The sequence below is a fragment of the Podarcis gaigeae genome, assembly GCF_964106915.1.
Source record: "Podarcis gaigeae genome assembly, chromosome: 3".
Taxonomy (NCBI): Eukaryota; Metazoa; Chordata; class Lepidosauria; order Squamata; family Lacertidae; genus Podarcis; species Podarcis gaigeae.
Genome location: NC_139680.1, coordinates 58,776,955 through 58,921,133, shown reverse-complemented (window position 1 = coordinate 58,921,133; position 144,179 = coordinate 58,776,955). Strand labels below are relative to the sequence as shown.

The 144,179-nt window shown below is 42.1% G+C and overlaps 2 protein-coding genes and 1 long non-coding RNA gene across 4 annotated transcripts; 1 reads left to right on the top strand and 2 right to left on the bottom strand.

The window, feature by feature from the left end:
- Positions 1–7,756: 7,756 nt before the first annotated feature.
- ENPP3 (ectonucleotide pyrophosphatase/phosphodiesterase 3) lies at positions 7,757–52,516 on the bottom strand. Its single transcript, XM_083731189.1, has 23 exons — positions 52,265–52,516; positions 45,805–45,877; positions 41,061–41,121; positions 37,620–37,717; positions 35,715–35,794; positions 34,303–34,422; positions 32,677–32,786; positions 32,192–32,257; positions 31,711–31,783; positions 30,885–30,993; positions 29,465–29,593; positions 28,824–28,855; positions 28,180–28,307; positions 24,445–24,511; positions 23,909–23,996; positions 22,491–22,660; positions 21,706–21,757; positions 20,755–20,909; positions 13,796–13,934; positions 12,822–12,899; positions 12,519–12,651; positions 9,684–9,840; positions 7,757–8,350 (listed from the first exon to the last, which is right to left on the bottom strand). Exons 1-23 carry the CDS (start codon positions 52,379–52,381, stop codon positions 8,180–8,182), a joined length of 2,406 nt encoding a protein of 801 aa, XP_083587315.1. The 5' UTR covers positions 52,382–52,516; the 3' UTR covers positions 7,757–8,179.
- A 7,650-nt stretch (positions 52,517–60,166) lies between these two features.
- Positions 60,167–103,011, top strand: MED23 (mediator complex subunit 23). Of its 2 annotated transcripts, XM_083731052.1 has the most exons (30): positions 60,167–60,309; positions 63,337–63,368; positions 63,504–63,591; positions 65,230–65,354; positions 65,503–65,614; positions 66,526–66,624; positions 67,756–67,857; positions 68,589–68,658; positions 70,649–70,761; positions 72,446–72,541; positions 73,181–73,198; positions 80,256–80,456; positions 81,405–81,548; positions 83,788–83,933; positions 85,338–85,583; positions 85,717–85,859; positions 86,960–87,134; positions 87,660–87,823; positions 88,428–88,552; positions 90,040–90,245; positions 90,757–90,937; positions 91,775–91,945; positions 93,209–93,425; positions 95,814–96,050; positions 96,697–96,862; positions 97,175–97,247; positions 97,721–97,935; positions 98,757–98,877; positions 100,707–100,838; positions 101,891–103,011. In XM_083731052.1, exons 1-30 carry the CDS (start codon positions 60,259–60,261, stop codon positions 102,059–102,061), a joined length of 4,140 nt encoding a protein of 1,379 aa, XP_083587178.1. In that variant the 5' UTR covers positions 60,167–60,258; the 3' UTR covers positions 102,062–103,011. The 2 variants fall into 2 exon arrangements, with proteins under 2 accessions (XP_083587178.1, XP_083587179.1); XM_083731053.1 differs by lacking the exon at positions 73,181–73,198.
- A 4,706-nt stretch (positions 103,012–107,717) lies between these two features.
- Positions 107,718–121,293, bottom strand: LOC310841067. Its single transcript, XR_014562317.1, has 3 exons — positions 120,661–121,293; positions 119,220–119,270; positions 107,718–108,148 (listed from the first exon to the last, which is right to left on the bottom strand). It is a non-coding gene; the product is annotated as an uncharacterized lncRNA (long non-coding RNA).
- Between the last annotated feature and the right edge of the window lie 22,886 nt (positions 121,294–144,179).

Sequence of the window (144,179 nt, the reverse complement as noted above, 5' to 3'; positions counted from 1 at the left end):
GTTTTTGGATCATGCTTGCTAAACAGCACATAAAAAATTATTAACACCAATGGGCTTTCAGTGAGATAATTGGTCAGTAATTTGTAGACCAACCCCATGTTGCCTGAGGTTTCTCAGGTCACCAGAGTGACATGGTTAGAGTGGTGCTGTAGTGGCTTCCATGCTGCAAATGTGGTATACCTGATGGTGCTTTTGTAAAATTATACCACAAAGAGAGGTGTGTGTGTGTGTGTGTGTGTGTGTGTGTGTGTGTGTGTGTGTGCTTAAATCCAAATCCCCAATTGTTGGAGTTTTTTGTTATCAATAAACTAACTATCTTAGTTTTGTCTATATTATTTACTGTACTTATGGGTGATGGCCAATGTTAGTCATACCCAGAGCAACCTCAATGAAATTGTTGGATTTACGTGGCTTAAATCCATTGGTTTCAATGAGCCTACTCTGAGTGTGACTTCAGTGGAGATCACCCTATGTGTTTACTTACTTGAATAATGTGTATACCATCCTTCAGCCTATTTGGATTTCACAGCAGTGTACAGCAAATTGATCATAATGTAATAATAAAACAGCTGCAATGCTTGAACCATGTTAAAACACCAGCAATTTAAAGTATCCGGGTAAATAAGAAAGTTTTTGCCTGGTGCCAGAAAGATTGCACCATCAGCACCAGTCAAACATCTTTAGGGAGGGCAATAAGAAACGTGTATAATTCACAAAAGGCAATAATAGTAGTCTATCTATGACAGTGATGAGGTCTCTGCTGAAGTTCCATCTCAGGATGTTGGATTACATCAGCTCTCACTGCATTTCTTTCTCTGTGTTTTCCTAAGGTAAACATTGCCATAACTATTTTTAATTCTAGCATAACTTCCTGAAAATGAGTCCTGTTAGGAAAATGAGCTCAGCAACTTTTATTCAAGCCATTTAGAGTTTTGCACTACATTAGACTTCCCAATTAAGCCTTGGTGTCATGGACAACTAATGCAGTATGTGAATAAATATTAAAAATATTTATGTTAACTTGCTCAGATTCCTACAAAAACCTTTTCATAGTAGTAAATGGGTCCATTGATCTTCTCAGAGGCATCATATGAGATATCAGTAGGAGGAAGGAGGCAATGATGGTAAACAGCTTTCCAGCAAGGGTAACAGCCCTTGCAGTGCAATCGTATGTACTCATTTACTCCCATTAAGTTCAGTACCAGCTGCAAATAAATAAATTTCAGTGGGTTGCACTCTCCTCCAGACTCTAGGGGAAGACTCTTGTGTAAGATGTCGGCTACTGTCCTATAATGAGCTCATTTCCAAGGATTGTGAGACCTTCCTTTTTGTTAGTCTTTGCTCTTCAGGTTTTCCTCACATTTGTCACCAGACGGGAGAGGAACCAATTTAGTCCAAATGTCAGCAAGGTGATAGTTTGGTGGCAACCCTCTCAAACCTCACTTGATATAAACAATGGTATCTATTTTCATCTGGAAGATGTTGGAAGGTATGATTAAATGGTTTGTGAATTGCAGTTTCAAGACTTCCGAGGCCATAGGGTGATCTTTACTACTGAGGTGGGGAAAAGCAAAGATCTTTTAGAAGAGAGCTAAAGCCAGAAGTTCCACAAATTCAATGTCCAGCTTACTCTTCAGAAGTGAGAAAATAACATCTGCAATCACTGGGATTTTGTGGGTTACAGGGTTTTTCTTTTTCTTGAAGAGTTGTGAAACGGTATGAGGGGACATATTGATGTTTCTGTGGTGTTGTTAGGACATCTTGTTCTCATTTGGTTGGGGAGGATATGAGTGGCATGTTCAGTATTCATTAAGAGTCACCATGCTGGTGAGTGCGTGTTCTACTGCTTCTGAGTTCTGCATAACCAATGCCAGTTGTAGAAGATCCGCTTCATTTATGACATAGCTTGCTACCAGACGACTTGTTTATTGAACTTCAGGATTTGTTTGCACAAAGTATTCAGGAACTTATATGATTCCATCAAGCAGTCATTTTGATTTTTCGGTAGGTAGATTATATGGCAGTGTATCAAGCAATTGTTATCCCCCCACTTTCCCGGCTATTTTCCCAACATTTTCCTTGCTGGAAACATTCTGATTCTTTTTGGAAGTGGGTTTGTTGCAAGTGAATTCCACCCCACAAATAGTGATATTCTGGAAGTGGCAGCAGTAGATTTAGGGGTGAAGCTAAGATTAACTGAATATTTTCTGTGAACAGAATCAGTTTCAAGCACACCGTATGAGCCTAGGAAAGCCTTTTGATGAGTAAGTCATACTAGGAATTCTAAATAATTTGAAGGTCATACCACAATTGAAATGTCATGCAATTTTTTTTTCAGATGTCTGTGCCTCAATTTGACTTTGGTACAACCATAAATAAATCATCTCTGTATAGCAGAGGACTTCCAGACAGATGTTTATCATGGGATCAAACTGTTAATGCATGCATGTTTTTCACAACTTTCACATGATGTCATTGAAATCAAATGTGAGTCCCTATTTTCCCTTCATTTAATCTGGATTGACCCTTTCTCTTGAAAATTCCATTTAAAAACCGTCGCCAGTTTTCAGATACCAGAATGATTTGTTTGCAGTTATTTACAAATTTGCAAATTAATCCTCCATCTGAAAGTACTCGTAAACTAGTGAAATAACTTTTGACACAGTGACTTTCATTGCTCCAATTGAGTCTCATTGCACAAATAACCTCTGAATTCTAAAGTTGTAACAGGGACTTAGGGAGCATTTCATTAATGGCTTCTTGTGATTCCAGGAAAGTCATCTCACCCTGGGAAAAACTTTATGCATTGCCTACAGATAGATGCTGGTGTCCACGAAATGCTGGAAAACATTTAAACATTTAAACTTTTGCTCAGTCCAGAAAAAAAGATGTGAGTCCAATCCTCTGCAATTTATTCAGAAGAAAGTGCCACTGAGTTCAATAGGATTTGCTTACAACTAGCAGCCAACTGTATCATGAGCACAAAGAAAACCCATCTGCCAACTGAAGTTTAGGGGAGGATCACACTTCCATACCACCAGCTAACATTCCTCATGCAGTTGCGGCAGTTCCTTATATCCCAGAGGAAGAGCAAAACCAAAGGTCAAATGTGACAATGCACTCCTGGGATTAGCAGACCACAGCCAAGCAACAGGAACAGTGCCATAAATTCAGGCTTCCCTTTACAATTTTAGTAGACAGATGAATGGTAGATCAAAGGCTAGACAGATCATACACTGAGATTTCAGAGTCCCATTTTCAGCCAATGCTCATGTAGAATACTCACTGTCTGCTCATTTAGAGCAGAGATGGATTTCATAAACAGTCCCTCTGGATTGCCTGTGATTAGTTCCATATAATAGAGATGACAAATCAATGTAAGCTTCCTTTTGAGGAATGACTAGCAGGCAACATTGCAGCTCTCTCAGCCATGCGATGTGGAGGTGCTGATAGGGAAGGTGTGGCAGCCCCAGGGCATGCTGGGGAAAGAGCAGCAGGAGGTCTGACTCAAGACTGGCAGATGCATCTCAGCTCTCCATATCTGACCTGTCCCTGTCCTTGCTTTTGGCACAATGACCTTACCTGTTGGACTGCAGCCTAGAGCAAAGGAGTGAAATGCCTATTAGGGGCTCCCCCATATTGTAAGGGTGGGGTGTTTGAGACCAGCAGGTTGGATGGTACCCTTTGAAGCACTAAGTTACCTGCCAATTGTTATCCTTACATGGGAATGTAGACTAGAGAATGATGGGGAACATTCACTGCCATTATGCGTATTTAATCAAAGAGTATTATCATTAAATAAGGAGTCAATCAAATAATAAAGGAAAAGTCCAGTTTACATGTTAGGGAACCTCACCTGGGGCACAATTATTAGTGTCTCAAATCCGCTGAATATCAGAATACTGAAAATGATATTTAGATGCTGCCAACACTCACACCTGCATTTGCTGATTTTTAAACATTTCACAATCTGGGATTGTCAGTAGTCACTTGTAAATGTTGACAGTCATCACATTTATGACATCCATTGCAACACAAGTGCTACTGCACACACCACTTCTATCAAAAGCCGTAGTGCCAGTTGCTAATTTTCTCTGCATGGTTTTACAGAAAATAACCGGGGTACTGGATATAACAAGTTCTGAGACTTCTCCAGCGTCACTTCATTTAAAAAAGGTATCAGAGACCAATGCCTGCCAACAGCCACAGCAGTCACTGTAGTACATAGTAAACAGAGGGGTTCCCGTTTATGCGAGCCACAGTGGTCTCTGAAGAGGAGGAAGTTAATTACATGAAAACATAGTGGGGGGCCTGTTTAAAAAAAAACAGTTTTTCTTGGCACTTTGGTAGGGTCACAAAATCAGACTCTTGGAAGTAAACTCAGTATTTCGCAGCACAATTCAAAGTGTTGGTGCTGACCTTTAAAGCCCTTAACATTCAGCCTGGACACTGAGATCCTCCTCCAAGGGCCTTCTGGCAGTTCCCTCACAGGGAACCAGGCAAAGGGCCTTTTCAGTAGTGGCACCCACCCTGTGGAATGCCCTCCCATCAGATGTCAAGGGAATAAACAACTATCTGACTTTTAGAAGACATCTGAAGGCAACCCTGTATCAGGAAATTTTTAATGTCTAATGTTTTGCTATTTTTTATATGTGATGTAAGCCACCCAGAGTGGCTGGGAAAACCCAGCCAGATGGGTGGGGTGTAAATATGATGATGATTATTAACTATTTACACAGTGGAAAGCCCAATATGGGCATGGGAAGCTGTGTCAGACCACTTGTCCATCTCTTTCTCTATTATCTCTGTAATGACTGCAGGGCCAGATTTAGGTTTGCTGAGGCCCTAAGCTACTGAAGGTAATGGGGCCCTTTATATGTCCAGCTGTCCTTTGTCAACAACAACTTGTTGCTGTTTTTTGTGTTGAATATATGCTATATGGCAGGCACGTCCAACTTCCAAGAGACTGTGATCTACTCTCACTGTAAAAAAACTGGCAGTGATCTACCCATTGGATTCACCAGAGTTGTTGAGCTTTTTGGGGGGAGGGTGGTTTTTTCGGGGGGGGGGGTAGGCAGGGTCCCATGATCGACCAGGATTGACCAGGGACACCCCGCGATCGACCTGTAGATTGTGATCGACCTGTTGGACATCCCTGTTATATGGTAATTTATAGGCCCATTACTTATATCATAGGAACCTACACAACACAAAACACTGTTGCTGTATGTAGGTTTTATTTTAGTTGTTTTTTATCTTATATTTTGGAAATGTACATCCAGGGTTTTATTTCTCTTTAATTTTTTGTGGGGCCCCCAAGGGAGTGGGGCCCTAAGCTATAGCTTGTTTAGCTGCACTGAATGACTGGTGGCAGCTCTCTAGGGTTTCAGTTTGGGTCTCCCAGTATTACCTGGAGATGCCTGTGATTGAAACTGGGATCTTCTGCATGCAAAGCACATAGAATCATAGAATCATTTAGTCCAACCTCCTGCAATGCAGGAATATGCAATTATCCCTACAGATTTTGAACCTGCAACCTTGGCATTATCAGCAGCACACACGTTCTACCACTAAGCTGTTTTCCTTTCCTGATACCTGATGGTGTCCACATTTTCTTTCAGATTTTTTTTTGGGGGGGTGGGGGTTAATACAAGAGAGGTTTAACAATCAATCCCTCTTCACAGGGAACATTGGGGATTACAGCTGCTGGAGGGGAATAGCATCTCCAAACAACTCTCATCACCTTTAGCAAACTACGGCCCCCAGAATTCTTTTGGGGAAGCCATGACTGTTTAAAATAGTGTCATAGTGCTTCAAATATATGGTGAGCACAGGTATGTCTGAATTAAAGAGTTCCTTTTATTTTTCAGAATTTTGCTCTGTCCCCTTTGTGCTCTCCCTTATCTTTTTTATTCCTAATAAATGTTATATAAAGTAATTTCGTTGTCCCCGAGAGGGGGCAATGACAATAAAGAGGATATTATTATTATTATTATTATTATTATTATTATTATTATTATATAATTTGACAAGTGGTGTCTAGCTGCAATGCTGCCAGCTCACAGGGTTGGGGGGAAACCTCTCAGGAGCCCAAGCCTTGAAGTTCTTGCTATGAAGATACAGGAAATGCAGGTTGATAGAGAAAAGCAGGCTTTGGGGGAAAGACAGGGAGCTCCCTGTGTAAACTGAGAGGGATTGACTAAGCAGCATAGGGTCTGCTGTGTCTGCTCCTTTGACCTCCCACACTTAACCTGTAGAGGTTAAGAGGGGCGTAGTGGCAGTGATTTCTGGATCATTTGAGAAATGTGACTGGCCTGCCTTGCCAGGCAGTTGTGCAACAAATGGTGTAAGCAGGCTCTTTTAACCTGCCCCTTACAACAGAGACTGTCTAAAGCCTTGTACTGTTACGTTATTGCACAAAGCTGTTTAGCGTTCTGAGAGGAGAGAGGCACAGCCAATTTGAGTATTTATTAGGCAGGGTCTGGATCAGGGAGAAAGTAACTGAGTTGGTCTAAAAGGCTGTCCTTTTTAAATGTCTTACCAGAAAAAGGTGATGTAAGCAGTGTTCTAAAGTTAGCTGAACTCTCCAAGCAGCCAGGAGAAATTTTACAAAGACAGAGGGTCCCCAGCAGTTGCACTGGGTTGTGGAAGTATTTGGCTGGGCTAGAGGTTTAAGGAATTTGGCCGGAGGTAAAAACCAGCAAAAAACTAGTGTCATCAAGCCACTTTAAGACCCCAATGTAGGTCTCTGTATCCCCTTATAAGCCTAACACCCACCTTAATAAACCAACAATCTTTGTTTAAAGTTCATCCTGTCTTTTGTATAGGTGTCTATATCATGTCTAAGCTTTCTACACAAGCTACAAGGGTTTTTTGAGTAAATATTGGCAGAAAATTAGCAAAGCACAGATACCTAAGCTTGTGTTTATACAAGTGAGATTGAAGGGCTGGGTCTCCCTGACACAGACGTCAACAGAAAAGTTTTCCCATTAGTAAGTAGTCCTCAAGAATACACAGTACTGTATTGGAAAATTCCTGCCTGTTCACTGTATGCACTCATGTTTATGTTTTTGTGTTCATCTCCTGACAATAATTAAGCTTTCAAGGTTAATACGGCACTCAAAGAAGCTACTTTTGAAGGGTCAAATTCCAACTCAAAAATCGACAGCTCTGCATATGAATCTGCACACTGAATAATTCAGTTGCATAGCTGGACAACTACTCAGCAAAGTGGCATTTTAGCCCCTATATTGCAACTAAAGGGTTGGGACTGAGTCCTGATTAAGAAATACCCAAATCTAGTGGTGCTGGCAAGTGAAGTGAACAGGCGTGCAGCCCCTCATGATAACACAATAACATGTAGCAATATTCTTGACAGCAGCTGAAACTCTCTTTCTTTCTTTTGCAAGTTTGTTCCTGTTCATAATTTCAGTGGCACATTCTATTATTATATACAAAATGCTTTTAAACCTTTAGATTTTATTTTATTCATATGTTAAAAGTTCAAATTCAGTAGTTTCATGTAATCTGAAGTCCTTGCACCATCAAAAGAGAGAGGGAGGGAGGGAGAAATTCCAGGAAACCACGTGGAACATGGAGCTGCAGGAATGCTGGGAGAGATTTTTCCTGTCATCATTTATTACCCTAATAGCCTGAAGATCTGTAATTGAGGCTGAAATCTTAAACACACTCATTCCCACTGAATACACAAGTGACTGACTTCTGAGAAAGGATTGAGGATAAATTTGATCCAGTATATATTGCATGTTTGTTTGTTTATTTAAAGCCCAATCTGTCAAACAATATCCAAACACAGCTTATCTGTTCCTATCCACCCTTATCTGATTTTTCCATTGTAGTTCTCCAACCAAACAATGTTTACAAAAATGCATTATATTAGGGGAAATTGTTTGCAAAATGTGTACATGAGTCGAAACTGTTTATAAAAATGTTTGAACTAAAATGTGATGAATTTTCATGAGGGTGTTTTTTAAAGAAAAATAGCAAATTGTTGCAAAATGTGGAGAACTCAATTTAAGATTGGAAAAAATAAGAAATGAAATGGTCATCTCCTCACATCCCTGCTTCCAAGTAAACATGCATCGGTTTGTGTTCTGGGTTCTTCCAACTGGCAAGGAAGGAACCATTTTAAGAAGACCTAATAAATTACACACACTCATTAAAAAAGAGTTGTAAATATTGGCAAAAATGTCTTCAGTTGTAGGATTTCAGACAGAGGTTGATTTCTCTCTGGGTAGAAATCCAGACCCGTCAGAAGCTCCACATCACGGACACGAGCTGTATGAGTATGAATTCTTTCTTCAACCCACAGTGATTCCGGCTGCCCATCCTGACAAAGCAAACAAACACAAGAACTTCAATTGTGCATCAGCAGGCAAAAAAAAAAAAAAAACAATGTTGCAGTAGTGCAAGGAATTTCTGCATACAAATGCCTTACATCTTTATTATTTTTCCTAATTAAATTTCTGTCACTGTGGATTGGGGTAACTAGGCCATGGCAATCTGCTGAATGTTTCCTTTGCCCTTGGAACTTGTTCACTATCTTTTAACAGTTTCCTTACAACAGTACAATGAGCTATGACTTATCAGAATGAACAAACACAGCAAGTCCTTTATGCCATATTTGGGAAGAGGGAGGGGAAGGCCGAAGGCAAATGCTACAAGCAAAAACTACTTTTTTTTTTACTTCAGCTATTGGCACTACCTAGTTAGTGCTTAACAGTATGCCAAGTGCTGACCCTTGGAGCAGAAATCATGTACACATTTTCAGATGCTTTGAACAGCCACTGAGTGGCATATCTCCACTCTGGATACTGTGCATTACCATCATTCAGCTGTTATGCTTTTCTCATTTTAAATGCCACCACAGCCACTCCAGCTAGAGGAGGAGAAGTCGCTTACAAAGCACGCCCAGTTATATGTGGCTTACGTTGTCCTGTGACTAAATGATGCAAAAAAGCCTTGTCCAATTCCATCAATGCCACCTTGGTGCTTTTTCAAAAGGAAAGTATTACTTTATAAACCAGCACTAGGGCATTGTGATGGGGAGGCATAACTGATAACCCTTTTTTGCCAGCTGTGTCAATTTCACTGGAGAGCAGAATTGGACAGCATGTCCCAGGATGCCCACAGTCAAGAAATAGGATAAACCAAGCAAGAGATGGCAATGCACTTCAGATAAATTACATCTGTTCACAACTGGCAGAACTTTTCTTCAGCAACCATTTAAAAATCTAATTCCTGCTTATTCAAAACTGCATTTCTGACTTTCATGCATATATACTAACACAGGAACTGGGGAATTGTAGCCCTCCAGATGTGTTTTCCACTGGGAAATCTGCTCTTTAGTGATAAATTAGAACAAATAGCAATCCACTTAAAACCCAATTGCTGTTTGTACCAATTCAGCACTAAAGATCAACTTTCCCTGGGGAAAAGCGGTGGGAAAATGGAGGTATAGATAAGTCCTTAGTCTCTTATCCACTATGTCACAAGTGGTCTGAATAACAGTAAGTTGAGAGTCAGTTGGAATGATCTCTTAGGCTAGGCCTCGTGTTGAATTTTTACTGGACACTAAAGACTTCTCAGATGGCCGCATTTGTAGAAACCGCATCTCCAATACAAAGAGCAGGGGCATGTGAAGTGAATGATGTTATACTTACACCACAGCTCTCAGAGTTGTCAGGCCGATGAGGAAGGATGAAGGGCAGGACACTCAGCGAGCCTGAGCAACTCAGTGGGGTGTTGGCTTGGTCCTCACAGCTAGTCAGTACAACAAAGTAATGGGTTGGGATGGGAATCTGTGAATTGCCTACATGGCTGTGAAAGGAGATCAATTAAAGGCTGTTTACCAAAATCTATACTTTTTGTAAAATTATATTCACACCATTTCATTCAATGAAATTACAACTACCTACCCTGTGGAAATATTATGGAGAATAGCTCCATAACTGGAGGCAGAAGGAAATCAGCACTCGTTAGGTAGGATTACACTGTCTGTTGCAAAAGAGATACTGCATATACCTAACCAGCAATTTTCAGTTTCAGTAACTTACAGCACAATCCTGTACATATTTACTCAGAAGTAACTCCCTTTTAATTCATTTGGGTTTACTTGAGGCAAGTGGGTATGGGACTGCAATTGTGAATCAATGTGGATTGATATTCTGTCCAAAATTTTAACCAACAAAGGCATACAATTTTAGCAGTTTTTTAGATTGGATAATTCCTTTGATGTGCATGGTTGTATCTGGGGTCAAAAGGCTGAAAGAATAAACTTCTGCCTTTTCATTGCATTTCACTGATTTTCTATTTTTTTAGTTGAAACTGTATTAACATTTAACAAGAAACAATAATTGAAAAGGAACTGTAAGAGTGAAATTCTGATGCCCCTGGAATTAGTTTTCTTATCAATCATACAAAGAAGATTCCATTAGCTGAAACTGAAGCAGTGTCACAGATATTCATGCAAATGCAGTCCCTTAATGCACAGAGTAATTCCTGTATGAGCTCTCTCTTCAAAAAGTGGGTAGGGTTATCTTGCCATGACTAACTTTTTACAGATTTTGATCTGTTTATAAAAGCTTTTAAACAGCACAGTGTGGCTGACAGGATATTAAAGCCCTTTGACTGGAAGGAAGCTCTAGTCTGTCATCTCATCCATCCACCTACATTGTGGCAGAAATTCTTTCCCTCTGTCCAAACCATATTTGAAAAATGTGGCATCAAGTCTAGCCTAGAAAACAGCAAATCCAGTAAAACCCGGACCATAAACCTATTTGCATAGCCAAACTGCCCAGAACTTGCAAATATTCTTTACAAAACTGGCAGCTGGCAAGAAATTATCCTGGGTCCATTAGAGAGCATATCAAACAGATCAGCAGAACTTCATACTCCAGAAGACATCTGAAGGCAGACCTGTTTAGGGAAGCTTTTAATGTTTGATGCATTACTGTATTTTAATATTTTGTTGGAAGCTGCCCAGAGTGGCTGGGGAGGCCCAGCCAGATGGGTGGGGTATAAATAATAATAATAATAATAATAATAATAATAATAATAATAATAATTGATTTGCAGCATAGGAGCTAACTCCTAGGGGCCATGGGGACTTCAGCCCCCACAATAAAATATTTGAGGGGGCCAGGCCCCCACAAAGTTGATGGGCATTCCCATTCAAATAGTGTGTGCACTGCGTCATGTGATCAAATATGTGGGGTGGGGCTTGGCTGGGCCCCCACAATATTTCATTCAGGTTGGCCCCCCTGATTTGTAGGTAAATTGTGGTCAGCAATGCAGCTGTTGTTCCCAGAGCAAAGATCCAGGGAATGAGGCTGGAATTATTCTAGTCTATTCAAGCCAGATGCTGGTATCAGCCAGCCCACACTGGATCGCTGGCATCCATTTGTCTCGAGAGACAATGGAGGAGTGTGTCTTTGGGTGAAGTCAAACTGCTGGAGAGTTACAGTGCCTGCTGTGGCTGTAGAGACCAATGCAGAAGAGACATGTTTTATTGTAGCAGGGCCAGATTAAAGGTGTCCAGTTGTGCTGCTGCAGATGCACCATGGTGTTTCTTCTCTCTGCGCTCCTTCCAGCGGACATCCCTCCTCTGGTCATTGCTATGGAGGTACAACCTGATTGTCTGTCTCCAGGCACTGCAGTTGTCTGTAAGGGATTCTCACATGGTGAGGTGAATGTTGCCAGCCTTCACGTCATGTTTGCAGACATCTTTGTAATGCAGAACTGGTCTGCCAATGGGCCTGGTGCCTGAAGCCAGCTCCCCATACAGCACGTCCTCGGGGATCCTGCCATCTTCCATTCTGTGGACATGACTAAGCCAGTGTAGATGTCGTTGAGACAAGAATGTGAACATGGTGGGAATGTGATACCCCAAATCCTCCAAATGCAGCACATGTGGAAGGCATTGAGGTGTCGCTCCTGGCAGTGCCCACAACTCACTTCCATAAAACTGTGTGCTCAACATACAAACCTGGTAGACCTTCATCTTTGTATTGAACATTAGCATCACATTCTCCTATACCCCTTTGGAGAGGCATTGCCACAGCTGCCTTGCCAAAACACCTGTCTATTCTTTTCAAGCCAGATGTTGGTATCAGCTGGCCCACATACAGCCAGTCATTCTACATGGTATAACTTGATTTCTTGGCTGACTTGTGACTGAGAACCTGCTGTAACTCGCTTAAAATCTAGCATGGGGTTTCCCAGACTTAGGTTTCCAGCTGTTTATGGACTACAGTTCCCATCATCCCTGACCACTGGTTCTGCTAGCTAGGGATGATGGGAGTTGTAGTCCAAAAACAGCTGGAGACCCAAGTTTGGGAAACCCTGAGCAGATGGCAGACTGGCTATTGTTTGTAAGCCACTCTGTGATGCTTGACAGAACAGTGGGATATACGGTAAGTGATTTAAATGAATAAATAAAAATGAAACTCGTGCCACATGCTAACATTTAAATTGGTTACCTTTTTTTCTTTACTTACTGTGTAATAATGTCAAGGGAATCAAAGTGTCCATCACTATTATAATCAAAAATAGGCCCACTGATCACATTTAGCCCATTTCTCTCTGTAGCATATTTTGGAAGCAGCGCATTATGCAAGTAATCCCATAATCCTGCAATTGAAAGTACAGTGAGATAGAATCAGCTACAAGGGGAACTGTTATGCTGAATCAGTTTGGCTTCTCTGTCTCATGACCACACAGACCAGAAGAGGCCAGAATGTAAGCATAAACTCTCAGGTAAATAATGCACTATCAAAGTGTTGGCCATTATCAGCACTTACTTTTGAATTCTTTGTACATGGGAACAATGTTGCTGGTAAGTAAAGCATCATATTGTTCATCTGCAGTTGAATTGAAGTCTGTGGGGAAAAAATGGGATTAATAGTTTGTAAATCATGAAAACTAAACCAAAATTATTTTAAGCTGAGCACAATTTTGTTTACGATTCTGGTGGATCTATTCATTAAAATACCTCTTAAATTTTATTATTTAATAACTTTCTGCCCGCTTGCATGAAAACATAGGATCAAACATAGTAGTAACAGAAAGACACATGTGGACCCTGCAGCAAAAGTGTGAAATTCTTCTCTTCAGGGTTTCAGTCAGCCAACAATGACCTTTCCCATGATTAGTTTTCTGGCAACAAAGCACAATGAGATGCCATGGTTTGTTTTTGGCTTATGAACCATGGTTTGTTTAAACTATTATCTAGTGTTATGTCAGAAGCCAAGTATCTTGCTTAAAAATGGTTTGCTTGGCCACCTCACCCCAGATGCTCACCAAGCTACAGAGGCACAAGGCAGCAGCAACTGGAAAACAAACCAAGCTTTGGAGAAACTATCTGTGGCTTGTTTGCTTGCCTCGTTGTACAATGAACAAAGCATGGTTAAAACAAGCCATGTCTCCATGTTATGTGCAAATGAATCACCGTGAGCCTGGTTTCTAACAGATTCCTTTCCATGCAACGTTTACATATCTCTTTACTCAATGTAAATCTAAGCCTGTTGAAGAAAAATATTTAACTATGTCTTGAGGAGCCTTGTGGTCTTGTACTACAGAAGGCAGTGACTATAATATAGCAAAGCTATTCTTTCACAAAAGAAACACCACTGAAATACCCCCCCCTCTCTCCCTTTTTAATGCCATGCTTATCCCCAGTGGGTTGTTTCAGTGCTGTGTATATGTTTTTAAACACCCAGCCACATCCAGCCGATTACAACATTATGATCTTTTCTATATAAAGAGCACTACTAACTGGGAGGGTAGAGGAAACCGTGGGTGATGTTCAGGTCTGGCTGGTAGTTGGAGCAGTTTTGGCTCTTAGCTTCAGGGATTCTAACATCAGGCCGCAGACAGTCTGGAGCAGGGGGAGGAAGGGAAGATGCATTTCCCGCCTGGAAAGGGGGGGGGGAGAGAGAGTATTACACCCACAGTCGTGGCTAACCTACAGTTTTGTGACTTCCTAGCCTAGCTTTCATTGATTCTTTCTTTTCCTATTTTTATAATGAATCATGTCCGTGCTAAAAATAGAAATGGACTTTAGCCCTTCTTTCCAGTCTGTTTATTCCTTGGTCCTTCAGCATTTTGATAATGGATGGGGAGGAAGGAGGGGAAGTCAGCCCAATGTAAAGCAGTTGCAGCAAAGATCAAAGCAGCTTTTGGATTAAAGACGCAAGGCATTTGCCCTATTGGCTCTAATCAACAAGTTTAGATGGGTGACTCAAACTGGAGCTTCACAGAGATTGCATCATGTATGCCTTCCTGGCCTCCTTTGGTTCAAGATCTGCAGGTAGGACTGGGGGGAAACCTCCCATAGGGAACCCCAGGACCTCTGTCAGTGTAGAAACAATAAAGAAACAAAAACAAATTTATCAAGTAAGGCAATGTGTTAATTGTGTTTCCTCAACTTATAGCAGAAATACTTTCAGGTGATTTTTAAAAAAAACCCAACAACCTTTATCTTAGAGTTTTAAAAGATGGGGCCAGAGACACCAAATTTCTGCTGTTCTCTGCCTTTCCTTAGGTATTTTCTTTAACATTGTGTCATTGGGCTGTGCCTTACTCTGCCACCCCTGCCAACTCTGCCAGTTGATGAGAAGCAGAGACCAGCAAGCAAAGTAGTGGCAGCCTAGTGTCTCTTATAATGCTTAGTTCAAGCTGCATGGTAGGTCAGACTGAGAGGAAAAGTACAGTCACTGCCTTTGGTAAGAAGAGCATGCTTTAAACAGGAAACAGTAATCAATGTGTCAAGAGGCATAATTTATTTGCATTTTGTGGGACTTTTAACTACAGCATTTGGAAGCAGTTGCTTTTGACTGCCAGGCCATCACCCAGCCACTTCCAGGGGTGGTGTTGGTGTTTCTTAAGCGGTATAAGGGAAAAAAGAAAATATATAAATAAGGCATAAAAAAAAAGATCCCACAAACTCATTGATCCAGAGATGCAAACCCTACTCAGTTCAGATGTTCTTCAATGCCCTTTTTATCTTTATACAGCACTTTTAAAAAAAACCAACCAGTTATGGGCCCATTTTCAAAATCTCATCCAACTAGTCGTATTTCTATATCAGACTCATGAATGTGCCAATCCAGGAATGAGTGGCATGTGTGAATGACCCAACATGAAGCAACAGCCATAGACAGAACTTCCACATGGTCCAATGCCACAGCAAATGCCCACAGTTTTCAGTGAGGTGATTTCTGACATGCAGCTGAAAAGTCATGGAACTGAAGTGTAACCAAGTGTTGAGGAACCAAGTGGTATGCATCCCATGAATCAAATCTCCTTGTAGGAAAGCCTTCTGAGGGCCACATGTCAGTGGTGGACATAGGCCAACAAAAAGTGGGTGGGGCCAGAAAGGAAAGTGGGCAGAGCAATGGATGGGACTCTTGCTTTTGTAGAGGAGACTGCATTCTAACTACACAAAAACATATATCTATAGATGATATAGATATAGATATAGATATAGATATAGATATAGATATAGATATAGATATAGATATAGATATAGATATAGATATAGATATAGATATAGATATTTTACACACAACACAACACAACACAACACAACACACACATAATGCATATCCCCAGTGAGGCAGGGAAGCAAGAGACATTATCATGGGTCAAGGCCACATCTCAGTCAGGAAAAAACATTTGAAGATGACATGGAGCAGAGCCAGCACAAGGTGTGGGGTGGCCTGAGGAGAATCCTGAGGGCCAATCTAAGAGGCCTGGCAGGCCACATTCATGACAAAAAAATAGAAAATGGGGCTCAATTACAGATCATACACTGCAGGACAATTTCAATAATCTGCAACACGAAGGTGTTTACTTTCTTTTCAAAAGAGTGAATGAGTCTATGAGTGAATGAGTGTGTGTGTGTGTGTGTGTGTGTGTGTGTGTGTAGGAGGGGTTGGTGACTCGGTACAACCAAATCTTTCCTATGCAGGAGGTGGGTTTTTCCTCCTAAACTTTGCCAACAGTCAGAGGGAAAAATCATAGTTTTCCCCTAAATCACTGCCTCAGGAAATCTGGCTACTGACACTGCTATTTCACTGACTCACGACAAAGTGCTTTTTATAACCTAAAGGGACTAGCTCAGGATATGCTGGCTATCAAAAAAAATAATGGGATGGATTTCTGAGCCAACACTGGTACTTCAATGCCCCTGATGCTTAAGGGCCAAACTAGATATAGGCAGATAGATAGAGAATATGTAACTGTAGAAAAAATAACAGAAAATGTCACCTCATGGTGGTATTCCTTCATCAGAATGGATTGTATAAACATCTCCATGTAACCAAAAATGGGTCTATCATGAGATTCTGCTATAATTTTGATTCCATTTGTAGGTCTACCCTGATTGTGGCCACCTCCAGTCTGGCAATATTTCGTAGAAGGGATTAAAACACATACTGGAAATTTAGGCTTGTACGATTAAAGCGACTTAAAGGGCTTTCTCACCCTAGCCCAATTAATTCACTTTTTAAAAGAAGCAGACTTTTTGCAGTTAGGAAAGTGACAGGGAAATACACTGGAATTAGTGAGAAGAAGGAATGATTGACACTGCACAAGTGAATCAGTATGAATGCTGAATAAACAGGTAGTCCAGAGAAATCCTGATGTGGATCTCCTTTTAAGGCTCTTTTGATTTCACTGCCTGCAAAAGGAGAACAAATACCACACAACAGGAGCTGGAAAATAACTAGTGAGCAAGGCTGTTAGTATATCTGGAGGCTACCCTCCTCTCTTGTTGAAAGATAGCAAGGGCAGATAGCAGTTATTGGCATACATCAGGTTTTAGCATCTACTCAAAGCCTTACTCCTACAGCTAATGACATTTTTATTGATGTCTCAGCATCAAAACTCTTTGTACACACCCACTTCAAGAAGTGCTGGCTTCTTTTTCATACCTTATGAAAAGCATTGTAAACCTCTAGCTAGAATATTTTCCCCACTGTGCTGAAAAAAAAACACCTACAAACTATCTAGCTAAAACATTACATTGTCACTAAAAACATTAAGGGCAACCATTAAAAAAAAGGAAACTTCTCTAACTTCTCTGGCAGTGTCTATTAAGACTGGTGCTTTTTAACTTGTTTCTAAGGTTAGGAGTGAACAGTGAAACAGCCACATTTGCAGATAATAGTTCTGTAAATAATTCAGGGTAGTAAAGACAAAAAGGAATGATGAAGAGCTACAAACGGTTCTTTCCAGGCTTGGTGAATTGAAAATAAATAAATAAATGGCATCAAGTTACATTGAACTGTATTTGCCATCAAAAACACATCTTCAGGATGTGGTAAAACATTATGTGTGCTGTGAGGAAAAAGTAAATTCTATGTTGGGAATCACTAGGAAATGGATTGAAAACAAAACTACCACTATTGAAATGCTGCTTTTTAAAAACTGGAGTAGTAAACCCCTGGTCAGCAAGCTGGATATAGCCCCATAAAGCCCTCACTCCCCACCCTCTCCAAACTCTCATCTCATTTGCCTGCTCTGTGGCAATGGTTTCTGTGGGAGTGAATATAAGGACCAAAACAGAGCTGCATGTATGTGAAAGTGCCACCAGGAAGCTTGGAGGGTGGCCAAAGTAGCATCTGGTTTGGATAGGTTTAAAGCAGGGGGTCTCAGCAGTCTCCGGTGCCACCTCTGCAAATTTGCTTTTGCTGGACCGCTTCTAGGGTCTTCTCAGATACAGTGGTACCTCAGGTATGTACTTAATTCGTTCCAGAGGTCCGTTCTTAACCTGAAACTGTTCTTAACCTGAAGCACCACTTTAGCTAATGTAGCCTCCTGCTGCTGCTGTGCCGCTGGAGCACGATTTCTGTTCTCATCCTGAAGCCAAGTTCTTAACCTGAAGTACTATTTCTGGGTTAGCGGAGTCTGTAACCTGAAGCGTATGTAACCCGAGGTACCACTGTAATGTCAGAAAAGCAGACCATAGGGCTCCTCCCGTTTGATCCAATGCTCCTTCGCTGATTCACAAGTGCTGGTAATGATCAGAAGGAAGGGGAGAACCAAGGCAGAAAGAGGAAGGCCGGGTGAGAATGCTGTATGTTTTGCCACAGATCAGAGAGGGAGTGTGCTTCTGAATACCAGTTGTGGGGGGACAGTAGCAGAAGAGTGCAATTGCTCTCCTGCCCTGCTTGCGAGGTTCAGAACATGGAACTTGTCAGGAGTGCGTGCAGGAGCCGGGCCCTGTGACTGGTAGGGCCTCGCAGGACTAGGGCCTTCCTGAGTTTGGCCTGGAAGGGTAAGGTGTGGCCTCACAGGTGAGGCTTGACAGAAGACTCATAGCACCTGGTGGCAAGGACCAGGAGGAGTATATAAGGCCAGCATTTCCCTCTGGCTCTTTGCCATGGCAACATAGCTGTGCTTTGGCTTCCCGACTCCTGGAATCCTGACTCTTGGACCCTCAGCTTCCTGACTCCTGGTTTCCTGACCCTTGGACTCTTGGCCTCTGGACTCCTGGTTTCCTGATTCGTGGACTCTTGGCTTCCTGACCTCTGGACTGCTGACCCTGGACTGCTGATTCCTGCTTTCCGACCTCTACCCTGGCCCCGACGTACCAAGCCGGGACTCTGACTGCCCATAACCCGGACCGTGACTGCCCTGCTGGTCCAGGCCAGGCTATTATAGTCCAGCTATGTGGCCAACCCAATGCCCATGGGAAGCCCACAAACAGAACCTGAAGGCAACAGGCACTCTCACTACTTGGGTGTTCATCTGGTACTGGTGGTAGACCTCAGCCATTATGACTACTAGCAGTCACTGATAGCTTTAATAGCCATTACTTCATATAATCTCATTCTGAAGCCATCCAGATTGGTGGCCAACACAGTACCTTATGACAGCAAATTCCACAGTTTAACTAGGCAGGTGGTTAGGTAGTATGAGAGGCTGGACTAGGCAGGCCTATGGTCTTATGTTCCGATGTTTACCACAATGATGCCACCTGGCTTTTCTGGGCTGGCTTAGGTCTCCCAGGATCAACTCTGTCCCCGCTGCAGTCTCCCTAAAGTATGGCAACAGATGCTTCACATTGTGGAACTGCTGTGCTGTCTAAGTATAAATGGATGCCAAAAAAAGCTCCCTCTGCAATGAGGTCATTTTCCTTGTGCCAAAAAAACAAGCCTTAAGAGATTATTATCAGAGATGAGAAGCAGAAGAAACAGACACGTTCCTTTTGCATGGGTTTGAGCCAGCTGTCTATTGTGCAAAAATAATTTTTAAAATGAGAGGTTATGTGTTTATTTAAGCATCTCTCCTAATGTGAACATATCAGGGGTGAGAAACCTGTGCCCCACTCCAGATGTTGTTTGACCCCAGCTCCCATAGTCCCAGACCATTAGCCATGCTGGCAGGGTGTGATGACAGCTGGAGTTCAACAACATCTGGAAGGCCACAGATGCATCAGCTAGCCATGCTCTATGTAAACCCACACCAGATTAATTCATGAATACCAGAGGTGTAAGATTCTGATCGAGACATAGCAGGGAGGGGCCAAAGGTTTCCCACTTCTGGATTACAAGAAAAGATTGGCTCAAAAGTCCATCTAGGGAATGCTGTTTCCCACTGTGGCCAGGCCGGACATTGCTTCTGGGAAGTATGCATGCAGGACAAGAAGGCAATAACTTTTTTCCACTGTTGCTCCACCAGCAACTAGCATTCAGTGGTACATTTCCTCTGAAAAGGGAGGCTCTATGTTGCCTTGATAGCTAAAAATCACTAATAGACATTATTTCCCCCAGATTTCATCACCATCTAAGGTAGAGGCCACCACAGTGTCTTGTAAGTTAATTATGCATTGTATGAAAAAGTACAGCCTTTTGTGTCTTCTGAATCTCTAGTTCAGCAATTTCATTGAGGATTAGGAGCTGCTTGCCATCTGGGAAAAGCTGTTCCCTGGTGTTTGCCGCTCTTCTCTCTCAGCTACCAGAATAACCTGGTACTATTGATGCCAGGGTGGAGGTTGGACAGGAGTCCTGCTGCAAGCAGTGACTCATTCCTCTGTTCTCCTCCCCTTTGAATTTCTTCCCAGTGGTGAAGTGCTCCCCCTGCTAGCTCAAAAAGCAAAGTACACATATTGCAGCATCATAAAGTTCTGCTGCTCAGGTTGTCAGTGCCAGTTCATGTGGGCTTGGTGTTTTGGCTTGCCCAGCTGCTACAGTATTGAGTGAACTGGGGTTTGTGGAATCTTCCTAGTCCAAGGTGGCATGCATGACTCTCGCTCTCCCATTTCAATCTCACAACAACTCTAAGAGCTTGGTTAGGCTGAGACACAAGGACTGGCCCAAGGTGACCCAGTGAGCTTTCATGGCTAAGTCAGGATTTGAACTCGGGTCTCCCAGATCCTAACCTGGCTCTCAAGGTGGCTGGCAGTAGTTCTCTGGGGTTTCATACTGGGGGTTTTCCTGGCCCTATCTATGGATTGCATTCTTTTGCATGCTAAGAATGTTGCTCTGCCATTTAGCTGCAGCTTTTCCAGTGGCGATTTGGTAACCCTGATCGTACACTAAGTACCATCTTCCCCCAAAGAAGACCAACAACCACTCAGTCTGAAGGGCTGCTGCCTGGCCCATTTTACAAACATACAAACACAGTGATAACTGCCTGATGTTCCTGCAATGAGCAGTTTTGCCACAGCCCTTCCCCGTGTATGGCCTTTCATTGCACTTCAAAAGGTATATAAATCTGAAAACTTACTGGTTTGTTGACAGTATATGAACTCCATAGTGGCATCCAGATGTTTTGGCTGTATCCACTTACATATTTATTCTGGTGAAGGAGGCAATAGGTATTCTCTTTCTGTAAGACCTTGGGTCTACCATAAGGCAAATTAGAAGCTTCGGACGTCTTCTCTAGAATATAAACCATAATTACTGAGTTCCACATTTATGTGATGACCTGGGGGGGAGGGGGGAGGGCTTTGGTGGGGTGTGTGCAGCAACTGAATACAGTCTTTTTGAGAAGTTATGATGAAATACATGTGTTTATTCAGAGTCTTTGCTTTCCAATAAATTTGAAAAGGGGAGCATGGGTATAAAGATTATTTGAAAATTTGGGCAAGATGCTGCCTGGTATATTCTCTCCCAAACTTAGCTTGCTTCTGGTTTTAATTTTTATTATTTTTTGCATTTATATCCCACCTTTTTTCTCTAATGAACTCAAGGTGGTGCATATGGTTTTCCCTGTCCTCGTTTAATCAGAGACAGTGACTGGCCCAAGGTCACCCAGCGAGCTTCATGGCCAAGTGTGAATTTGAACCCTGGCCTCCCAGGTTCTAGTCCAGCACTCTAACCACTGTATCCACCACTTCATCTTTCACATTTAGCTAAACAACTTGCCTTCTACTTCTGCCTTTCCCCTGTCTGCTGCTTTCCTTGCATACTCCCCTACCCTATAGCCCGGAGAGTGGCAAACTCATGGCCCTCTAGATACTGTTGGGCCATGATCCCTGACCAATGGCCATGGTGGCTGGGGCTGATGGGAGTCCAACAACACCTTTGAGAAGGGTTGGGGTCCCCAAATATTTCCCTACCCACTGTCACTATTCAGCTGCTTGAGGGGAGTTAGGAGACTGTTAATCCGAGGCCCCGACACCTGCCCTCCACTGCCGCAACAGATGGATGGAAAAGGAGTAGAGGCAATACTCACTTGCTTCATCAGTGAGCCTCAATCTTTCATTTATCGCATTTACATTGGTTATCTAAAAACAAGCAGACAGACAAAAGTGCAAGGAACTGCTGCCATTGCTTCCTTCACTTGCCAACCCCACCAAGTAGCCAGCCCATACCAAACCCACCATGCCCTTCAAAACCTCCCACCTTTATACCTTGTGAACCTGCTTTCCCCCTTCCCTTGCAGGAGGTCCCAAACACCCACTGCTGCAGAAGGAAGCCTGAGAGAGAGAGAAACCTGCATTTCCCCTCTTCCTTCCTTCCTTCCTTCCTTCCTTCCTTCCTTCCTTCCTTCCTTCCTTCCTTCTTTCCTTCCCAACATCAGCAAACGGAGGAGCTTTCACTCCTGTGTCAGCATCCTTAAATTCTTATTCTTTGCATAGAAATCCCATTGATGCAAATGTAAAACATGATTCACAAATAAATAGTTCACATTTTAAAAGTTCAAATAAAAAAAACAACCCCACAAAAATATGAAAAGAGCTTGCTGGATAAGGTCATTAACCTAGCATCCACAGTGGCCAACCAGATGTCAATGGGCAGCCCATATAAAGGGCCTGAGTGCAACAGCACTCACCCCTGTTTTGAACAGCAGAGGTAGCCCATAGCCAATGTGGTTAGTAGCTTTATCCTACATGATTTTTTCCGATCCTCTTTTAAAGCCATCCAAGTTGGTGGCTATCACTACTTCTTGCTTTTGGGTGAGGGGTGGGAAATGAACGTCTAACCGTTTTAGGAGTTACTGATCCTGTTCAGACTTACCAAGCTGCAGACACATCCAGAAACATCTGGTGGTGCGGGGGAATTCATGGGGCATGAAGAAGGAGCTGACTCTTCTTTCGCAGGTGATGGAGTGTAAAAAGGAACCTTCAGTAGGTGATTCAAGGTACCATGTGTACCATTGTTTGCTGCTGGCGTAATCTTAAGCAGATCTGTCACGGAAAGTGAAAATGATTTCTTTGGGGCAGGCTCTGTGCAAGGCTTAACTTGAACAAGAGCTAATTTCCGCTAGGTGATGTAAACTTGGCTGTTAATAAAAATGCACGAGGATTTCCTGCTAAAGAACCCAACATTGCCATCTTTGCCAGCTGCTTTGATTCTTGAGAAGAATGCACCGGGTTATTGACTGGAATGTTTTAGGGTCAAATTGATACGGTGCTGTGTGGCATGGTAGTGTCTTCTCTGGTTAGACTCTGTACCTTACCCACTGTAAAATTCAATGAAAATTTGTCATGGTGCTTTTGGGAAAGGGCTGGAACTGCATGTTAGAGCATCTGCTTTGCATAAAGAAGGTTCTAGGTTTAAAATCTGGTATATCCAGGTAGGGTTGCGAATGTCCCCGGCCTGAAACCCCAGAAAGCCACTGTTAATGTAAACAATACTTAGCGAGATGGACCAATGGTCTGGCTCCTTATGAGGTAGCTTGGTAGTGTTCCTATGAATCACTCATGAAGAAAGCTGTCATGCCAATACTACTTTTCCTTCTACTGGTGTGGTCATTTCCCACATGATCTTGCTGTCCCATGTTGGTTCCCTCAGCCAAACATGAGGGCCAGCCGTGGTTACAGGGCAACTACATGCATTGTCAATGGGTGAATTGGGCCTGTGCCAAAAGTTGGGCTGTATAAGTAGTACTCTCCAGCTTTGGCCGTATCATTTCAGTACATTCCTTTGATTATGCCCTCACAGCTTCAGCTGTGGAAATGCTTGCCTCCCTACTGTTGACTGTCCTCCCATCTTATGGGTTAAGCAGAACTATTTTCTCTGTGCATAAAGCTGAAGAAGAAAAATGTGGCTGCCATCACTGGCAGGAGGATGTCCTCTAAATACAGAGAGTCACACCATGTACGCATGGGATGAAGGGCCATGGAATCTACTGTTCAGTCGCATTCTTTGTAGGTGTCCCAATCTGGAAGTCAGAGCAGTGGATATGCCTGCTTTTCATAATACAAAATACAGAACAGCTATTCTGTTCCTCAGTACACCTACCACGTAGGAAGAAGGATTATAACCTCAAGGTACCTTTCTGAACTCCACGATATATGTTTGCATTATGTCCTGAAGTAGTACAATATGTTTTGTGTAGCAATTAAATGTTCTCTGCATTCTGAGTTCAGTTTACTTTTCTCCAATCTTAAAACTATTGGTGGCAAAACAGACAGAATCTAGTTAATACTCACCACACATTAAATTGTAAACCTCAATGTTTTCAAAAGGCTTCACCTCAGTTTTTTCTTTAAATCCTGGTCCATGTGCCACAAAGATGGCCTGGGTAGTCATAATAAAAATGGTGTTAATAAACAGCTTTCAGCAAGTTTAAAACAATAAAATAAAGCTAGTTTAGCAAAAGTTTGACTCAAGCCATACATGGGAGAAACTACTGATTTCAGACATAAGGTTTATTCCAGAAGAAAAAAAGTAATTTTTAACAGTCTAGCTTAGACTATTTTGGGTGCATAAGCAAACCAGGGTTTTGTGATTTGACATAAACCTTCAAGTAGTTCCTTTACCCTGAAAGAGGACTCACAACACACTTCACATTTTGGTGGTGCATCTACTCAACACACCTTCTGGCCCATGGATTGTAAGTCATGTATTAGTGTAAAACAACACCCATGCAGGACATGAGAAATGTTGGAGTTGATTCTGTGGCAAATGCTTACAGAAAATAACAGATAAATACGTTTTTCTATGTTTATTTTTTAAAAACCCTTACCTGCATACTTTTGAACTCATTGTCAAAGCCATGGTTACCACCACCACAACGTGTATAGCTTTTAGACCTAAAAAAAGACAGATGTTGAACTAACATGTAAGCTTCAACAAGAAATATTAAGTATTTCAAATAAGAGCTGACTCTGGAGAGGGGCTATTTTTGCAATCAATGTCAAAAGGCACTCCCTTCAGCAATTTTTGTAAATAATTCTGCTTCGAAAGGGTGATTGCATGAAAATACTCCACCTACTCAGGAAGTTGCTGTCCTCTGAATGGGATTAATTTGATCTCAGTGATATATTCCCACAGCCAAATAGCACTGTGGCATCATAACATTCACTAACAGCATGTTTTCTGATTGGATGGTATTATTCTAGGAAGAAGAAAGACCTAACCAAGATAAAATGATACTAAAGCAGCAGCTGATGGGAAAACATATGGAACTCTCACCAGAGATGCTCGTCTGGTGCTATGTCCTCGTATTATTTTCTTGCTTTCTTGCTGTTTTTATTTGTGTTTGAAACTTGCCATCTGCCTTAGAAACTATCAACATTGAAATGTGGAGACAAATTCAAATAAAGCAGTGGCACTCTTCAATTCTTAGGCCATTAGTAAGTGTATCAGGGAAGTGTTGTATTTTGGAGTGGCTCTACACTTTGTGCAGCTATGATGTCTGCATACCAGTGTTGCAACTGGGTTCTGAGTAGCAAAGAGGAAGAGTGAGAACCAAAGATGCTCATCTTTATATCTCAAGGACACATGTCAGGGAGCCATGGACCGACTCCAGCTCCCAAGCACATGTGGATGGGTGTGAAAGGGGATGTAGCCGCCATTCACTTATGTGTTTATGGCGGGAAACACTACTGCAACAACGGGGTAACTACAGCAAAATGACTACAACATCAAACACAGAGTTGCTCATAATCGTCTTGGAAATAGTTGTATAAAAATTATTTAGCTTTATAAAGTTGTAGTTCATTTACATATTTCAGAACTATTTCTTTTCTTTCCTTTTTTACCATTTCTCCTCCTTTCCTTTGAGCCATAAAAGAAATTCTACAATATTTTGACTAACAATGACTGCATTTGCCTGGAAATTTTTTGCTTACTCACTGCTGTGACTTTTGGAAGGCAAGACGGAATAAACAAGACTGCCAAACTACAGGAGTCATTTACTGGAAATATTTTATGTTGACTCAATTATCTTGTGTAACGATTTGGAGTAACTTCAGCACATAACTCCAACACACACACACACAATATTTGAAAGCACTTTTGATACTTTGGAAATTCCTCATATGCAAGGTTGAACAATGAAGACATGCCAAAACAAATTATTCCCCGCTCCTTGAACTGTGTGGCTATTGTAAATTCAAACTGCATGAGATGTCAAGAGATCAGTACAATTGTGTAGAAAGCGGTGGTGAGGACGGACGTCTGCACCTGATTTTAAAATCTAAAAAGCCCGCAAGTGTTAGGATCTAATGCAGAAAGATGGAGGAATCACAGTGTTCCTCAAGGATTATGAAATGAAGACATGGGTGTCGCCATGCAGAAGGAATGGGGAGCCTGTGCCCTTCCAGGCCTGTGCCCTTCTAGACTACAGCAACTCTCATTCCTGAGCCATTGGCCATGTTGGCTGCTGCTAGGGCCACAAGTTCCCCTTCTCTGCCTTTCAGGATTATTCGTATTCCGAAGGTAGTAGTCAGTCAGATACTTCTGACTATGCACAAGCAGAGCAATGAACTCAATAGCCTTCTTCTGTTACTGATCCCCAGCAACTGTTATTGATGAGCCTGCTGTCTTTACACAGAAATGTCTGCATTCTGCCTTGATCAGAAGTTTCATCAGCAGTTTGACTAAAAGCTTCCATGAGTCTAACATTCGCAAATATACAGTGGTTCTGTACCTTGGTTCTCAAATGCCTTGGTACTCAAACAACTTGGAACCCAAACACTGCAAACCCGGAAGCAAGTGTTCTGGTTTGTGAACTTTTTTCGGAAGCTGAACCATTTTGAGTGTTATGCTGAGGTCTGTCCATTTTTGCTATTTACCATATTTTGTGTTTTTGTTTTTGTGGCTCTTTTTGTCTGTTTTTGTGACTGTGTGGAACCCAGTTCAGCTACTGACTGACTGACTGACTGACTGATTATGTGACTGCAGTACATTGTTTACTGCTTTCATTTTGTGGATCGATGGTCTCATTAGAGAGTAAAATTCATGTTAAATTGCTCTTTTAGGGATTGTTTTTGAAAGTCTGGAATGCATTAATCTGTTTTGCATTACTTTCTATGGGAAAGCACACCTTGGTTTTGGAACGCTTTGGTTTTGGAATGGACTTCCGGAACAGATTAAGTTTGAGAACCAAGGTACCACTGTACTTGCAAAATCCAAATGGGACAGGCCCTCTGGGATTTGACATGGTTTGGTTTATCCTAACTGCATTCTGACAAAACTAAGCTGAAATGTCCAGATGTCAGGTCACATGGCCCTATGATTGCATTTATCATTTCATTTCTTTGGAAATATTAATGAAGGAAATCTACATTCTCAGGAGTTGCGAAACTTCAATGACATAATGAGACAACTACGTCAGTTCAGTGGAAGTCAGTGGAATTCTCAAGAGGTTCATTAATATGGAATTTTATGAGTTTCTGTTTTGATTTGTTTATGTGATTTTACATTTACTTAGAAAGTTAACATTCACAAGGTGACTTACAGAGATATTCTCAACAATTAAACTGAAAAAATAAACTAAAAGAATAGAATTGCAGAGCAGAAAAAACAGTCAAACAAGAAGCAGTTCACACTGGCTGGCTGAATGAAATGGTATTCACCTGACAGCAGAACAAAGCCTAGCTGAATGAAAAGGAAAAGATCTCAGTACCTGAGCTCACTTTTGCAGGAAGGGAGCCTGAGGAACTGAGGCACACAGGGGTGACAAGATATGAAGTTCTAGGCCTAAGAGACAAAAATTGATCTGTTTCCCTGTGGCTGCAAAAGGGAGAGAAAGGACACTGGTCTCTGTCACAGTGAGAAGAAGGGCTGCTGGGGAACTTGCACACTCTCCCGGCAAAGTAGGTGCCAGGAAGAAACTCTTTTTTCTTTGGTGTGTTTCTACCCTTTTAAAATATTTTTTATAAACCGCTCAGAACATTTTATATAAAAATGGGTATAATCTGAATGAATAGATAAAGCACCTGCCCTTTAATGATACCCCAAAATCTGGCGCAGAGTCCACCTGGCCTAGGGGGCAGGGCCCAGACTCACCCAGCCCTACCAAAGAGGCTCCTGGTGAGACCGGAGGGGCATCGCTATGCCTGACAACAAACCCTAATTATTGGATTCTTTTGCCCCATCTTTTTGTGCCTGCCAAACAGCTGTGTCATGCTTATGGTAATATTTTATTCTCTTGTTAATTATGCTGTTTTAAACGTGCATTTTATATTTGACTTCACTTAGCAATGTGTAGTTTTTAAAAATGTTTTAATTGTTTTTGTTAAATATGTATTCTGTAGTTGACCTCCTTTGTAATGTTTTATTTTGAAATCTTTAAGATAACATTTTAGTTTTCTGTTAATTATGTTGCTTTGACTGTATACTTTATATTTGACTTTCTTCAGAAATGTTTGATTCTGGATGTATTAATATGCTGTAAACCGCTTTGAGATTTTTCTTAAAAATATAAAGTGGTATAGAAATGATGATGATGATAAGGTCACCATCAGTACCATACCTCACACCCAACCACTGCCGCTGCATCATAAGGTGAACTTTGTCAATACGGATATTGTTAACGTAGTGCAATCGCTTTGGCAAATTTGGAGTCAAGTAGGCTTTGAGGTGCTGTGTGGGCTTTCGGCACTAAAATTGGAAAAGTGAACTTGTGAGATCTTCACATTGCAGAACACAAAGACACAAATAGATATGCTGTAATTCCTTGATGAAAACACCAGACAGGAGTCACTAAAGTTCTTACCAATGGCAGTGTGCTGATTTTCCTAACAGAATTCATGGCTGTGTTCCACAGAGCAAAGTTAGGATGCTACCTTAATTGATATATACCAGTATTTGCACATTTAAAATTATTTATCCTAACCCCTATAAAAAAACTGTGATCTATATATTGATATAGGTTACATGTAGCACATCTGCCAAAGAAAACAACATGAGTCTACTGCAGAAATTACACTTTGGAAAAAATGCTTCAACTACATTGTGAACTGCCCTGAAATCTATGGATGAAGCCCCCTTCATCCATAGATCTCAGGGCAGTTGACAATGGACAATATACAAATGTACTGTTAATAATAATAATAATATACTTGCTGTTTTCTTACTAAAGCTACAAGGAAAATGAGAGATTAAATGCTTACTCACCGTAAGATTTTTAACAATGCCTGCTGAATCAACTGTTTGGAAGAAAATCAAAACATTAGACTCTGGATTCAAAATTACATATAATTATCCAACCCCTTTAATCCGTTTCGACGTTTTGTAAGAATTTAAGAACCCAATCTAGGTTCAAGCTTGGCTGTGGGACTGCGTCATGCTTTTTTGCCCTGATGGGTGACTTTTACAGGGAGTGGGATGAGCAAGCGTGACTTTGCTTCTGCTCCTTGATTTCTCTGCAGCTTCTGGTACCATTGACCATGGTATCCTCCTGGACTGATGCTATGGAATGGGAACTGGGGGAACTGTGCTACAGTTGGTTCCAGTCCTATCTATTGGGCTGCATCCAGAAAGCAGCATTGGAAGAGTGGATTTCAGCTAGCTGGTAGTTATGCTATAGGGCTGATGGGAATTGTAGCACAAAACATCTGAAGGGTTGTCAAAGGATGACCCAGAGGGATGTTGAGTTCTCCCTCCCTCCTTTTGGTCTTTTCAGCAATGGATGGACAGCCATCTGCTGAGGGTGCTCTAGATTTCCTGTTCTGAGCAGGGGTTTGTGGTAGATGGTCTGCCACAACCCTCCCAGCTCTCTAATTCTATGGATCTATCATCCTATGTCCAAAGCTTACATGAAAAGAAGTCATTTGGAATATTCCTTGATCGAATACGAGGTGCCGGTCCTTCGTACATATAAAAATTAACATCCTCAAAATAATCTGTCATGAATTCCATCTTCTCACAAGATGTCTGATCCATGCCTAAGGAAAGAAAAGAGATAGTTAAACTATTCCACAAATATTGGGAGTGGCCGCCAAGACCATACAACTATCAGGGATACGTGCAGGAGCCAGGCCCTGTGACCAGTAGGGATTCGCAGGACTGGGGCCTTCCTAAGTTTGTTCTGGAGAGGCAAGGCACAGGTGAGGCCACTTGGTAACTCACTGCACCTGGTGGCAAGAGCCAGGAAGGGATATAAGGTCAGCATTTCCCTTCGGCTCTTTGCCACAGCAACATGTTTTCTGCCTTGCTGTGTTTGGCTTCTTGCTTCCTGATTCTTGGACCTTGGCTTCCTGACTCCCTGCTTCTTGATCCTCGGACCCTTGACTTCAGGACTCCTTGCTTCTCGACCCTTGGACCCTTGACTTCGTGACTCCTTGCTTCTCGACCCTTGACTTCGGGACTCCTTGCTTCCTGACCCTCTGGACTCTCGTTACTGCTCCCACCCCACCATCTTGCCCCCGGTCCCGACGTCCTCAGCCAGGACTTCAATCGCCCGTACCGTGACAACAACACCAGTCCTGAAAGACCTACATTGGCTTCCAGTACATTTCCAAGCACAATTCAAAGTGTTGGTGCTGACCTTTAAAGCCCTAAACAGCCTTGGTCCAGTATACCTGAATGAGCATTTCCACCCCCATCATTCAGCCCGAACACTGAGGTCCAGCTCCAAGGGCCTTCTGGCGGTTCCCTCACTGCGAGAAGTGAGGTTACAGGGAACCAGGCAGAGGGCCTTCTCAGTGGTGGCGCCTGCCCCGTGGCAGCCTTCCCATCTGATGTCAAGGAAATAAACAACTATCTGACTTTTACAAGACATTGGAAGGGAGCCCTGTTAGAGAAGATTTTAAACTTTGATGTTTTATTCTGTTTTAATATTCTGTTGGGAGCTGCTCAAAGTGGCTGGGAAAACCACTTTTATTATTAGTTTGCAAGATCAATAAAGCTCTATACTGAGACATAAAAGGGGCTGGCCCAAGATATTTTGTTGACTGAGGCAAAGGGCAGGATAGCGTCCTGCTCACCCTGCCCATTCCCTGAGCAGCCAACCAGACGAGAATCTTACTTCAACACTAGTGATGGGACAGCATCCCCCAGCACCCCTGTGAGCTGTAGACTAAGGTTAGGGGGTTCAGGCAGACCACAAGGCACATACAGCTCTGTCCTCTGAACACATCTTGCCATCCTTCCCTCCTCAGGCATCTGTTGCCTGAGGTGGTTGCTTCACCCTGCCTAATGATAGCACCTAATGATGGAAGAACAAAACAGTCATACCATGATCAGCCACAAGTATGATATTGACACAATTGTCCAATTTTCTTTGTCTTAGACCTTCCATTAACATTCCCAGGGTCTCATCTGCCTTTTGTAAGGCTTTAACCGTCTAAAACAAAAGGAGAAAAGATTTCAATAGCGTTTCCCCTTCAAAGTGTGTTCAAGATCAAGTATACCATAACAGAATATGGGACAAAACAGAACAAGCATACTTTTGAAATATTTTTTTTCTATTGCCTCCTGGTGTTTTTAAAGGTATTTTTGAACTGGAGTCCCATTTAGTACATCAATTCATGCATAGTCAGAGATTCTTGTGTATTGGGTTAATCAGAACAAGATGTATATTATTATCAATATTACACAATCCTTTTAGGATGCACAGTGAACTATAATATACTGTAACAATCTCCAGGTTCTGCTCTCCGGGTACAGTCATGCAGAGCCCCAATCCTGATTAGGAAAATGGAGTAGAGCGAGAGTAGCCTATTTTCTTCATCCCCATACTTGTTTTCTGTTGGAAAACCCCAACCCACTCCAGTATAACTAGATTATGATGCTTACATCCACGTTGTCTGCTTACACCCTTACTGTCTGGTCCTCTGGTGCGTTAGGAGGTCGGATGATGGGCTGTGTAAAATACGTTAGTTCATAGAATCATAGAAGGGACCTGGAGGGTCATCTAGTCCAACCCTCTGTGATGCAGGAATCTCATCAGTTCCTAGCTGATGCTCAACTTAACTACATTGCAAGCTGTGTCACATGACTGTGGTTTGTGTATCCTACATGTTTATTTATGGCTTATAGGATTGGGAAAAGAAAAACTTACTTCACCATGAATTGGTCCATATGCATGTCCTGCTGAGTCGGGTTCCTCAATGTACAATGTATAGAAATCAGGCCTAGAGTTCAAAAGAAAAGTGCATTGTGATTGCATGGAAAGGAATCTTGGCCAGCCTTCGCTCAAACGAAGGTGCTGAAATGTGCACGAGGTTAAACTTTTTTTTAGAACAGAAAGCCACCAGCTGGATGTGTGCTTTACAAAAGTAGTACAAAACATTAAAATGAAGTATATTAACCAAAACAGAATAAGAACCAAAAAAATATATCCAGACAGATCTAACAAATCCCACCCTGCCCAAAAAGAGCCGACATATACCGAAAACCCTCCAGATAAAACCTAGGTAAAAAGAAAGGTTGCAGAAAACACACACACACACCCTGGCAAAAGATCCTTGGTATATAATAAATAGGCTTGATAAATATTTCACAAGAACAAGAGCACTGCCAAAAGCTTCCTAAATTGTTACCTTTCAGATTTTGGGAGCTCAAACCACTTCAGCAGCTCTGTAACTCTTTGTTCAAATGTAACTGACCTGCAAAGAATAATTGTTATTGTTATTGTTTAGCCATCAGGGAAATTTATTCTGCAACAGAACAATGATGCAGACCAGGAACAGGGAACTTGTGGTGTCTAGATTTCATGCCCCCCCCAACGTTTCTCACATGAAAATAGGGACATTCTATTCTACATGAGGAAGCTTCTCCTGTATGTGTATACGGCATATACAAATACACCTGTCACCTTGAGCCAATTACAGCCTCTCAGCCTCCTTACCTCAAAGGAATGTTGTAAAGAAAAAATATGTGAGGGAAAGGATCATGTACAACACCTTCAACAGATAAATAGAATGAAATGAAATTTTAGCTGTAAGATGTCTTGAGTCCCTGTCAGGGGGAAAGGTAGGATATAACAACAACAATTTCTTTTTCTTTTTTTAAAACTCCAACTTACTTGTTGTACACCTTAAAGATATTAGGGTATGTTCCATTGATTTTTGCATCGGATCCAGGCCAATAGTAGGTGCCAGCTTTCAACCCTTGAAACATTGCTGTATGCCAAATCTGCAAGAAATATAGACAGATATTCATTTTAATAGCACAAACTCATTTAAAACTCTCCATGCCCCAAGGTCTTGAGGGAACCCCAATCAACACGCTAAAATCATGCTAATAACTATGAGATACAAGGTCTTTTTTGAAGAAGCACCTTTGCTAAGGAACTGTTTGCCATTAAGGGGTTGCAATGTTAGTTCAATCATTTCAACAAAACTATTTTATCCTATGTGGACTTCGAGTGAGCGAGCTACTAGGTCTATACATTCCCCTCCAATGGCAGATGAATCAAAGGCAAACATTCCCTTGAGCTACCTCAGAGCCTGAGGAAATCCAGGACCTGAATAGTCTGAGGTGAAGCAAGCTGGTTGCAAGGCTTCAGAAGCACCATAGAGCTGTGCCACCATAGAGCCTTGGAATAGCATTTTATTTTTCTTGCCCAATTTGATACATTTTTGTATCTCCCGCAAATGTCCCCAAAGGTAACTACCAGGCAGTGAAGAGGAGGAGGAGGAGACGGTGGCAGAGAAGGCACATTAAGTGATTTATCTCAAAGCCTGGGCAAGCTCATATATGGAGATACAGTTCTTCAGATAGCCTGGATCCAAGCCAAATATAACCAGCACTTGGAATTGTGCCAGGAAATGGACAGGTAGTCACAGGAAGTGCCTGTTCTGCCTGTAACCAGCTCCAGTCAGAAATCTCATCTCAGCCTTTTGGACTGAAGCTTCCAAACACTTTCCAAAGGCATCCCCATACACAGTATGTTACTGTAATCCAAATGGGATGTAACTAAGGCATGTAGCCAGATCAGACATCTTTAGGAATGGGTGCAGATGGCACACTAGTTTTTAAATGTGCTAATGTACTGCTGGCCACTACTAAAACCTGAGCATCTAGGCTCAGGCTTGAATCCAGGAGTGCACCTAAGTTGTGAACTTGAGTGTAATGCAATCCAGCACAAACTGGATCCCTAATCCTCGGTCAGCCTTTGACTGATCAGGATAACCTGTATCTTGCCTAGATACATCCTCATCCAGTCGATTACTGACACCAGACACTGGTTTAGCACTGAAACAGCTTCCTCAGATTGAGATAGAATTGGGTGTCATCTGCATATGGGTGGCACCGAACCCCCAATCCCTGGGCAACCTCTCCCAGCAGCTTCATGTCAATGTTAAATAGCATGGGGGACAGGATAGGACCCCAAGGGATACCAAAGGCCAATGACCAGGGCAGAGGCAGATTTAGGAGAGTGTGACTGGTTACAGAGCTTTGGGGGTACCACAGTGGGCACCACAACTATGTTGCAGAATGGAAGACGAGAGGAGGGGGTGCTGAATTATAGCATCACACTGGCCACGGCGTTGAACAGGAGTTCCCCAGCATCCCCTGCTGGGCTTGTCCCTCCAAGAAGGACTGGAACCACTGCATGAGAGAAAGCACTTTCATCTATCTATCCACCTGTCCACCTCATTCACATGGAAAGTGAGGAGCAAATTGAGAAACAGCAAATGGCACTTACAGGCTGACCACCCCACCATGCAGGATTATTCTTGGTATCTGAAGAAAGCGAAAAGTTCTGGTTTAATTTTACATCGTACATGTTGTTGTCAATGATGCCATGGGATTCTGGGTACAAACCCTGGGGAAAGAAAACACAAAGTGAGTGTACTCTGTGCCTTGATATGTACATTGGGTTGCATCACTAGATGTCAATGCTGCTAATGTCAACCCCGATGTCTGATTTCTTTTTTACATTTATTGTCCACTAACAATGAATTTAGCTCTCCAACTGTGCAGCCAAAACTGCACTCTTGAAACACCAGAGGGAACTGTCAGAAGGCTTGCAGAAGGTTTTTAAAACTAATGCAAAAACAGCAAACCAAGGTGAGAGAAATCCACAAAAACAGCCTAGCGTGAACAGAATAGGTGGGGCAACAGGACTGGGGAACTGGGTGAGACAGGAGGTGGAATGGTACATTACAGAAAAGGGCATGGCTGGCTGGCTGGCTGGACTGAAATACTCTACCTAGCAGCAACTTTTGGTTTCAACCTTCTGGTTTCAACAAACAGAAGTAAGATTGTTACCTGATACATGCATGGATTAATCACCCCTTATTTCCTCCTAACTATCATTTTGCAAAAGAGAGCTTTAACTGTGAAGTCCTGTGAATGTCTCCTCAGAAGTCTATACTACAGATTTCTCAATGCCTAGTAAGCCACCTCATGAGAAGAGAAGACTCCCTGGAAAAGACCCTGATGTTGGGAAAGATCGAGGGCACAAGGGGAAGGGGATGACAGAGGACGAGATGGTTGGACAGTGTTCTTGAAGCTACTGACATGAGTTTGACCAAACTGCGGGAGGCAGTGGAAGACAGGAGTGCCTGGCGTGCTCTGGTCCAAGAGTTGGACATGACTAAACGACTAAACAACAAAAAGTAAGCCTGCTTAGAATTAAAGCCCAGGCTGTATATACACCTGCATTTAAAGGACATCCCCATACACAAAAATCCTAGGACGCTCACAGAGCTACACTTCCCAGCACCCTTAAGAAACTATCATTCCTAGGAATCCTGGTGTGTGTGCTTTAAATGTATGCTGTGCATGCAGCCTAAGGCTCTAGAGACACAGCAGTGAAATGTCCATAAGGAGGGGCATCAATCGCCTGTGCCAAACACATGTCCTGCTTCCACCTCTCATCAAGGGAATGAAGAAGCTGGTGTTTACTTTCTTCTGCTTTGCTGTTGTTTTAGATTCTTGTTAGATCATTATTACAGTTTGGTGGGAATCTAATGTCATTCACTGTGTGTTTGTTCAGAGCAGAAAGGTGGGATATAAACATTTTTAGAAATGAAATAAAGCACCTAGCTTTTAAAACAATAGTGACACAGCAGAAGTAATGGCAACAATAAAAGGCAAAAAAAAAGTACTTACAGTGACAATAGTATAGTGGTTTACAAAGGTTTTGGTTGGATAAACAGCTCTCATGTACTTTGAATGGGTCCCACATGTTTCTGCAACAAATGGTGCTTTGTAAATATAGTAAATTATAACCATGACACAATATGACATTTGCAAAACACAGAGCATGCACACCTCTTTTAAAACTTATTAGGAACATAGGAATCTGCCTTACACGGAGTCAGATCATTGGTCCATCTAGCTCAGTACTGCCTACAGTATTTGGAGCTCTCCAGAGTCTTTCTCACCCCTTCCTGGAGATGGTAGGGATTAAACCTTGGACCTTCTGTGCGCAAAGGAGATGTTCTACCACAGAGCTACAGCCCTTCCCCAAGGCCCCTTGCTTGTAAAAAATACTTTGCATAGAACATTTCCCGTTAGCCAGAATGTGGGCGTTTTTCTCTGGGTCTAATCCCCCCTCCTTTTTGACTGCAAGATGCATCTTGCAATGACTGACACTGCATAGCTTTTGCAGGTCAGTCACACCTGTTTGCTCAGGCTTGTGAAGGGTGGAGGTGAGAAGATGCTTCTCTCACTCCCTGCGTTGTGTCACACTGATTTGCCTCTGCTTTTATTATTATGCTCCATTGTTGTTTTTCTTGCGGTTTTCCTTATGCTGTCATATTATACAACCAGCCCTCGTATGGATGGATAATAAATCTCAATAATAAATAAAGGAGCAGGGAGAGGCTGGAGTTAGAAAATGAGATCACAGCCCCATAGCCTCCCAGCTCAAGATGGCCGCTCCTCAGCTTAAAGAAAGGGGTGGTTGCCGTTAAAATAGCAATAATGGGTGATATTCATCTAGGTTTCACTCAGAGGAGGCCCATCCAAGTTCAAGAACATGACTAACTTAGCTGGCTCAGCTCTGAGTAAAACATAGTGGAATACTACCCATTTATCTTTTTAGAAAACTTACAAACCACTTAATCAAAGAACCCTCCAAGCAAGTTACACATAAAATTGTAGGCGAAACATAGCTAAAATCCACAAATAATGTAAAAAGTAAATGTACACAAAACTGTCAGCAGTGAATCTTTTGAAACAAATATAGGTAACTGAAAATCACCTATATTATTATTATTATTATTATTATTATTATTATTATTATTATCATCATCATCATTATCATTATCATTATCATTATCATTATTATCATCATTATCATTATCATTATCATTATTATTATTATTTGTTATTGAATTTATACACCGTCCTATACCCAGAGGTCTCATTTGAGTACTTCATTTGAGTAAGGCTTGCTGAAGCGAAAAGGCTGGCCCCAGAGTTCTTACTGAAGACTTCTGCTCAATATGGGAGTATCAAGAGCAGGCTCCGGCCATATGCCTTGCTTAATACAGGGCATTCGTCTAGTTGAAAGACTGTCACAGAACATCCCCTCTCTTTGAGGGACTGTCTGGTCCAGCCTGGTTTCAAAATAGGGAACAAGGAAGGACAGCAGGGGCCTTGAAGCTGCAACAGTTGCATCTGGGCAGAAGACAGGCAGAACAGGCACGCAGGCTCACTCACCTTGCAGATCTATTTAAACTAGCATTTTTATTTATGTACTTATTTATTTATTAATATAAATCTGCATCTGCACATTCAGAGTACGCACCCAAATTTCATGCAAATCTGTGCCCCTTTTTCTTCTTTTTTGGAAGATGCTTTTCTTTCTTTTTTGACAGTGCAAAGTAGGTCACCCTACTTTAAAGTTCAAGCAGCAACTCCCTGATCCACCTCCTCTGAGACCCTTTTTTCCCTCCCCCTCTGCTAATTTCAACACTCGCATCAATACCTATATGCAAGTAATTCAAACATTTCTTTCTGCAGAATGAATTTTTAAAAAAATTTCATCCTCAGAACAAAATGACTTACTGAGCTTTCCAATATTTGGCAGTAAATTGCCCCAATCTTCCAAGTATTCTGCCCTGAAGCCATCCATTGAAAAAAGAATAAGTGGTGGCAGATCGAACCTGAAGGTAAAGAACACAGAGTCAAAAGTCAGGAGGATATTTGAGTGCTTGCTGAGAAACATTAGTTGCCATCTTCCTGAAAAAATCAAAGATTAGACAGTCCAAATATGAATGTTAGAAACACGTGGGCAGGATTCAAGTAATGAGTCACATCAGCAGAAGCTTTGTGCAGGGACTTTCAAGTGTATAATGGGACTTCCCCCCTCCTCTCCCTGCCACCACCCCAAAATTGGGTCAGGAGGTGAGGGGGAATGCAGTGGGAAAAGACAAGGAGAGTTGTTCCATCTAGCAAACTTAAATGTGTGCAAACTTAGAAGAGAATAAGGTTGAATTGTTCCCTGAATTGATTTTAGGTCATAGGGGAACTAAAAGGAAGGCTGGCTGTTGAGGGAAAGTCATCTTCCTCTGGCTGCCAAAACCACTTCAGCATAGTATGGAAAAGGGGGCCTTGCCATGGGCCAGGTCCTTAATCAAAGACCAGGAAAAGTGTGGGAAAAGACCCTGAAATTACATCATTCCCAATGTAGGAAGTTGCAGACCTCCTGAAGCTCATCCATGAACCTCCTGGGGTCCATGGACCACAAGTTAAGAAACTTTGTTGGCATCTGTCTGTCTCAAGAGACAATGGAGAACGCTTCTGGAGATGAAATCAAACTGCTGGAGAATCACAGCACCTGCTGTGGCTGCAAGGACTTCACTCCAGATTTGTGTGGGCTTTACTTTTTAGCCTTTTCTTCTCCCTAAGTTACTCTGCAAAGCAGTGGGTACAGATTTTTCCTTGAGATTTACTCACAAATGAGTATAGCCACAAGCCAGAGGAGATTTAGGACCACAGTTTTCCTTCTCCTAGATGGGCTACCTTCCCAGGTGGACAAGCCCTATCTGCCCCCCATTTCCCTCTACAGCACATGCAGAAACCACCTTCTTGACTGTTGGACACACTGTTGGTCTCAATCCACCACAGCCTGTATTCACATGCGGAGGAAGTCCCTAACTCACCTGTAGAGTGTTATAAAACCTGCTGCTGTTCTTTTTAAAAGGCAGCCAAAATAGGACAAGTAAGAAACACATTTATGATTTTATGGAAGACAATTGATCAAAGACTCAATGCACATAGACACTTACATCATACATGGTGATAAGCCAGAACTATAAGCAATCTCCTGACCAGTTGGACCCTACATGATAATCTACTACTGCTTTATGATTTCATAACTCATTAACTGATTTGAAAAATGATTAAAGTAAGTTGAGTACCAATGTAAAGTGCAACTATTGATTTAGGGGTCAATAATGCATTTATAAAGCTCCTGAAAAACCCTGGCATAAAAGAAACATGTTTAAAATTCAGAACCTCCTAATCTTTCTGCAAATGCTTTTCAGGATTGCTATTTTGCTCCTGACTTACTTTTCTTTTGATCTTTCATAAAGAATATTCTGTTTCTGAGCCAAATCAGACTTTCCTCAAATACTGCAGTTCTTCATGTACTTATTCCGAAGCAAGTTTAAAATGAAGCTTATTCCAAAGTTTCTGTGCTTTGAGCATCAGTGCAAAGCCTCTGCTGAGGAAAAGCATGCTTGGGGTTGACGCAGTAGATAAAATACAATATCAGGTACTGATACTATCTACAACAAGATAGCTAGAGTTTGCAGGAAAAGCTGTCAGCTGACTGTGCTTAAGACTAAGGGTCAAGTTACACATAACATGCTAATGTCTGTAGCAAAAAAAAACTGGTGGCTCCTTCCAGAGAAGGGGCAATTCATGGAGGGGCAATTTGGAATGGAGAAAGGGCAGGAGGGAGGAGGTGCAAATTTTCTGATGCAACTTCCCCTTCCAAGGTCACTTTTCCCTCCATGGAGTTCCAAACACCTGAACATTTGTATTGCTCTGTAAAGAGACCTGCATGAAGTCTTCCAGGGTTCATGGGATTCCCATCTGTCTTTTCAAATTGGAAGTGTAGGTTATGGGCACTTCATAAAGGAGCACAGGTGCTCCTTAGAACCCGTTAGAGTTGGTTTCAGAGATTCCTTCTGCAAAGGGATCCAGCAGAGGATCTGTTAAGGAACGTGTTTAATGGGTTAATTTCACATGAGTTGGTAATGCTGACTCATTCCCTACAGTGCAACTGTCTTATATCTGTTGCTGGGCAGAATTTGTACCTAGATATGGAACGAAAGTTGCAGTGTTCGGTGCTGGGAAAGTGTGGGAGATCTGAACAGTGGAGACTGATTGGAGTCGTGGAAGAAAACAGAACACTTTGTGAAGAGCTGCAAGGACTTTGGAAGCTGCTGAAGTCAGGACTTGCTGTGGACTTTGGGGCAGCAAGAATTCTGAAGCCAAGAACCCTTTCTGGGATCAGAGGGAGATGACTACTTGTAAAAACTGTGTATGGTGTGTGTATATTGTAGTGTATGTCTGTGTGTGCCAAGCACAAGTGAGCTCTGCTAAACAACTGTTTCATGTGAGGAGCGCAACTGCTTGACTGAGCTTCTGTGGCTCATGTACACAGAACATACCCAAGAAGATCTCATGATGGAAGTTGAAGGAAGTGCATGTTCTTGTTGCAGGTTTGGGCAGCTTAAAGCACAGCAACAGAGAAAGTGTTCTCCAAATGCAATGCAGGAAATGAGAAAGAAGGACAATGCAGCAGTTACACATAGGGTAACTGCAGTGGTGCACAGTTAAAATAGGCTGTCAGGATAGCAGAGCAGAGGCAATGCTGTGGTAAGGTAAAAAGAAAAAGGAAATCTGAAAATACCATTAGGGTACAGCACTAAACCTTTTCTCAGAAGTCGCTGTAATTATTCATGAACTTGCAGAACGATCTAGCCCATACGTTTTATATGGTCTTCTAAGCTGTGACTAAGGGATGCAGGTGGTGCTGAGGTCTAAACCACAGAGCCTTCGGCTTGCCGATCAGGTCGGCAGTTTGAATCCCTGCGACGGGGTGAGCTCCCATTCCTCCGTCCCTGCTCCTGCCCACCTAGCAGTTTGAAAGCGTGTCAAAGTGCAAGTAGATAAATAGGTACCGCTCCGGTGGGAAGGTAAACAGCATTTCCGTGTGCTGCTCAGGTTCACCAGAAGCAGCTTAGTCATGCTGGCCACATGACCCGGAAGCTGTCTGTGGACAAACGCTGGCTCCCTCGGCCTATAGAGCGAGATGAGCGTCGCAACCCCAGAGTCGTCCGCGACTGGACCTAACGGTCAGGGGTACTTTACCTTTAAGCTGTGACTAACATCATGATGGTTCTCAATAAATAAAAAAAAATTGTGTGCTTATTTGCATAACAAAACCACAAAAAATACAGACAAAGTGAACAGTTGTGAATACATTAATCTTACCCTTCTGGACACTGAGCTGTGTTAGAAGAGGTACAACTTTCTTTCAACCAAGATGTTTCTTCTGGAGGAGGAAAAAACATACAAAAAGATGCATTTGAATGAAAGAGAGAGAACTGAGTCAGTTCTTAGCTTCACCTCAGATCTTTGTGAAAGCCTGTTTGAATGTCATAAATGCTTTTTTAAAAAATTGTTTAGCCAAGCCCATCCAGATATGTAGTAGCCATTCTTTATGTGGTTGTATACCATCTGAAGGAGTGGGTGTGTAGCTTGTTGATACTTCTAGATGCTTTGCAGCTTCCTGAGGCACAAGTGGCCTCAGTGGCACAACGTGTTTTCCATCCATCTTTGGTTGGTGACCCACCTGTCTGGATAGGGATAGCCTAATTACTGTTGTCTATGCTCTGATAACCTCACGGGTAGATTGCTGCAATGTGTAATATGTAGGACTGCCCCTGAAGACATTTTGGAAACTACACCTGGTGCAGAATTCAGCAACCAGGTTGCTTACTGAGGCAAGAGAATATTACACCGATCCTGGTCCAACTGCACTGGCTGCCAATTAGTTTCCTGGCCCAATTCAAAGTGTTGGTTTTGACCTATAAAACCTGAAACAACTCAAGATCGCAATGCCTAAAGGACCGCATCTATACATATGAACCGACCCAGACCCTGCAATATCATCTGAGGCCCTTCTTCATGTGTCTCCTCCATGAGAGGTCCAACCACACCTTTGGCTGATTAACATCCTATACGCTTTTAAATATGTTTGTGGGAGAGGGTGGGGGAATGGAATTACAAGATGGTGGCATCAGGATAGAATAGACAGAGAGAGCCCAGGCTATGCATGCATGAATGAATGAATAAATGAATGTAGAAAGAAAGAAAGAAAGAAAGAAAGAAAGAAAGAAAGAAAGAAAGTTAGTTAAAGGCAGAGTGAAGACTGCACACGCTCAGTAGTTTCCTGGAGTCACAGAATGTTGTGCATCAATTGGAAAAGCAGAATGGAGGGGTGGAGGATGAATTTGGTTGCTTGAGCCCTTCATATCTTTACAGTATCCAGGATAATAAAGGTATTGTGGAATACGAGCATTTAGGGAGTGGGGATATAATGCAACCTGTTGCTTTCTCCAATTGTATTGCAGCTGCTTCATTTGGTCAATAATACTCATTTCAGGAAACATACTTAGCTATGCATGAGAATGCTTTTGGAACTGTTCACCTTTGCAAGCAGATCATTTTCTCACAATGCCCAACTAGGTGACTATGAGAAGCCCACAAGCAAGAACAAAACAACGCTCTCCACTCCTGCAGTGTCCAGATACTGGTATTCAGAAGCATAATCCCTCCGACCATGGAGGCAGAACATAGCCATTGTGGCTAGTAGCCACTGGTAGTCTTTATCCTCCATGATTTTGTCTAATCCTCTTTTTAAAGCCAGTTGGCTATCTGAACCTGCTAAGCAAGCAAGTTCCTTGGTTTAACTATGCAGTGCCTGAACCAAATTTGTTTATGCTGGCTAGGGTTGATGAGAGTCCAAAATCAGGGGGTACAGGTTCCCCATTCCTGCCCCACAACAATGGCAGGTATGCCTCAATCTGGTGACCTCCAAGTGTTTGGGGTTAAACAATCCTTGATCACTGGCCATGCTAGGTAAGACATGATGGGTGTTGGACTCCAACAACAGGTTGAGGAAGGAGCAGGTGCCTCCTTAGCAGTTGTTGTTTTTAAAAAAATATATTTTATCCTTGTAAACCTCAGGGTTCCTATCAGCATGTTGATCATAGAATAATAGAGTTGGAAAGTACCAAAAGAGTCATCTACTCCAACCCCCTGAAAGGCAGGAATCTTTTGTCCAACGTGGGTGTTGAACCCATAACCCTGATATTAAAAGTCTCATGCTGTACCACCTATCCCAGCTGTGTCCTTGTTCAAACCTAGTCAGCACTCACCACCTGAGTTTATTATTAGACGGAATGTTGTCAACTTTAATTCCTAGGATGTTCAAAAGATATTTTAAGATCAGTCAAGGCTGAGAATTCATATTCTCATCCTATCTGGAGAACCATTCATCCATGAATTATCAAATATTTTTGGTTATAGTACTTTGGAATGTGGGTGTGCTCAGATTTCAAATATTACGGTATTTCATTTCTTCTAACCTACACTTTGACTTTGGCACAATGTTAGGTACACAACATTCTATGACTGGTTCGTGTAGGCTTCATGGGCATTTATTGTGCAGCTTTCAGTTGCTTTTGGGTGGAAATGCAATTTCCCCACGAGGGAAATTTGGCAGAACAAATTGATAGAATACATATAATTAGTAACCATGACCATGAAACTGAGGAATAAGGACGAGTTAAAGATAAGAGAAGAGTGGAGGTGTTTTGGAGATTATCTTAGAGGGTATAATATACAAATTAACCTACGAGTAGGAGTTAACATATGAGAAGCAGGTAACATCAAAAAGGAAGACTTGAAATGATAATGGGTGAAATATTAGGATATGTAACTGCCAGGGGTTCAGGAGCAGAGACACAGGAGGGGGAGCAAATGGAGAGTGAGGAGGAGGAATCCGAGTGGGGTGGAGGCAGTGACAGTGGCCAGAGTCATTCCACGAGCCTCTCCAGCGAATCGGAAGATTCACAGAAGGGAGCGCCGATGGCCAGGGCAAGGGGGGCTCCAGGGGGAAAACCCCAGGAGGAAGGGGCCAGCGGGGACTCCCTGAGCAGCAGTTGGAAATCAGGACCAGCTTCCCCACCAGAGCCCAGTAGGGAGGGGGAGTCCCAGGAATCGGGACCAGTGTTCTCACCACCAGCGAGAGGAGATGAGTCAGGTTTGACCACGCCCACATCGGAGAGCGGGGGACCGGCAGGAGGAAGGTTACCAGCTGGGCGCGCGCGCCAAGTTCAAATGTACAGGCGAGCGGCACAGCAGGGAGCCCGGATAGGGAGCCAGGTCCTAAAGCCCGCCGGAAGGAAGGGCAAGACTCAGGGGGGTCAGCATCAGAAGAGTCCAGGAAGGAGGAAACCCCAGGGGGCAGAAGGACCCAGAGGAGGAAGGAACAGCGCAGGAGGTGGAGCCGGGCTAGGATCTTGAACTGGTGCGGAAGGGATAGTGACTCAGAGGGGACTTCGCCGATCTAGAGTCTAGACGTAGGGCTGCGCGCTCTGGGGTTTGAAATGGAAACTAAACTTCAATAAAGACTTTTGTACATTACATCAACCGGGCGTTGGTCCTCTGTGAGCTGGGACCTAGAGGCAGTCCTGACAGTAACAGATCAAGATTTCCCTAGAAAAATGCCACAAAGAGATGGATTGGGAAATCTTAGTAAAAGAGATAAGTGATGGATACTGCATGGTATGTGTATAAAAGCTGTTAAAATTTCATAAATAAAAGTTAACGAAAGAAAGAAAAGCTTTTCATGTCACCTTATCTCACTGCCTGTGGCAACTGGTAACAGCAATGATTTTCTAATATAATTGTAACATTTCAGATCATTCTGAACTATGGACACCTATACAGTAATTCTGTGCCCAATTAGTAAACAAGTACAGAATCAATTTCTTCCCTTGTCACAAAGAAGTGTTAACAGACTTCCAGCACTATTCACGTTTCTATGTATAAATAGAGGATGCAATCCATGGAAAGTTAAATCTGTTTTAACAAACCTTTGTTACTTCATATTCCCTCCCCCCAATCCAAATTGAAAACTAGAAGCCAAAGGGGGAAAGGTTTGTATAGTGGAGCATTCAGTCATGTCACACACACACATACAGGCGCGCGCACACACACACCTCCAGATGTTTGACGTGGCAGAGCCTGAACAGAGTCAGACCTACCATTAGGCAGAGTGAGTCAGCTGCCTCAGGCGGCAGATTGATTTTTTTTTTTATGTCAACCATTGGTGTACTGTTTAATTTCAGTCTTGTAAGCAGTGTACAACAGACTCAATACAATAAGACTCAAAATGAGTTAAAACTATAAAATCACAGTTCAAATAAAAAGTATGCTGGGGGGGGGGGAGTATTCCAAAAGCACTGTAAGTTCAGCAGGGATGAGGCCTGTCTGATCTCAACTGGAAGTGAGTCTCACAAAATTGGGCCCACACTACTGAATACATGGCTTCTTGCAGATACAAGTCATGCATCTGAGCCATGGGAGACCACTAACAGAGACTGAGCAAGGATAGAAATCACAGTGGCTGGCATTCAGAGGGGAGGCAGTGGCAACAGTCCCTCTGGCCTCTCCCCCTGAGCTTCCCTCTAGCATTCCCATATGATGGAGGACAGAACTGTGTTTGCCACACGGCCTGACTTATGCACCTGTTGCCATGACTGAAGTATGATTCAGTACCAACTGGTTGAGTTCTGCTCGTGAAATGGGAAGCAGGCACCATACTGGTCTTTGCCTCAGGCAGCAAATGTTTTGGGTTGCCCTTGAGCCCAGACATAAGTTTTATCATCTCACTTAAAACTAGACTTGAAGCATATCCCCTGGACAGGGCTGGCCCAACAAAGTTTGGCACTTGAGGCAAATGACAAAATGGTGCCTCCATCCCGACAAGGGAAGAAGCAGTGTTGAAGATCTATATCAGGAACAAAGGGGGAATGAAGATCAGGATCTGCTGCCGCTGTGGATCCTGCCACCTGAGGCAGTCATCTCACCTTGCCTCATGAGCCCTGCCCTAGACGTAAGACATTTTTGACCCCCTTTTAGTAAATTGAGGAGACTGTGAGATTACCTTCTCGTGTTTTCCTTAGTCCAAGTCCCAAGCCTAGTCCAAGGGATACAGCCACCAAAGAAACTAGAAGAACCTGTTACAAAATAACATATGTGTCACAGAGTATAAAAATAAGCATATTGCATATATGTGGTTAACAAACGGTCCTTCCCTGTGAATGGAAACAATCTCTCTCTCTCAAATGTGGGCCTCTACAGTAGCAAGGGGTTTGGGAATTGCAGCTAAAGTCAGATGGAGCTGAGCCTGCAAGCTGCAGCACACAGAGCTCAATGAAGGTCTGGAACCTATCAGGCTGTCCATTGGGGTGGCAGCTGCTGTAAATCTCTGCCTTTGCTCAGCCTGTGTAATGTGCATAAATGAACCATATATCACAAAATGTCAAGAAGGCTTCAGTGACTTCATTCCACAGGAAACAGAACCAGAGTAACACACTGAATTTCAGGAGATCTCATTGCTGAGAGAATTGGAATACATGCAACAATGTTTGTTTGGTTAGGAGCAGAGGGAGCTGTCTTATAGTCACTCAGGTCATTGGTGTGATCTAGCACAGCACTGTCTACAGTTTTCGAGCCAGTGGGCACATTTGAAATTTTGAGAAAGTGCCTGGGTGCCATTAACAAAATGGGGGCATGACATATCATAAAATGGATGCCATAGGGGCCTTTTGTTATTATTATTATTTTAAACATCCTTATTGAAAGTTCAAATATACATAATCATATGTGCACTAAAAATAGTAAAGGTAAAGGGACCCCTGACCATTAGGTCCAGTCGCGGACGACTCTGGGGTTGCAGCACTCATCTTGCTTTATTGGCTGAGGGAGCCGGCGTACAGCTTCCAGGTCATGTGGCCAGCATGACTAAGCCGCTTCTGGCGAACCAGAGCAGCACACGGAAACGCCGTTTACCTTCCCGCCGGAGCGGTACCTATTTATCTACTTGCAGTTTGACATGCTTTCAAACTGCTAGGTTGGCAGGAGCAGGGACCAAGCAACGGGAGCTCACCCTGTTGTGGGGATTCAAACCACCGACCTTCTGATTGGCAAGCCCTAGGCTCTGTGGTTTAACCCACAGCGCCACCCATGTCCTCACTAAAAATAGTGAGGCGTAAATAAAAGAGAGAAAAAGAAAAAAAGAAACAGAACCCGTGTAGAAGGGAAAATATAGTGGGGGGGGGGGCAAAACTGTATACTTTACAGGGTTGTTATTGTACTTCACCAGATCTTGACCTATTACAGTATTTGTAAGAATGGGTTCCAAATATCATTTAATTTGTCCATGGCAAGTCTGCATTTGTATGCAAGTTTTTCATATGTTGCAAGTTCTGTGCTATTCTATTCTATTCTATTCTATTCTATTGTGGAAGGATTTTGTTTATAATAATTGTGACATACATTTGGGTGTTTGGAATGGTTCTGTTTCTGGCAAAGTGCGTATGTGTGCTTGTGCATGCGTGAGTTTAATAGTTTAAACAAAAAAAATTCCTTCCAGTAGCACCTTAAAGACCAACTAAGTTAGTTCTTGGTATGAGCTTTCGTGTGCATGCACACTTCTTCAGATACACTGTTGGTAGAAGACCAGCAGAATTGTGTCTTTGTAGGGGAGCCAAAGCTATGGATCCCATTCCCTATCCCCCCATGTTGGCCTTACCTTACGCTGCATATCTCCAACAGCACTACTCTGTGTGCAGAGCTCTTTCTTCTTTACTCCTGTGCTAGGGATATGTGCTGTACTTCCCCAAGTGGAGCCAAAATATGAAGACAGACTTATGTAAACTTATACAGCATGTGGGAGAAGGAATGGAGACAGGCTCAAAGGATCCAACGCCTACTTCCCAGCTTTCATCCCACAACCCCAGCTTCCATGCTTAGCTGTGTTTTATTTATTCAACTTACAATATTTATAATTGGCCCTTCATTCAATGAAGCAGAACGTCACTTGGTGCATAATTAAACTATGGCCTTCACTCCCACAAGAGACAGTGATTTCCGCCAACCTAGGTGGCTTTAAAAGAGAATTAGAGTGCTCTTGTGCTTGGCTCCTGCTTTTAGAACACCATTCAAAACTGCATTCAAATGCAGTTTTGAATTGTGTTCTATAGTGAGTACTGCACTGAACCTCTTTTTGTATAATTGGTTCCTGATTTTGGCATCTGGTTCGCCACCCTGAGAACAGAAGCTGAACTAAATGGCTTGTTCCAGTTGGTATGGTGTGGGTGGGTGTGTGTGTGTGTGTGTGTGTATGTGTTTATCACGACCGATCTCAGGGCAGGGAACAATGCAGCTGAAGCTGATACAGACTGAGCAAACATCATAAGAAATCCAAAATGAAGTAAAACAAATATAATTGAAACCTAAATCTTTAAAATACAGATCTGTATCGGTGAGTACACTCTCACAAAAACACTGCTTAAAGCACCAAGCAGATTTCCATCTCCAGCAATAACTAATTAAAATTAATATCCTGCAAACGACTGAGCAAATAGGTTTTCACTTGGCCCCAGAGTGAGATGAGGAGGCACTATCTCTCCAAGGCAGATGTGGGGAATCTTTGGCCCTCCAGAAGTTGCAGGACTACAGTTGCCATCAACCCCAGGAAGCGTGCCTAAATCATCTATGATGATCATTGTATACTATACTATCTACCCTCAATATACTAGAATTGGGGGTGGGGTGGGGGCAAATGAGCCCCTTTGATCTTTTCTGATAATCTGCTCAACTGTTGTTTACAGCAGTTGTTTACAAGAGTGCTTGCTTTGAATATAACTGGGAGAACTCAGTTTTGTGCATTTTACTTTTTTAAAAAAACACCAAACTGTTATTGAACTTTTTCAATCCTCCTACCTCTTCTGCCAGTCTTTATGAAAACCAACGATTCGAGTGAAGGATTAAAGGATTAAAGTTACATAATGACTGGCTTGTAAATATAAGCCTTTGCATCTACACAAGTATTTCCTAAAGTGACGTTCCTAAATGTACTTTCTTTTACCTGTCCTGAATTTTCCAAGATTCAGTTTCACTAGATGTCCACAAGTTCGAGTGTTATGATGGGGAAAAAACTTTTCTCTATTCACTTTCTCCATGCCATGCATTGTATAAACATTGTAGAAACACCTATCATGTTGCTTTTCCCTCACCTTTTTTCTAAGCTGGAAATTCCCACATACTGCAACCTTTACTCATAGGAGAGTTGCTCAGTCCCCTTAACCATTTTGGTTCCTGTTTTCTGACTCTGTTCCAACTCTACAAATATGCAGTCACACCATAGATTTCTATTATGGTATCATGATTTTATTTTCAATTCTTTTCCTGATGATCCCAGGCATGGAATTGACCCTTTTCGCAGCGGCCACACACTGAGTCAATATCAAGCTATCTACAGTGATACCTTGGGTTACGTTACCTTCGGGTAACGTTATTTCAAGTTACAAATGCGGCAAAACTGGAAGTGTATACTTCCGGGTTTTGCCGCGTGCATGTGCAGAAGCACTCTATCGCGTCAAGCGTGTGCGCAGAAGCGGCGCCTCCAGATACAGACTTTTCGGGGTAAGTATGGACTTCTGGGATGAATTAAATTCATATCCAGAGGGTCCACTGTATTATCTACTATGACCCTAAGGTCTCATTCCTATTCAGTCACTGCTGGTTCATATCACACAAGTGTTTATATGAAATAATGATTATTTTTTTTTTTTGCACTGACATGCAAACATATCCACAACTTCTGTCCAAACCCACTTCAACCTGCATGTTTGTTTTTGTAGTTTAAGTCACTTTATTGAAAATTTGGGTTTTCTTTAAGTCAAGGAAAGGCAGGGCACAGTGTTCTTTGCCCTGCTGCCAAACTCATGTCTGCTTAACTCATCAAATGCTAAGCTCTCATTCCGATCCTTTAAGTCCTTGTTAAACAGTTCCTCATTTCTGTAACTTTGCACTCTACTATTCTGCTCAGTACCTTGATGGAGTTTGGCTGGGATTATAATCTACCAGTGAAAGCTTAAAGAAATTAAGAGACTATGTAAGTGGGCATGTTTGTCTTTTCCTCATTTATTCAGCAAAAAAAATATGTCTCAAGCTTATGCTGTACCGCAGAAGTGTGCGGGTCAGTAATCACACAGTTTAAAGATGGAGTGAACTCTTTACAGTGGTACCTTGGTTTACATATGCTTTAGGTTACATACGCTTCAGGTTACAGACCCCGCTAACCCAGAAATAGTACCTCAGGTTAAGAACTTTGCTTCAGGATGAGAACAGAAATCGTGCTCCGGCGGCAGGAGGAGGCCCCATTAGCTAAAGTGGTGCTTCAGGTTAAGAACAGTTTCAGGTTAAGAATGGACCTCCGGAACGAATTAAGTACTTAACCCGAGGTATCACTGTATTAGCAAAAACACAATCTGCACAGACTTGGTTGTGTGTCGAGCCTTATTAGCAGAGAAGCTCATTCTTGCTGGTCTTCCTGCATGAAAATCAAAAGCCAAGACTGAAAGTCCCCACCTCCCCACAGCTGTTTAAGTCCCCTCCTCTCCAGGCCTTTTTCCAAGCAACTGGAGACTGCACCTGTAGGCAGCCAAACTCTCCTCCTCCATTTTCATGCCTCTTCTGGTTCTGGGAGATAAGTGGGGAGGGGAGCTCATTGCAGCAGAAGGGGGAGACACTCATGACACCCACCTGACTGTCTGTCGTCCACCCTCATTCTACTCTCCTGCTTCTGCTTCTGCCTCTGATTCTGAACTTTTCTCTGCCAGACTCTCCCAGCTCACTAAGCCCTGTTACTGCTTCAGCTTCCAACACCTCTCTTCTGCATCTTCTCTCTCTTACCACTCATCATTGCCCCACTACCACTCCCCAAGCTCCAAGCCTTCTTCCCATGGTTGTTCCCCAGCTGGTTCCTCCTACCATGCCTCTGCTACCAACAAGTCCATGACAAGCTGTCACAATAAAATTGCCTTGATCAGGCTTCCTCAACCTCAGCCCTCCAGATGTTTTTGGCCTACAACTCCCATGATCCCTAGCTAGGACCAGTGGTCAGAGATGATGGGGACTGTGGTCTCAAAACATCTGGAGGGCCAAAGCTGAAGAAGCCTGCCCTAGATAAAGGTAAAGGATCCCTGGATGGTAAAGTCCAGTCAAGCTTGACTATGAGGTTTCAGGCTGAGGGAGTTGGCATTTGTCCACAGTTTTCCGGGTCATGTGGCCAGCATAACTAAACCACTTCTGGCACAGCGGAACACCATGATGGAAGCCTAAATAACACTTGTTGCTTAACATTTTCCCAACTTCTATTTGCTCCCTGATTTTGAACCTGGGAGATGCACATTGTATTTCCATGGGCATTGGCACTGGGGAAGGGAGTTACAGAAACATAGAATCACAGTTGGAAGTGACTCCAAGGGTCATCTAGTCCAACCCACTGCAATGCAGGAACATGGAAGTGCATGTTTCTTGCACTCAGAAGGTCTCAGGTATAAACCTTGGTATCTCTGTATAAAAAGATTAGCTAGCAGGTGATCTGCAGTCCTTTGCCTAGAACCTTGGACTGCCATTACCACCCAGAGTATTATTACTCCTATTACATTTCAATTCCATCCTTTCTCCCAAGGAGCCAAGGGGGCAAACAACAAGCAATGCAACTAAAAATTAAAAACCTATTTTAAATATTTTTTTTAAATGTTAAGAACGTCTAAAAACTGGTTTTCACATAGCCTCACAGCTCTAATTTCAGTATTACCAGGGACCATATCTTTCAGCCCTCAAATGCCTTGGTGAACAGGAATGATTTTAAGGGTCAGTGAGGACCTAGATGAATAAACAATAATGGTTTCAGCTCATTTGTAGTTATTGCACTTATAGCACATTAGCTTCTAAAGTGCTAACCACTTGTGCAATGCATAGTGAGGAATCACATTTTCCTGCCTTTCTATCACCATTGGGTAATCACAAGCATTGTCAAAGCTGGCAATATCATCCTTAGGATTGGGAGGGGGGGACACAAGTGACATTTAAGGGCAGGGTGGTTGTCATCTGTTCGATCCTCCCTGTATTTCAGAACACATTTTTCCCTATTATTTAGTTCTTACATGCTCTGGTTAACTCAGACTGGGATATAGCTACCATGAGCCACTAGGATAGAGTGGGCTGTGAACAAAATAAATAACAGAAAGCAGCCACAAATGCCTACTATTTTTTACCCAATATTGCAGCTGAGGGGCCAGGCTTTCTTTCATCAACTATGAAAAAGTCAGGCATTCGTATCCGCCTTTTAGCAGACTGTGAGCTGAGAACATCAACAAGAGTTGTTGGTCTGTTAAAACGACAGTTTTATCTATGCTGCCGTGCCCTGCCAGGAAATTTCCAATGGTCCGTGGAAAGTTTATACTGTTAAAACATAATGAAACTTGAGCCAATAATGCAACAAACCTTAACATTAAAAGTTTGAAAAGGAAGGAAAGGACAATACTTACCACACAAAGTATCTGGTATTTCTTAAGAGTGCTTCTCTTAACAACGTTCTCTGTTTCTGAGCTCTTCAGCTCCATCGTGCTGTCCCCCCTTATTCTTGTTTTATGAGCAGAGCTCATTTTTCAGCTTTCCAGACAGTTATCTGTGCAACTTTGTTTTCTCCCTTTTGGCCTCTGCCCTTATAGCTCTGCTGCACCCCAAGCGTGTGAATGAGTTCAGAGTCCTTGATGCTGCGGCATGAGGAAACAATCAGAACTCTGGAGCCAGTGAATTCAAAGGAAGCACATACTTCCAGTAACATTCTGGTATTTTGATATGTGACATTCAAAGGAAAAAAACAACATAGCGGTGTTCTTAGAGGCAAAAAAGCAAGTGGAACTTAACTGAATAATGCAATGGGGATTTGGTAATACTCAAACTGTAATACTTGAATCAGAATTGATCATTGTTTTCACAGTAATCCTGGAAAGTGAAACTACTTCTCTTCGGGCAAGGTGAAAGAGGCAATGAGTGGATGCTTTAGGGTTTTCATTATTTAAGTAAAATATACCTATATTGCTGTAACCTGCCCTGGGACCTTTTGGTGAAGGGTGGGTAAGAAATCTAATAAACCGACGAAGAAACAATACACTGCCTTTCTGCCACAAGGCATCTAAGCATTCATTTAAAACTAACAGAATAACAGGAACATATACTAATAACAACAGCATCTTTTTAAAAAGCAGGATTTTAAATCACTTCCCAGAAAAGTCCACCATCTGGGGGTATTATTTACTATTATTACATTTATACTTGCCCTGTGATCTTGTGGTGATGGGTGGTGTATCAGTTTAATAAATAATATCCCCTGATCTTCCCAGAAGCCTAGGACAGTGTACATACTTCTTCCCTCCCATCAATGATAGATTAGACTGAGAGCTGATGACAAGATCAAGGGCATCAAGGCTGAGGAACTGAGGAAGCTGCTTTATACTGTCAAACCATTGGTGTATTGTCTACACTGACTGTGAACAGCTCTACAGGGTTTCAGACAGGGGACATTACAAGCCCTAGCTGGAAATGCTAGGGTAGGCTTCAACCTAGGACCTTCTGCCTGGAAAGGAGATGTTCTACCGCTGAGCTACGGCCCTTCCCAACTCGTGAGATTTGAGCTTAATCTCACACTTTAAGCACCACCCCACACCAGCCATCTAACCTTTGAAGGTGATGGATACATCGCTCAATACTTATGTTGTTAAATAGAAGGGGATTTAGGACTTGAAATGCCAATGGACACTTGGTGGTGGATATAGTTATATGTTCCAAGGCAAACCATAAGCACTAGTTTTGAAGGGAAATGCGTACACATTTGTTTTCAGCTTGAATCCAACTTCAACAAGATCAACCATATCTATCCAGGTTCAAGCAAGGTATGCTGTAGATGAAACATGAACAATGTGGCTGTTGCACATATTCTGGTCTTGTCCAGGAATAAGATCTTTTTGGATGGTCATAATAGGAGTTCATATGTCAGAAGACCCTTTTGTGATCATCTTTGACTACGTTTAAGACTTGTGTCTCAGAAGATAGAAAGATGGTGATATATCTAATTGCAGCTGCCCAAATAGAAATTAACCACAAGTAGGAGGAAATTAATCCCCCCACATTGGAGGACCGGATTTCAGGGGTGTGGAAAAGGTGCAAATGGTAAAACTGAGAAACATAATGTAAGGGAAGGAAGACCACTCAGCAATTGCTTTATTGATAAATTGAGATTATTGTTATGTATTGGAGTAATAAAACACAAGATATTTAATCTTCACAGACTAGAGTCCACTTCGTCTGTAAGTATGCAGAGAAAAAAACAACAGCTGGAAACAACGGGACCAAAAGACCACGGCATGCAAGGGTAAAGATTAGTTTGTATTCAGATAAATATATACCGGTACTCCATATAAATTTAGGTCTTAATATCATCCAGTCCAGTCTAGATTAATGAAGTACAAGTAGGTCTTGTTTATGCAGTGTTGATGTCTGTTCTCCATAAGTTTTCAGTCAGTAACAAAGAATAGAAATTCCTACTACTGTACATAAATAATCACTGTTGAACGTGACACTTTCGGTTGAACAACCTGCTGGGAAACAATAGGAAAGAATTATTGCCATCAAGTCCTGCTTACAAGCGATCCATAGGCTTCTGCTTGGCCGCTGTGGGAAACAGGATGCCAGATTAGATTTGGTCTGATCCAGCAGGGGCTCTTCCTCATTAAGAAATAGGCAAAAACAATTTTTAAAATGAAGGAACAAAGGTAAAACCACGTTATCTACAAACACCAGATGAGCAATTAACTCTCTAATGCAGGAAACAATTAGATCAAGATAAGCCATAAAACATTACAACTACATATGCCAAGATTTTAAAGGTCAAAAGGCAATGTAACGTAACATTTACTGTTCAAGCATTAATTATATAAACAAGAAAATTAACCATTTATTTTCAGGCATAAGTATTAACAGGGACAGGTGGGGCCCATCTAATTGTTCTATCTTTCCTGAAAAGCAGAAAATACTAATAAAAAGTGTTAACTCTGCTTTTTCTATTATATAAATTTACACAAGAGTTTGAAACCCCAAAGAATGTTAGTTTAAGGCTGTAAATTCCTACCTAGAACTAAGCCTTAGTTAGCATAGTTGGACTTCTTCATAAACATGCATAGATTAGAGCTGTCAACCTATCTGTTTGGCACTGGTAAACATCAGCACAAAGCCAGTTTGTGCTGTTGAATGGATTTATATCCCCTATTTCAGGCACATGCCTGTTTTATGCAGTAAGTGTTGGAACATTTTCAGATGCACTCTTTGTCAACTCATTTGTGCAAATAACTGTTAACATCAGTGGTATACTCAAAGCCATTAGTATTATCGCTGGATAAACACGTCAATGGAAATATTAGCATGGAAGGACATTTAATTTCACAAACACTTCTGATGTGACTTATTCCAATGTTATTTGTACTAGGCTGCACAAGCTTTTGGTTTCCATCAAGCAAGGGCTTATTAACTCATGTCAATCACATCATTCATCAGATGAAGCCTGCTCTAGGCCAGGGATGAGGACCCTCAGGCCCAGGGGGGAAATGTAGCCCTCTACTCTCCCCAGGCTGTACCCTCTCAGCAGCCTTGCCCCTTACCAGACCTGCTTTGCAGCCTTCATGAAGGTTTCCCTTCCTCCAGGACTTACCTGTTTCTTTGTTTGTTTGTTTGTTTGTTTGTTTGTTTGTTAATTCATTTATACCACACCCTTCAGCCAGAAAAGCTAAGAGAGCAACTTAAAGATCAACAAGTCCTCCTTGGGGCTTTTTGCCTGGATAAATTGTGTCCTTCAGTTCTGATCATGCTTCTTACTTATGGATGAAGGATGGAAAGAAAAGTGCAAACGTAGGAATTAGCCACCATTCAAAGCTCACGTTCACATTTGTAGATGTGCCAACTTTTGCCTCTGGCCCTGGAGTCAGCAGAAGGCTGCCCAGAAGAGAAGGTGGCTGTAAATAGGATGCCCACATCTACTTATAGCCAACTAGTTGCTCACAGGGCCAGCTGCAGTCTACCAACCAACCAAGCATAGCAACCACAAGGGACTCCTGTTTTTGCAGTGTGCCTGGAACTGCAAAAACAAAAAATAGGGCTCATCAAATACACAACAGGTTAAAATACAATGGACTACATCCCACACTGCATAGCAGAGTTATCAGTGCTGGATAGTCCCCCAACCCTCTATAGCAGATTTTGAGGGTGCATGCAGGGCTGCTAAGGGAATAAAAGAGGAAGTTTCATTGAGCAAACTGAAATATATTGTGCACATGGGACAGCAGCCTTGGATACAGCACACTGCTGCTAAGCTTCATTGGAACTGGTACATCACAGTTCTGTAAAGTACTGTATTATTAGTAGGGCAACCTGGATTTCTTATGGTTGGGAATATATTCCAAGCCATAGTGATACCCACTCCTGTTTTGATGTTTATTACAATTTTAAACAAAAACATTTGAAATGGAAAAACTGCCCATGAAATTCTACTTTAATAAGAAGGAAAGATACAAATATATACAGGAAATATACAGTGAAGTTGTACTTTTTTAAAAAAAAATTATTAAACACTTTCAACATACCAAATTATCAATCCAAACAATCAATTGCATTATTCCCCCCCTTCTCCCCATCCCTCCCTCTCTCCCCCACCAAGGACTTCTCTCTGATTTCTTTGCACATATTGTTCTCTGCATGTTATAAAATTGTACATATCCTTGCCTTATCTGTCATGTGTTCAACTAATAAATTTGTGGGTGTTTATGCAAAACCTGCCAAGGAGTCCAAGTCATTTTGTTGTCTTTTTAGATAATTTGTAAAAAGTTCCCATTCTTCCTTGAAGTCACAATTGTCCTTGTCACACAGTTTATATGCGCCCCCTCGCCCAGCTTGTCTGGAGTTTTGGGTTGGGCTGCCATCAGTATGCTGATGACACCCAACTCTATCTGTTGATGGCTGGCCATCCTGACTCGGCCCCAGACACACTGATCAGATGTTTGGAAGCTGTGGCTTGGTTACATGGGAGCCGGTTGAAGTTAAATCCTTCGAAGACAGAGGTCCCTTGGCTGGGTCGGGACGATATGGGATGGGGGGGGACTCCCATCTCTTGCAGGGGCGCAATTAGTGCCAGCATCGTCCGTTAAGAGTTTGGGTGTAATCTTCGACACCTCCCTTTCAATGGAGGCGCAGATTGCAGCTATAACAAAGGCGGCAATTTTTCATCTCCACCAAGCTAAGCAGTTGGCTCCTTACCTCTCTCACCCTGACCTAGCCACTGTGATCCACGCGATGGTCACCTCCAGACTGGATCATTGTAACTCACTCTATGTGGGGCTGCCCTTGAGACTGACCCAGAAACTCCAGCGGGTGCAGAATGTCGCGGCGAGACTCCTTACGGGGTCCTCACTGCGGGATCACATTCACCCAGTGCTATACTAGCTGCACTGGCTCCCAGTGGAGTACAGGATCAGGTTTAAGGTGCTGGTTTTAACCTTTAAAGCCCTATACGGCCTAGGACCCTCGTACCTACGGGATCGCCTCTTCTGGTATGTCCCACAGAGGACCTTACGGTCTTCACACAAAAATATCTTGGAGGTCCCAGGCCACAGAGAGGTTAGGCTGGCCTCAACCAGAGCCATGGCTTTTTCGGCTGTGGCTCCAATCTGGTGGAACGCTCTGTCACAAGAGACTAGGGCCCTGTGGGACTTGACATCTTTTCGCAGGGCCTGCAAGACAGACCTGTTCCACCAGGCCTTTGGCCAGGGCACAGCCTGACCCCCTCCTTTGGCAATCCTCACAGAACTCTAGCCCAATGGTTGCCATTAATCTGATTTGAATTGATTTTATAATGAAATGATTTTAGAATGTTGTATCATTTTACTGTTGTTGGCCGCTCTGAGCCCGGCTTAGGCTGGGGAGGGCGGGATATAAATAATTTTATTATTATTATTATTATTATTATTATTATTAGTCAATTTAGCCAGTACCACATAGCTCATGAGTTTTTCTTGCCACTGTTCTTTCGTTGGGGTTTCCTCATTCTTCCATCCTTGTGATAACAAGACTTTTGCCGCTGTTGTAGCACACATAAATAAGTTCTTTATTTTTCTTGGCAGGTCTTGTCCTACAATCCCTAACAAAAATGATTCTGGTTTTTTTTACAAATGTCATTTTAAACATTTTTTTTTCAATTCATTATATATAATTTCCCAATTTTTTAAAACTTCTCTACATTCCCACCACATATGATAAAAATACCTTCTTTTTCTTTACATTTCCAGCATATATTTGACCCGGTTTTGTACATTTTTGCTATTTGTATTGGTGCGATATACCATCTGTACATCATTTTCATATAGTTGTGAAGTTGTAAATATGACTAGCAAGTATTGCACCTCCTAACTTGTGAACTGTTAGCATTCCAAGTCCCTTCCACCAGTCCAGTATTGAACCGCTTTCCAGCAAGCACACGTATTTTATTTAAGAAAATACTGATGTAATGAAAGTATAATGCATTTAATGATAGTAAACTCCAATTTATTTTAAGTTGCCTTTTTGTGTGTGTTTTTATTTGGGTTAATTTTTCAATAACAGTATTGAAATCTACAATGAAATCTCTCTCAATTGACAGTATTGCTAGGTTACTCAGTCTTTATTGGCTCATTGTAGATTTCTGATACGTTTTGATTAATCTGATGTTTCAATAAATTTCTTTCACAACTGGGAGTTGAAACAGCGACAGTTAAAAAGATTCTTAACATCACAACAAAATCAGCCAAACTTTCTTGCAGCTTCCACTTGTACATGCACTGGAGCAATTCTAAAGCTGTCCAGTTAGCAATCTGCTCATCAGGACTGATTTCCTGATTTTTAACAAGACAACGTGGCGCCAAGGAGATGTATTTCAGAGACCATAGCTGCAGCATTCAACTTTGTGTACTTAGCACGTGTGCTGAATTTGCTCATCGACAAACAAACCCCATCTTTTTAAGTATCCAATGTCTGGATCTGCAGGAAAGCAAATTGCTGGTCGAGTGCATTCCTCTGTATTATATGTTTTGTCCTTAATCCCATATGCTTATCAATCACTTTAATAATAACAACAATAACAATAATACTTTATTATTTATACCCTGCCCATTTGGCTGGGTTTCCCCAGCCACTCTGGGCGGCTCCCAACAGAACACTAAAAACAGAATAAAACATCAAATATTAAAAAACTTCCCTAAACAGGGCTGCCTTCAGATGTCTTCTAGAAGCAGGATACAGTGGTACCTCTGGTTGCGAACAGAATCCGTTCCAGAGGCCCGTTCGCAACATGAAAAGAGCGCAACCCGCAGTAGTGCGTCTGCGCGTGCACGGGTTGCGATTCACCGCTTCTGCGCATGACATCATTTCCAGAGGCCCGTTCTGTTCCAGAAGGCCCGTTCTGTAGTTGTTTATTTCCTTGACATCTGGTGGGAGGGCATTCCACAGGGTGGGCACCACTACCGAGAAGGCGCTCTGTCTGGTTCCATGCAACCTCACTTCTCACAGGGAGGGAACCGCCAGAAGGCCCTTGTTGGAGGACCTCAGGGTCCGGGCAGAATGATGGGGGTGGAGATACAGTGGTACGTTGGGTTAAGTACTTAATTCGTTCCGGAGGTCTGCTCTTAACCTTAAACTGTTCTTAACCTGAAGCACCACTTTAGCTAATGGGGCCTCCTGTTGCCGCCGCAGCACGATTTCTGTTCTCATCCTGAAGCAAAGTTCTTAACCCGAGGTACTATTTCTGGGTTAGCGGAGTCTGTAACCTGAAGTGTATGTAACCTGAAGCGTCTGTAACCCGAGGTACCACTGTACTGGGCCAAGGCCCAGTTGTTCTCCGCGTGTTTCCTGTATACTAAGGTCAAGCCGGCATCCCAACTCTGCAAGGCATCTTCTTACATTCTCCTAACTCCTCTCCCCATAAAAATGTCCCACGGTTGGCGCATCTGCAGAGCTTTTTCTCAGTGGCGTGAGACAGCCTCGATTTGCGTCACACGGTCGCTGCTGGCTAGCATTTACTCCCGAATAACCACTAATAAGTCTAAGAATAATGTAATAATAATTCTGCGGGAGATGCCCGCGGAGCCGAGGGAGCCTGCCTAGGAACAGGTTGCAGAACGAGGCGGCGGCCCGTCTACCTGAGAGCGAGTTCCATGGAACTCGGCGGACCTCCCTTTCCAGCCCACCGACCCGGGACCGACTTCGCATCCCTGGCCCAGCCGAATAGCCCTGCGACCTCCCGCCTCCCTCGCCAGGCTGGAGCCCGCGGTTCTGGAACCGAAACGCCGCAGCTGCGCCGGCGACCCGGATACGAAAGAAAGCGGCTTCCGGTGCGCCGCTCTGCAGTTTCCTTGTTTCCGGCCGGCTCCTAGCGAAAGAGGAGGCCTCCTCCTCCGCCGGCGTCATGGCGGTCCCGATGGAGACGCAGCTACAGAGCATCTTTGAGGAGGTGGTGGTGAGTTCCCGCGGTTCCAAGCTGCTCGCGTGGACAGTGGGTGGCTGCGTGTCGGAAGGAAGGAAGGCGCTGGTGGGCTGAGGCGGGCAAGACCCGTGTCGTGAAAGGGAAGCGCAGCAGCGGTGCCTGGGGCAGGGAAGGGCTCCTCCGTAGATGCTGCCGGGCTCCAGCGCCCCTGACCAGCGGCCGTGTTAGCTGACGGGGAGCCGGAGCCCAGTCACATCCACGGAGGGCCACAGGTTGCCAGGAGAGAGGAAGGCGGGGCGCAGCTCCAGTGGCGCTCTCTTCCAACAAGAACAACGCAGGGAGCTTCGCTTGGAGGCAACCCCAAAAATATTCGCTCTGGACACATGCAAAGGTTTAAAGGGATGGGCTGCACATGTTAGCCTATGTTACTGAGGTGATCTGCTCCACCTACCCTGACGTGTGTGTTTTCAACATGGAAGTCTGAAGAGGACTTGCAAACATATCTGGTTGGTTGTACTTACAAGCACCGGGAACTTGCATTTAAGCATGCCCTGGTCTACATACTTTTGCCCTCCATGTGTCCTGGATGAATGCCTGAAAACGGCTTTTGGATAAGGATTACTCCCCTTTTTAAAAAGAAAACAATAAGGCTACTAGCATTTTCCTGCAGGCTGTTGTGGAGAGATGCCCACTCTATAACCACCATGGAAGCACAGGGTGCTAGCTTCTTAAGGTAATAATAATAATAATGATACTTAGCCCACTGTGTTTCCATGCTGGTTGTGGATGAAATTATTCCCCTTTCTTCCTTCATGCTAATAGGGAAACCAAGTGGGGTGGGGGAGGAATTGAGTTATACATCCCTCCTCCATTCATCCCCCTCACCTGCATGGAATTCCTGCTTGCCTCGCAGGTTGTTAAATACAAGGCTACATAATGACACTATGGGGACAAAGTGGAGTGGTTGTAAGGCCAAGAATGTCTCTGGGGTAGAAGGCTAAGGCTGGAGTATGATGCTTTTTGGATGGTATCTATTGAAGGGAAGGGTTCATAAAGCAGTGCTGATTTTGGTTGGGAGCACCAAGGGAGATATCAGGAAAAAAAATTATGACAGTGGAGTGGACTCCCTTGGAAGGTGGTGGGCTTTCCTTCCTTGGAGGTTTTTAAGCAGAGGTTTGATGTTGTGGGTGTTTTAGTTGAGATTCTTGCAATAGACTCTGATGGTTTCCCAACTGATTTCCTAGGAGCATCTGAAAAAAATTGAGAAAGGAGTACCCCAACTGATGGAGTTTTGCTCTAGTTAACTGGTTCTTCATCCTGTAACAATGGTATAGGCCCACCAGGCCTTCCCATTTGGCCCATGAGGCCATTTTGGCCAAGCCACAGCCACCAGCTCTCATCCTGATGTCACATATGACATCAGATGTGAGACAGGTAAAGACCTTGCTGGGCCAAAGGTGGTTCTTTGCAGTTCTTTGTGAGTGCTGACAATCAGTGATGGAGTTTGCATAGCACTGTGCATTGCACTTTGCAAGCCCAGATGATCAGCTGACTGTTAAGGCTTTTTCACTGCCAACACAGATCACCTGACATTATTGTGATGTTATGTGATTAACAGCAAACTTTGGATGGGGTGAGGGACATAAGGGACAGACCCACTGACAGGATCCAGTTTGACATGCCTGTCATATAGTATGCCATCTGCCAAACTTTATTATAGTACAGTCATGCCTCATGTTGTGTTAGGTTCATGTTGCATCTTTTCGGCTTGCGAACGCAGCAAACCAGGAAGTGTATAGTTCTGGGTTTCGCTGCATGCGCAGAAGCGTTCACGCATGTGCAGAAGCGCACTATTGTGCTCCACACTTGCGCAGAAGCACTGCTCTAGTTGAGGACTTTTTGGGGTGCGAACGACACCCCGTAACGGTTCATGTCCACAACTAGAGATACCACTGTAATAATAATAATTGCAACAACCATTATTGTTATTATTATTACAACCTGCCCCTCAGGCTGGGTTTCCCCAGCCACTCTGAGCGGCTTACAGCGTATATAAAAATGTAGAAAATATTTAAGCAGTGGGAAGACCTAGAAAGAGCTCCAAGGAATTGCAGTACACAGAATAGAGTAAATTGGTTTCATCTCTATCCAAATACTACTGTATTTTATATAATGATCAGCAGCAGTGGGTCTTGGGGCATGTGTGTGTAAAAGATTTGGGCCATCTGTGCACATAAGATTTCAGATTAAAACTGCAGAATGGAAGAACGGAGGACCCTTTTCTGCCTCCCCACTTCTAGCTACTCTCTTGAGAAGAGACCCTCTTAAGAATATTGGAGGGTGGGCAGGGGAAGAACTAGACCATATGAAAAATGAACATAATATTTTAGCTGCAGTTCATTCATTCATTTTCAGCTTTGTCTTCTTGTTATAAAAAAGCACCCCTAGACATTCCGTTGTTGCGCCCATAACCTAGTTTTAAGGTGCCATTTGCCTCCTAGCTTTAATATCTGTTTCTAACGCTGCTTGGGCCCTGCAATCCACACCTACAGTCTAGGCTTGATGAAGCAAGCTGAATATTTTGGTAAAAGTATACAGGATGCAAATCTACAGGCTTCAGATGTTGGCCACTAAGAGTCAGAGACAGACTAATGCTACTAGTAGTGTCTAAGGCTGCTGTTGTGTGTTTGATTAGTAAAGCATCAAGATATGGGAACTTAACCTTCTGTTATTTTCAGCATTTGATACTGACAACAATATATTATATTCATTTATGTAAATTTTTATTTTAAGCCTCTTTGGGAACCAGTAGTGTCTGAAAAGTGGGGTATAGCTATAAAAATTGTTAAGGCCTCTCTTTCTGCTTGGATCTTTCAGCATTCATTTTTCTTGCGGCTTATTTTCATTTCAGCAGTTACATTTTTGATTAGTTGATGACTTTGCTTCCCCCAGTTACTGTGGAGCCGTTGATTTAACATAGGGTAGAGGAAATGTAGGGGAGAAGCCAAGTTTTGTTTGTCATCAATAACTTGTTTTGTTTTTGTTTTTTCCCCTTTGTAGAAAACAGAGGTCATAGAGGAAGCCTTTCCTGGGTAAGTGCATTGAAACTATTTGCTTGCATGATAGCAAACATCTTGTTGTATTTTCTGATGATGGAATGTGTCGTCCGCCCCCCCCAAAAATAAATAAATAAATAAATAAATAAATTGTGGTTTTATTTTCTACAGCATGTTTATGGACACTCCTGAAGATGAGAGAACCAAATTGATCAGTTGTTTGGGAGCCTTTAGACAGTTCTGGAGCAATCTTTCTCAGGTGAGTAATCCATCTGTTGCTGACATTTTTTAGAAACAACACCCAAAGCGTCCCAGAGCAATTCATCAACTTAGAGATCAGGTTTTCATAATTTTATACAATAATGCCAGTAACTCTGTGAGTGGAATTTCTGCTGTTTAGAGATCTCAGATAGCTTCCAATAGTTAAAAGCCACAGGCAGGTCCTGAACTTCAGCTATTTAATAGGGTGTGCTGTTTTCTTTTTAAGATACCAGAATGTTGTCTTAGGGTCTCTGTGCACCACCCAGCCAGTTCTGCTTTATAAGCTGCTGTTCCTGGTGTCTGCTCAAATGTTGGGCTTTGCAAGAATATAAGAATACAAGATCACTGATCTTCTGGATCAGACCAAAGGTCTATCTAGTCCAACATCCTGTTCTCAAGTGGCCCAAGAGATGCCTGTGGCACATAAGCAGGACATAAATGCAACAGTGCTCTCCCCACTTGTGATTTCCAGCAACTGGTGCACAAAGGCATAATGCCTCCAATAGATAGTACACAGCCATCAAAGCTAGTACTCACTGATAGCCTTATCCTCAATTAATTTGTCAAATTCCCTTTAAAAATCATCCAAGTTTGTGGCCATTATTATATATCGGGATAGTGAACTTCGTAACTATGCACCATGTGAATGAGTACTTTTATCTGTCCTGAATTCAGCTTCATTGGATGACCAGGAGAGAGAGGAAAAAAATTCTTTCCATTCACTTGCACAATTTTACACACCTCTATCAGATACCCACTTACTCACATTTTGTTCCTAAACTAGCTCTGCATAAGTGGCCAGGAAGCTCCTGCTGGCAGTTTTACCAGCAGTAGACAGGAGAAAGGCCCCAGAATGGAATGTAAGGGAGGCCCATTGGAGGCTTCAAATTCATTTGATTCTAAGCCTTTCAGATCCCCCAAGGGGCCTTGCCATTGGACCCCTGAGCTACACCAGCATGTGGCTGGCATAGCAAGAAGGATAGGTAAAGGTAAAGGGACCCCTGACCATTCTGGGGTTGCGGCGCTCATCTTACTTTATTGGCTGAGGGAGCCAGCATACAGCTTCCAGGTCATGTGGCCAGCATGACTAAGCCGCTTCTGGCGAACCAGAGCAGCGCACACAAACGCCGTTTACCTTCCCGCTGGAGCGGTACCTATTTATCTACTTGCACTTTGTGCTTTCGAACTGCTAGGTTGGCAGGAGCAGGGACCGAGCAACGGGAGCTCACCCCGTCACGGGGATTCGAACCACCGACCTTCTGATTGGCAAGTCCTAGGCTCTGTGGTTTAACCCACAGCGCCACCCGCGTCCCACCAGCAAGAAGGATAGAACCCACCATACCATTCTGCACTTTCCTAGGCCCTTGCTGTTCTATGAAACAACCCCAAATTCAAATCTCAGCAGTCTATCAACTCCCCTTCTTTCCAGTAATCTGTGTTGCTTGACTACATTAATAGTAATAGACTTTACTGAATGAATGGTCTTCCAGAGAATCTTTTTCCATCCCCTTCACAAGCAAGAATTATTAAAGATACTTGCTTGGAGGTTTTATTACTGTAAATATTTACTTGTTCCCAATCGCTTTTCAAGTTTATGAAATCTGAATTACTGACATGTTTATCCTTTCTTTTACAGGAATCTCATGAACAATGTGTTCAGTGGATTGTAAGGTTCATACATAGCCAGCATAGTCCTAAAAGAATTTCTTTTCTGTATGACTGTTTAGCAATGGCTGTGGAGACTGGGCTGCTTCCACCAAGGTACGTTTCTTCCAGACAAACTGGGCCTGTGGAAAAGCATGATGGAAAATTGGGTGCTTAAGGATTGTCCTCATATGCACTAATACTTGGAGCCTGACAACTTTCTCTTAGAAAATACAACACTCACTTTTGTTTTCAATTTCTCCAGGATGGTTTGTGAATCTCTGCTAAATTCCGATAACCTAGAGTGGGAAAGGACACAGCTTTGGTCTCTAACATTTAAGCTTGTCCAAAAAATAATTGGTGGTGTGGACTACAAGGTAATGGTCTTTAAAAAATTCTGTGTTGCAATACTTTATTGTGCTTTTTATATTGCTCTTATAGACTACAAACAGTTTTCTATGGTTGTTTATTTAAATTTAATGCGTACTTTATCCTTGCTATACCTTGGGCTTATTCAGTAATTGTATGGTGTAGGCTATCATTTATTCTATCTGTTCAGAGTAGAGTTGAAACCGAGATAGAAAAATTGTTTCTTGAGGACACTTAATGATTCCAGGACTTGAGCTGATGTTTTTAATCCAGATTTTCTGATTGCCAACACTGTTGATAGTTGACCACTCAAAAATTACTTTGAATTGTAGGGTTTCCCAAACTGATGAGATTCACATAGGAATAATCATGCATAGTAATTCCAAATAGTAGATAGGGGACATGCCTTTTCATCATCACTTCGAAAAAGGTGCAAAGTATATCAGCATAGTAACTGTACTGTGATGATATGGATCATAATCATTGCATGCATATCTCATCTGTAGGATCATACATTCAAACATTGTACTTTGGTTTCCAGTGCAGCATTGGAAGCTGTGTGTACAGTCTTTATAGCTGAATTGAGGCATTCAACAATGATAAACTCACACCCAACTTCCAGCAGGGGAATCAATGAACAGTAGCTTATTTCTTCACACAGTTTTCCTTACCAGCTCCTGGGAAACAATGTGTAGTTCTAACAAGCAACTTCATTTGGGTGGCAAGAGAAGCTGAACCCATTGGATGAATCTGTGTATATGGTATTCATTGCTTTAAGAAAGTGGATGACAATCAGTATAATTCTAAGGACTGATAAATCCGATATCTGTGTGTGTATCTTCCGTTTCTATAAAATTCAAACATGTACACTATGTTTTCCCAGGTTTTATCTATATAATTTTTTCCTGTGTTTTTATAGGGTGTGCGAGATCTTTTGAAGGGTATCCTAGAAAAAATCCTAACTATTCCCAACACAGTGAGCTCTGCTGTTGTGCAGCAACTTTTAGCAGCAAGAGAGGTAAAGTTGTGAAGTGGTGCAGGATGCAATAACACAATAAGTTATTTTAAACGGCAGACATCTGTCAAACAAGGCTTCGGGGAAGCTTTTGAAATTTACATGTTCAATTTGGTTTAAAAGCCAATTAATCTTTGGTTGCCTTAACAGAGACCTCTGAGAAAGTTTATCTGACATGCATCTACTAGAGAAAGTTATTCTCTGTGTGTAAGATGCAGAGTGCAATAGTAGTGTATCTGTAGCACCTCCTTAACAGGAGATTTTCTTAAAGGTCCCTTGAGATATTCAGACAACACATCCAAATCTTTATGCAAAGGAAGCATTGCAACTACTAAAAAAAGAAGTGAATTAAAATATGAAGTTTGGTTCCAATCACCGTGGTTCTTTAGCATGTTATGTCCTGGAAGAAAAGCATTCTTCCTTGTTGTCCAGCCTTCCTGAAAGAAATTTTTTAATATTGGATATAGTATTTTCAATGTGTTCAACTAAGAGTGCTAACTGCTTTAAAAATCTAGATGGTTGGCATCCTTTCAACGATTCCATTCTTAGCTTTCTGAGATGTTGGAGCACCCCATCGTAGTTTGAGCGTAAAATTAAAACTGAAACTTGTGGTCTGAAACATTGCAACCAAATCTCATTCTGACCTTGTTTTATCCTTCCCTCCATTTTATTCTGTCCCGTCTCCTCTAATAACAAACACAGGTGCTGAGTGCTGTTGGCCATAGAGCCAGAATGAGGTCACTGAGAAACAAGAAGGCAGATAGTGCCTTGCTGTATTTTATTTTTATTTGCAAAAATTTCTATACTGCCATCATTAAGAAAAAATATAATGGCAGGGAACAGCATAAAATCAACAATAAAATTACATTCATAAAACAAGTACAAAATGCTTGGGGAAACTGCAAGGTTTATAAAAGTCCAAAATGTAAGGGAGCAGAACCAAATGAAGACTGAGCTTGTTCGGTGGCTAAGGGAAGACAGAAATTTGGGGCAGTGGTCTGGGTATGACTAGCTTGCTGGAACCATGAACAGGATTGCTCCATATGGCAATATTTCACTGTGTTTCACTTGCTTTTCTCTAAATTTTGTAAACAATTTTTTTTCTTCAGTTTTCCTCTCTTTGTTGTTACCTAGGTAGTTGCCTACATTTTGGAAAGGAATGCATGTTTATTACCTGCCTACTTTGCGGTCACAGAGATCCGAAAGTTGTATCCCGAAGGAAAACTTCCACATTGGGTAAGGCTTAAGATATATATTTAAAAGGACAAAATGCCTTCATTTCCTTAAAGCCTGGAGTAGTATGGTACCAGTTTATTCCAAAGGGAAGGGAAGCGACATCTAGGTTCAGTGTGCCAAGTTCTCACTTGGCATACAGCATAGCCCTTGATCACAAATACGCACCTCAGATGTTTTATCCAGGCAAGCTTAGTCTCGGACCAATCGCTCCTTGAGACTTACTGTAGAGCATCCTAGAACGATTGTACTGTAAAGGAAACTACAGAAATGCTTTGCATTTCCTATTTCACTGCATCTTCATTTTGTGAAGAATAGGTCCTTTATATATCATTAAAAATTTTGTGTGTGTCTGTCATTTCCTTTTTATAATCCTATTGTCTGATGTTGCACTCAAGAGTTCTCCCCTTATGCATGTTTGCTGGTTGCTCTTGTTTGTTTATCTTCCTTTGCACACAGGAAAGGACAGTGGAGGTTCATAATGTGAAGAGATTTAGTTGTTGACATTTGAAAGGAGGCAGGCTAAAGACTGCTTTGCCCTTTTTTGGATAACATAACAGTTAGTGGCTGAAGCCAGTTTTGCTGACCTAGTTCTTAATTCAAATTATGATAACTTACTGGTGAAGATTTATGGCATTTGGATTAATCTCATAGTACTGGTTAAAGTAATTTGCTTGTTGGGTGCAAATTCAACTGGGTATTTGACTTCCAGTTTTATTTATTTATTTTTTAAGTTGTTAGGCAACCTAGTATCGGACTTTGTGGATTCCTTCAGACCTACAGCGAGAATAAATTCCATCTGTGGTAAGAGTTTCTAAATATAGCAACGTTATGTTAGCTTTGTTGGCAGCAGCTGAAGGATCTAATGTGCAATTTCTAGCCCATAATGTTTAAATACAGATAGCATGTCTGATGATTAGTTAGATGTGCCACTGATTCCTGCATGCCCGTAATCTGCCACTTGGTGGTCTCTGGGATCAAGCATTATAGTCTGCCCAGCAGAGCAGTTCTCCAGAACTTGATCATTGTGGTGGGAACCAGTGTTGACACCACTTGTGCAATGGTGTCTAGGAGGGCCTTTTACCAACTTCCTCTGGTTCACCAGCTACACCCAGGTTCCTGGATAAGGATACAGTGGTGCCTCGCAAGACGAAATTAATTCGTTCCGCAAGTTTTTTCGTCTTGCGAGTCTTTCGTCTTGCGAAGCACGGTTTGCCATAGGAATGCATTGAAAATCAATCAATGCGTTCCTATGGAAACCGCCTTCAGACCAGGTCCGGGGACAGTCTGTCCCCTGACCTCTTCTGAAGGCTGGGGGGGGACAAGGGCTTTTCTTCCCACCCCCAGCATTTTAAAAAACCCCGGGACAGCAGAGAACTTCTCCGCTGTCCCGGGGTTTTTTAAAATGCTGGCGGGCGGCAGCGAAGGCTTCGCTGCCACCCCCTAGCATTTTAAGATCGCCCCGGACAGCGGAGAAGTCCTCCGCTGTCCCGGGGTTTTTTAAAATGCTGGCGGGCGGCAGCGCTGCCGCCCGCCAGCATTTTAAGATCACCCCGGACAGCGGACTTCTCCGCTGTCCCAGGGCGATTTTAAAGCCCCCGGGAAGGCAGGCGGGGGAGCAAAGACTTTTGCCCCCCGCCGGCCTTCAGAAGAGGTCCAGGACCTCTTCTGAAGGCCGGCGGGGGGCAAAAGTTTTTGCTCCCCCCCATCTGCCTTCAAAAGCCGTCCGGGATAGCGGGAAGCGCTTCCCTGCTATCCCGGACCACTTTTAAAATGCTGGCGGTGGGGAGCAAAGCCTTTCGGCCCCCGCCGGCCTTCCTGGACCTCTTCTGAACGCCGGAGGGGGGGGAAAGGCTTTGCTCCCCACCGCTAGCATTTAAAAGAGGTCCCCGGAGATTTCCCTATGGGCTTTCTTCTTGCGAAACAAGCCCATAGGGAAATTCGTCTAGCGAAGCAACACGCAAACTGAAAACCCTTTCGTCTTGCGGGTTTTCCGTCTTACGAGGCATTCGTCTTGCGGGGCACCACTGTAGCTTGATTGTTGTCGTCCATGCATTGGTAACCTTGAGGCTGGATTACTGTAATATGCTCTCTGTGGGGCTGTCCTTGGGTCTCATTTGAGAGAGCCAACTGGTGCTGAATGCAGCAGCCTGATTGCTGGTGGGAACTCCTGGTTAAGAACAATGAGAAACTGAGCCTTTAGTGTCATTGTCCCAATCCTGTAGAACACCCTGCCACTAGAGATTCAGCTGACTCCTCCTGTGCCAACTTTCAAATGTCTGCTGAAAGCATTTCTATTCTGCCAGAGCTATGCAGACAATTAAGAGTACATCCCCCACGATGGTTTGCTGCTGTTTGTTTTTAATTATATTTTTTGCCTTTTAACTTGTTTTGATTTTATCATTTGCTCTTATGTTTTTATATTGTTGTAAACAGCTGGTAGTTCTTTACGATGCAGCGGTATACAAATATTTTTTATAAAATAAATAAATGTTAGCCGCTCTGAGCCTGGCTTCGGCTGAGGAGGGTGGGATATAAATAAAATTTAGTATTATTATTATTATTATTATTATTATTATTATTATTATTATTAACTGATCCTGGGGCTTGAAAAATGCAGCATCTATAGTAACGTTATGCAGATGCCTATAGGCATGGAACAATCAAAGCCGTATTACTAGTATTTCTGTTGTATACAAAAATAATTGGCTAACAATATCCTAGGCCTTGCAGATTTAGGGAGAGGTATACCTTGTGACTCATGGTTTCTCTCTTTGGTTTCCAATACATGTAGGGCGATGTAGTCTCCTTCCTGTAGTAAATAACTCTGGTGCTATTTGCAATTCATGGAAGCTGGATCCTACAACTCTTCGTTTCCCACTGAAAGGCCTTTTGCCATATGATAAGGTATATGTGCATGTGACAGATGTGAAAGCCATATTTCTAACTTAGAAATGTGAGGGGGGAACAATTTGTGGAACTTTTTCACATAAGTGCTGGTGCTTATGCGATTTTGAGAATGCATTAAAATGTTGAGGGTCAGACCATTGATTACATGTTCTGATTCCTAAAGAAACATACAGCTTTTTCTCAGGGTCCTAAAAAAAGAGTGTACGTTATCGTTGTTGTTTTTCTTCTTGTTGCAAAATCTCAATCCTACTGAGCTTATAAAAGCAGCGGTGACATAAGACACAAGACCAAGGCAACTGCTCAGAAACTTGTGAGAAAGTGATCCTTGCGTTGGCCCTTGGGGAGGCTTGAAATGAGGCAAGATGTGCAGGAATTTGAGTTGTGAAGGTGGGAGGGGCTTGTCCCTGCAGTTGCGCTGGGCCTTGCGTGCACTTGGAGCATCTGTGAAGTGCCGCATTAAATCACAAGCAAAGCCCTACTACACCTTCCTTTCACAAGAGTAGTAGGACTGGTAGGGAGCTGGAATGTTGGCTCGCTATCCAAGCCTGTTTGGGCTCCTTGCACATGGCTACTAAACTGAATGTGTCAAATATATACAGGCAAATGCAGTATTCTTGCTTGATAAATGTAGTCCCCTGCTTTACTCTATTGCTGCCAGCTGCTTTCAGAAGCTCCTTGCCTAGAGTACATCCAGTGAACACCCATAATAGGAAGTTGCATTTCTACCTAGTGAGCATGCAAGTGTTGCCACCTCAACTGTTCTTGATGTCACAGGAGGACTCTGCCAAAGAACAGAACCCTCCTGGAGGGAGTGACTAATGCTATCCAGGGGAAATGGCTCCTGGGGGTGACATTTCCTTATAGTTTGGTAGAAATAGCAGCTGCTCTGGTTCTCTGTTTTGCCCAAACTTCTCACGGATCCATACAAGAAACACTTTGGGGTGTTTAAGTATTTTGAAAAGTAGCAAGCGAGCAACCATGATAGCTAAAAAGTGTTGCACTTTTATTGTTGCATAAATTCAGCAAGCGGTACGTAAAGGTAAGTTGTGTTGGACCACCTTAGCTCCTCCTCCCCCCCCGCCCCCCATATTCACTGTGCCCCATTGTTCATATCTGTCGGCCAGAAAATCAAGTGGGTCCTTTTCGTACTGTCTCTGTGGTGAAGTTGGAGGTGATCGAAGGTGTAGCTAAATATTCTTAGTGCATGCTAATAAGACTGCAAGAATAAAATAACCTGCAGGAATAGAGAGATAGCGAGAATGTTCATACAAGTTGGGAAATGAAGCCGGTGGTGATGAATTCTGCGTCACAGAAGATGAGTTTCTGCTTCTGTGAAAAGCTTGCATTCCCACCTATCTAAAAATACTGCCATTTATTGCCTACTCTTGTATTGATGGTAATAATTTGGGCGGGGTTGGTGGAGAATAGTTATGGCGATAACCTAAATAAGACTCTTGTTAAGTCTTAGAGCATTAAATCACTTACCCCAACTCCTGCCATCAGAGGAAGCAATACCTGAAGTAAGAGTCATGCAATACAAATGTTAGCGGGAAGAAGGGAGCCTGCTCAATGTCTGTCGCTGGTAATGCTTTATTCGGATGGGGAATCTTAATTTCAGCTGTTAAATGTTTTTGTGTCAAAAGGGTTGGCATTTGTATGCTTTTTTGTTTTTGTTTTCAAGGATCTGTTTGAGCCCCAGACTGCTTTGTTGCGGTATGTGCTGGAGCAGCCCTATTCCAGAGATATGGTCTGCAATATGCTAGGTCTAAACAAGCAGGTACTGTATTGTGCATAGAACCTTTGTTTTGCATAGAACCTGCACTTTTCTTTTCTCTTTTTCTTTGCTATAGCTAACTAAGCAAAACAGTTGAGGATCAGATCATGATTCCCCCCACCTTCAGTATTATTGCTTTAGGTTAATTGGGCACTATTATTCCTATCATTTATATATTGCTTTAAAGGTTTCAAAATTGAAAAGTAGAGACTTTAAATATATATATAAATATATATATTGGCATTGCTTTTTTTCCCTATAAGGCCAGCCTCAAATATACCCTGAACCTATGGCAGACAAACGTTCCCCTCTTTTTTGGAGGGGTGGCGGCAGTGGTGGTGGTAGATGTGCTGCTTAGATCACTAGTCTATTGAATTTGTCTGTGAAATGCCTTGGCATGTTTTCATTGCCGTCAATGGTAATGAATGGTTTAATGTTAAACTTTTTAATTAATTTATTTATTTATTTTACTTTACTCCCCACCCCCTTTTTTTCTTTCTTTTTGCCTTACCATGTGGGAGGGCCTGGTCTGACTTGGGGTAACTTGAGGCTGGCCTCATAGTCACTGTTTTGTCTTTTCTTTTTTTCTTTCTTTATTTTTGTTCTGTCCTGTCTTGTCCTGCCCATCCTCCAATGCTCTAGACCTTGAACATTGCTCAGGTATGTTCACAACCTTACTGTTGTATTGTGACTAACGATACGCTGGCTGCTTTGTAGCCGCTGATTCCAGTTCGAGAATACACGTCTGGCCAGGGCTTGAAATTGGTGGGACCATCACATGCTAAGAAACAGTTAACTTCCTAAAAAATCTGAGGTTTTGAGAATGCTGTGTAGTTTAAAAAGGATCTTATGAAGCCAGTTCAATAATTGGCTTGGGTTACCCATGACTTACCCAAACTGTCATAGTCAATTTTGTTCCAACTATAAAATTTCCTTGCCTTGAAAAGAAAGAAAAACTGTTTGTATAACAATGTGAAAGAAAACTTGGTTTGCTAAATATTAGCACACTTAAGTATTTATGTAAAAATTCAACTTGACTAGGAAAGGTCATACTCAGCCTCCATTTTAAAAAACCCAATAACTCTTTTAACTTATATCTCCAAATGGGCTGAGCTAAAAAAAAGCAAAGAAAAAAATTCCTTGGGAAGATGGACATAAATTTACAACTTATTTAATACCCACACTAGTCTGCTTATATATTTCAACTTTGACCTCTTTAGTCTTTTCTTTTTTAATTTAACAAGTTTATCCAAACTGATATTTAAGCAAAGTACAATGGCGTTGGTGTTTGCAATACTATAGTGAAGGTTGTGTCAGTGTTTTCATTTTATAAAAAAACTCATTTCAGGGATTGTACTTGACCATAACATTTGCTTGATGCTAAAACTTTGGTTATTACTTAAAAACAACAACAACCTTTTAGACTTAGATTTGCTGTATGTTGACTTTGCAAAGAAATTATAAAGTAGTATTCCACTTTAAAATAATACAGCTATTTAATATAGTGTTGTTTGTTAAACTTAAAAAAAAGCTTTGGTGAATGGTACAGTGTCAGTTGTGGCATTAATGCTTAAAATTATTATTTTCACAGCCAAGCTTTTATTGAGATAGAAATGAATATTTTTATAAGTAGCTTCTTTAATGCTAAATTGTAAAATAATCTGTACCACTGGAACTGCCCAAGCACGCGGAGCTGTCTAATTTGTGGCTTCCTAGCATATTTCTGCTGCACGGCCATGAATATTCAGAAATGTACAACTCTCCTTCATCCTTTTATAATGCTTAGCATTGCACAACTGGGTGTATGCAAACAAGTTTGTTGCATAAAGTATGAATTGGACCTTAAAGCTGGAAAAGCTGAGGCCAAATCCCTTGATGAATTTAACTGGGTGACTTTGGTTAAGCCACTGCCTTTCAGCTTCACTTCCTAATCTGTTAAATAACTCCCTGCTTTGCTAAATTGCTGAATTCATCTTTACCAAATATAAATATTGCAAAGCACATGAAAGCCCCTGTCTTGTACCCAAATGTGTTGGGTTCCTAATGTGGCATATTGGAGCCCCATTTTCCTTGCCAAACCACACACTACAGTACCACAACAGGCTCTTACGAAGAATCAAGAGTTCTCTGTGCATGTCCTGTACCTCTGTTCACTTTTCTTCCCCCTCTGCTTGGCCAAGGAAGGTTACACAGGAGAAAACTGAGCTCTGCAAGTATACCTAGCTCCTTGCTGCAATTGTGAAATTAAAATACTGTCTGGGTCCACCTTCTGCCTCTTTCACCTCTACTCTAAGCCTCCCAATAGACAAATGTTTATAAAATAAGACTAAATATTTAGTGGCTTAATTTTTTAACATCATCAACAACTTCACAATAGTAGGTTTAGAAATTACCATTCGATCCATTTTACATATGTACCTTTTTAAGTACATTGAAAGATCAAGACTGGGAGAAATAATTTCTACCTCCAGCATACAGTTCAACTCAGAGCAAACTTTTATGGCCAAGTAACAAAACTTTGAAAGTCATGGTTTTTTTAATGGAAATGCTGACAAACTATGAATTGTAGGTGTGCTGCCATAATAACAACAGTCTGTGAACTTTTTTTTTTTTTGTTCATTTGTCAGTAAAAAAAGCATGAAAGGGTTGTGTGTGACATTGCTTGGTTGGAATTCAAGGCTAATGCTGTAAATGATATCAAATGATCAATACTGAAACTATGCAAGTTGGTTTTATTGTAGATTAATCTGCTGGGAAATCTGTATTCCCTGAAAACTTCAGCAATTAAGACCTTGGCTTTGCATTACAATGTCAACTGCCTACAGCTCCATCAAAAATTTACTTGTGATTCAAAAATGATTAAATAGAATCAAACTTCACACATACATCTCCACCTAACATTTGTGTGTTGGACTTGACCCCATTTTGCATTGGGGCCTTTACCATGAGATCAGTTATAAACAGATGGCATGAATAGTGTAGTGCTACAATAACACAATTGTTTCTGCAATGAAGTGTGTGGTCTGCAGCAGCGCTTCCCCTGCTCTTTATGCTGTCCTCCTGGGCCCTGTTCCTTCTGTGTTTCTGCTGCTGCTGCTGCTCTCTTTAATTTCCTTTTGTATCTTCAGAAAAAAATCCCTCTATGGTTCCTCTTTAGGAAACTGTTATCAGGATATGTCTCCTATGATATCCGTAATCAGCCCATAGTTGTGACCTTCACACCTACCCAGTTCATTTGAAACTGAATGATGGTTCCTTTACAACCCTCCAATATCCAAATAGGGATGCTGACTCCTTAAGAACAAACGTTTTGAAGTAATGAGACTCCCTTTCAAACAGCATTTTTGTAATTGAGAATTTTTAAAAATCAACACAAAGTTAGTGCTGAGCACTACATCTAGTCTAAATAATTCCAGTGGCTCCATCCTCACCAATGCTTTTTAACTTCTATATGAAGCCGCAGGGAGAGATCATCAGGGGATCTGGACTGGATGTTCCCAAGTATGATACCCAGCTCTACCTCTCATTTAAATCTGAACCAGTGAGGGAGGTAAATGACCTGTATGAGTGTCTGGACGTGGTTGGAAGATGGATGCTGGTTATCTGATTAAGGCTGAATCCCAACAAGATAGAATTACTGTTTCTGGTGGGCAGTTGTGGGGGGCTCCTTGGTTCTGAATGGGTTAACTGTGCCCCTGAAAGACCAGGTACACAGACTTGGGGTCATTTTGGACTCATAACTGTCCATGGAAGCGCAGGTTAATTCTGTGTCCAGGATGGCAGTCTACCAGCTCCATGTGGTACGCCAGCTGAGACCCAACCTGCCTATGCACTGTCTCACCAGGATGATTATCTCCCACTTGGACTACTGCAATGTGCTGTATGTGGGGCTATCGTTGAAGGTGACTCGGAAACTGCTACTAATCAAGAATGCGGGAGCTAGGCTGGTGACTGGGATTGACCATGGGGACCATAGAACACTGGTCCTAAAAAATCTACATTGGCTCCCAGTACATTTCTGAGCACAAGTTAAAGTGTTGGTGTTGCCCTTAAAGACCTAGACGGCCACAGCATCTCCACCCCCATCATTTAACCCAGACACTGATCCAACTCCAAGGATCTTCTGGCGGTTCCCTCGCGGCAAGAAGTGAAGTTAACAGGGAACTGGGTAGAGAGCCTTCTTGGTAGTGGTGCCCATCTTGTGGAACAATCTCCTGTCAGATGTCAAATAGATAAATAACTCAGATTTTTATAACTATACACTTGTGTTGTATGAGCAAAAGTGTCCCTGTGAGGCACTCAAGAGTCAGTAAACATACTGATCTGTGGAATGGTGACTACTGTGCAAGAAAGTCATGCTAGTACAGTAGTATTTGCTGTGTACAATTGCTTGCTGCGCACTGTTATGTGTGCATGCTGATTCTCCTCGTCAGTGGGTGCATTTGGGCATTTATAGCATTGCAGCAGCATTTCTCTGAGAAAGCCCTTTTCCAATTGGTTCCAGAAGTGCTGGTATTGTACATCATAACAACATTTCTCAGTCTTCACTAGTAGTAGAAACAGAATGAGCAAGGGTTGGGTGTGTTCCAAGTTGGAGGAAGGGGGGAAAAATCTGTTCCTAGGCAATCCAAATTCTGTGCCAAGAAATGCTGGATTCTGAAAGCAAATTTGCATAATTTCTCTTCTTTAATATGCAATTATGCTGTATTACAGTTAAACTGGAGCTCTTAGCAGCCAGACCTTTCTGGCTGCTACGATTTCATTAGGCATTGTCTTCACCAGGTATTGGGAAGCTTCCATCTTCCACTGTTGCTGGAATTGAACTTCCACCAGGCCCAGTCAGTATGACTAATGATGGATTATAGAAGAGACCGTGTGTGGAGGGCCACAGTCACCCATCTTGGTCTACACACTTCCAAGCATCACAGCCCACATGAGTTTCCTTCAGCCAATGTGGCTGAAGTGCCCAGTTTGGGGTTGAGTGGAGAGAGTCAAAGAACTTCCCCCACTGGAGAAAAATCGCAGAATTTGCCCAGGGCCAAACTGGACATCATGTGAAATACATATTTGGATTGAGCACATGCACATTATTAACATGCTGATGGTAGTCACTGGGGAAGCTGCTGGTTATCCAGATTGCATCAGGTGGGGGTGGGGATGGGGATGTAAACTCTTTCCACCTGTTGGCATTGGCACCAATGGGGGACTTTCTACATTGCACTTGTGTCAGGATCACAGCAGGGAAGAAAAGGATCTTCCCCACCCCACATATGCTTGTGCTTCTGTTGCATTGGGAGCAATAAATACCGCTCACCCTCTGATTTGGGGAAAGGAGATGCACAACATGACTTGAGGACCATGACTAAACGTGATCTCAGTGCCCACAACTTTGAAGGGGAGATCAGTTTTTGTGCTTCCCTTACAGGCTTTCTGCTTGAGCCCATTTTATAATTGAGCCTGCTGCTTTCTGCATATTCCATCCCACAGTTCCATTTCCTGGTCAAGTTAAGAGTGTTATAGAAAGCAAAAACTGACCTTTATAGTTCCTTCTGAATCACTTCAAAAATATAATTGCATTCGTGAATTTATTGTCGTTAGAAACCTGCATTAACTGACAGTTGTTTCCTTTTAAATAACTTAATTCAAAACTGACATAGGCTTGCACTCTTGGGCTCTTGGAAATTTGCCCCCCTCTATACCAAATTCTAGTGAATTTCAAGCCCTGTACACAGTAGTTTTGCATGCTGTATCATGAAATAGTTTGTAGTACTGTCTGTTGCATTCTGCTCTGCTTCATAATTAGTTGCATTTGGAAAAAAAGTATTCTCAACTGGTGGTGTTAATATTGCTCTTTGTAAATCTGTAACGTGGTTGATCTGTGATAATGGCATTGTGTTTTTTTTGAAAGAGAGGGTCAAAAGCAACTAATGTCCTTTGGATTGGAAGTATTCCGTTTTTAAGCATGCTTCAAGAAAGCACAGCTAGATTTGTAAGCTTTTGGCAATATTGAGCTGGCAAAGAGCATGTGAAGGAGAGAGTGCTGTTCTCAGAGTTTGTCCAAAGTTTTGTCATTCTTGCATTGTATTGTTAAATTGAAATCATAATCCCTTTTTCATGGCAAAAAGCTATCCACATTGTTAAGCACAGAATAAGTATCTGTTTCCAGCAACCTTGGGATTTTTTTCTCTGTTTGTTTTTTTTTAAAAAAAATCAGAAGGTTTTCTTTTAGACTGCCTGTTAATCCAAGAAACCATATGTTAAGAGGAGCACTGAAATGTGTTGAGTAAATCGTATTTGGGTATCATAGCACATTTCTCATGAAATGAAAAACAAATAATGAATTCTCTCTCTTTTTTGCCTCTAGAAAGGGACAAGGCATCTTCATGATTAGATTCTGAGCAGCTCCGTACCTTTTCTGTATTATCTTTTAAAAATAATACTTCTTTTCTTTTTATTAAGGCTGTGTTATGTTACAGGTTCACTATGTGAAACTCTGAAATTCTATAATATATACAGAAATGACTCAGTAACTTCAATAGTAGTGCCTAGAAAGTACAGTTCCTTCCAGCTGCTTGTAAATAATTGGCTTCATGCTGTACCACTGTGGAATGTTCCAATTATGCGCATTATGAAGTCTAAATAGGGGAAGATCAAAATGAAAGGGGTCTAGCAGTTTGCAAAACATCCAAGCACACAAACAGAAGAAAGTGTACAGCTAAACAGGTGCACCACTGGAATAGGAATTGGCATTTCCACATAATGACTCTGTTAATAAGCTGAGATATGAACAAGCTTTTTGCCACTATGCACTTCTCCATTTTGTAGCATGAACAAACAATCCAGGTATTCTTCAAGCAACCATAGTTTCCCATTTCATCTCAATGAAATTATAGTTTGAAGTTCATATGAGGATATTAATTTCCAGAGCAGGTAACCGTAGCTTCCTGGTTTGGATGAAATGAGAAACTATTGTTTATTAGAGGCTCCCTGGTTTGATTGCTCACACTGTGAAAAGAGGAATGAATGGGCTCTGTGCACAAGCAAAAGGCTTATAATGTTGTTCTGAAGTTTTGTAATCGGTTTCTTCGTGCGTAACACCAAACCATGGCTTGGCAATATATGGCTGAGCCTCACACTCACGTGCTCTCTTTCACAAATTCCACTTAATTAGTTATTTTCTGAATTGTGGAAAACCATAGTTTAACCTCCTTGTGAGGAGGTAGAACACACAAGGACAGAGCTCCACCTTGTAATCCAAACTATGGTTTGATGATATGTATGAACTGACCCCATATCTTGAGTGTACCTGAATTGTTAAGGTGTCAGGAACTGCCACACTGAAGTCCATTAACTGTGGAAGGGTCCAAGTCCATTGTATTATTTTAGTCTTCACACTGTAGCCTCCAGGGCTGAAAACTTACTCTTATATGAAAAACATACTCTTACACTGTGTTTTTAGATATTTGTTGGCTCCATAAACAATTGTGCCTAGGTAAGAACAAGGGTATAACAAGTAGTCTATTATTTTTTATTAAAAAAATATATTATGACCTGTAACATCAGACAGTTTTAATGTTTTGGCTTATCTTGTAAAGCTTTATGTTCAGATCCCATTTCATGCTTCCCAGACTTACATTAAAGTAACTGTACTGAAATGGCAGAGTTAAAATGATGGATGCTCGACTGTGGAATACTTTATCTGGTTTCTGCTTTGCAGCACAAACAGCGGTGCCCTGTGCTGGAGGACCAGCTGGTGGATCTTGTGGTCTATGCCATGGAGCGGTCAGAGACAGAGGAGAAATTTGATGACGGGGGAACCAGCCAGTTGTTGTGGCAGCACCTTTCCAGCCAGCTTATCTTCTTTGTACTTTTCCAGTTTGCAAGCTTCCCTCACATGGTCCTGTCTCTCCATCAAAAGGTAGATTACCAACCACTAGCAATAATAAAGAGTAGACGGTTATCCCTTAACCTTCATGAAATTAGCTCCTGCCCTGCCCACTCACAGTTTCATCTGCTTCCATGCCCCAAAACCAGCACCAGCCCTGAGACCTATGGGTATAGGGTGGTATACAAATTTAACAAAGAAAATAAATAATAAATTGGTGGGTAAGTGTGTGAAGAGATTTGCCATTCTGCTGCTGCACATGGTGAACTATGATTAAGGAAGAAGCCTAGCAATGAATATTTGCTGCTACAAGAGAAATGAGGTGCAAAATACAGTCATACCTTGGATCCCGAACGCCTTGCAACTCGAACGTTTTGGCTCCTGAATGCCACAAACTCGGAAGTGAGTGTTGCAGTTTGAGAACATTCTTTGGAAGCCGAACGTCCAATGCGGCTTCCGAATGAGTGCAGGAAGCTCATGCAGCCAATCGGAAGCCGTGCCTTGGTTGCTGACCGTTTCTGGAAGTCGAACGGACTTCCGGAATGGATTCTGTTCAACAACCAAGGTACGACTGTACCCTGAGGAAATTTTGATGTGTGACCCTCACTTTCAGAGTCTGTCCAGGTGAAACTGAGCAATTTGAACAGTCAGCTTCATTTTGGTATTGCTTATATATGAGAGAGGCAGCTCTCCTTTTGAAAGTATGTATTAACTGTCTTTAAAAAAAAAAAAAGGCAGCAGACAACTTTCAAATTTCTGTTATTTGTTGACTTTAGAATATTAGGCACAAGTCTTCGTGTGCCCATGTTATATAATTCTGATGCACCGACAGGTCATTAGTTCACGGCATCTTGCAGAAAGGTGAGAGTGTGTATTATTTCCCAAGTGAAAGTATATTTTATAGAAAAGTAGAACAGATGTTCAGTGTTACAATTCTTGTCTTGGAGTGTGGACTTGCTGCTCAGTGTATCTTTTTTACAGTTAGCAGGACGAGGCCTAATCAAAGGCAGAGACCATCTGATGTGGGTATTATTACAGTTCATCTCTGGAAGCATTCAGAAAAATGCATTAGCAGACTTCCTGCCTGTTATGAAGCTTTTTGACCTCCTCTACCCAGAGAAGGAAGTGAGTCTTCTATGTGAAATACGTTTATTATGATTTACTACTCATATTTTCCCTGAAAAGACATCCCCCCCAGGCAAATAAAACAATTCTTTTCTTAAAATGTCTTACAGTCCCCAAGAAGGTGACAGTTGAAAGGGGGAAAGAAGAGATTTGGGAACAAGAATATGGGAAATACTGATTTGCTCAAATTTAAGATAGTAGAACATGCAGCTTTCTATATTTTGTGTAATGAAATTATAGAGCCTGGATAGCTCAGTTGGTTAGACCATGGTGCTGATAACACCAAGGTTGCAGGTTTGATCCCTGTATGGACCAGCTGCATATTCCTGCATTGCAGGGGGTTGGACTAGATGATCCTCAGGGTCCCTTCCAACTCTACAGTTCTATGATTCTATGATTCTAAGTAACTGAAACGGAATAAATTTGGAGACATGAGATAGTAAAAAGCAAGATCTGTCAAGAGAAACAATGATGCATGGAAGAATATTGACATATTAGCAGAAACCCAAGATCACGGGTCAGCAAACTAAGGCCCACGGGCCGGATCAGGCCCAATTGCCCTTTGGATCCAGCCCGTGGACGATTCTGGAGTCGCTGCTTGGATCGGCACGATCACCATTTAAAAAATAATAATAATCAGGCGCCATTTTTTTCACTATTTCCCCTCTCCCTGGCACACACTACAGCGGCCCCTCCTCCCTCCCTCTTCCTGGCTTCTCCCTGCCCTGTGGAGGAAGGGGGCTGGGCTTTAATAGGAAGCCTCACCGCCTGCCCAGGGAAAGCTGGCACGGAAAGGAGAGGTGCCACCACCACTGCCAGCTCCCAACCGCAGGCAGAGCAGCAGAGAAGTTAGGCAGGGTGAGGGGAGGGCTGGGGATGAGAGAGAAGCCACCTCCACTGCGTGCGTGCATGCGTGCACGGTTTGGCCCGCCAAAAGGCCTGGGGGACAGTGAACCAGCCCCCTCCCAAAAAAGTTTGCTGACCCCCGCCCAGGATTGTAACACAAAATCAAAAAGGGAGGAGGAACAGTTTGATACAATGCTTATAAGCAGATAAGACAGTATAATGCCTGTAAGAATAACAAAGTGATGAGGGATCAAAATGAGATTGGAACAAGGTTTAGAAGAGATTTTGCTGATGCTCCAGCTACTCACAGTCCTGGAAACTACAGATCCTGGCCATGTGTTAACCATGAGCAGTCGCCTTACGTTTGGGCCGGCTCAGAACAATGACCCTAAAGCAGATCTTTCCAAACTTTTCATGTTGGTTACACTTTTTAGATATGCATCATTTTGCGACACAGTAATTCAGTTTTACTAGCAAACCAGAAGTTAAACTAACCCCTTTCCAGCCCCAGGAGGAGTATGGGGAGCATTTGTGCAACACACCTAAACACTGCAGCCGATACACTAACGTGTCGCGACACACAATTTGGATAGTTCTGACCTAAAGGACTGCCTTCTCTAAAACCCTGGCGTCTTGCTTAGCTCACTATTGGTGTCCTTCCTGCATGTTTACCCCCACTCCCACCCAAAAAAATTATATCTGGTTGGGAAATAGCCTTCTCCATATCTGTGATTTGCCCCTCATTAGCTGCTTTTTGCCATATAAAGACCTTCCTTTTTAGGAAGCCCTTTGAATTTTTATGTATTAGCTCTGCTGGAAACTCTTTTAATTGGGTGTTTTGAACTGTATGATTTGCTCTGCTGCTTTTCTTTTATTGGTGTGTGTGTGTTGGGTTTTGTTTTTTTACATATCATTGTTCTTTGGTTTTATCGTTAAGGCTCATTGAAGTTTTTGAGCAAAGGTGATTTAAAAATGTTTTGGATAATTGCCAGCCTATAAAAAAAATCTGCAGCCTAGCTAGGATGTGAATAGCTTACACAGAAGAGAAATTCTTTGACAATGTTAATCCCCATCCCCCCCCCTCGCCCCTGCTGCAAGGTGTGCTTTTATTTCTGTGTTTGCATGTGAATTCTCATTGTTGCTTTTAATGTAAGATATGCCAGTCCTGTTACTTTGTTTTACACCAATCTACATGCAACATTTCGGTTGTTTTAACTGTAGTGCGTTAGAGAAAGTGGTTTCAGTTTTGGGGTATTTATCTACTGATTAACAAGAGAATTCCTTTATTGATGTGAAGACTCCTCTGAGAGTCAAACTGGGATTCACCAAGTCTAAATGCCTTAAGTTGTATGACAGCCAGTAGAATTTAACTTCATGTTTCTTCTTTCCTCAGTGTATTCCTGTACCTGATATCAACAAGCCCCAATCAACACACGCTTTTGCAATGACTTGTATCTGGATACATCTGAACAGGAAGGCTCACAGTGACAATTCTAAGCTACAAATTCCAATTCCTCATTCTCTCAAGCTTCACCATGAGTAATTGCTTTCTATATAATACCTCTTTTCAATTGTGATAGTCCTGGTGTAGATAATGGAAAAGTATAGCAGACTCTTTGGCCACTTGTACAGAGAAAATTTTGCAAGCTGTCTGTGAAAATAGGATGAGAAATTGTAATAGCCCACAATAAATATATTAAGGCTGACAGTTAACAGATAGTATCTCATGTGGTGCGATCCCTGGTCAAGAGTGCATGCCACACCTTTGCTGTAGCTACTGCATTGTCATCATCATCATTAGTAGTAGTAGTATTAGTATGCTGCCCATCTGACTAGGTTGCCGCAGCCACTCTGGGCGACCCCCAGCAGAATAATAAAAACACAATAAAACATCAAACTTTAAAAACTTCCCTGTACAGGGCTGCCTTCAGATGTCTTCTAAAAATCAGATAGTTGTTTATTTCCTTGACATCTGATGGGAGGGCGTTCCCCAGGATGGGCTCCTCTGCCGAGAAGACCCTCTGCCTGGCTCCCTGTAACCTCACTTTTCACAGTGAAGGAACCAACAGAAGACCCTCAAAGGCGGACCTCAGTGTCCAGGCTGAACAATGATGATGGAGACGCTCCTTCAGGTATACAGGGCCAAGGCCATTTAAGGCTTTAGAGGTCAACACCAACATTTTGAATTGTGCTCAGAAATGTACTGGGACGTCTTAGGCCCAGAATCTCTCTTTTCCTGATAACTTGCATCCTCCTAAATCTTTCTCCAGCTTTGCTTCATGTTACCTTGCTCACTTGCATTCCTTATTGTTTACTTATGTAGTGATATTCACACAATTGCCGTTTTGCGAAGTTATATAGGTGTCTCTGCCTGAAGGAGCTTAATATTTAAAAGTTGACAGGGTAAGGAATAGGGAAGGGTAACGAACACAACAGAGAATGGAGAGAGGCAAGGGCGATAAAAGATGAATGTTTTGTTTGTTATAGTCGTGTGCAGAATTTCTGTACTTCTTTCCCATAAAAACACACCTCAGGCAGTTTGCATTAAAAGCCATTAAAAACACACTCTGGAAGGCAGTTTAATTATGATAAATGAACAAGTGAACAGAAGCATCACCAGAGAAGTGATAAAACTCAACAGGAAAATAGGAAGGGGCTTTGAGTTATTAATTAGTTTATGCTGTTTATCCAACTGGGTTGTCTAGGCACTTCACAGCATGTTAAAATGCAGAAACAATTGGCATTCCCATAATCAAAGACCTGGTGGAAAAGAAAAGGCATTATGCAGCAGAGATATAGATTTCCTCTGTAATACCTAGAATGAGATTGATGGGTTGTTGTTTTTTAGAGTTAGGATGCAACTCTACCATCAGATGCAAACTTCCGTTGCTCAGGCATTTCTGGGACAGTCACTCTTTTCCCTTTCATTTAACTTCCTCACAGATTCCTGCAACAGAGTCTAAGAAATAAAAGTTTGCAGATGAATGACTACAAGATTGCCCTGTTGTGCAATGCTTATTCCACCAATTCAGAATGCTTCACGTTGCCTATGGGTGTTCTAGTGGAAACTATTTACGGAAATGGCAACATGAGAATACCTCTCCCAGGAACCAATTGTATGGCTTCAGGATCCATCACACCTTTGCCAATGAACCTCTTGGATTCACTGACAGTTCATGCCAAGATGAGGTAGAGTATGCTCAGTATCTGAAAGTTGCAGAAGAGTCAAGTCTGTGTATTGCAGTGCAGAAGATCTGCATGCTCAGAAAACTAACTTCAACCAAATGGCTTTGAAAATAACATGGTTTCTTTTTCTCCCCAGCCTCATTCACAGCATAGCAACTAGAGTGATCAAACTGGCCCATGCGAAATCTAGCTTAGCCTTGGCTCCAGCCCTTGTGGAAACATATAGTCGCTTGCTGGTTTATATGGAAATAGAATCCCTAGGCATCAAAGGTTTTATAAGTAAGAAATCTTGTTTGATTGATTTTTAAAAATGTCAACAGATATGGTGAACTTTGGGCCTCTGCTGCCAAATTAATATACATAAACATCCCTGGGTTGGGCTGCCCTGTGCATACTCCAAAGTGCTTACACTTTTGGGCCCTGCATAATGAAAATTGATACATACTTCTATGCAATCTAGTTCAGGACCAAGATCCAGTTATTATAACTTTTGTTTAGATATATGAGAAGTTATTTTGCAGACATTTCCTATCTGGCATGATAACTTTAAATTATTTTCTAATACGTGATACCATCACAAAGAAAAATCTGAGATCAAGAAGTAATAAATAGCGTGCATATTATAATAATACATATACTGCTTTCCTGAATAGCCAAAACACTTTGATCTTCTCACCCATTCTTATGATATGTGTAAGACAGAAACAATAGTATTATCCTTAATTACTGATAGGGGAGTCAGGATAAAAAGGGAATGGCTTGCTTGGCACCACCCAGTTAGTTTGTTGATAAGCTAGGATTTGAACTGAGAACGAACCAGCTCAGCACTATGCATACTGAAGGAAATTTATCTTGTTATTTTTATTCTTGCTTTTATTAACATTTTTATCCCACACTTCTTCCAAGGAACCCAAATGACATGCAGGCTTTAACCTCACAGTTAACCCTGCTGGGTTTGCCCAAGTCCAATCTGTGATTTCAGGGTTATCAGCAAAGTGTTTTATAAAAGGATGTCATATTTCAACAAAATCGTCTACATCATTTGTATTACTCAATGCATGTAATATCTTCTTTAAAGAAGAGATGACAAGCATTGAATGATAGGGACTTCTGCTTTAAGCTCCTGTTCAGGCAGCCATTATATGAATGAATAATGTAGTATTCTGCGTAATTGCATAATAGTGGATACCTATTCTACCTGAACGTTGCTAAGATCTAACTATGTGGTATATATTGTCAATGCCGTGGGGCTAAAAAAAAGGGGGGAGGGGAAAAGAAACATGCCTGAACTTCCCTGATTCTATTTGTGCCTGTAAGAAAAATATATTCCTCTGAATGTTTCACTGAAAAAAAAGTTGATTTCATATTTTTCTTTTCAGGCCAACTGCTACCCACTGTTTTTAAGTCTCACGCTTGGGGTATCTTGCATACTCTCCTGGAGATGTTCAGCTATCGCATGCACCATATCCAACCTCATTACAGAGTCCAGCTGCTCAGTAACCTTCATTCCTTAGCCGCTGTGGCACAGACTAATCAGAACCAGCTTCATCTGTGGTAAGTGTTGATACTGTAAGTCTATTTCTGCTTTGGAAGCATCACACAGAGCAGAAAACCATGGAAGAGGGATTGGGTCAAAAATGTTTCTAGGCCAAACCAAGATGATTCAAACACTACAGAACCAACTTTGGCCACAGAGAAGAGAAAGGTGAACCATGTGCCCAGGTTCAGGCAACATGCTAAGATAAAAGGTTGGGCTTAGCTCAGTGCAGAGCTAGAATAAGCAAGATTAGAGAGAGGTGCTGCTGCTAGCTCCTCTTTGGGAGCCCACAAGTGTGCGCAGTCATGGTACGCTCACCGAGTCATGCAAACCAGCCCAATATGCATTCATGGAAATATGGGTAGTCAATTCAGGGCGAACTCGTGTAAAGTGCAAAACTGAAAACTCAAATCTCGTGATTATCAAGTCAATGCTTCCTGAAATAATGCTTGAAGCAAGGTGTTTCCTGCTTTGATTTCCTGCAATTATCATTAAAAACCCTGTTTCTCCCTGAAAACATAGCTAACATATTCTCCTTATAGTGTTGAAAGCACTGCTCTGCGACTGATTACTGCTTTGGGTAGCTCTGAGGTCCAGCCACAATTCACCCGCTTCCTTAATGAACCCAAGACAGTCCTTTCAGCAGAATCGGAGGAACTTAACAGAGCACTAATTTTGACTCTAGCAAGAGCAACGCATGTCACAGGTAACAGTCATTATCTCTCAGTTTTACAGATGGTTTTGAATATATCAAAGGAAAGCACAAGATGTGAGCATTAATACAGTACTGTGCGCTATTTTTTTTTTTTACGTCTTGAATTCTTTATGCTTTCACTGCATTGTTACAATGCTTGAAGGAGTGAACTGTTATGAGGCCACATCTAGCCTCAGGCTCACATATTACCCCCTCTTCCATCATAGTCACAGTAGGTTTAGAAGCTTTCAGATCCACTTCAAACTAATCACAGCTTGCCATGATCTTTTAACCTGGACAAACTATAGTTATGTAAAATAGGCCATCTTCAAACTATAGTTTATGAAGCTGACTTGTTTTCTCTGACCATAGCTAAGATTAACCACAGTTTAGGATTGAAGTATAACGCTAAACTCTGGTTAATCTAAAAGAGAGTCTAGTCAGAATGAATAATTAAATCTGGAAAAGGAAACCCATGGAGGTCTTGAATTGTTAAGATTACAGTACCAGTAATAATGCATATAGCATCTGTGGGGAATAAAGATGTCTATTGATCAATCCACTGTATTTGTTTTAGCTATTTAAGTAAGTAATTACATTTAGATGTCTGTCTTAGATTTTTTCACAGGGTCGGATTCCATCCAGGGCACTTGGTGCAAGGATATACTGCAAACCATCATGAGCTTTACTCCCCATAACTGGGCTTCACACACCTTGAGCTGTTTTCCAGCTCCACTTCAGGTAATTTTAAAAAACAGAACCAATTATGCAAGTATGTCTTCACCTTTGAGCAAATTAGGATGGAAGAACATACTGTTTCTCTTACTTTTTAGAAGTCACCTCACAGTAAAATCACGTGAAGGAAGCTTCCCAACAGTGTTTTTTATATATTTTGGAGGATGAGATTTAAAGGTTTTAAAGGGGTACAGGTTTAAAGGTTTAAACAAGAAAGCACTACCAACAAAATGTACCCCTTATTAGGGATTTTTGCAGAAGTCACATAACAAAACATGTGGCAGGTCAGTTTTGCTTTTAGCCTCGTCTGGTGAAATGAGTATGCTGCTGCCTTCATCTGTATAGAGAAAGCACTGTGTTTCTAAGAAGGCGTTAAGAAATCAGAAAAAGAAACCAGACGTCACAGAGCCTAATACCTTTCTTGGGACCAGCTAAAGCAATGGTGAGGAACCTCCACCCTGTGCTCCTCATTAGGCCTGGTTAGGAGTCCTGATTTGGCCTGCAAGGCTGTTTTCCCAGACCACACCTACCTGCCCCACACTGGACATCCTATGTGATGTCAGGTATAGGCAGGTAAAGACATTGATGCAAAGAAACAGTCAGGACCTTAAACTGCCTTCTGCAGGCTCCCTCTCACTAATAGGAAACCCCATTAGGATTGGCTGTACCAAGTAGTTCCCCATCTGGGATTCCCTAGTGTAGGCCTTGAGAGCCATCCCTTTTGAAGTAAGTTTGCATGCCATTTGTATTCAAGAGCTGTTCCCTTTGAAAGTGAGCCCCTTTCCTGTTGTCATCTGAGGTCATAATGACATCAGGTGAGTGACGTGTGGACGGCCTCATCCACCTATTAAAGTTGAGCCACGGGTGTTGGGGGAAAGAAAGGATTCAGCCTAGCCATGTCCAGTTCCTCCATCATGAAACAGTGAGCTTCAAACTCTCCAGAAGTCGTCTTCATACTGAATAGTTAGTGAAAGGGGTTGGAGGAGAGGAAAAAGCTGTGCATGGTGTAGGACCCCTGAAGTCCACATTGTCAGAGACTTGAGATGAGATGTGGGAGGCATTAGACATAAGTGGATTAGTGTTTGCTAGATGCAAAATGATTACAGGATGCAAGGTTTCTGAGATAATTGTTCCCTCCACAACCCAATATTCTAAAAATATTTAATCAGTTACTCAGGCCTGTCTCTGGCACAAATTGGAACACATGGCTCCCTTGTGAGAAAGCAAGCCAGAAAAGTGGCAGTCTTTATATTGGCAATGCTGGAGATTGAGGGGGAAATCAAGAGGGGTCAACTTGGGTGGTATTAGGAAGTGGCTGGAGCCCCAAAATTAAGTCCCATCTTCAGTTAGAAGATTTCTTCCTCCGGGTTTTTAAGATCCCGCTTCTGAATGTCTCTATTATAGAAGCAGAATGACTCACAGTAGTTTGCTTAATTTCAGATGAAATAGGCATTTTCAGATCTGACAATGGATAACAATCCACTTTATTTCAGGCATTCTTCAAACAAAATAATGTACCTCAAGAGAGCCGCTTTAACCTGAAGAAAAACGTGGAAGAGGAGTACCGAAAATGGAAGTCCATGATCAATGAGAATGACATCATCACCCACTTCTCCATGCAGGGCTCCCCACCCCTCTTCCTTTGTCTCCTCTGGAAGATGCTTCTGGAGACTGATCACATTAACCAAATTGGTTACAGGTTAGTTATTTCAAGATAGATTGTTTCTGGCATAGTAGATTTGTGCAGAACATTCTAAGTAGAGGTACATTTCAGTTAGCACACTAGTAAAAGGAAACAACATATTTGCCAAAGATGGGGGTTTCTGCAACTGCCCAGGGTTAAATGGTTCATCCCCTAGGCATTCATTATGTATAATGTTAATAGTCTGCTAGGCGTATCCTGAAAGACCAAATTCATTATCAGTGCAAATCAATACAAAGTGGGCTGCTGCAGACCTATCTACTAACTCCAGAGGAAATCTATTTTAGGACAGAAGGGGCTAGAATCACCACTCTATTTTTAGTGCAGGTTTTTATCAGTTCTGCCCTACTTCATGCATTTTGAGAGTAAATGTTCTAAAAATAGTAGCTCTCTAGAGGTTGGTTGGTTGATAATGGTAGCCTTAGGTAGAGTATCTATATTTAGCAGTCCATGTTGTTAAATTAATTCTGCATTTGCTACCATTGCATTTTTCTATCCTGTTTGTTAGGGTATTGGAAAGAATCGGAGCCAGAGCTCTGGTGGCTCATGTAAGGACATTTGCAGATTTCTTGGTCTATGAATTTTCCACATCAGCTGGGGGCCAGCAGCTCAATAAGTGTATTGAGATTCTCAATGACATGGTGTGGAAATACAACATTGTGACACTGGACCGATTGATTTTATGTTTGGTAAGTAACGCCACAACAGAGGATACCTCCTGCATGACGACCATAAAACTAATAGTCCTAAGTTAGTGAGATTCTGGGGAGTTCCTCACAATTCCTTTTTGTTTTTACCACGCTGAACGATTATGATACATCAGCACCTCACTGCTCACTCCTAACTAGGTCATTTATGAACAATTTAAAAAGCTGATCATAGGGACAAGTTGCATTTTTTGTTAGAAAATTAGTAATTTCACATTTGAGTTCTTTAAGTAGTCTAGTGGATGCTACCTGGACCCAGTGATTTGTTCATATTTTTACAACTATTTCCCTCAGCTCCTCAGAAACTCTGAGAAAGTACATTCAAGCACAAGGATCAACCCCACATTTTCCACAGTGACAGCAGATGCAAAGAAGATATAATTGTCTCTTTGGTCGTCTCTGTCATGCCCACTATATATCTTACATGTGTTTTCTTTTTAGCTATTGCTGATTTTAATCATCTTCTGAATATTGTTAAATATCTGTTTTTAACTGTTTTTATTGATAGTTTCAAAGTTTCATTTTATATTTTTGTAAACTGCTTAGAGGTTTTTAACAATCAAACAATGCACAAATTGTGTGAGATAAATAAATATCCATGCACTCCTTTAAAACCAACCATTCCAACTTGCTCATCTTGGCTTGGAGACATCTAGCATTAGCATATAAACGCCTATGCACAGTGTGGCTCTCTCCAAACATCTCTGGCTCATGTGCTACAGATTTGACTCACAAATTTATTTCCCTCCATGAACCACAAATGTTTAATTTGTAGTATTTTGCTGTCCTCTTAGATGCTTTTTATCCTCTTCATTTCAGGCAATGCGCAGTCATGAGGGCAACGAAGCCCAAGTGTGCTACTTCATCATTCAGTTGCTCTTACTGAAACCTAATGATTTCCGAAACCGAGTAAGTGAATTTGTGAAAGACAACTCCCCAGAGCATTGGCTGCAGAATGACTGGCATACGAAACACATGTCTTATCACAAGGTACTTTCGGTTACTTTACTTAGTGGTGAAATACGTAAAGTTAGAATATTGTTTCTAACTTTACCCCTTGTTTCTCAAGGCATTTATTTGTTTATTACTGCAAATTGCTAGGGGTGTATGGGGTTCTAGGGGAGGGGGTAGTGCCTCTGGTGGGGGGACATGTCATGCTACTTCTGAGGTACTTTGTCCACCTTGGTCCCCACCCTGCACTCAGCTCTCACCTAGGGCTGCTAAAAGCTGTCAATATGCAACAGCAGCCACACCCAGGGAATGGCTTAGACTGGCTGGTTATACCAGGTGAGGGTAGCTGATGGGTCTCAAACCCTGGGTGCTTTAGGGACAAAGACAGGCTCCAACGGATTGTGTGGATGGGACTAATAGGGGCCTAATGGTTGAGAAGGTGGTTTCTGCACATGCTGTAGAGGGGAGTGAGGGGCAGATGGGGCTCATCAACCTGGGAAGGTAGCCCATCTAGGAGAAGGAAACTCTGATCTTAAACTTCTTCTGCCTTGCAAGATACCTTTGAGAGAAGAAAGGCTTAAAGAGCAAACCATACACAGATCCAGAGGGGAGTCCATCCTTATGGCAACTCTTGAAGCCAAGCTGGTACCAAACGTATTGCTCTGTTTTCCTTTGGTCCACATTAGCCTAGGACCTCCATGCACACTGCCCAGGCGTGAGGTCATTTCAGTGCTGCTAATGCATCAGTTTGACTTCACCGCTGGACAAATGCTAACAACTGCAATTTGCTTAACAAGATTAGTTTTCTTATGTCTGAGAAAGGCTGGCAGTATTTCACATTTGAACTGGGAGTATAGTTCGAAAACAGGCAGATCTTACAGGCAAAGACACACGCAAAACCATTTCAAGGCTGGGGAATATTAGGGGAGTTGAGGATGCTAGGCCAATCCTTACCACCTAGAACACATCAGGACTTGAAAGGTGTGGTAGCTTTTGTTTACTGCATGTGTAGATATACCCAGCCACAGTGAACTGCCTGAGATGTGGGCTTTGAGGCTGAAATCACCCTAAGGCTTACCTGCATTCATCTCACTGCTTCAAAAACCACCCCCTTCCCCAGTGGCAAAAATATGCCTATTCTTTTTCTTAGCAGCAGCACCCCACCTGAGGTTAGAAATCTTTAAAAGCCCTTGTAGCGGGGGGGATCTGCATTCAAAACATTTAGAGAATAAAATATTAGGTTTGGAATGTTACCAAAGCAAGGCAGATAAATTAATATTTAAAAAACTTTTCCCTCCACAGAGGTATCCTGAAAAGTTATATTTTGAAGGGTTAGCAGAGCAAGTCAACCCTCCAGTACAAATCCAGCCCCAATACTTGCCAATATACTTTGGAAATGTGTGTCTCCGTTTCCTGCCAGTATTTGACATTGTGATTCACAGATTTCTGGAACTCCTTCCAGTGTCCAAATCACTGGAGACTTTACTAGATCATCTAGGAGGCTTATACAAATTCCATGGTAAGTTTCTTTTCCTCCGCTTTTTCGGTAAATACCTGAATTACTTTGTAAACTGAGTGGATGATAAACAATATCACCAATGAAGCGTTGTTTGTGTCTGAGTCTTGTTCCAGCTGTGCTAATTTTGCTTGTCTCACCAGCATAGTAAAGGAGTAATTGCATATGGCTTCGTCAGACTTGCTGCGGGGGGGGGGGGGGGGACCCTACTCCTAGGAAGACTATGGAAACTGCAGGCCTCTTCAAAAGTCTGCGTCAATATACGTTTCAAAAATGGCAGCCGACCTGATATGATAGCATCCAAGTTTGGCTGAGCCAAAACTAAAGGCACATATGTGCAGGTGTCAAGTTGTGTCCGTGTTGATGTTTAGTTGTTGGAAAAATTCTGCATGTTACAAAGCAGATGTATGCATGCTGAGGTTCCCCCCCCCCCCCCCGCTACCAGCCCCGGCAAGCATATTGAAGCAAAGTCGAAGCCTTTGTATGTAGTCAAACGCCATGCATGCATCAAAGCTCATGAGGTTGCAGGAAAGAGCTAATTGGGGTGGTCGTCTTTTGAAATAGCTGGGGAGAGAAGTATGAGACTGGATTGTTGATGTTTCCAATTACTTCAAAAGCTGAGGAGAAGCCATAAAGATTAGTAGTTCAGTAATGAGGGACAACATGAATTGTAATAGTCACCATGCTGAGTAGACCGCTAATAACAGCCACACATAACTTCTCTCCCTTTTTGAGAACAAGGATTAAGAAAAAGGTATTAAAAATACCTCGTGGCTTAAAAATAAATCCAAATTATGTGATCAAACAGCTTAAATTTGAGATAAATGCAAAATAGATTATGTTTGCATTTGTATTTACTCTGCACGTGAAACTTTGGGGTTTTTTGCCTCGATTATTTTTAAAAGCATTTTATGAACTAAAGGGGCATGGAAAATGGACAGAATTTTTCAGATTTTGACACTACCAGATTTCCCCCTTTTTGGTGTGCTTGTTGCTATATAGGTTGCTTTAGGAAACCTCATACATTACCATATAAGCATTTAAACACTCCTGCTAAGAATCTAGCTCAAATCACTATGAAGCATCTTTTGAGACTGTTCTTTATTGTCACTGATAATGAGCATATCCTGTTATAGTAATCTGGAAAAGCCAGAGACTAGCAGTTCTTTCCAATGTGATTAATGTATATTGATGTTTGTCTAATCTAAGGCCTTTAATCCATTACTGTCTCTGTAAAGTATTTGCAGAATTGTCCTCTAGGATGACCTTATTCCACGTTTTGGTCACTATTACATGCTCTTTCCAATTCCAAACACCCAAATATTATTCTCTGGGTTTGGAGAAATATTTGAGTTACCAGTGCCAATGCTGCATGCATTAGAAAAAATGGGGAAGAAATGTTTTAGCCAGAGCTGCTACTTAGAGGTGTATTAGGGTTACCACTAGGGACGCAGGTGGCGCTGTGGGTAAAACCTCAGCGCCTAGGGCTTGCCGATCGCATGGTCAGCGGTTCGAATCCGCGCGACGGGGTGAGCTCCCGTCTTTCGGTCCCAGCTCCTGCCCACCTAGCAGTTCGAAAGCACTCGTAAGTGCAAGTAGATAAATAGGTACCGCTTTATAGCGGCGTTTCCGTGTGCTGCGCTGGCTCGCCAGATGCAGCTTGTCACGCTGGCCACGTGACCCGGAAGTGTCTGCGGACAGCGCTGGCCCCCGGCCTCTTACGTGAGATGGGCGCACAACCCTAGAGTCGGACACAACTGGCCCGTACGGGCAGGGGTACCTTTACCTTTTAGGGTTACCACAGAGATTATCATTAAAAGATGTGATTTATTATCGCATAAAGAGAATGAGCACACAAAATTTATTTCTAACATGAGCCTAGCTTGAGATTTTTTCTGGTTTTTCACAATCCAGGGTTAATCAAAGAGGCAACAGTTACTACTTCTCATTTGAACTTCTGCCTTTGATTCTTAAAGCTACAAGCATGGCTACGTGTACATACAGCGATTCAGCGAGAGTTAAAAAAAATATGCATTCTGTGATGCTGGCTGCACACATTTAGCTTCGTACAAATTTCAGCTTCTATTATTATGAAAACTGCAAGCTAGTCCTTGCGGTTGTATACATATTCTTGAAAGTGTGTGGGCAAAACAAGTTGATATCTTTGAAGCTCCTACAGTGAGGGAAGTAAAGTATACAAGATAGCAAAAATTGCAGGCTAATTTTTCCCCAAACTGAGAGATGACCAGATAGCATTATTTATATTTGGTACAAATCCCAGACTTATTGGAACAGAGCTTGGATTGCCTGAATGAAGGTTTAGTTTTATAACGTGAATTAAACACAGACTTGGCTCCAAGTTTGTGAACACATCTGTTCTCCTCTTGGCAGATCGTCCAGTGACCTACCTGTACAACACTCTTCACTACTATGAGGGGCACCTCCGGGAGAGGATGAACCTCAAACGAAAGCTCGTCCATGCCATCATCGGCTCCCTCAAAGACAATCGGCCACAAGGGTGGTGCTTAAGTGATACTTACCTCAAATGTGGTATGAATGCACGAGAAGATAACCTGTGGATTCCTGAAGATATTTATTATTGCAAATTGATTGCAAGACTGGTTGACAATATCTTTTTTTAAAAAAAGGGAAAAATGTGAAATATCAGGCTGCATCCAAATAACTATTCTCATTATAATGAATTGGTAAATGGCTATGCTCTGGTGCCATTTTCTAGTGCCTCAGCCCGCCCACAGATTTTTATCAAATTACTACTGCAAAATAAGTAGAACATGCATATTTTTAACTCTTTTTGTGTGTTAAATATGTGTAGCTGTCATCCCAAGCATTGGCAGGTTCACCAGAAGTAAACCCTACTGAGTTGAGCCAGACTGGTTTCTTTCTAATAATTTTCCTTTGCTCAATTGACAATTTTAATATTTATTGTAAACCACTTAATATTTTTTCTTTACAACCAAGCAGTACATAAATTTTGTTAAATAAGTAAGCACACTTGGAATTTCAGCCTAAGTAAAATTTGTAAATCCAAAAGATCACAGGACCAGTCATTTTCTTAACAAACCACCTTTAGTTCCTTGAACTGGGGAAACCGGCTCAGAATTTCTAATACACTGCATTGCATTATTTGGTGGAAAACACAAAGTGTACAATGCATCATACTCTAACTGTGATGCTCCTGATAGGATGCTAACGTCTTGTTCTAATGGCTGCTTCCTAGTTTCTATAACTGTTCATTTACCTTAATCGCTGTCACCGATGGCTGGCAAATCATCTAGCCCATTCCCAAACTGTGACTGGAGGTTCAATGAATTTCCCAACCCAGCTGCCCATGCTCTCCATGTTACCTGTGTCGAACTCATGGCATTGACTGTGCCAGGAAAGGATGTGGGCAATGCCCTCCTCAATGTTGTGCTGAAAAGGTATGTGAAACTTTCTGAAAGGTGGGGGTGGGGGACACTGTTGTGAAGTTAGGGGTCTGTTAACATATTGCAAAATGTTGTCTAATATCTGTCAAAATGGAAAGATTCCCAGGAACCAAATCACAGAATTGGGGAACTGGAAGGAACCTTGAAGATTGTCTAGTCTGCAGCCTTGGCTTTATCAGCATAACGCCCTAACCAACTGAGCTGACCATATTTAGTTGATTTCAATGTATCAATTCCTTTAAAGTGCCTTTGCCAAAATATTGAATAAAAGAATCATGTGTCTCTCTCCCCCTTCGGTTCTTATAGTCAGCCTTTAGTGCCCAGAGACAATATCACAGCTTGGATGAACGCAATTGGACTCATCATCACTGCGTTACCTGTGAGTCATCTTGCATTTTGAATTCTGATTTAAGTGAAGAGAAAGCATGCTAAGACATCAACCCCTGTACAAGAAGTATAATACGGAAGTTAGGGTAGCGTTGTTCATTTTTCTTAGTTTTGACTAAGTTTGTTCAACGGAATTTGGGTGTGAAGAATCAAAGACAGAGTATGGTGCATCTGAAGCAATTCAGAAAATTGGACACCTTGAGCAGTGTAGAAATTGCTTAGGGTTGCTATTTGAAGAACTCTTAAATGTTTGTTATTAAAACTCAGTTTCCTGCAGCAGTAACTAAGTTGCCATTTGATGCAAACATGGTTCTCCACACATGGGCTTGTGTTTTTTACATTCCCATGCTACAACAATGTGGTGTAGGGTGGAGCCAGAAGAGAGTGGTAATCACGTTCCTAAAACATTAGAATTGGGCCACAATGTCCTGATGATTTGAAGTTGCTTTGGCTCTCTTTTCCCAGGAGCCCTACTGGATTGTCCTTCACGAACGGATTGTGAGTGTTATCAACAGTCCTAGCTTGACTTCGGAGACCGAATGGGTTGGTTACCCATTCCAGCTGTTTGACTTCACAGCTTGCCATCAGTCTTACTCCGAGATGTGCTGTAGTTACACTCTGGCATTGGCACATGCAGTCTGGCACCATTCAAGCATTGGCCAGCTTTCCCTCATTCCAAAGTAGGTGTCATGGATTGGCTGGATGAAGAAGAGTGGTGGGAGGCACCAGCTGGGGAAACCCCAGAGGAGGAAGGCTCAGAGCCAGAGGACCGGTGGTGGGACACAGAGGAGCAGTCCGAGGGAGTGGATTGGAGGGGGGAGGTTTCAGATGCTGAAGGGACAACAGGGTTTAGTGAGCAGGAAGAGCCCGGGACAGGAAGCAGCTCAGACTCTGAGGCTGGAGCAGGAGGGGGTGTCAAGGGACTGTTGAACAACACAGAGTCTCCCTCTTCTGCTCCCTTCTCACCTGGTTTCCAAGAACTTGCAAAGTAATGAGAAGAGCAGAACAGAGGTGCCCAGACACAGTTTGAGACTGCTTGGGAAAACACCTGAGGAGGAGCCTTAGAGATGGTGAAGGCAGGGACCTTCAGTCCTGGCAACTGCTTCCTAGGAGCAAGACCTACTGGGGAGTGTTGCTGAGAACAAGTATGTTCAGTTCCTTGAATAAAGAGTTAACTTCACTGACAACAAAGATATGCTTCCTTTTTCGCTGACCTGACTCCCACCTTGACAGGCATACTCTATATGATCTCTGAATATTATTTTCAGCCAAATAAAAATGTGCTGCTTGTATATAAAGCCACATATAGCCATAAAACATAGCTGATAGGTAGATATCCTCTGTTAAGTGTGTGTCAGAATATTTGATTGTATGCATCTTAATATTATTAGCGGCACTTGCTCTTAACAGAATTTGGTAAATTTCAGGGTATAAAATATAAAAATATAAAACAAAAAACTAATAAAAGCACTAACTTAATATAATTTCTAACATATTACAGGTTTCTCACTGAAGTATTGATACCAGTAGTAAAGACGGAATTTCAGTTACTCTACGTGTATCACCTGGTTGGTCCATTCCTACAGCGGTTCCAGCAGGAGAGGACAAGATGCATGCTAGAGGTATGTGAGATCAAGAGAAATTGCTGCAGTGTTCATCAGAAGAGTAGGACAGCAAGCTTTTGGACTCTGCTAAATACTGCCTTTCTGGTGAGGCTTTCCATGCAAACATTAACCTTGCTCTCCTATCCTTCCAACAAAATTAGTTCAACAAAGCAATAGTTTGTATATTTTTCATTGTGTTTACTCCTCCATCCTCTTTGGAGGACTTCCAATATAACATTTGCAGTGAAGCAAGTTAGTTGGAGGTTTAATATATCCCTGCCATAGTCATAGGTGCGAGAGAACACATATCACATAATTATGTAATTTTGGGATATCTTACAAAATCTTTTGGATATTTCCTTTTCTTTGCTGCCCATTTGCTTTTGTCAGTTTGTTGAAAGAAACACAGCCCGGTTCTCCCAAAATCACCACAGGCACAGCCTCAAATTATATGGACTTTGCATTCAGTCACAGCAGAAAGCAAATTACAGTATTCATCAGCTTGTCTCTTCAAGCACAACAAAGGAGTTTTAAAATAAACTCTCCAGGACATTTTCAGTGTCCTAAAATTAATTATGCTTATGCCATAAGTAGCTAAACAAAGCTGACTTCAAGCTCCGTCTTTGAAGACAGGAAGGAACATCTGTGCCTTTTAAACTCTGCTTTCTGTAGTAAGCCAAGCAGAGCAAGAGATATGAAAAGTGCATAATTAGCTTATTCTCTGCTATTTTTCCTGTCATCTTTGAAGAATAAAAATTCCTGAGTTCTTCTCCTAGAAGTGAGGGTTACTGCCATGGTGCCACCAATTTTCATTTGCCAGCTCTGAAACCCCCATATGGTGGCTATGGATTGACGAGTTCATCTTAAACAAAAGAAGCCCCAAATTTAGATAAAGACTAATTTTAAAAAATGTCCACCAGAAATGTCCTCGTGGTTCTTTAGTAGACCACAGAACACCAGTGTATCTGGCAAACACATATCCACTAAACTATATACAGTTGTCTATCCCATTACCTCTCATCATCAAAGCTCAGTCCTTTTGCAGAATGCTTCAGTAGTATATGTGTATGCAAGATTCAGGCCACTTTATTTTAAATTGAAAGAATGTGATCTGTTGTTTTTAATAAACTGTTACAAGATCTACAGTGGTTCTCAAAGAGTGTCACGCGCCACTGTGGTGGGAAGATTCAAGGACAATCAATATTATATTTTGGGAATGATTCACGTTCTTACATAACTACATTGTTTATAATATGATCATGGGGCATCCAAAAAAGTATAAAGTGGGGATGTGGGTGGCACTGTGGTCTAAACCATTGAGCCTCTTGGGCTTGCCACAACGGGGTGAGCTCCCGTCGCTCTGTCCCAGCTCCTGCCAACCTAGCAGTTTGAAAGCACACCAGTGCAAGTAGATAAATAGGTACTGTCACTGCAGGAAGGTAGACAGTGTTTCCATGCGCTCTGGTTTCTGTCACAGTGTTCTGTTGCGCCAGAAGCAGTTTAGTCATGCTGGCCACATGACCCGGAAAGCTGTCTGTGGACAAATGCTGGCTCCCTTGGCCTAAAAGTGAAAGAGCACCACACCCCATAGTCACCTTTGACTGGACTTAACTGTCCAGGGGTCCTTTACCTATTATAAAGTAGTTACAAATCTAGCACTGCTAGTTGTTTCTTTTTTCTTATCCATGAAAACTTTTAGGCTTGTTGCGAGCAAATTTTTATTCTGAAAGCTTGACCCAGAGAAAAAAGTTTGAGAACCACTGAACCGTAGGCTTCTGCCTGCCCCTGCTTGCACTGCTCACCAATACCATGCATATTCAGTACAGTTTTTGTTTGTGTGGCAATAGATTGGAGTAGCTTTTTATGAAATGCTTCTGGAAGTGGACCAATGCAACACACATCTCAACTACATGGATCCGATATGTGATTTCCTGTATCATGTGAAGTACATGTTTACTGGAGACAGTGTAAAAGACCAAGTAAGTGACGGGAAACCGCAAGTTCCTCTTTTGTATTTTTTGCCAAGTCTCTCTTCTTTTGCCTTATTTTCTCTTTCTCTTTCCTTTCTTTATTTCTATTGTCCCTCTCTTTCATTCTTCTTTTTTTATATTTCGTAGCCCTAATATCACTGTATTATGGGAAAATGTCAGTTAAGAAATTTTACATACTAGAATTATATTTTGTTTTCTATTTTAAATCTTGAAGTGAGTCAGTGAAAATAGCATAAAAACTATTTAAAACCAATGAAGAATCTTGAGCCCCCTTTGTCAGATGCAATAACATGGGGTTAGTTAGAATTAAAAACAGTGAAATGAGAAATGAAATGCAGAACAGTAGAGATGGTGTTAATTATGTTATTAACAGTGGCCATTCACACACAAAAAACCACAGATTTTTTTTTGCAATAGACATCCTGCCATTAGTGAGCCAATTAAAACCTGTATATAAAAGAAATCTGTTATCCTGATTCAATTAACAAGCGTTCTTCTGTAAGCATTGTGAAGCTAAATGAAGACCTTTAAATTTTTATTTTAGACTTTAAACCAGCAGGCCACATTTGACAGGTGGGCATTGATGACCACTTGTCAGTCACCTGATGTTACGGAAACATCAGGTAATGGGGTGCTTTGAAGTCTGCATGAACATCAAGATTTCAACGCACAATCCAGGCTTGCAAAGAGCCCTGCTCACTGCTTTGAAGCCCTGCTGATCAGCTGTTCTTTGTCACTTCCAAATGCCAAAAGCACTCTTTGCAAGCACCTTCAAGAATATGCTGACCGTGAAGCTTCCCATGGGAAACTCCTTAGTGAGGTCAAACCCACGGAGCTGATAGAAGCAGATTTTAATCTCCGCTTTCTACTGGGATCAGCTGCACTCTGCATTCACCATGGCCCAGCCAATCTCCGCTGGCTTGCTTTACTGCAAGTTAGCTGACTGCTGGTGATAGCAAGGCATATATCTCTATATATAAATGGACCACCCCTTTATTGCTTTATAACCACTTTTTATTTTCCTTTGGCTTTCGTTAAAGGTTGAAAAGATTATTTGCAACCTGAGGCCTGCTTTGAAGCTTCGTCTGCGCTTCATACACATCAGCAAGATGGAGGCTGCAACTGTTCCTCAGCAACCCATGAGCAATGTGTCTCCAGCACCTCAGCCTAGCCAGGTCCCTGTGAATGTGGCCTTGCCAGTGACACAATAGAGGGAGCCCCTAAACTATGTCTCTGCCAAGGACATCCAACATGGACCCAGATGAAGCAGCACCCAGCATGAATTTCATTTGAGAAGAGCTGGGTGCAGGAAATTTCCCATTACATTCTTCCTTTTAATGCATCTGAGGACCTACATATTCTATATATGTGCTGCTGCCCTTTTCCAAATCAAAGGAACTCCTTAAATTCAACAAACAATGTGGCTCTACAAATACCCAGCTGCTTTAAACAACAACACTGCCCATTGTTGGCCTTGTTTTCTTTACTCATGTCTCATTTTTCTTGCCAGTGGTTAACTTCTGTTTTTGGTAGCATAGATATGTTTACACTGGCAACAGTTAACATTTTGTGCTTTTTTTAGCTTTGGAAAATGATGACGCTTGGGCGAATATAAAGGCTGCGACCCTCATATCATTTAAGGAAGAATAAGCTAAGCTTAAGCTGCTGAGATCCTGTTGGCTTAAAGCCAAGTCTATTAAACCTACTGGCTGGATTTTCTATGAAAACTAGTTGAAGTATTGGTGCAAAAGGCAGACACAAACAACTTCTGACCGTGGTGCCAGAATTAGCTGGTGCTGTCTTACTCCGCCAGCAATCCTGCTGCAGTCAGGGATACAATATGGTGATTAAAACACTGTCTAGCCAAATCACGAATGAGCAGGCCTCCAGGTTTACAACCAGTATATTTATGTGAAGTGGTGGTGGTGGTTTTAATCAGCCACCTGTGTTTTGAATTTGTGTAATAACTACATTTTATTTTGGACTTGTACTATACTGCTTTTGTTCAAGTTTTATTTTTGCGTAGGGAGGTTGGTGGGGTAGAAAGATTTTTAACCAGATAATGTTTCAACTGCTCGTGGAGATAAGATTTGTAAAATACTGCTCTTATTTCATAACAATGAAAAAAGTGTTTAATAAAAATAGTTTTTATAACTACTGACCTATTTTGCTTGACTGTTGTACTCATTTTACACTGTAGCTTTACCAGTGCTGTAAGACTGGGAATTAGAAAGTTGTCCCTGTTTCTAAACTTTAAGCTCCCTGTGGAACATAGTGTGTGTTCCTTGTTTCAGAACAGTAAAGTTGCTTCTTTAATTGGACACTGGAACAAAAGGGGAAGTAAGGGGTGAGTTTAAACCTGCTCACAAATATGTCCACATTTCCACCCAGTTTGGGGTTCAGGTGAGCAGCTGGGAGGGTTTAGGTCACTAGATCACAACTACTTCCAAGAACATTCATTCCCTTTTTGGCTCTTTCATCATTGAAACTCTGACCCTAGTTGGGCCAGGGTGTTGAACGAACAAAACTGCCAAAAAAAACCACAACCCCTTTGGGGGCTCTGTCGTAGTTTGATCCTGCGCTGTGGTCCCCCAGCAGTGACATTACAGCAAAGCCAGCTCTGACTCTTCAATTTGTTCCAAACAGTTCTGATATATATGTAGTTAAGGCTATTACCAATAAGCACCGAGCCGATAAATAAATTGGATTTTCTTTTGCTGTTAAACTTCTTAGACTTCCAGCTGCTGCAGAAATTTGGCAATTGGGCTGCTGCAGGAAGAGGTCACACGGTACACTTCCCTTTGAAGTGTATCGTAGGCTGACATTTAGGTGGCAAAACTTCAAAAGCAAAACTAGTTCTTTTCTAGACAGAAGCCATGCTTTCACACTGCTTTACTGGCTTAACATCTAATTAAAAAGCCAAAAATTACTGCATCGTTTTTTCAGCCCTCTGACTCAACCACAAGAGGCAGAGGATATCTAAGAGGCAGATTATTGAGGAATTTCTCCCAATAAGCCCTTTTCCTGCAACAGCTGGATCCTCCTGTCCTTTCTAACAGTTGTATGACACCTCCAGACTGCCATTTTTTTGTGGGAATATAATTCAAGCACATACTGGAACTTTAGGTTTGCACTGTTAAAGGAGTCTGTCAGCCTAATGCAAGAAATTGTTTTGAGTTTGGGGGAGGGGCATCAGACTTTGCAGTTAGGAAAGTGATTGGTAAATATATGAAATGTGAGATGGAACAAAACATTAACATGCAGGCGTGTAAACACACTGCAAGCAAATCAGGATGTATGTTGGACGAATGCTCATTGTCACCATCTTGCAAGGAAATCAGAATGAATGCTCAATAAACAACGGCTATAATCAAACCAACAACTAAGTTTTTTGCAAGCCAATTAGGATGAATGCATGATAAACGGGTCATTCAGAAGGATTCATACTGAAGACAGGTTGGCATTGTATGTAACCTAAAACTGCAACAACTGTTGCCCAAATGAAATTTGAAGTCATTTTCAAGACTGTAAAGGTATCATTTCCAGTCTCATCCTAAAGTAGTGCTGAGGAAACTGGAGGTCCTGCAGGAGGTCCTGGAATACAAACTCCCATCATTCCCAACCACTGGCCAGGGCTATTGGGAGTTGTAGCCCAACAATAACTGGGAAGGCCACAGCTCCACCCTTGTTCTTAATGCCAGTGGTCCCTGAAACACTATTTGCTGAATTAGCTAATCTGATCTGTATTGTGTTTCTTTGAGACTTGCTGAAGTCTGGGCTCCAGTCATGGCCCATTATTGCTTACAGGCAACTATGGGTTAAATCCAGACTTGTGCCTACTGGACTACCAGTCTAGTTGGAGAAAGCAGTGAGGAGATGGTACACCGTATTATGTATTCATATAGGTTTTTAAATTATATTGTTACTGCTGCTTTTATTTCTTATATTGTATTTTACTATGTTGCAATTTGAATTCTACACTAAAGTCCACTATGTAATAAATTAAAGCAGCAGTAAAATACCAATACAAACCATACAGCATCTACCACAACAACATGCAATTGCTACAAGCAGCAGAAAAATGATTAAGTGGTCCACCAAGACCCTCAGCAATTGTTTAGTCGTGGGGGTGGGGGGTGGCAAACCACTTCTCTAGTGTGTGCATTGGCATGCATGCAGGGACACTTCTGCAGGGAAGTTTACTGCAGACTCTGCTGCTTATGCATGCATGTATGTTCTTTGCAGCATCCATGCAATGTTATCTTCATCAAAAAGACTGTCCAATATTTTCCCTTTTGCTCCAGATTTAACATTTCCACAGAAAATCTGATAAGCAAATACATGCACACACTCCAACGAACCCCGCCCCACCCCGTGGAAAACAGTAAATCCAGATTAAATGTGGGGGGGTGGGGATTTTGAATTGGCCTTTTTCTGAGGTTAATGTTATATGGGCACTGCGATAAACTTGCAGGCACGAGCAGCACCAAGTCCAAAATGAATTGTTGTGCTAAAGCACCACAACTGTGCCACAGGGCTAGGAAGTGTCCTCTGGCATAATACCTCTGCAGTAGAAATCCTTTTTTAAAAAGTCTGTCATAGCCTAAAGCAATCAGCCATTGCAGGTTGTCGGGTTTCCCTATCAATCTTCGCCTAGGCCATCATGGTTCCTCAAGCTTTCACTTGATAAAATTTATCACATCAACAGGCTCTGAAAAGGCTGAACGTGCCCTGCAGTAGCTTATAAATCGAAGTTCTCTGGTTTAATTACACTGTGGTGTCTTATTAAAATGCAAATGGGTAATATTTCTCAGAAGAATATTAGTGGTGCATGCTGTGAGTCTGTTAACATTAATGGGACACTCAACAATTTATAGTCAGATTCTTTTTAAAAGAAAATTGCTCTGGTGTGGGTGGGAGACATCTTTTCCCTGCATATGCCCCTTAGACATACACATACCCCTATGCTAATGGTGGGGAACCTCTGCAATGAGGCCGTTATCCCCAAACCAGGCCCACATCAGCTGATGGGCAGGAGAATGGGGGTTAATTCCACATTAAGCCGAAGCAGCAGAATTTCATCCCCATTCACCAGCTGAGCTTGAAGCCCTGTGCAAAAGCAACCTTTGAAGCAGCTCGTGCACAGGAGGCTTCTGCAAAAGCTTTCAGAGAGCCCTTATTGCCCATGTTTGAGACTCTGGAGGCTCAAACAGGACTATGGGGGCTTAAAAGGGAAACACAGGAAGACTGAGGAAAGGCTTTGTGAGTCTCCTCCCACTTTTAAGCATCAGATATCGGATTGCAATAGATTTTGACGGGTGGGCAAACTTGGCCCACAAGCCAGATCCCTTTAGCATGCTTCTCAGGCGCAAACAATGAGTTTATAGTCAATGCTTGGAAAGTGCTGTGTATGTGGCTTTGAAGGCACCACCGATCAGCTGATCAGTGGTGGCTGCAAACCCCTTTCATCTAAGCCCTGCCTTATCCAGCCCCACAACTGATGTCATATGATGTCAGGTGTAGGACAGGTGGGCGTGGCTTGAGTGAAACAGCCTAGCAGGCCAAATAAGGGCCCCTAGTGGGCCTAATTAGGCCCAGGCGTCAAGAGGTCCCCCATCCCTCCTTGATTTAGGACATTAATGAGGCTGTGGATGGAAAATGCCCCAAAGCATAAGTCTGCATTATATCAAAAAACCGGACCATCTTCTTAGAAATTTAAGAACAGCAATGTAAAATTGAAACAGCCCTTCTACAGAGACATGAAAGTAGTTTGATAGACTTCTAAAAACAGAAGGCATAATTTCTTTGTAAAGAATTCTTTAGAAATTCTTCTGATTGACTCACAATTCAGCTATGCATAGAACCACCTCAGAGGCAGCAGTCATTACAAATGTCTGAATTCAAAACAAGCACACAATGTTAATGAGGGGGCGCTCTCAGAGGAATGAAACAGCTTTTTTTGTGTTTTAATAAGTCAAAACAGTGAAGAGATTTTTAACTTTCTTTTCTCTCTGGCTTGGACAACAATAGGGATGGGAGTCTGTGACCTTCCAGATATTGTTAAGACTATGGCTTCCATAACCCCTGGCCACCAGACATGCTGGGCCAGAGCGGACAGGAGCCAGGAATCCATGTGGGGGACATGCAAAATAACGAAAGCATTCTGTGAAATGATATATAATGAGTTGGAGGAAAATGTTTAAAATAACTTTTGTGGAAAAACTAGCAGCTTTTCTATTAAGAATTATAGGTGATGAAATACCGGAGGAGCAGAAGAGACTGTTATGTATGTGACAACAGCTGCAAGCATGCTTTTCACCCAGAGATGGAAGGAAGGTAAAGTTCCAACCAGAGAAGAATAGATAATCAAGATGATGGACTCAGTGGCGGAGAGCAGGCGGGGCGGGGCGGGGCTGGCGCGTGCCCTGGGGGTGTGGCGTGCCGCCTGCACTCCTCTTCCTCCGCCAGTGGATGGACTATGCCGAAATGGCAAAACTGACAGGGAGGATCAGAAACCAAGAAGATAGGAAATTTAATAAAGAATGGAAAACATTTATCAATTCTGTTACAGAACACTGTACACAGTTAAAAGTGTTAGCAGGATTAATGTAACACTTGTAATATAATAATTCTATGGTTACAAATGGAAATCTGAAGACAATTTGTATAATATTATAAGATGTAGTATAAAATGAAGTACTATGGAAACCACAGGGGGAGGGGGGACGCAAGTTCAAGGATTCAGGGAATCCTATATATGTATAAAATTGACCATACTGTATCTGAATGTAAATATTTGTAAAAACATTTTTAAAAAATTAATGTTAAAAAGGAGTTGGGAATCCAACATTTGGAAAGTCACCAGGTCCCTATCCCTGGGATGCAAAATAAGAGTGACACAGTTCTAGTCTCAGACTAGAAAAGGATCTCCTTAGTTCAAAGTGCAGAAAATAAGAATAGACTCATTCGTAAATCTACCTCATTGTAAGTTTATTTCTATTATCATTTTAAGTTTTTAATTTATGAATTATCGCCATTTACAAATTTGTTTAAAAAAACAGAAATAAAGTCACAAGAAGCATCCCCTTTATATAACAGAGTCTAAAGACAATTTGAAGATTCATATATAAATAGCAGCAATTATAAATCTAACAGAACAATGATTACCTCTCCTTTTGAAAATGAAGCTCCAGTTATCCTAATGGAGGACTTATTCTTGAGACTGCTCCCACAGTAATTCTTACCTGGATCTCCGGAAAGACTCTCCTTTGACTGGATATCATCAGGGTATTCACCTCCTGATAAATAAAATAAAAATAAAATATATTATGGAAGTTTCTCTTTTTCCAGTATCTTACAGTTAATACATGTTTACTTTCAAGTTTTGTGCATTTCTAGTAATTATACGACAACCTAGTTGCTTTCCATGCCTACATCACTGAAATTGGTGTGACTTGCATTCTTAAATGATCAGAACTCCCACTGGTTACAATTTATATAAGCTTTGCTAATTTACTCTGGACTCCATCCTACATGGAAAAGGCTTCAAATTATCTTAAAAATGAATACACCACACAATTTGTTCTAATGTTTATTTAATGTACTTGGAATGACACAGCTTTTGTCCGGGATCAAATACCAGCTTAATGCTTCTCATTTATGCAATTCCTTTTTGAAGTATAACCTTACATTTCCTTTAAAATGTTCCATAAGTGAAAAGCTGTTGTTGGTTTTTTTAAAGGGCTTGTTCTAGCAGCAAAATCCTGTTGAAGTAAAATCAGCAAAATCCAGGCTGGCTACCCTGCCTGCTACATTTACAGATCCACTTAGCTCTATTATTTTCAGTGAGTCTGAATAAAAGTTACTAGAATGCAACCTATAGAGCTGAAGGAGGAAGTTGGAAAAGTGACACTCTTCCCCACTTCCTCTTTTAGCTCTTTGGGCTTAGAATCAGAGAATACAGTAGTAGAGTTGGAAGGGACCTCAAGGGTCACCTGCTCCAACCCCCTGCGATGCAGGAATCTTAGCTAAAGCATCCATGGTAGAGCACCATCCAACCTCCGGTTGAAAACCTCCAAGGAGGGAGAGTTCGCCACCTCCCAAGGGAATAAATTCCTCTGCCAAACAGCTCTTACAATCAGAAAGTGCTTCCTAATGTTCCATCGGAATCTCCTTTCTTGTAACTTGAATCCATTGGTTCAAGTCCTGCCCTCTGGAACTTCTCAAGGCACAGATTAATTCTATTGAGTCGTTTATCCAGTTCCTTTGAGAAAGAGGAATGTGTGTGCTCATGCACTTCACATTAATCTGGGATTTTTTTTTGGGGGGGGGGGTGGCACAGAGAAGTGACCAGAAGGGGTGGCACACACAACATTCACTCAAAACTCTAAATATGCCCAGGCCTATAAAGTTGGGTGACCCCTGATAAAGCAATAATAGGCCTGAACAAAACATATCTGCTCCTTCCACTATGCTCCACAAGTATCTAAGATTGCCAGAAACTATATACAATACAATAGATAAAAGCCCTACTTGGTCATTTTCAACATGCAGCAGACCACCAAGGCATTCGCCCTGTGCCCACTCTGGCCTGTGCAATGCACACTCACACACCAATGTTGCCTGCAACGGACAGGCTGTCTGCAGCAGAATAGTCTAGGTTCAAGTTATAGCATAGCCTAAATGTTTTGGCAAGCTGCCTCACTGCAAAAATCCACCAAATGTGCAGACAGTACAGCGGTATCTCGGGTTAAGTACTTAATTTGTTCCGGAGGTCCATTCTTAACCTAAAACTGTTCTTAACCTGAAGCACCACTTTAGCTAATGGGGCCTCATGCTGCTGCCGTGCCGCCGGAGAACGATTTCTGTTCTCATCCTGAAGCAAAGTTCTTAAACTGAAGCATTATTTCTGGGTTAGCGGAGTCTGTAACCTGAAGCAAATGTAACCTGAGGTACCACTGTATTGGGGAACGGCAGGAGTAGGACACAGCCATGTGGTGGCGGCAAGAGACTGAGGAAGTGCAGCTCCACTCGCCTGCCTCTCGTGATACTATCTGCATGTGAGCACCCCAAAAGACCAGGAAGCATAATGTGTAGAAATCTTTGAAGGCTGCCTTTTGAATCGAGCTGCCTTGTCTGGAACATGCTCAGGTTGCCTGGAAATGCTAACTCAGGCTGAAAAACAAACCCACTTTGCAAACATGGAGTCATTTGCAACTGACATGCAAATTGTGTTCACTGAGGTGCAAATTGTGTTCATGTGGTGCCGGTTTTCCTGAACGTTTTCGAAAGTGAATGATTTCTAATTGGTACATTGTGTCCCCCAGCACAACTTAAAACTATTTATTTACTCTTAAAGTGAAGTTGTATAATAATACAATATTTTCTTTTGAAATGTTTGAGGGGTTTTTTGTTAACTTTGTGTTAAATATGCATTTTGTAGTTGACCTTCTTTGTAATATTTTATTTTGAAATCTTTAAGATATTTTAGTTTCTTGTTCATTATGTTGCTTTGACTGTATGCTTTATATCTGACTTTCTTCAGTAATGTTTTATTCTAGATTGTTTTATCGATGTTTTAATGTGCTGTAAACCACTTTGAGATTTTTCTTTAAAATATAAAGCTGTATAGAAATGAAATGAATAATAATAAGCTTAACTGAAGCATTTCAATTTGATACATAGCCATGGTTTTAATGTTTGTATTATTTGTATCAGAAGTAATTCCCAGTGAGTTCAATCAAACTTACTTCCTCAGTCTCATTAGTGTGCTGACTCTGCTTGTAGCTAAGTGAAAGTTTATTGATCTCTGTCAGGTGATGGGAACATAAACCTTTGTAGACCTCAGTCAAATGACAAGGACCATGACATACCATATTTTTACATAGCAGCAGCGCAGTGGGTCACCTTGTCGTTACCCAAGTGATTATATAGTATTTTGGATTCATGGCCTTTGTTTTCTGATGATACAGGGCATGACTGTATTCCAGAAAATGGTCAATGTTCTCTTTCAGTTCAGTTTTATAGCTAATAATTTCCCACTGGGTGATAGAAATGATTTCATGCTAAGAGCACTCAAAATTTTATCCTTGTGATATGAGGCAGGTGCCGCTACTATCACAGAATTGTACACAGATAGTCAGTTATTAACTATACGACTTGTTTTTTCACCAGCTAATTATCCAGTGCTCAGTGAGTCACAAAATAATGTGTGTGAACTGTTGAGGTTAAAAATAAATAAATGTCATTTTTGGTGTTTGACGGCTCATGCAGGAAACCACAATATACTGCAGTCATCAAGTTAAGCCCACATAAGAAGAGATCCCATTGGTTTGTGGTATGATATCCACATTATACAACATACAGGTTTACTACTTATTTATTACATTTGTATCCATCTTTACTCCATGGAGCTCAAGGGAATATATAATAAATAATAACAATAACAATAATAAAAATAATATTTATACCCCGCCCTCCCGACCGAGACTGAGCTCAGGGCAGCTAACACCAAATATATAAAATACATTAAAAACACAAAATCAAACAGTTTAAAATACGTTTTGAATCACATTTAAAATCAAAGGAAACTTAAGTGGGAACCCACAAATCATAACCGTAGGGGTAAGGAATTAAAATTTCACCAGGCCCAGCCACCCATGCTGATCCCATATGGGCCAATAGAAAGAGCCAAAGAGGCACTTACATACAGAATCCCAAAGAGAGAAGGGGGTCAGACTGGGCCCGGACCAAAGGCCTGGCGGAACAGCTCCGTCTTGCAGGCCCTGTGGAAAGATGTCAAATCCCGCAGGGCCCTGGTCTCTTGCGACAGAGCATTCCACCAGACTGGGGCCAGGGCTGAAAAGGCCCTGCCTCTGGTCGAGACCAGTCTAACCTCCTTGACGCCCGGAACCTCCAAAGTATTATTGTTTGTGGACCGTAAGTTCCTCTGTGGGACATACCAGGAGAAGCGGTCCTGTAAGTACGAGGGTCCTAGGCCGTATAGGGCTTTAAAGGTTAAAACCAGCACTTTAAACCTGACTCTGTACTCCACTGGGAGCCAGTGCAGCTGGTATAGCAATGGATGAATGTGATCCCACGACAAGGACCTCGTAAGGAGCCTCGCTGCGGCGTTCTGCACCCGCTGGAGTTTCTGGGTCAGCTTCAAGGGCAGTCCTGCAATAATCAAGCCTGAAGGTGACCGTCACATGGATCACTGTGGCAAGATCAGGGCGGGAAAGGTAAGGAACCAGCTGCTTCGCACGGCGGAGATGGGAAAATGCCGCTTTTGCCACGGTTGAAACCTGCGCCTCCATAGAAAGGGAGGCATCGAAGGTTACACCCAAACTCCTGACAGAAGGAACTGGAACTAATTGTGCCCCCGCAAGAGATGGGAGTTGGCCCCCCAACCCCAAGTTATCCCGACCCAGCCAGAGGGCCTCTGTCTTTGAAGTATTTAACTTCAGCTGGTTCCCACGCAGCCATCCAGCCACAGCTTCCAAGCATCTGGTCAGTGTGTCAGGGGCCGAGTCAGGATGGCCGTTCATCAACAGATAGAGCTGGGTGTCATCAGCATATTGGTGACAACCCAGCCCGAAATTCCTGCCAAGCTGGGCAAGGGGGCTTATAAAGATGTTAAAAAGCATCAGGGAAAGGGTTGTCCCCTGGGGCACTTCATACACCAAGGGGTGCCATGACGACAACTCCTCCCCTGGTATCACCCTCTGTCCCCGACCTGAAAGGAAAGAGCGCAGCCACTGTAAGGCTGTGCCCTGAATCCCCACGTCAGCAAGGCAGTGGTCCAAAAATTCATGGTTGACCATGTCGACCATGGTTCGCTCGCTCATTTTTTCCTTACAACAACCCAGTGAGGTAGGTTAGGCTGAGAGACAGCGAGTTGCTGAAAGTCTTCCCAATGAGCTTCATGACCAAGTGGGTATTTCAACCCTGGTGATCCATGTCCAACACTCTAACCACTACACTGGCTCAATGTACAATATTAACAACCCAAATAAAACAGTGCTGCACTTCTTTTTTCTTATGCCATCCTTCCCGCTTCCCTTTTCTACTCAAGGAAATGAGCTTGTAGTCAACCTGACAGAACCACTTACCCTCCAAATTTGACTGCAAATGACAAACCAAGATCAACCTTTGTCACAACAAAGTAGCTGCTCTGCTAACAGGTGACACCTGTGTGTTCTACAAACAACGGATAAATCGATGGTTTGAGTCTCACTTCCTCATGTGACAGGCTGCAAGGCTGTGCATGAGAGGAAGTCAAGGGAAACAAGAAGTTTGATTTCCAAATGTTAGTGTAGGACAGAGCTTCATCATTTGGTGAAGAACTTTATATCTGAAATGGAACCTAAAGCCTTAGACACAGCTAGTTGGGACAGCTTCGCACAATCATTCTGCTCATATGATTCATCATCATCATCATTTTTAATTTGTATACTGTCTTTCTATCTTACAATACTCAAGACGGTTTACAAGCTGAAGAAACAAAAAATGTACATCTTATAACCATCTAATGCAATACAAAAATGTGATAATGAAACATAACTTTAAAGGAGGCAACCTACATCAAAAAAGTAACATTCAACAATCATTAGAATAGTATTAAATAATAATAATATCATAAAAGTTAAACACTCAACAGTTACAATAAATAATTTCTAAACTATAATCAATAAAACAACGGCAAGCCACAGTACATGAATAGAATACAAACTGAGATTCAGATTGTAGTTTCCTAAAAATAGCTGTAGGTTGCAATCCTAAGCATAGGTAAAGGTAAAGGGACCCCTGACCATTAGGTCCAGTCGTGACCGACTCTGGGGTTGCGGCACTCATCTCGCTTTATTGGCCGAGGGAGCCGGCGTACAGCTTCAGGGTCATGTGGCCAGCATGACTAAGCCGGTTCCGGCGAACCAGAGCAGCGCACAGAAACGCCATTTACCTTCCCGCCAGAGCGGTACCTATTTATCTACTTGCACTTTGACGTGCTTTCGAACTGCTAGGTTGGCAGGAGCAGGGACCGAGCAACGGGAGCTCACCCGGTCGCGGGGATTTGAACTGCCGACCTTCTGATCGGCAAGCCCTAGGCTCTGTGCTTTAACCCACAGCGGCACCCGCGTCCCACTTCAATTCAAATATATGAACGCCTCCACTTTAATTCTAAGTTAAATCATTAGGAGATAACATTGTCTTTAATGCTTTTAAAAATGGCTTCCATTGCCCCCCTCCACCATCTTGCCATGTTTTTCATACGGTAAACACAATAGCACACAGCAAAAATGGGTGGGGTGGGGAATGGGATATTTTGCAAAATGTTTTGCCTGTATGGAATGCATGTTTGCCCTTTGGGTGATTTGTTGTTGTTGTTGATGCCCCTTTGCAAAAAAACAGAAAAAAGGTTGCAAGGAAAGTGTCAGAAGGAATGCATTCCTGTTGCCGTAATAATCAGTGTAGGTTATCATAGCGTGTATCCCTCAATGACGTGGTGATATAACCAGCTCTGATTGGTTACGTAGCACTGTGGTGTCCTTGTGTTCACTATACGATTCCTAATTGGCTGTAATCCTGCAGTTAATGTGCCTTTTCAAGTGAAAAAATGGCACCCACCCAAGCAGCAGCAGATAGAGGAAAATGGGTATAAAGAGGCATGAAAAAAATGCAGTAACCACCTTGCAATATCACTTTGGTGAGAACTCCTGTTCTGCCAAGCTTTTGACAGGTGGTGGGTTTTTTTTTTATGGTGAACCCAGTTTCTGGCTTTATCTGCTGCAGCCCATTTCCATTTTATTATTTTTCTGTTTTACAATGTTATGGAAAAGGGGGTTGAGCTGGATGAGCTTCCAGTGTCCCTTCCAACTCAATGGCACAGTCGAAGCCCATTAGCAGCTACCGAAGAACAAAGCACACATCTAGAATGCAGGCTGAAAGACTTTAAGAGTTCCACTGCTCTCTCACTACATAACACAAAGGGCCATTGCAAAGTGCCAGAACACACCAGGCCCAAAGAACAGTATTTGCACAATGAACTCCCAACCAAGGAACAGACTCAGAAAAAGAAGAAAGGCAGTTGTACAATCTTTCTATTTTCACATTATATATTTGTCCCTGCAGGTGACCTGTGGTGTCCCAGGACACCAGGACACTCTGAAAAACAATAGACATTGAGGCAGGAAGCCCACAAACCCCAGACCATTTTCTTGTCTCCAGACCCATACAGAAATTGAGATAAGATACCACTCTGCCTTTTCTTCTCAAGAGTGTCTTCTTGCTTACTAATCCAGTAAAGGACTCAAAATGGATTCACTGGCAATACAGGTGTTCTGGAATTCTAACTAGGATCAAGGTATGGCAATTCTTCTCATCCACTAGACCAGGCTTCTTCAACCTCGGCCCTCCAGATGTTTTGAGACTACAATTCCCATCCTCCCTGACCACTGGTCCTGCTAGCTAGGGATCATGGGAGTTGTAGGCCAAAAATATCTGGAGGGCCGAGGTTGAAGAAGCCTGCACTAGACAACCACTCAGGAATTTCACCTTTATCAAGGGGTGCCTGACAGCCTATGCAGCAGTGCCTTGCAGAACAATGAAAAGGGAACAGTGGAAAGGGAAGGAAAAACATACAGAGCTATTTTTGTCCTCTGCTAGTCCTATGTCCCATGAGTGGCAGAAAAATCTACTGCAGAACACTTGGTTCCATTTTCCACATTAAAGCTATTTCTATTAGGGCAGAGTACAATATGAAACAGACCTCAAATACTGAAAAGACCTGCTAGAGAAGCACATTAAAACTGAAGGTAAGAATATTTAATGAAACTCCATGCTCAGATATAATCACAGACTGAGTACCAGGTCTAGTAATAAAACCATAATGTAATTTAGTTCAGTGGTGTTAATCTGTTTCAGAAGACTTGTTTCACATTCTGTATTTTTTTTTAGATAAGAGGTGCGTAAGTTATCCTAAATGGTATTATGATAAATGATAAGTAATATCATATTTAATCCCAAATAGACATAGCCAGAGTATAGTTGAAAGAGGGCTTCATTGTGTCCGAGTCAAAAAGGGCTTTGCATCATATTTTGGATGTTTTGTCAGAAAGGTGCTTTCACAAACCAACGTTGCTGAAATCTTGGTGACAATTATGCAGGCAGAGGCCAATGTTTCATTTTCAAGCTCTGGGAATCATTTATAAAAAGATGTTTACTAAGTCCAGAACAGGTTTTAAAAATTGATAAGTGAAAGGAGTTATTTCCCATGCCATAAAAACATTTATCTTGCCCCACTTTTGCTTCTGGTCAAATGGGACTGTTTTTATTTTGCTTCTGTATTTAATTTCCCAGGTTTTGCAGGCGTTTGAAGCCCTGTTTACAAGGGAAGTGGTAGGGTGAGTGTTCACCAGCTTTTGCCAACCTAGTACCCTCCAGATATTTTAGACTGCAACTCAGCTTAGGTCCATCCAGCCCCAGGCTGTCAAAGTCATCTTAGACTATGAATGACTGGATGAATCCAGCAGACCACAAGGAGGCACCAGAACGGCAAAATCAGACATCAATTGTTGCTCGAATTGTTATTCCTTTTCAGTTTGAAAAGCAACATAAACACTGATTTCCTGAATTGCAACCAAGTTTTAATTATAATCCTATGCCATTAGGTCCATTTCTTCTCCATTTGCTCATGCCTGCTCTGAAGCTTTGCTAATGAAGCTTTGCTCCTCCTGAATGTTTTATTTATTTCTTAGATGTTTCAGCTCCGCTCCCAGCCTAAGGCTCCCAGAGCAGCATACAATGGCAAGAACAAATTAAATACAACAAAATGCAGTCATAAAACCAATGAAGCAGCCATCGCCTTTTTCAGATGAAAAAAAAAACAAGCAAAAGCCATAAAAAGGCAAAATAAATGGGAGCAATAAAAGTCACCAAAGAAGAAGCCTTTAACCAGATGAGCAAAAACCCAACAGAAGCCATAAAAACACAAACACAGCTATATAACATGCTGGGATGCCTGGGCAAATTTTTAAGAACCCTTCACCGGGAAGCGCAAGGACATCAAAGTTGGCACCAGGCAAGCAGCTCTGGGGAGAGCATTTCAAATGCAAGGGACCAGGACTGAGAAGATGCTCTCTCGCTAGTCACTGCTTACCTGACTTTGGAAGGCAGGGGGACTCAGAGAAGCCTCTCGCTATGACCATGTGGTTTAGGCCAGAGGTAGGGAGTCTTCCCTCTTCCCATGGGGGAAAAAGTGAGCAGGGGCCACAGACTAGCTGGGCCAAAATATACATCTACACCTGCGCACTCTCTTCAGACATTCATATGTGCACACACCCCATTCAAGCAGATTCAGGTGACAGGAGCTTCTTCAATATACTGACATTTTTTGTCTTTTTCAGTAAGATTGAATCAATGACCTTGGTTAAGTTGTGGGTGAACATATCAGACAACACAGCAATTCTTCAAACAGCTCTTGTTTATTCACAGGCCAGAACTGAACTGAAGGGTTCAGCCCGCCTGCTTATATAGAGCTCCACTACAATGCAACTGTAACACTTTCTGTAACTATCCAATCACTGAACGTCACTTTCAATCTCTTATTTGCACATGTGGATCTACAGTATCCCCCGGCTGGCCCAGGGTGAGAACTTCAGTACATAACACCTGGGCAGTTAGCTGTTTGCAGTTAATTGTGTTGTTGTTGCCACCATGAAGAATCAAAAGGAAAGGGCTGACTCCTTGCAAATAGGGGTAAAGAGAGTCTGCTGCTTCCCCCCCCCCCTCCAGCCAATGCCATGGTCCACAAGCTTACCTAAGACAGACGGGAGACAGCACCTGAAGCTTCATTTCTGCACAGGGCTGGACCTCAGACTACTTGCTCCAGCAACCACCACAGGATATTCCACTGCTGCTTCAGGGCTATCTTGGCTGTGAGTCCTGCTCCCTGCCCTGCAGGCCTTTTTAATACCTGGCCTGGGAGTACAGAGCCCTGATTGACTCCAGCTGCAGCAGCTGAGGCTGCTAAAGAGGCCAGAGACCATCTTGGCTGTGAGTACTGGAAGATCTGTTCCCTGCCTTGTTAGCCCTTTCCCCACCTGGCCTGCATGGGTGGGGCCCTGATTGACTCCAGCTGCAGAAGCTGAGGCTGCTGAACAGACTCTTGGGTTAGGGTGTTGTTGTGTTTTTGGGTTGTTAGATGCAGGAATCGGCGAATTTAAATGAAAGAGGAGGGCAAAGTAGGACTGTCCATTTGTCCCCCCCATTGTTTACTCTAGCTATTGAGCTGCAATTAAAACAATTTGGGCAAAATAAAGACTAAAAGAAGACACAATAATATTGTAGTACTGTATGTAGATGATATGGAAAGCAAGCACCATCACTAATGTCCGCTTCTCCCTTAAACCCTATAATGAATTAACTGATGGGTGTAAAGTACTCAAGAACTCAGAGGGTGAACTCAGATTTAAATATAAAAAGGATCCTTTAGCTTCAGGGTGAGCCCAGCTTTCTCCCAGCTTGGCAACCAAAATGATAGGTGTATAATTTCAACAAATTGAATGCTGGCTTAGCTGTCAGTCTTTTTTATCCCTCAGTAATCCGAGATGTCTGCTTTCTTGGGGTTTTCCTTATATATATATATATATATATATATATATACACATACATACACACACACACACTTCTTTCTGTATATCTGTTTATTCATCACCTTCTTAATTATTTAAAATGAAAAATGTCCACATTTGCTCTCTCTGTACTTGGTGAGGGATGTTGCAGAAGTATCACAGCAGGCCAGCCAATCAACACAGCCAGTTTCAGCTTCAGATGTTCAACTACTTCATAAATGCACATGCACACAAACAGCACAAGATATACTTTTCAGATATAATTTGAAAAATATACATCAGATTCTCAAAGGGAATTTCTTTGAGATAATTTAACAGCGGTGTCATTAGATTAACCAGAATATATAAAATATATATAAAATGCTAGAGGAGTGAATCATTCAGAGATTACTTGCAGTTTTTCTGGAAGTGTAATAAAAAATAAACAAATTCTGGAATAGTGTATTTTAGATAATACAAGAAAGTACCAGCTGTAATTTCTGTGTATCCAGAAAACAGCTCAGAGGTGATGTAATTGTAATAGATGTAACTGCAATTGCTATCTACGGCTATTGCAATCAATCAATCAATCAATCAATCAATAGGACTGGTTTCAAGAAGTCATATATATCATTACCCAAAATACTTGCTATACTTTACGAGTGATCCCAGAAACATTTCTGTTAGGCAATATCAAAATGTCTTCCAAAGTTTAAACTGGCCAATTAACGTTCGAAAAGATTAGAAACCAAAGTTTATTTACCCAAAGATGGCAGTGTTCAGAATGGACTCAAGGACTCCGAAATACAAGGAACTGGAAGAAAAATGCAAAGTTTATATGGAGATAACACTCTTACTACAAAATTCAAGCCTGTGCAAATAATAATTAAATAAATGAACAAATTTTGAAAAAGCAGAATGCTGCATGGTTGTGTGCACATTGCTTTAGGCTAATCTACTTTGAATCTTGAGCCTCCCCATGCAAATTCATATCTGCTCCTCATTCAGCTTTGCCTTGTAATAATGCAAATCCCACCCTTTGATGGGGCTCCTCTTTGCATCTTTCTCATTCCCAACCCAAGTATGCAAACCGATTTCCAACCATTATATTATTCTCCCCACAGAAGCCAAGTGTTGTGCAAATCAGCCCATGAGCCCTTGCAGCTTTATTTTAAAATAAGTTACTTTGGCTTTTACAAAAAAGAACTAAGAAAAATAAAAATATTTCAGAGGTAATTGTATTGTCTTATCTGGCAACATTGCAGCCCACTGATAAGCATAAGCCCTGGAAGCAGGAGACATGTCTGAAACCTGGGCTGTCCCTACTGCTAAGAAAAGATAAGGAATAAAACAATATGGTGCCCAAGAGCTTTGCTATACACTAGGATAAGTTTGTCTTTGGAATCAAAATATCTGCCTCTGTTGTCATTGTGATGGGATATGTATGTGCAGTAAAAAAGAAAAAAAAGCATCATAGATCTGAAAGGAAGAATATAGCAGGTTATACGGTTGCCCCAAGGGAGGATATCCTATGGCTGTGTACACAGTATACCTTTAGAGCACATGAGTGAAAAGCCCTTAAAAAATTCTGGGCACTGTAGTTTGTTAAGGGTTGCTGGAAATTGTAATTCTTTGAAGGGTAAACTACAGTGCCCAGAATTCTTTGTGGGAAGGAATGGGATTTGAATGGGCTTTAAGGTATAGTGTGTACACAGATATTTCAAACACCCACAGAAGATACCAGCTCACTTTTGCTCCTTGAACATCTCCTAGAAAATAGATTACCCAACTTCCCATTGCTCAATTAAGGACCTGAATGTGGGTCTCTCTTAAATATGAGGTTATGCCAACACCCATTTTGATCCCCAATAGTCCATACTGGAGAGTGAGCACAGGCTCCCCAAAAAATCCTGCTAATTGCCTCTCCCGAAGCTACAATTCCCAGCACCCATAACAAACTGTAGTTCCTGGGATTGTTTTGGGTGGGAGGAAATGTATTTTAATGTATGTTGTGGATGCGGCCTAAATTTTACAAGGTGGACCTGCAAAATAATCTGTTGGGAGGGCAGGGAGACAAATAAGCACCCTTAAAGATTTTCTTTTAATGTACAAGTAGCAAATTTTATCTGCAAGCTGAGCACAAACACATACGCTCTGTTACTATGCAGTTTTTTTAGTGATACAAATGAGTCCTGTATTCTTACAGCATGTGAAGGAACAATGCAGTTTTAGAAGCAGTCTTCACATCTAGATTGGAAGTAATCTCATCAGACAAGCTCATTTAAGCATGTGTATTGGCGTCGTTCCCCCTCCAAGAAAGACCTCGATGTCAGCCACCCTGCATTCAGCTGCAAACTGGAAACTGAGCCTAGTCCAAGATAGATACAAAAATACTTGAGAAGGTGGACAGAAGCCACCAAGGGTTGAAGGATAGGCTGCAAAAACCCAGAGAAGCTGCCATTCTGAAAGATGGTCATATGTATTGGGATATTAACAGCTGTTACCTTCAGAAATACGGCTGATTTGTCTGTCTTAGGCTCTTTAAACAGGCATCTGATCAAAGAACTGAGCAGCGGGTCATTGGGGGATGCTATTTGGCTACGCGTACCGAGAATACTGTACATTGTTAGCCTCGTACTTTGGTACTGTGCATCTTAGTCAGATTATATTGGCTCATAGTCATCTCTTGAGTAGAAGTGAAAGGAGCTTGTGCTGACAGTAAATCCAAAAATACACACTTGTGTTGCAAAAATTATCAGCTTTTCTCCCCCGCCTCCCAGAATCTTCTCCGGCTCCATCTGCCACAGTGGGAAAGATTGTGTATTGGGACTCTGAGAGACAAGCTCCTTGAAGGCAGCTCTCTTCTCTCTTGCAGCCCACCTGATTTTGCCATCTCTCTCTAGTCCAAGGATGGGGAAGCTTTTCCATCCAAAGAGCCACATTCCCTTCCATGTAGCCTTCCAAGGGTCACTTGGTGGGTGGAGAGAGTGGGCAGAGTAATTCAGGCACATTTTTCCTTTCTTCTTTTTTGGCATCCATCTGTCTCTGGAGGCAATGGAGGGGTGGAGTCACTGTTGTAGAGTTTTAGCACCTGCTGTGGCCAATATGGGAGAGTTATGTTTCCAGTAGGCTAGATTCTTCTGTGCCATCAAGCCAGAGGCATCAACCACTAATTGAGCGGATGAGACCAATAGTGTGTCCAAAAATCAAGAAGGTGGTTTCTGCATGTGCTGTAGAAGGAAGTGAGGGGCAGATGGAGCTTGCCAACCTGGGAAGGTAGCCCATCTAGGAGAAGGAAAACTCTGGTCTAAACCTCCACTGCCTTGTGGGATATCTTTGAGAGAAGAAAAGGCTAAGGAGGAAACCCTACACAAACCCAGAGCGGAGTCCCTAAGACAGTTGGATGATGCCTTGTAAGCCTCCTTCTGGCAACTCCTGCAGCCAAGCTGGTGCCAAAAATATTGCTCTGCTTTCCTTTGGACCACGATCAGCAAGGCTAAGAGGGGGGTACTGTCATTTGGGCAACCCAGGACTTCTTCCATACACGCTGTCCCGGCTTGCATCCTGGGGAGGTCACGTTGGTGCTGCTAACACAGCAGTTTGACTTCACACCTGGAGGCACACAGATGCCAACAACAAACCTAATGTATCAAAAGCTGTGAATAACTAATCGGCCCGGTAGCATCGCACCTCTTCTGTTGTTTCATGCTATGCATTCTCAGAGCAGAATGGGTGTTGCAGGGTCGGTTTCCTTTTGAGGAAAGAGCATTTGGAAACTTAGCAGGAATGAGTAGGAAATCAGAAGCTGATGTAGTCTTTGAGAACACTTCCAGGCTGTCACTATTTCTGAGCGGGCTTCAATCTGTCTAGGCCAGAAGCAAGCATGCGTGCTCTGCCCCCTTGCATGCAATTCAAGGTTATCAGCAGCCCCCCACAGGAAGATTTTCCAGCCACAGCAGTTCAGCTCATCAGGAAGAAAGGTATGGCGGTGAGAAACAATGCATCAAAAAGGCCAGCTGCAGCTAAGCCAAAGCCGAAAAGTAAAGCAGACTACAGTGCAAACAGGGAAGAGTTATGTTGCAGCTGTGAGTGCTATACCTATCACTTAGAGGCCTTCTGTGTGCTTTTCTCAAATACATCTGTTGATGCTAGTAACTGCCACTTGTGGAAAGGGTGAAACAGTGTAGGCATTTTCCCTATTGTAAAGTGCGTAATTCTGAAGGTGGCAATTTCCTTCATGCGGTAGGAAAATTGCTCACTTTCTTGAACCGTTCTCAGTAATGAGACCAAGCACAGCGGCGAAGCAACAACCCTTTCCATTGGTTCCTGCCCAGATTGTGCAAATAATATCCAACTTTGCTCTTTTCAGCACTTTCCCCATGTGAGGACCCAAATCTAGGAAGTGCCAACCTCCATATTCTCAGAGGCTAATCTCAATTCCAGTGCTTCCCTAACCTCCCTCCCCTTGGACCAATTGGAAAATGCTGAGGGTCATGGCAGAATTGTTCTGCCTGTTGTGGCAATTGTAATTCCATAGAATTCAAATTGTTTTCCTATATACAGAAAATAGTAAGGCTGTTGTCATGTTGCAGTTCACATGCTCATCAACAGGAGGCAACACCAACTACAGCATGAAGAATGGCAGTTAGGTGAACAAGCAAGTAGCATGGAGGAGGACTGAGAGTTATAATAGAGGTACTTCACAGTGTTTATTAATTGAAACCTGAAGGCTGCAATCCTATATACACTCAATGGGTCTTACTCAAGTGTTGATGTGTATAGGATTGCACTGTCAGTAAATAAAAGAAATTGGCTCTCAGAAAATTTTGCATTATTCTTCTTTTTTAACTGCCTATTTTTTGGACCCTTTATTGTGTGTTACTGAGTTCTACAATAACAGATCTCCCAGATTTTTAATATTATGTTGCTGACAGCTATTTTTTATATCACTGTCATTTGCCACTCCTTTTGTTAACTTTAAAAAAACAAACACATTGTTACTAAAAGTAAGTATTCATACCATTGTTCACTGAATCTTCTGCCCCATTGAGTTAGCCATTCTGCAGACTTTTAAAAGAAATAAGATTACCTAGTTTCACACTGATAATAATTTTATCACTATCTGGATTCCTTCCACTAGTACACAGCATTTTCAGACACAGCGTGAAATCAGAAAAGCTTCTTTAAAACATGAAAGCCTGCCAACTGGATTTCCGGATACACCATCCTCATGCCATGTCCCCCAGGACTGAAATTTCACCATACCTAATTAGTAGAAAGGGGTGGGGGGAAGAAATGTTTAACAAGGCATAACTGCATATTAATTGAAAATCAGAGATTCACATTGAAACCCAGAGGTCCTCCATTATGGTTCCATTAAAATGCTGACATAAATACTGTTATTTTTGCATAAGATGGTATGGTTGCTGTGTGTGTGCTCATGCATGCAAGACTACTGTTCATACTGTCTCGTGAAAGCCAGAAAGCCTCAATAAAACACCATCCAGAAGCAGAAAATATCGTTCCTTTGGTCTCAAGAATGCCGTAGCTGCTTCTATGCTGCAAAAGATGAGCAGTCCCCATGTGCTCTAGTTAGATGCAGCTGTGATTTAACTATCTTCTACATAAAACATCTGGCAGAGCTCTCTGGAGTGCATCTGAGACTCTCTATGATTTTCTTGTCATCTCATTCCACCTCCAGGGCCTTCTATTCCCTGACAGCAAGAATAATGCACAGAGGGAATGAATAATACATTTCGATTTGACCCAGAAACAATTTTTTCCCCCACTCAGACTTCTGGCTCCGCTAAGGTTACACTCCTCAAACGGAGAAGCCTCGGCTCTAACAGCTTGGCCTCCAAAAGCCTGTGCTAATTCAGGCATGGAAGTTGCTTGCAAATCTGCAAGACAGAAGTTACAGTCTCTCTTTCCATTGAGATGCCACCCAGACGTTGATAACAAAACTGTGTTGTTGCCAATTCTAACTAGAGATGAGGTCTACAGCAATATGTTGCAGTGTGGAATATTCCTGTTTGGTGTTTCCATCAGCCAGCAATGCTCTGTATCCCCTTTCCCATATATTCTTCTATTCCATGGAAACGGAACACTCCCAGTCCTCACTGGGTTCTTTTTGGGATTCCCAAACGGAGGATGATGGGCTGTTTCTTCCCACTGAAGGTCTGAATACACCTCTGTTGGAGCATTCCTACTGTCTAGTCCTTCTTCTTTGAGACAGATTCTTGTTTTGCAAAGCAGAATGTTTTGAAACTATGGCAAAAGGGAGGAAAGTAAGGGCTGACATTTTATGCTAAATATTCTAAATTTATATCTAGAGATGCTAATGGAGGGGGGGGGAAAGGAGAAGACATTAGGGGCAGCAGAAAAAACTGGTTCCTAGAATGTATTGTGAGCTATCATTTACTTTCATACTTTGATACTGAATATCTTCCTTCAGCTTGATGTTTTATATTAGAAAATTGTGTGTGTTACACAAGCAGTAAAATGTAGAATTCTGTGACAGGGTAGGCGAAAGCATTTGCAATTGAGTATTTCTCTTTGTTTTGTATTTGATATAGAGCTTTGCTGCATTTTGCCATCTGGATTTTCTAAAAGAAAAGGCTCATCATGGCAGGAAGGGGCAATGCATCTTTGAACAGTAATTATCTCCAGTGGTGCTGAAGGTCAAAGAAATCATAATCTTAAAATGTATTTCTTCTCAAAAGCGCAAAGAAAATATGTCATAATCCACTGGCCAGAAACACCCATGTTTTACTATTTAACATATTTCTCTACTAAACATATTTTAAAACAAAACAAAACAAAACAACATCTGTGCATTTAGAATTTATAAATATACACTTACAGTGGCTTTTTTGGCTCATAAAGGTTACAATTTCCCATGTGTAATAACGTCCCAGTAGGCAACCTCCCTTAAAAAAACTTAAAAAAACCTCCAGCAGCAATAATAACAGACATCCAAAAATATTATACTATTTTAGAAAGAAAGAAATGGTAATATTTATATGTGGTTTCTCAGCAAAAGATCCTAAATTTTGCAGAAATGAGCACAGTGTTGTTCAGAGCCCTCATTCTTGATGGAGGGGGTAGTAAGGGTATTAGTTCCTCACCTACAAAAAGGACACAGGGGGTGTCTGCGTGGAGGATAAGAACACTTCATAAACACCACTGGCTGCTGGATGTGGCTCCCCTCTCAAAAAAACTTGTTTGAATACAGCCCTGAGGCCTATATACAGAACTGGAAATGTTTACACTTCCAGTAATATAGTAATATGGTGCCTTAAGTGAGGACAAAAATTAAATAATTCATTTTGGTACAGTTGCTTCTTTAATGGATCTTCTCAGTAGGGAGACATATAAGTATAGGTATTATTATTATTATTATTATTATTATTATTATTATTATATTTTATTTTGTGCCCCCTCAGCTTAGCACCCTGTGTGGGGGAACCACCCGTACCGCCCTAAATCTAGCACTGCTTTGAAAAGATGCTGCTATATCAAATGGCATGAAGAAGCAACAGATAAAGACCTCATAGTGAAGTACCGCTTTGATGTATGCTTTTCTCGGTATTTTGTAACATTATGCCTGACATCAAAACTATTGCAGATACATAAGCTATAAATTTTTCATCGTTTTGAGGGATCGAGACACAGGAAGATGATTTATCCCTGAACATTAAAATAAGCATAAATAGCAAAAGGTATTCACTTTCCCATTTCTTCTGTCTACAGGGCTCGTTTCCTCAGCTCCTTCAGCATTTCAGTAACCCCTGGTATTAAAGGACACTCATTAAGAGAAATGGGATAGCACTGAAGGATACCTTACTGTGCCTGAGAGAATTCAAGGAGAATAGGCACACATAACCTTCTGCCTGTATCTTCCTCCCATCTCTGTCAAAGCCCACACTCTCTCCTGCACAATGTAAAGCTCCAAAAATTTGTTTTCCTCTTTAAAATACAATAAGGATAAAATAAGACTTTGTTAAATGAATAGAAGTGACAAGTGACACAATTCAAACATCATCAATACAAAATATCTTTCAAGCCGTCACAACAGCAGCAAACTGTTCTAAACCCACACTTTTACCAAGGACATCAATTTATCATCCTGCAAACTCCTTTGTGAAATGCTTATGAGAGAAATGCTTGACAACAAATGCCATTAAAAAAATGTAAGGGTATGTGAAAGAACTGCGCTGTGTCAACTCTCTGGAATTTATTTGTTAAAATATTTCCATGGAACTTTTAGATGGTTCTCTTCATCATAAGCTTTCATTTCTCAGTTCTCTGTGGTTTATTTATTTGAAGCACTTTTGCTATCCCCAGAAAGGGTCCCAGAGTACCTTTCAAAGGTCAATAAGAAGATATCTTCTGCCCTCAGGTTTACAACCTAAATGCACAAAAGGAAAGGTAAGTGGGAGGGAGGAGGTAAAAAGCACACTAATTCTTACATAGCAATCCAGACTCCCATAGGCCAAAGTACACAAACAAGTATCACTTCAGTGCAGCACTTCCCCTGCCACAGCCAAACATGCAGGTGGGTTAAAGTTGCAGAACCAAGTATTCCAGGAGCAGGAGGGACTAAGCCGGCCTGAGAGTCATTGATTGGATTCTGATTTAACTGCCATTGTGTGACAACAGCAAGTCTCGTCCAGGCCTAGTTGTTGCAACAGTTTTAAGGTGGCAGTTATGGTCCTGCTGCCGCCCACCCTCAATGCTGCCCTGGCCACTGTGCATCACTGGGCAATGTATCACCTCACCATTCAGCAGTCAGAATTTGGATTGCCCTCTCAGTTGCAAAGTTCTGATAATGAGCAACTGGAATGGAAACTGGAAGAGGCAAAAGTTCCTGGTCTCTCAGCGGAGCCAGTGGAGTAGCTCTGCTTCCCTCTACTTTAGCCTGATGGAATGGTTGCTGCCAGGTACCATTATTTACTAAGCTTTTCCCACTGCTTTTCTCAGAAATCTTAAAACAGTTTTTCCCATGTGCATCATAATTACCAAACCTTCAAAATAGGCTGCCCTTATTCCCATCGTACTTGTAGGGAACGCCCATGAAATACAGTGACTTGCTTAAGGACAACATTGGATGCTATGGGGTGAAGGTGAACTATGGCTCAGGAGTTTTACCTGCTGGATCACACACCTGCTGTTTCTGAATGCTGTGCTGTTTGCACCGCTTATTTCTGATGCTCACGGCATTTCACAACTGGTGTGCGTCTTCAATCAACCACCAACATCTAAAATGCAGAAGAGAGAAATGGAACGTCAATCCTTTGTTTTCAAATATTCTGTTCCACCTCCTGTGTATTTCAGCCATGTAGGACTCCAGATGCCAAAGTCTCGATCTAGAGATCAGAGAGTGCAGCAGAATATAGTATGTGGAGTTGCAACACAAATGGAGACCCTCCTCATCCCCCTTCAAAGATGTGATTCGTGTTGTCAGTCTTGACATCTCTAACCAGGCAAGCAGAACGAGCAAGGGAGAAAAGCACCTGCCCTGGGTCTGGTGACTGGCCTTTGCCTTAGGCTTACAGTGCTGCTCAGAGAGCTGAAGCAGCAAGGGAATGATGCAAAGCATCAGGTATGCACCTTTGGCTCAAGATGTAACCTCACATCTCACAGCAACTCTTTGTATTTTCATCTATGTGCAAGAGCCTGTTTTCTGTTCACAGATTTTTCATGCACGTTTAGGGTATCAGAAGTGCCATCTGAATACATTCAGAAGAACTCTACTAGATCAGGCTAAAGGTGTATTTAATCCAGCAGCCAACTATATGTTTCCAGGAATCATACAAGCACAGGGCATGAATTCAATAATGCTTCTTCCATTTTTTTTGTTCCAGTAACTGTTATTGAGTCACTTCTTTCTGCTGAGACGGAAGAATCTGCCCACTTCACTTCTCAATGTTTCCCATTTTCCCAGACTTAAATCTCCACATTTCAGCAGCAATTTTCATTAAAACAAACAAAAACCTTACGAAAAAATGTCAATGTGAATTTCTCCTAATGTATACATTTTATATGACATTTTAACCAATATATAGATTTTTGCAAACATTTTTTCCTAATATGATGCAGTTTTGTAACAAATATATGCGTTTTATGCAATGTTCTCCCATTATATGCATTTTGTACATATTATTTGATTTTAGAATTATATTGCAAAATTCAGATAAATTTCAAAGAATGTGATTTGTTTCGCATATGGGTTCAAGAAATGTGAATTAGGTTGTTGTTGCTTGCAAAATGAACAATAGAATTAGGTAGTTTCTCAGTAAATTAAAACTTCTCCTCCACCCCTACCTCTGAGTAAAGAAGTTTGATTCAGCTATCATTGCTATCAACCAGGCCAAAATGTGAGACCCCACCCCCTCAGCCCTTGTGATGCCTTCCTGAAGCCAAGTAAGGGAGGACACTGGGATTTGGGAAGGAGGCACAAGGCTCTAGCAGGGTCTGAGTCCTCATGCCTCCTTCCCAAAGCTGGGCAAGCACTAACTAAGCTTTGGGAAGGAGGAAGGAGGGCTTTAGGACCCTGTCAGAACCATGCACCTCCTTCCCAAAGCCCAGCACTTACTAGACCTCGGAATGGAGGTGAGAAGGCATTCCCTTGACCTCTGTGCCCTGTGCGGGGAAACCTGTCTTGCTGCCCTAAATCCGCTTCTGCTACCAACTGTTGATAAACTATCATCAGTGATTCAACTAATTCAGGTATGGGCAAGTGGATCTAATAAGAGGCCAGATCCAGAAGTGGCCAAATCTCCACAGACCTCTTTGACAAGTGGGACCATCCACCTGCTAATCATCTATCATAATACAATGGAAAGTTCATCAGGTGATTGAAAGTTCAAGCTGTAGTTACAAAGATCTGGGTTTGGTCACCGAACTGCCTTGGTTCAACAGGATTTTACATATCTATCTATCTGAGCTATCTGTTGGTCAGAAGTTCAGATGATATAGAAACATGTGCAATATAGAAACTGCACATAACATCGAGAAACACGTGCAAATACAGCACATAACATTTCCCCAAAAATAATTAAGCAGGAGGCATTCTAACTAAATGTGCACCAAAACGGTTTTGTTCACATTACAGACACCTTTTTATTGACTTCATTAGGGCCGGATACAAGTTGGGCATTAAATGACAGGAGGGTTTTTTTTTCTCCCTTGTTATAAATTTATGAAGTTGTTAAAATCCTTTTTTTCCCTTTATCTGATTAAGGGGTGGGGGTGGGGGAGAGAAATCAAACAAATGAAGAAATGACTCTTTCTCGCTCATTGGCAAACATTAGTATTTAAGAAGCAATTAAATAGCCTGACAGTAGGATCAGGAAATCACAAGGAAGTACTTCTCACCGTGCATAATTAACTTATAAAGTCAGTGTCACGATAAATTAGCATAACCATTTTATGATGTGGCCTTTTAAAAGGATGAAACAAATTCATGGCAACTGTGTCCTGTACTCAAATTATTCGGTGTGGGGGAGGGGCTTGGCTCAGCAAATATATTAATGAGATCTAACATCCTCCCCAACCCTATGTGCCCTTGAAACTTTCTGAAAATAGTAGCTAAGGAGCAGAGGCACCAAGAGAGGGAGATGGGGGGGGGGGAGAGAGTGATGACACATTTATGATGTCACGCATCACGCATGCAATGACAGGACATCAGGAAGAACCAGTGGCAGAGCTGAGCGTGTTGCTAGCACAGCCTCAAGGGCTGGTGGCTCCTCCTCTCTGGTGCTCAGCCTCCTCCTCCTCCTCCTGCTACCAACATCTGGGGGCTGCTCCCCTGTCTTTTCCTTACCAAGCAGGAGGAGGAGGAGGAGCCACCGGCCACTGACTGCACTTGGCTCCACGACTGACCTTTTTTATTATTATACATTTTATTTATAATTCTGATAAACAGAACAAAACATTAAATTAAACATTGACTTCCCCCATTCCATCGTTCCTTCTGATTACCCTTTACTGCTGCATATATTTACTCCATGTTTCACCTTCCTCATTTTATCTCAATGGAATGTTTACTGCTGAATTTACTTTAGTCCTGCTAAATATTCTTCAAATATTCTTCAAATATTCTACAAAAGTTTTCCAGTCTTCCTTAAGTACCCTCCTTTTCCTCCATCAGCTAGGGGTTGCTTCCCCCATCCTTCCCGTCCGCAGCAACAGCAAGAGAAGAAGTAGCTGGCTACTGAAGCCTTGTCATGCTTGACTCCGCGCTTTGCCTCCTCTGCGCCCTGGTTTTTAAAAAACATCGGGGAGCCCCCTCCAAAAAAATTGGGGGCCAAAAGAGCTGAGCCCCTAGGAGTTGGCACCTGTGCTAAGGATGACAAAATAAAAAGTAATGAGCTCAGCCAGGCCTTCAAGCATCTCTTGCCATTCAAGCACTGAATGGTCCATCAATGCCCCCATGTTCACAGAACGCAAGCAACAAAGAATGCATGGCAGCATCATGTTCTGGGGCTTCTGTCTAGAATATTGGGGTTACCTAGCATAGCAGTTCTTATAGTTCCATGTTAATCCAAACAAATAATACATCTTTTCTTCCCTTCAGTCTTCAGAGTTACAGACAGATGACCTGTACACATTGTAAGTGTGATATCAGTGCACAAGAAAACAGAAATGTGCCCTTTAGTAATCTTTTACTAGCCCATATCTGAAACCAGTGACCTAGAACTGAAAGGCTATGAGGCCCATTAGAATCCCCCTGAGCTGTGCCACTCTCTGGCACAGTTCTGTGTGAGAAAGGCAGCAAAAGGTTTTTCAATTAGAACTCGAAAATCATATCATAAAACATTTAGGATGCACATGAATTATTTAACGCTGTATATTTTCCTTATGAAAATCTAGCTTTTTTCAAAAAAATAAATAAAGGGTGTGAGGAATGAGAGTTGTGTTGTTGCCTTTGTAACTTAATTGCATGAACACAGGAAAATCTTAAACCCAGTTAAGCTGAAGTGCTAGACTTTAATTTACAGAGTGGTAGCCATGTTAGTCTGTTGCCGCAAAGAAAAAGTTGTGTCACATCTTTCAGGCTAACACATTTATCACGGCGTAATATTTCTGCTTGCACATAAAGATTACACCACAATAGTCCTTTGAGCTGCTTCAAGATTTTGTTGTTTAGACTTTTAAATTTTAGTTTAGTTCTCTTGGCTTCCGTGAGGATAGCATCAAAAAAAATATCATGAACATTGATTTTAAATCATTGGAAAGCAGTGGAAAGCAGAAGAGATGAAAAAGCAATAGGAAAAAATAATAGAAAAAGAAATAATAGAAACATCCAAAGATGGAAATAGTGGTGGCTTCAACTATTCTCAGATTGGGTTGAACTGATAAAGCGACAAAAAACATGTTGCTAAAAAAGTGAATTTATTTCTGCATAACACTACTGCCACATGAAATGGCACATATTCATGGAATTGAATAGACTGGAGTCATACTATAAGCCATTGGGATGAGGAGTTACATTTATATATTATGTATTAACATACATCTATAAGGAAGACACAGTGGTTTTGGAGGCAATGGTGCCCTTGAGATCTTCTCCTGGTGCCCACAAAACTTCTGAGTCACTACCAACTGCCCCCATGGTCATGAGATGGCATGGGTGCTTATCTTTTTCACCCTTGAGAAGTATATGGAGCTGAAGGAGGAAGCTGGAAGAGTGACACACACTTTCTGTCTCTTGGGAAAAGCCGGCTGATTTGAGCAGAGGAGAGAAAGGACTAAAGAAGGTGGTGCCCATTGGCACTTGTTCAAAAACCCTCAAGTGGTTGGTGACAGAACAACGGAGATTCCTAAAACAATGGTTCTTGTGGGGCTGAAGTGTTGTCTGGTGCAAGGGCAGCCCACCCCATCTCACCAACCAAAGCAAAATGGGAATTGCCATTTCCAGGCCCACAACCACGCTCCACTTCTGCCCCCACTGCTGTGCCCCAGCTCTTGACAACGGGGGGGGGGGTTGCATTGCTCTGTTACTTATCATGCTTCATAATGGGCAAAATGGAGGGGGAAATACCCATTTTAATTTTTTTAATATTGGGGTCTTGTACAAGAGTGATAGTTACCTGGCAAAGGTTCGCGGAGGTGCAATGAAGCAGTACTGTGTATTGATCCTATCTACACTTTTTTGTGCTGTTATTTTTAGCTTTTTTAGTTGCATGTTTGTAAATCGTGTAAAAGGCAACCCACAAATTAATACATAATAATATTTTTTTAAAGCCTGATGATGACAGTCTCTAGGGTAAGCCCTTAGATGTACTGTTGTGGAAATCTTGACAGAGAGCACTCTCCTAACCAGGTTGCTAAAATCTGGAGATGCCGTCCTTCAAACAGTGGAAATAGGCACACGTGGTATGATTTGGGCCTCCAGAAACAAAATGGCCAGATTGTACATAAGAGAGGAGAAAATGGAAGTTGCTGTGCGGTGTCAGAGGCCACCCACAGAAATGTGTCTGCACATGTGGCAGAATGCCGCCGCCACCAACCTGCATATAGCTAATGAGTTTTTATATTGGCAATGCTGCAGATGTAGAATGGGCTATCGTTATGCACCCAATTTTCCACAGTATAGCAAAATGGATTAAATCTAAAAGAAGAAGAAGAAGAAGTACGCGCTGGCATTTTGATGATGATTAAAAACTGCATGATGCATGCATGAGCAGCACTGATTGCACAATGAACTCCCATCTGGAAGCACCCTTAATCCCTCTTAGCCCAGATGGATTCCAGCAACTCTTGCTGCTAGAGAGGATGTAATGGATGAGCTGTGGCATTATCCTAGATGACTTCGACCACCTGGGACAAATGGAGGGTCGTGCAGTATCTTGAAAGTGTTTATATAATTTACTGCGTTTCCTGCTTTAGGCTTTGAAATGTCATCTTTCCTCTCTTTCCTTCCCAAGACAGGCTTTGGGAAGACAGGTCTTTCTCTTTCTCCCATAATACTAGAACGCATTCATCCAATGAAGCTAAATGGTGTGTGTGGTGGGAAGGGTTTCGCTACACACAAAAGCACGCAGAGTGTGTTCTTAAACTATGCGATGCACTACCAAAAGAGGTAGTGATGGCCACCAACTTGGACACCCTTAAAAGGGTAATAGAGTCATGGAGGATACGGCTACCAATCGTTCATGACGGATATATGCTCCCTCCAAGATCAAAAGCAGCATGTTTCCGAATACAGTGGTACCTCGGGTTAAGTACTTAATTCATTCCGGAGGTCTGTTCTTAACCTGAAACTGTTCTTAACCTGAAGCACCACTTTAGCTAATGGGGCCTCCTGCTGCCGCCGCGCCGCCGGAGCACAATTTCTGATCTCATCCTGAAGCAAAGTTCTTAACCCAAGGTACTATTTCTGGGTTAGCGGAGTCTGTAACCCGAAGTGTATGTAACCTGAAGCGTATGTAACCCAAGGTACCACTGTACTAGTTGCTAGAGAATAGCAGCAGGATTGGGCTATTTGTCCTCGTGTGCTACTTGGAGACTTCCTAACTGCCAACTGTTTGGGTACTGTAAGAAACAGGATGCTGGACTAGATTACCTTTGGACAATCCAGTATGACTCATATTATATTTACCAACTCCAGCTAAGGTGATTGTTCCAGGGCCAGCCCACCCATAAGGCAAACTGAAGCAGCCTCTTTGGGTGGTGGAACCCAATGAAGCAATGCTTCCCTTTCTGCTGCTGTTGATATTGTGCAGCAGAAGCAGTGGCTTCTGGTGAGATCGTGCTGGAAGCTGCTGCCATGTGATCCTGGTGAGGCAGGCAGCACCTCAGATGGAGAAATGGGAAGAGCTGCCCCTGGTTGGTGCCTTCCTCTCACTTCAATTTTCAAGTTCATCACCATCATCTTAAAAAAAAAAAAAATCTCAAATCTGAAAACGGCCATTTCTGCTGAGGATAAAACCAAAACTCACCACACACAATGCCCCCCCCTCAAGTTGGCTCAGTCTTATTTTCAATTTGTTTAAAATTAATTGCCTGAACATATGCCTCTTTAGAAACAGCCACATGCTTGCTGATTTTTTTTATTCTTGTTAAATAGATATCTATTTTTGTACTCAGAGCAGAATTATCTACTTCAGCTTAAAGGAACTAATTCAATTTTTCTAGACAGAACCATGAGATGCTTCAGCAGCTTCTATTATGATCAAGAAAAGGCTGCTGAAAAGACATTTTTAAAGGGTGGGAGAGCTGACTAAAGGTTTAAAGAGAAGAGAAATCTGACAGCTTCTGAAAATTCTGTTTCTAGCCACACAACTATTAGCATGCAGAGGAATGTGTGCAGAGAATGCTCCCTTGCAGACATATATAAGCCAAAGTTAAGAAAATCAAATTTTCAACCCCCATGAAGAGAGGGGGATAAGAAGTGCCAACATGAGCTGGATACCAAAATAGAGAAGGTGCAAGGTGCCTAAGATCATGGAACCACCTATTTCCTCTAACCCAACTTTGTACATGGTGGATGCTGGCAAATAGGAAAGCCAAGTCATGTCAGGCCACCTGTATCACTTGTGCTCAGCTTGAGATTGCCTCATTGCCTCTTCACAGAAAAGGGAGAATGGGGAAGGCACATCAAAATTTGATAGGTGCTGTCAGCTAGTTCAAATTTTTAAAAGGGGGAGGAAGCAAAGACTTTATGCACTGAGAAACTTACAGCCCTCTAGATGTTGAAACTTTGGTGGCTCCAGATCACTCTGTACAGGAAGTTCTTCATCAAAAAGAAACTTCTGTTTGGGGAAGTTGAGGCAGTTGTTGTTTGTTGATGTAATGTGAGCAATGGATTAAATTACAGCATGCTTGTTTGGACTCATGTCTTTGGAAGCACATCCCCCACATGCTCTCTGGATGTTCAGAGATAAGAGAACAGGTGCACTGGGTTACCACAGCAACACCAGCAAGGATATGATGCTAAGTCATTCACCCTACCATTGGTTCAGGAATGCAGAGACGGGTATAATAGTCTCTAGGGCATTGCTTTCATTATGTGTCTGCTATGTCGCATCCTGTCCTGCTTGCTGTCAGGGTCTGACTCTGAATCTGTGTGAGTCAGGGAAAGAAGTTCTAGCTAGAAAAGTGATAGTGTTGGTGGATCTGTACACATGTATCTGTACTTCAAAGACCAGAAGAACTGTATACAGTAGATAGCAGTGTTTAGCTTTGTCTTGTGTCTGGAGACAATAAACACTTGGTCCCTTGGAACGGTGTGGGAGAGGAGTTTTGCCCTTAACTCTGGAAGAAGCTGTTCTGCTGGGAGCAGGAAATCTCTGAAGACTCTGCTGGGGCTCTGCCTACTCTGCTGAGACATCACACTGGTGAGGTGTGGTGAACTACCAACTGACTTCCACACATCACCAACATTGTTTTGGCAATAGTAGCTCTTAATTGTCATGTTGATCATGTATTTGGAACAGCATGGTGGTCATCCATCATGGTTTGTGAATGACTAGCTCTCTGATTTAGAGTACCACTCTCACCCAAAAATATTATCTGTAACACTAATTTAAAAAATGAAGAGCAAAGCACACGTGTTTTTCAACGGTTGAGAGCTGTTAGGTTTTATTGGACCTGCTGGCCCAATAGAGACATACTGTGAATGTTTGGCTGAGGTAGAAATGAATGTACAGTAGGTTCTGCAGAACTATTATTGTGCAATGATTTGTGACTCAAAAAAAGAGTTTCTCTTCTTCCCAGATACTTCCCTGTACCTCCAGTGTTTCACGGTTGTATAATGTTATCTATGCATCTTTCTTTACATTCAGACACAGAATTTGTGGTTAAGGTACTCTTCAGCTACCAGGTGAAAATGAAAGTGTTGGTTTTTATTTTCAAAAAAGAGAGAAAATAATTGGCACTGAAAGATAATGGGAACCAGGCAGAGAGCTGAAAGTATAAGCTTAGCCACAAGGACCCTTAACTTTTATTTGAAATCACTGTTTGAATAAAGTGCCCCTTCAATGTGTATGATTAGGATTTATTTTGCATTGACATGATTCTGGTCTACATAACTGGTTGAGATACATAGTCAGTGAATTGAATTTGATATATCTATAGTCTCTATGCACACGCCACTAGGAGCTCTTTTTGTACACACCACACTGAAATTAATTTGAGCCATTTTAGTAGCTTGAAACATTCTGAATGCATTATATCAATTTTTCGTTTAGAGTAAATGCAAAGGAATGGCTGTTCAAGAATGCACAAACTTGCAGAAAATGGTCTGCCCTAGCACTCCCAACTTCACAAGTTCCAGATTCCAGATCCCAAGATGGCATCTCTGGATGAACAGAGCACAGTTTCCTTGTGTGACTGAATCAAGGTGATTCCATCATATTACTGCTTGAAAGAACTATTTCATAATACACTTGCCTGCATCATCCTGGAAGGATTTCTCCCTCCTTCAATAGTGTCTAGAGCAGTGTTTCCCAACCAGGGGCCATGTTCCAAGAAGCCCGCAGGTGAAAAATGTGTAAATAGGGGGCCATAGCACGAGGCTAGGGGGCCACAGAGGGAGGTGAGAAGTAAAGGTGAGGAAATCATTTTTTAAAAAATAAATAAATCCTGATTGGATGACTAACCGCTTGGCCAACCACAAGTGGGTAAGGGGACAGCCCGCCAGGGCCTATTGCTCCATTTTGCCACGTGTGTTTTCTTGAAGCGGTCTGGGTGGATTTCTAGTGGGAGAGGGCAATCACTGAGGCTCCCATTTCGACCAGGAGAGTCCGCGATCAAGAACCCCCAAGTCAGGTAAGTGGTAGGGTGGCAATGGGTACGGGCTGGGTGATCCAGAACTATTTGTTGCTGCTGCCAGTGCTGGACCCTGGGTGGCAGCCTGGGCCTGACTCTGCAAGGCGCAGGTTGCAATCCACTCCAACACCTAGATCAGGGTCTTTGGATGTTGTCAAGGAGTGCAGGGTCCATTGGCAGCATCGGCCCGGCTCTGCAAGCCGCAGGGTGAAATCCAGCCCAGCGCCTAGCTGAACAGGGTCGTCTGGTGCTGCTGACTTGCATTTAGTAAATAACTAAATGTCTACTAATCCACAATGCATCTGATGTGTGTGTGTGTGTGTACATGAAAGTGTCCAGACAGGGTTGCCTGCTGAAGAGAACTTTTGCGCAGGGCAAGTCTATAAGCTCCTATGAGACAGAAAAACCCCAAAGCTATTAGGATGCAGTAGGCTAAATCACATTCAGCATGATTGCCTAAGTGCTCCACCATTTCAAGCTACACCAAAGTGAGTCATTAGCAATTTCATATCAGATTATTTTTTCCACTTGTGTTTGAAAACATCTTCTTTAAAAAGGAGGGGGGATACTGTATGCTTAACACGGTTCCCGTTTGTCCTCTGTCAAACACACTTCAGTAATTGATGGGAAAGAGATTATCTGGGATTAAAACTCACACTCTGTGCTTTCTAAATCTACCTTCATTGACCTTACCAAAGGTGAATAAAATGCAATAGTAGTTCCATAATTTCACAGCAAATAATCACAAACTGAAAAGAGAGAAGGAGCAGAGGTAGAGAGAATTTATCTCTCTCTCCCTCTCTCACAACAACTGAACTCAAGGTGCAACTCAGACAACAGAGCTCCCCCATTAGTGCCTGATGAGCTTTCAGGAGCCTGTGCAGTCACCCACCTTGGTTGGTTTATCCATTTGTCAACTTCAGGGCTGCACAATGCAATTTCTAGGAAGTTGTTTGTGTAACCCCCGATAACCTTGAAATATCCAGAATACCCAAGGGGAGCTACAGAAGCCCTTCAACATTTCACTTCGCTGCCTTAGTCACATATGTCATATGAGTCAACTCAGAGGAAAAACACTATGATCTCATGTCTTCAGAGACCTCATGTCATATAAACACATCAAAGGTGCTCTCTAAATCTTGCACTGTCAGCAAGTATTATGAATGCATGTGCTATTCTAAACTTAAATACTGTAGCAGAGGAAAAGTCTACAAGTTGGAGTGATGCCATACACTGTTTCCTAGAAATTCATGGCACATCAGTATTACCATCAAATTAGTCCCTGGTCTGCCAAATCTGACAAGCACTACCATGCCTCAGACGTTTTCCCTGATTTATTAGCCTCATTTCTCCACCCTCCACTTTGGGGATAATTGTTGTGATGGCCGGTAGGCAGAAGAAGTTGCCTGATGTTCCAGCATAAGGAATGAACACTCACTTTAGAAAGGTGCCACAAGAACCACTTCGATCCTTTGACAGTTAGAATCAGTTCATGCAGACGTTAACAGATTGCAGCACTGACATAATCAACTTGAATAAATCAGCACAGATGCAATTCTTTTCAAGGGCTTCTCTACCCATTCAGCTGATAGTGAGAGTTGTCCACACTTCCTTTTGGCAGGGATCAGCTCTGCTTGGGAGCTCCCAAGTGGAACCAATCCCACTGAGGCTGTCATTTGTCACTAAATTTAAAAGGTGCTGAATACTAGCCCTGCTCACAAAGGAATAATCAGGAGTGTATTTTATTGTGCAAAAAAGAGGTCCCCCTCCCCCCGACACCCTATAAATATGTTTGGGAAGGTCTCTCAACCCCCCTGAGCAGATCTGGGGGAGGTGCTAATGCAAATAGTAATATTTGCAACTAATGCAAAAATAATGGAATTTTTTTTTTTTACTACTCTTGCAGCTCTCCTACTCTGATTCTGTTATGACTGAAGGTTTTTGTCCCATGCACACCCTTAGAAATTGTCTCACCCACTTCTCATGCCCACATTGACACACAAGCCACCAAGGATTCAGCATGGGTCAACCTGGCCTGAGATAAGTTAAGGAACATTCCCATAGGGATTATTCTGTTCTACTGTTAATTCAGCCAATTCTTTTCATTTCTGCCCATACTGGTTGTTGGTATTGGGGGGTGGGCTGGGGTTGCCCTTCCATGCTTTTTCTGAAAGCAGTCCTGTGTTCCTTAGGGAAGCCATCCCACAACTGAGAAACATGAACATCTGGCTGATATTGTGTGTACAGAAGCTTTCCAAATCACTATCAATAATACATACCAAGGAGCATCATTCAGCAAGGAAACCTTTTGGCAAGGAATGGGTCAGGCTTCCCCAGCCTAAGGATATATGAAGAAATAAAAGTTTCACGCAAGTGCACGGTAAGAGCTGACTTAATTGTGTCAACACTGGCCACAGACTGAGAAGCTTTTTCCTGCTTACATGCTCCACACAGCTGGGATCATAGTTCAAGTGCTCTTCACCTGTCAGCTGGCTCATGTTTGCACAACTTCTGCACACCAGCAAATGGCTGCCTTGGACACAGACAGCTGGCATGGAAAAACTGCTCAGCAAGGAGAGGGACCATCATTACATTTCAAAAGGGCAATAGTTACTGCAGTAGTCACAGTCATCTCAAGATCCAGTATCTCCCCTTTCTCTCCCCTTTAAAGCAACCATTTGTTGGGAACTCACTTCGCATGAGATGTCCCAAACTGGCCAGCACCCAGGCCAAATGCTGAAAGGTGAGTGGGGCAATTCATTTCCTCCTTTTGGAATAATTGCCTGCTTTTTAGAACAAAAAAGAGTCCTGAAGATAGGCAGGTGCTCCCATGTACTCATGCACTACAAAATTAGGATGTAATGCACACACACACGTGTGTGCGCGCGCACACACACAGTGCTGCTGTAAAGTAGGGTTGCAAAATAAATGAGGGTTGTGTAAGGTCAGAAATAATAAAAATTCCTCCCCTTCCAAAGCAGCAAGCAGGACAAACAAATAATAAAAAGTAATGTGACTATGGTCTATGTGTAAAAAAAGGTAAAGGACCCCTGACAGTTAAGTCCAGTCATGGCCGACTCTGGGGTTGTGGAGCTCATCTCACTTCACAGGCTGAGGGTGCCGGCGTTTGTCCACAGACAGTTTTTCCAGGTCATGTGGCCAGCATGACTAAGCCACTTCTGGTGAAACCAAAGCAGCACACAGAAACGCTGTTTACCTTCCCGCCAGAGTGGTACCTATTTATCTACTTGCACTGGTATGCTTTTGAACTGCTAGGTTGGCAGGAGAAGGGACCGAGCAATGGGAGCTCCCCCCGTCATGAGGATTCGAACCACCGACCTTCTGATCAGCAAGCCCAAGAGGCTCAGTGGTTTAGACCACAGCGGCACTCGCGTCCCTGGTGTATGTGTAGATATTCATAAATTAGACTTTGAAAATATGGACGGGTGATCTCTGGGTGATTTACAGTAAATCAGAATGGATTTCTGACTCCCAATTGCTTCACATTAACAACAGCAAAATGACTCTCTTCACCCAGCCCAGCCCAAATTATATTGATGAAATGAAGAGAGCTTGCAGTAACCAGGGCTGGGTTTTGTTTTTGTTTTTAAATGGAAAGCTATGAGTTCTGGTACTCAAAACAAAGTTGTAGGATGATAATTGTTTAATTTCATGTGTATGGCTTTTATACCAGGCTCTTATTGGTAGATCTTGGGGTTCTAGAAAGCAACAACAATGTACAACCAGCAAATCTGAAGTCTGCCCAGTCCTGTTTTAATACAAAACAGGTGTAGTGGGGTGTCAGATTAGGATCTGGGAGTCCAAGGTTCAATGCTTGCTCTGGAATGAACCCCATAGGGTGGCCTTGGGCCAGTCACTATATCTCAGCCTAACCTACATCACAGGGGGAAATGGAGGTATGTAAGCCACCTTGAACTCTTTGGAGGAAATACGGGATATAAATGTAATAAACAACAAATAATGCAGGTTCAATGCCTAAGGCAAAACCTACCAGGGCATGACAAAGCACTGGTTTCCCCATGTATGTTCCGTGTGGTTCCTTCATCAGCTAATTGAGTTAGATGGTGATATGGGGCACATGCCCAGACCTCCCATTCTCCACACTGGCACAGTACATTGCCTGTCGACAGTCTTATGCACACATTCAGGGAGAGAAAGCAAGACTCCCTTGGGCCTTAGGAAGATTTATCTGCATTTTGGTACTGCAAGCATAAACAAGTAACATTGTGAGAGGAGAGGATTAGTGCCTGTTTCATGACCTGCTAACACTCATATATGAGGAAATCAGGAAGCTGAGGGCTAATCAGGGACGGGGCAGATGCAGAACAAACCAGTTCCTTAATGCCAATTTCAGTGTCAGATGGTGGGAAAATGGGAACTGCTACAGATAAACCCTCCAGAGACAAACCAAACATTTTACAAGTACACAAGGTGTCTTTTTTTTTTCTTGAAAGGAAAACACTTAAAAGAGTTCATGCTGGTTCAGAGATTGATTGCCTGAATTCAACAGCTAAGTAAACTACATTACACCTCAGACTGCATCAGCCGCTGCTATCTCTGTCGCAGAGCTGCTCTGCCTAAGGCTGAATGACATGCTATACCTTTAAAGTACATTACAAGTACATTCTTTCCCTCAAAGGATTCTGGGCACTGTAGTTTACCCTTCACAGATTCCAGCAACCCTTAACAAACTGCAGTGTTCAGAATTATTTGCGTTTTGAATGTGCTTTAAAGGTATAAGGTGTAAACAGCTGGACTAAAGCATGTTAAGACAATAGCCAAGAAAACTGCCAGCTAAACTTTCTGATAATGGATTCTGGAAAGACAGTTAAATATCTTGTATTTAAATTTGATAAACCGATATCCTGCACTCATCCTCATCACACCCCAAACAAGGAGCGATCCACCTTTGCTGTCACCCATTTCAGGTGGGTTCCCAACAGTGGCAACAAGCCTGCCTGTTTTATAACCTGCTTGAATTATACCTAAGTTTGGTTAAGAAGGTAGGAAGACCAATATGTGTGAAGTAATTTAGACTGCAATGTTGTGTACTCCCCACCGCACACAAGAGAAAGCTCCAGAACAGGTATCATAGTGTTCAGCCTGTGTCTCAGGAAAATCCCCCGACTTGGCAAGCCTGCTCTGAGCAAAAAAAGAATGAAGGAAATGAGTTCATGTGACGTTTTAGTTATACAGTAATAGCACTCCAGGGCATTGCTAAGCTCTGCCAATGTCATCCCAGTGCACTTCAGTAAAGGAAACAAAGCTGGATAACACTGCTAGGTTTGTCTTCTCTGGCAACCTGATTGAAACTGGCAAAATATATTCTTAAAAGAATTAATCTTTTGTATTTATTTTGTGACAGGTTACCTTCATTGTATTTATGGATCAACTTGAGGCAGATCAGCATGAGGGCCACAATCCTGAGATTTTGTCCTTTTGGCAAATCTCCACCCAAATCTTTGCTTATGTCTTCTTGAACTGGCTTCTGGCATAGCCAGCTACCATTTGCTTGTCTGCTCTCCTTGTTAGAAACCAAGGGAAACCAACCCTATTAACACAAGCCCTTGCCTTCTCACTCTGAGTTGGCACAATTTTGTACATTCACGACAACCAAGACCGAGGCAATCAAAGGAATCCATCAGCTTTAATAAAGGTCTGCCAAGCCTCACTGAAGGCAGAGGTGAACATGTCCTTGCATTCTAAATGTCTCTCTCCCATCTCTGTTGCTCAAATCTAGAGCTCCCAGCAACTAAACAAGAATTGGGCATGGCTGAACATTCATTAACATTTCACGTTGATATTTTAGAGTCACAGGGAGCTAGAGCACCATTTATTTCAGTGAGGATGGCATTTTTCCTACCTGTTGAAGCCTTCAATCAGACTAGTGTTGGCAGAACACTGGCAGGGCTGGCAGGCAGGCACAGATTAGGCTAAGAGTGTCAAGCTCTTGCCAAGGGATTGGTGGTGGGGGTCACTCCTGTTACACTGAAATCCTCTGAGAACTGCCCTGTTCTAGTTCCTTTAACTATCTTTGTAATTTAGGAAATTGTTTTCTTAGATTCATGTCTGTTGGAGACGGCCCAGCAAATCACTTATATCAATCTCCAGCCCTGAAAACACCACATTTTAGACCTGTACAGCTTTAGGGCTTCAATAACTGCATAATGAAAACAGAAATCAACTGGTTAAATTTTTGTGCTGGTAGAAAAAGTTTAGTCTGTTAATTTCTGTTTGTATACTAATTCAAGGTACAGAATGTCTGTCCATAAAAATGTCTGGCCTGATCCAGCAGGGCTTTTTTTATGTTCTTAAGTGGGAGTGGGGTTGGCAAGGCCATGATGGTTGAGGTGGGACAAGCAAGTGTGGGAAATGAAGCAACCCACAGAAAGTATTAATGCTGGAAGAAAACAATGAATCACCAGAGCATTAGCCATTTATACATCTTTGATCACCCCACTCAATAAATTGTTGGGGTTGTCAGTTGCTGGTCTTTGATTCTGAGATGCTGCCATGGTTCGTCATTGGTATGCATTTCACTGTAACCCAGTTCATCAAAAGCACATGTAGTGATTAGCATCCCTTTTTCAAGAGCTTAAGAAGGGAATGGTGCATCCACGCTAAAAAGCCATTTGGTCTTTATTAGGGATTAACTCTCAGTATAAAATGAAGATTGCTTAAAGGATCTTGCAGAAATGAGTTTGATGCCAACACTAAAGACTAACATTCAATCCAATCTAAGCAATACATGGCAAAACAACATGGAACTGCAATTCTTGTTACAGCTCTTAAAAACAACCATTATTGCAGGCTTTATACTCCATGTACATGGAGGGACAACTCACCAATAAAATATCCTTAGAGAACATTTGCTAGGATACTGTTCTGTGATCTGCCTGCTATCTTTTCAGGCTATGGCTCATGA

Bases quoted from the DNA above. Each gene is read 5' to 3' on its own strand.
- ENPP3 (XM_083731189.1), bottom strand. From the start codon at position 52,381: ATGAGCTCTGCTCATAAAACAAGAATAAGGGGGGACAGCACGATGGAG. The intron at 29,594-30,884 runs GTATGACTGTTT...TTCTTTCCTTAG, and splicing joins CATACTTGTGGCTGATCATG to GCATGGATCAGACATCTTGT. The intron at 23,997-24,444 runs GTAAGGGTTTTT...ATGACTACCCAG, and splicing joins ATGAGTTCAAAAGTATGCAG to GCCATCTTTGTGGCACATGG.
- MED23 (XM_083731052.1), top strand. From the start codon at position 60,259: ATGGCGGTCCCGATGGAGACGCAGCTACAGAGCATCTTTGAGGAGGTG. The intron at 63,592-65,229 runs GTGAGTAATCCA...TTTCTTTTACAG, and splicing joins TCTGGAGCAATCTTTCTCAG to GAATCTCATGAACAATGTGT. The intron at 90,246-90,756 runs GTTAGTTATTTC...CCTGTTTGTTAG, and splicing joins ATTAACCAAATTGGTTACAG to GGTATTGGAAAGAATCGGAG.